Raw genomic sequence first — 142,634 nt, 5'->3', positions numbered from 1 at the left:
CAGAATATCTGTTTTTTTATAAAGTTGATTTATTCCTTCTGCAGGGTTACTCGACAATTACCAAACCAATTTGCACGAAATCTTGTGGAGAGGTGAGGCATGTTCCAAGAAAGATTCAACTTTGGTGCAGCTGCAGATAAAAAACAAACATATCCAAGAATTTTATACCCACATTTCTTTCACATTGGTGAGTTAGGGCGTTAGCCTTGGTGGAAGAAGGGGATCTACGTGCGCCTTCTTGGTTTTGTAAGCAGAAAAAGATCAGTCACTGTAGCAAGGGCATTTCGACAACAGAAATCAATATGTGGCCTTAAATTCAAAAACAGGAGTTTCTTTCTTGTGAATCAGTAAGAAATGAGGCAGGTCAAGGTTATGTTTCATTTTTATATGTTAGCAGCATGGAAACATTTCTATATAGTATAAATAAACTGACTGTAGTAATATTATAACTGGATTATGTTTTTATGAATAAAGGATTGCGTTGTCAGGACGAGGTGTGATTGGCAGGTGTACAGAAATGATTTTCATCTTGCATTCATTTGCATTCAACATGGTAATTTACATCCTATTGTATCCATTACACAGTGGGTTTAAAATCTTATAGAGCTTATGTTTGTGTTATATGTAGATGACTGTATTCTGTGATGACAGAGGATTTCAACACCCCCAAGTGTGAACAGTGTCAACAGAATATTCATGATACAGGAAAACACACTCACAACAACAGTGGTATCAGCTGTTATGACCAGTTCACCGTTATGAAAACCCTCCAGTCTTGTTTAAAACATTAAATAGGAAACAGGTTGAAGTCATCTCCCTGCCAGGTTCTACTGATGTATAACTTGTAAAGTATATTTCATTTTTTGATGCCTCCATGATTCATTCATATTTATAATTTAAAAGGTGAAACAAGATATATTGTTTATGACTCAATGAAAAGCATGAGATGAGTGATGCACACATCTCTTATCTTATTGGTTCAAAAGTTAATGAATTGCGATGACATCATTGTTACTATAAAATCATTATTTTTCTGTCTATTTAATCTATCAAAGTCATGTCTTAAGTCCTGTAGATGCGGAGATAGCTGGAAAAAGGTCTTGTTGAACATGAATGACATCATTTTCTGACTTCACCGATCATTCCTTTTGATGGGGAACAATTTTCTGATGAATATGAGCTTTAGATTGTGGATTATTTGTGCAGCTCTCCCGAAGGATATATTTTTGTCAACCTTGACCTTTGACCAATTAAATCACCTGGAGAAACACAAATTTTTGGAAAATCCACTGGTGTATTGCTGAAGTCGACCAAGGTTCTGAACCAGACTCTTGGGGGAGTCGAATCGGGGTTACCCAGTGTAGGGAGGTCGATTTTTCCATTGGATGGTCGCATGATAAAGGCTGAGGTCAGGCTGAGTGACGGTTGTCAAGTTGAACAGAAAGATGACGGTTCCTTCTTGTCTCGAATCATAGCAGGAGTCTGATTATCAGTTCAACATCCCTGTGACCCAACACATCACTCCACATTTGCATCCCGGGTCACACCTCGCCAGAGATGGCCTCACACACAGACACTCTTGTTTACGAGGTGGGAAATTGGAAACTGGAGTGTGACTTGACTTTGGAAAGGACATCCTGTTCGGAAAATGATCAACCTACCGCATCAGCCATCAGTCCGAAAAACGTCCCTCCTCCCTAACCAGGCCCAGGGCATGGCAGATGTCGCAGCTCACAGAGGGAGAGAAAGAGAGAGAGATCACTCCAGGGTTAAGATTATTATAAGGACTCAGAGCGGGGGGACAGTTATGTTAACTGAAGAAAACACTGATACAATGTTAGTTTGAGTTTTTCTGTCGGATCATGTGAAAATGAAGGAAATTGGTCAAATATCAACCCTTTGCTTATTTGACTTATATCAATCATCTGAAACCTGACAGGGCACATGTCCCATCTTGGTGATGGTTTTGACAGACCACAAACAAAATCCAAGTTATCCAGTGGGCAATCACTTTATATAAAAAATGTGAAGATCCTCACTTGTGAGGTTAAAAATTAAACTTGGTAATGGTGTAAGTAATAAAAAAACAATCATGAAACTTCACCAAACACAAATAAAATAATTATACAAGATTTTGTATAAATTTTAAATGTGATGAAAGGGTTAATCATATAGAAATAACTAATTTTTTCGATTGTAGTTTAGGTGGCTGGCTGCAGCTCATGTCATATCCTTCTTGTATGTTTGTGGATGGGACATGGACCAAAATATATGTTCAAGTTTTCATGTTTCTGATAAGTTTTGTTTTAATTAATTAATTGATGATAAACAAGGCGAAACATCATGATTGATAGCTGACTACCTTTATGCGCTTTTTCTGACACGTGTTTTCTTCATCTGAAGTTAGCATGCTAACCAGCTATCCCCATCTGTCTAACTGTAGCGCTTCTTTGTCTCAAATCCAGCCTTGGATGAAGCTCTTGGCAAGCAACCATAGCCAGCGGAACCAAACCACCTTCGCTGAGGGAAAACCCGTACGAATAGGACCTTTCAGGTGTCAGCAACCCTGATTAAAAGTTATCCACCAAAGAGATAAGGGGGATGGGGGGGGGGGGGGGGTTCGTGTCAGATCTCAGTTAGAAATTGAAAGAAACGTCCTTGTCGATGCAAAGTTAAAGAAAAAAATTGTCTCTGTGTTTCATTTGGTGTCTGCAGAGATGCAGATAATTCCCAAAAGCCATTGTCTGAGCCCTGCAAGGCATTAAAGGCAGTAATTACCAAACTGAGCGAAAACAACTGGATAACCTGATTGTCTATTGATTCTCTTTATGTTCTGCCGTGAAAAGATTCAGCATGGCCCGGGGCAAAATGTGGAGAAGGACCAGCAACCAGTGTGTGGTAACGTTCAGTAAACAACTGCTAGATATTTTTGGGTGGTGTCTCAGTTTCCATTAAGCCCATAAATCCCATTTATTAAACAAAAAAACATGCATCGCCAACAAAATGGTCTTGCCGGCCCTCGCTCTCACATAATGAGCTGTGTTCCTTCTCCAAAAGCACAGGCAACCTACTCCAGTATAAGCAGGACTTTGATGTTATGGCTGGGTCCTAATTTCAAAAGAATATTCTCCTTTTTTGTTTGTTTTCACGAGATGAAACATAAGCCCCGCTATTTAGGCTCCATTATTCATCGGTGCATGAGACGAGTCAAGAAGAAACAACATTGGTCTTGGCTGCAGCCGTCTCTTGGTATCTGCTACTGATCTAAATCCTCACCCCAGCCTTTGGAGAAAATCAGTGTACTTACCAAACAACAAGCTGGCTTTGTTTAAAAATCAGATTGATCACTTGGATCATATCCCCTCATTAAGTGAGCATGAATATGAATGGATGCATAGATAAATAAAACATATTGCCACATGATAAATAAAAATAATAATACAGTAATTAAAGGGATTACCTTTGGGTTGCCAGTGTTCTCAGTAGAATTTAAGGATAAGATTTGCATTTATTTATTTTTTCCCATGGGACATTTTGGCCAGATGTAACTAGAGGACAGCTCAACAGACTTATCGATATAAGGATGTCATTCTCAGCAGTTCAGGCAGCGTTGAGACTTTTGAGCAAGAATCAGAGTCAAGGAGAAGCTATGGCCATAAGGCTGCAGGATAAAATATCAGCATATTAATAAAGTTCTAGAAATCCTCCTCTGCCGACAATTAAGATGCATACCTTTCATAACAGCCTGACCTGTTGTTGGAATATTTATCTTTGGATCTGAAGCCTGAAGTGTGAGGAAACAGGAGGACCATCACATGTTGAATGAATGGGGATGTTCTACACCATACCAATTGTTTCTTTCTCATAACAACAAAATTAGGTTTCTTCAATAATGATGATGTCCTAAATTTGACAACGTTATGTCTACATTGATGAACCATGACAATGAAATGTTTAGGTATTCAATCCCAAGAGTATTGATGTCATCATTTTTAAGATATCCGCGTTCTATTCCTCGTCTCACCATGGTCTCACTGTTTCTGTGTAGAACTAAAAGCAAAAGTACTAGGTTCCTGTTAAATTTGATAAGATCGTGATCCTCAGACGATGGACCCAAATAGTTTTCCATTCCCTCCAGTTTCATGTCGTATTGTTACGTCTGTATGTTTATGACATGTGCTGATCGTAAAACCATGTTCCCCAGGATGAACCTCCCGACAAGTTGGACTCCAAATGTTCTGTTCTCTCAAACCTTTTAGTTTAAATTTTGTTGAGTTAAAAACTTTTAAACGGATTTCTTGATAAAAGCTTTGTTCCTGGGAGACCATGAAAACAACAGTGTTACCTTCACCACCGTCTGTACATATTTGTTGTTTTAGTATCAGTTGCCTATAAAAACCAAAAGCTGCAGCATTTATCTGGTGTATTAAAATGGTGACAGCGCTGAGGTGATAAATTATATTCAGTTTATCTAAAACCACATTACAATAAAGACCATTAAAAAAGGATAAGAGTGAAAATATGAGGAAACTTGATTCAATTGCTATTCAGCAGGATGAATAAAAAGCAGTTACAATTAAGACTTAAAAAATCGTCTTTGAACATGTTTTGAATGGGATACATGCAAAAGCAATGTGTTACATCCTATACATCATATATTCTCATTACTGTACTGTAGAAAGCCGTAGTAGAGAATATAAACTTTGATGACTTGTACAAATAACCAAATGCAGTATTCACAGCAGCTATAATTTAGATCATGAGGCCTAATCTCATCATCCCTGTCAAATTATAAAACTGTCATCCTTGGATAGTTTGCAGACAAACAGTAGCTGAGTGTGGTACTGTGCAGAGGATGAACGATGCTCAGCGGTGCTCACACACACAGACACTTCTGCTTTCTGGACCGTGGAGCTTCGGTCCATCAAAACCTGTATACGGGACAACAGATAAGGGATTTACGCTTTCTTGCCAAAAACAGAAAACAGTGTGCTGAAAGTGCAAGAAGATTATACGTACAGGTTTGAATAAGGATGGAGAATTCACTGGAGTTTCACATGTGTACAATATTTGTGGTGTATCAGTGGATACCCGTGAGGAAACTACAGTATCATCCAAGATGTTCCGCAGCTGTATATTATGCATATGCACAGATACATACATATATATATATCCTCTCCTGTCTCCCACTGCCTGCACTGACCACTTTTTGGATTTTTTTCCTCTTCTCCCCCATGTCCCGAGATTGAGCTCTGATTGCCTGTCCCCTGCCCTCCTGCAGCTTGGGAGTGATCTGCAGGCATAAGGACAGAAGGCCATTATTCAGTCTTTAGATTTGCTGCTTCTTATCAGCGTGCGGGGTTGACTGAGGCAGCTGCTCTTGTCAACATGCCAGCACCTTAACGTTCTCTGTGGGGAGGAGTGGAGGGGGCAGGTTTTGTCAAGGTAGCGCAACAAAATCCACCAATAATATAAAAATGAGGAATTATACTCAAACACAATATCTCAGAGACAGCAAGTGTCCTGCTCTTGAGAGTGCACACGTGTTGCTCGTCTCTCTCCACACATCATCGCCCATATCTTGCTCCCAGTGGGAGCTGCGACTGGGAAGGGGTTTGACGGACGACAGCTGCAGAATGAGGGTGACAATCTTCGGTTCCATTAAATAGACAGAAGATGACTATCTAAAATGAAAACTCTTCTTCCCGTGTTTCCCTTTTGGATGATGGATTTAAAGATAACAGGTGAGGTCTCAGGACATCATGTTTACCCTCTGATTAAATCATTGTGTCGTAATGTCCTTACTTCGCTGAAGAGTTTAAAAACAAGTGCAATCAAATAAGCTCTTATCAACCATACCAATACTGAATATACCAGTGCTGGGAATATGCCACCTCAACAAGGGCAGGGTATAGAAGCCCACTGACTCAGGGAAGTCCCTTTAAGGTTAGACACTATGGAAACAAGAAAAGTAGAATGTTTTTTTAATGTCTTCAATAAACTTTAATCTAAAGATGGACAACGCATCACCACTTCTTCCCATTGTTCAAAAATAAAGCCTAAGTGACAGATACGGATTCCTCCATTATCCGACGTTATTTGAGCCAGAGTCTGAGAAGTTGGGATTGTGATGAGTAGCTGAGATCCAAGATCCTGCCGATACACTTTTTATGAGTCAGTCTCAACTCTCTATCATGACCCCATATTCCATAAGTGAAGACAGTCCATAGTTCTTAAACACTGGTTGCACCTTACCATCTTCTAATGTTACACCTGTTTATGACCTATACTGCAGCTGACCTTGAGAGGGCGATCAAGATGTTTTGGGTTCACTTTTCTCATCTCATTCACAACCTTTGCAAATTCGAATGGACAACCCCAGAGGTTATCGTACTACAACTTATTACGACCCGTAGTTGCATTTTAGGAGGAAGTCGTATAAAGAGCAACAAAGTCTGTATTAGGTGTTAGTTGATGGATCTTTATCACAGTGGACTGCTTCTCGTTTCCCGTGTGAAACCAACACTCTGCTTGTTTCTTTATCCATGACCATTCCACAACTTAATTACATTTACAAATGTGACATCCTCTTACCTTAAGGAAGTACTTATTCAAACCCAAACTAAATTTTACCTAAACCTTAACAAGCAGTTTTGTGCCTAAACTTAACTGATCTAGTTGGATATTAAATATTTTCACATTTCTAAGTTGTTCAGAGCTGTATGCAGATATCCCGTTCCGTTATCTAAAAACAAACTTCCAGCCTGTGGCCTGCAATGAAGACATTAAATCAACTTCTTTTACCCTAAGATTGCAAATTATCCAACAAAAAGGAATCCTTCCAGCAGGAGTTATGTGCTTGATAGGACGATGATATGAGATTACAGTGGAATTAACTTCTTGCTGGTTTCCTATTTTAATGCTTCAGTTTGTATTTGTTTGCCAGCAGTTAAAATTGCCAACGGTTGATTCTAACAGAAATTTGTGGTATTTTTTGTTTTAATCAGCCACTGGAATCTCTGCTCCAGAGAGGGATGGTAGCTACTGGAGCTACATGGGAACATCTAACTAAATTTAGCAGATATATTTTCAATCAAATGTACTGTTTATAAAATCCTGGGGGTGAATTAAAACAGGTTATTGCAAGGGGCAAATCTCACATCTAAGACCAAATTACACATTTGGGATATTTTACAGCTTTATTAACTTGCATTTCCGAACAAAAGCAGTATTTTGTTTGCTCACTGTCAAACATGAACTGTCCTGGGAGTATTTTCTAGAGCTCTGGCATTACCTAATATTCTGTATTAGTTAGAAAAGTATTTGAAGAGTAGGAAATGTAGGAAAATAATATCAATCATATCTATGACTTCTATCTACTTTCATATTATATTAAAATAATGAACCAATAGACTAAAAAAAGATGGATGTTGCATCTCCGATTACTTTGACTATACCAGGTTTTGCAGGTGCAATCAGGGGAAGGAGCCGTGATATCGACATTGTATCTTTCAATGATGATGCTTCACCTCCTTTTTATTTCATCATATAACTAATTGTAAAGAAACAGAGCCATGAACACTTTGAGCAGTGTGATACGAACTTCCTAAAATTACAAACCATCAAGCTTTTTGGTTTGGTCCATCTCCAATCGGTTAACACGGAGGAGAGACTGTTTAAACCATTCTGAAACCAGCCATCGGGGGGGCGACACTTTGGCTACCCTTTCGAGGTGCTGTTTATACTCTGGGTGAATCAAAGATATTACAAACTTTAACCATGATGTTTGCACATTGTAGCACATGGATAACACAGGACATAGAACGGTTATCATGCAACATTAAGTAAAGACCTCTGCAGTGGATACAGATGTGTTGGACTCGGTTTTATCTGAGGGCTAAATAAATGCAGAGTGTTTCTCTGAACTGCTCCGTCAATAGAGGCATTCAGGCTGTTTAGTGGTTTGAGCACATTTGAGGCACCAGGAAGTCGACGTGGGTTATTTTCTTAGCCAGGAAATTATCCACAAATCAACTCTCTGACATGCAGAGATATGCAAACAATTGAGAGGTATGCAGCAAAGATTGGAGTTATTTTCCGCTCAGCATGATGCAGGGGAACAACGGAGAGCATCGTGGTGACGTCTCTCAGACATTATTAAGCAAGAGGTCCACTTGTCTCTTGATGCTGGTCACCACGAGAGGGTATTTTACACAAATGGACTGCAGTAGGGCCACTCAATATCTACTTATTCAATGGTATGCTGTGAATAGAAGGCACTATTAGAGGCGTTTTGGAATCAAGAATCACAGTGATAGAAGAAGGTTTGGGAAACGCACATCTGAAGCCGAATCAGTTATTTACAGCGAACAGAAAAGACGGGCAATTCAAGTAAAGAATGTGATATGTAAATGCTCTTCAGTGTTTTCTCTACAGTTTTAAGAGGGTAACATGACATCCTTGTATTAGATATAAGCTGTGTCCTTATTCGGGGGCCTCCACCTTCAGGGGTTGCATTTGAAGCGGATTGACTAGACTTTTGCAAAGGCTCCAGGAAGTGAAAAGTCAGGAAATGTAAGAAATGACAAAATAAAACAGGAATTGGAACATGATGCAGAAAACTAACGGGATTTTGAAGCACAAACTGCCCACTAACAATATTAGACTGTCATTGGACTATTATTCAAAGTAAAATACATTTGAATGCAACCTGTCCACAGAAACATTGACTATAGATGTTCGGATACCGATACCAGCTTTTGAAATGCCTCCAAACTGCCAAATTGCTTAGTCAAGCATCGGTGAGTACGCAAATCTTCAGGTAAGACTGAAATGATATTTTCCCTGAAATAATTTATTTAACGCTGCTCCAAAACAGCACTTAAACCTTATACCGCCACTTCCAGATCCTATTTTTAGAAAAATAAGTCATTTCCAATGCTAGTTAAATGGCAGTTGGGTAATATTTCATGAAAAGAAACTGACAGGTACTGTGTGCAAGACCTTAGTTTCTAGGTCTGGCATTAGTGATGCCAACACTAGTATTAGACCATACATGACTGTAATCATCACTTCCTTATTGGGTTAGAAGCACACAGCTGTTAAAATACTTTATAAATTATTATTTTTTAAAGCTTGTATCAGATAGGTAAATTGTTCGATGTGCACAGTCCAGGTATTGGAATCAGAATCTGGAAAGGGGAACATGTTATCTATTTCTGAGAGGAAGATGCCCGGCAGTTTATTTCAAACTGTTCCTGAAAGAAAAGTGATGCAGCCTGATTCGTTTGAAATGTACAACTTCCTCGAGGATGAACCTTGACTCAGAGCCCCTCACCACCCAGCATCGTATCTACAGTGGAGGCTCGCTGTGCACGACCTAAAGGCAAAACAAGATCGAAGGAAGGGAAATCTATGAATTGCGTCAATTTAAAAAGGTCATCATTTTGCCGATGCAATATAAGACTGGAAGAAGAAGAGATTTGTTTTCACTACACCTTTTAGCTGTCCCCAGTCCCCATGTGGCGTTGAGACATTTTAATTTCCCTGCATGCTACAGCACGTATTACAGCCTCTGTGTTTCACTGTATTGACATGAATATTTACACATGCTGAGGGACGGATTGATCTTTTCTCCTGGAGCTTTGTTCCGTGTTGCTCCAGCATTAGTCACTGCCCGCTCCTCCTCCTCCTCGCACAGTACATATTAACCACGTCATTCACCAGCCACAGCCATATCGTGCAGTCCCTCAGTGTGACTGAGGTTTGGCCTTTATTGAGCAAAAACACAAATAAACCAAAATATGGGAATTGAATAATGCGGCCTCATGTTTTACATGTTCTGAGTTTACCCAGAAGCCGTGATTCTGTCGCCATGTTGTACAGATTAGCTCACAGCATGCTCAAACATGCAAGTCTGTCTCTCTTTCATCCAAACAAGTGTTTCTCAAATCAAAAGGAACATGTTGCATCTCAGCAGCTTTTCCAAAAACTATTAACACCACAATAGAGGACGCTGAGGGCTGTGATTGTTCTTCTGCTCCTTTTTGAATGTGCTGGATTTTGACTTGTCTCTTTGCATTTTCACTTTTTTTCCGGAAGGGAGCAAATCCAACACCCAGGATGTCTGAAATTCTTTACAGAATATTTCACAGGGCATGTGTCCTTTGAAAATCTAGTTCTCTCCGAGGCAATTACATTTCTCAGACCAAAGACAAGGCGGTATGGCAAATGAAAATATGCTATTATTCTCTGGAAAATCTCCCCTTCATGTCAGTCTGCATAATGAGCTGACAAGCTGGAGACTGTAGCTCCAGTCAAATTAAATAAACATCAAGTGCCCAGTGTAGAGAAAGCTGACAACCTTGATTAAACCTTTAATTGGTTTAAAAGAGATTTTTTTTTAATACTAAAAACAAAGTTTGAATTTGTTTTACTCATGGCAAAGAATGAACTCTTTAATATGTATTTAAGTATTATATGCCTTGCTACATAGGCCTTTTCCATAGCAGACACTCTAATTAATAATGAAATTCATCACTGGGACAAACTTTCTCCATATGAAACTCAACAAGAGGAACATGGTAAATTGGTGTTCAAGCAGTTAAGTTGTGAGACCTCTGCAACATGGATACTAAATTTCGTACCTTTTTCTCAATTCAGTAGCTGCTTTCGGAGGACGTGAACTACCCAGCCCACGGGGACTGTTTCTTTCATGGGCTGCGATGGCCGAAACAGTCCGTTCTACAGCCTGTCCCACCTTTATTGATGTGGGCGGAAGGTGAATACAAAGAGAAAGTATCAATGCCCCTTGGGTTTTCGTATGTGTACCATTTGACAGCTGAGACTAACTTGCAATTGTTCACGAACTATCCCTAGATTACCAGTGCAGTGACCAGGGCAATTACAAAATTGCGTCATTAGCCCATCATGGCTGCTCATTTCTAGATTGTGTGAGTTGAGGGCCTAAACTGGTGTTCATTGTTTTAATATGAAGAAATGAAGTATAAGCCAGCTAAAAAGGTACAAATGACTGACATGATTTTCCCAGTCTACTTTGATCAGGATTCAAGTCGTTTTCCAAATATGTTTTTAAGTATCCAGTCTGTAGAAAATACCCTCAGGACACTTCTTATTTGATAGTGAGCCAACACAATTCAGCTTTTGGCCAGAGAAAAAGACTCAACTTCAAATTAATAAAAACAGAGATATCCCAAAAGATGTGAGTTTGCTCCTCAATATCAGTAGTTAATTCACAAAATGTTCCCATGAAAAGCTTATAATAGAAAAATTGGGTGAACACTCTTGACTGACAGTTCAGAATGACTTGCGATTGGTCAAGTGTATATGTTTCGACGGGACCTTGATTCCACTGCTCGGGGCTGAGCTCGACTGGCCATCTGGCATGCAGACAATTTCCCGTTGGGCTGACATGCCTGTCGCCTCCGCGCAGCTGTCTTTTTTGTCTGTGTCGCATGATGAACACCACCCCCTGTGCCGGCGTCATTAAAATTGGGAAAGATTTTAAATGGATGTGGTCAGTCTGGTCCAAAATCCTGATTTGTTGTCCCAGTCCAGCCCTGCTGTTGCGCCAGTGCAGAGAGATGGCAGCTTCCGTGTGCCCAATATTTTTAGCTTAATTTTCTTGATAGTTGGAGGAGGTGGAGATTCCACCTTTGGGAAGGTGCAGTAGGTACACGGTATCACAACCACATTTGAGGCTGGACAACAAAGTAGATAATACTGGGCTGTTACGTAAAGAAACGAAAGAAAAGACATCACAACAGTGCAAAACCAAATGCTTATGTGGCCAGACCAGGGTCAACCAAACTCCTCCCCATCAGGCTCCAGCAGGAAGAGGTCCGGAGAAGGTTGTCGCAACGGAGACACACACACACACACACACCATTTCGAGCAGTTCATGTCTCCGGCCCTGCGGCTGGCAGTCTGACAGCAGCATCTGCGAGAATCCGACCGCTGCACTAGACGACACTCTGCACTGAGCTCTCACGGGAGCAGATGGTTTATCAATTCGAAGTGAAAGAGGGAAAGAAATACATGATTTTTTTTTCTTTTTTACTGAAGGCTGATTCTCTAACAAACAAACTAGTGAGGGATCAAAGCATCAACGGCCTTTGGATCCTTTTCTTCTAAAAAATGCATGAATGGAAAGTATGGTGATGTGAATTTTATACATACAGCAATCTGGGAATTATACTTGAAAAGAAAACGATGATTAGTGGGGAAATGTTTTATTCTCTTTCAGATTGATGGCGGGAATATTGCAATCCAAGCCATCTAGAGATACATACTTCAGCTTCTTGTTTTTCTTCTGGATGCTATAAGAGGAGTGATGGAAGAGCTATGAAACAGTCCATATAGACATTTCTAGGGATTTCAATGGATGAAAAAAACATGTCTGTTCGATGTAAAACTCACGAATGAGTCAAAATCAAGTGCCAAGTTTGTTTTCATGGCCCCAGTTTGAAAGTGAATGTAATTTATAGGAACATTCACCTGAGCTTCTCCGACAGGATCAGTGCTCAAAGGCCTAAATACTACGTGACGGCAGCACTTCATGTGTGCACAGACTCTGCCATTCGGAACCTCGAGGCGGAACGGCGATGATGAGGTAGTTTCATTTGCCTCAATTTACAGCCAATTAATGAGTTTACAATCGCTCGGATCAAATGTGAGGCATCTGGAAGTTTTCCGTGGCAGTCTGAGGCATCCGCAAGTCAAAAACAGACGATATCGCCTCAGAAAATAACCCCATCGCACTTGACATTTCAACCCCACGATCTTCAGAACGCAGCTAGACCTCTGGGTTTATCAGTCAGATGCTAACAAGTGAGAATAATATCCCTCTTAAAAGGTCAACCTTCCATTGAGAGATGTGAACTTTCTGAATAATTCATCTTCTCGGTTATCCTTTGGAAACGGAGAGTAAGGAAATCAATTCACCATGCATGGCACCACTGTCCATATGCACCTTCTGTGTCTAATGCAACATTTACTCAGTAATTAATAGATAATCAAAGAGCACAATGGATTTTATAAGGGTGTAGGAGCGGATTGCAGTGAGAGCTGGAATTTAGTTTCTTTACACAATTTGTTTGGATCATTATCAGGTATATTAATGTATTTTGTTGTAGTTTCGGGAAACGAGGTGAAGGTCAGTGTTGACATGCCTGAACACCTGTTTCTATAGTTTCCAGTACAATGGGACAAGATGGAGCTGTGTTTCATTCTGGTGTCTCTCAGTTCTCCAAACGCTGACGGCAACAATGGCTCCCCAGCCGAAGCCGGACTGACCCACTTTCCTCACAGCGATCATTAGAATTCATTAAACATTAATCTGATCTGCCCCTGATTTAAGAGACATATGACAAATCACCTACCGGCCAGGCCATAAAGGCGTCACTACATCCTCTCGAGACGTATGAAGATCTCCTTTTCAAAACCCAGCCTCGCCATAGCAACCAGACAGCACCGCAGCAGGGCCAATCACATCGCGGCAATCGTCTTTTGGCCCTTGTGGGTGGCATCTTAAAGAGCGTGTCGTCACAGTGGAAAGGAGAAGGATAGTGATGAGAGAGCACTCCATTGTGCCCTGTGGCAAACGGAGGAGTGAGGTACAGGAGTGTGATCTCCCTGGTTACCCTGGGAGATCCTTGAAGAGACCATTGATGTAATTTTTCTCCCACACAATCGGTTGCATTAGTTCCCACTACTACTTTGGGTGTGTTCAGTTTAGTGTAGCTTGATTGAATACATGGAAATGCATTTATAGAAGAGAACATTTACAAAAATAGCATTTGTTATATAATATTCATTAAAACTATCACTATGATCTGACAGAAGTAATGAAAATAGAAAACCTTGTAAAAACAAACAAATCTGGCTCTTCTGCTCCAAAATCCAATGTAGCCCATGCTGACGATAGCTAGTTTTCGATTATAGCGTTGTGTTATTGCTTCTGGAAATTCTCAATGTTGTTTTTTCTGGCCTCTTCGGTCACTGTGGTAAATATCATTTACGAGGGAGGGGCTTTGAAGACTTGGCAGAAAGGCAGAGAGCGGCCTGGAAATAGTACTCATTCAAATTCTCTCTCCTTCTCTCTTCTATGTACGACAGCCGACCTTGGCTCATTCATGCTCAGCATTAGATACAGAACTGAACAAAGCCTTTTGTCCATACTAGCATTCATGTTCTTATTTGTGCCTGTCCTCTGAGAGCTCACGGATACAGAAGAAACAGCTGAGGGGAGCAGTTGCTCAATTGGATGAATTGTTAAACACACATGCCAACGTAAATGATGCATGGATGTACAGTACGAGGGCAGTAATGGTTACATTGTATGAAATGGATTTCTTTCTATACAAAAAGGCTTCCTAAATGAGCCATTGTATGGTTTCCCTCCCCTACTGCTGACTGTGCAGTTTATTTCTAAAGCCATCAGCCAATCAGACAGCTGCATCTCTTGAGCACTTTAGGTTAATTTACATATTTGTTTAGACTCAAGAACAGATTCTTTGTTGCCAATATGCTGTCACACCGAATTCACAATGTGTACATTTTATCTGGCACATGTTCATATAATCAATAGCTCTGCAGCCACTGAGAGCTGAGCAACCTGCTGCCAGCGGTTTTACTTTTACATTCAGTCAGCTCCACCTGCTCCGGACTTAACTCCCTTGTTCTCCTCCTCTTGTCCCCGGCTGCTCCGACAGCTCGCCTGATGAAGTTAACATCAGAATCTGGGTAATAAATCAAGGTACCTGTGTTGTCCAGTTGATAACGGCTCATACCCAGCAATTATCTGCTGAATCAGATTGGTCACCGCAAGTCTAGGGAGCCATAAATCTGCGGCACCTTGTGATCCCTCAGATATATCCGGGGGAAATGAGAGCGGCCAGCAAGCTGCTGACTTGTCACTGTGGTTTCCTACAGGAGAGAGCGAAGCGATGTTAGAGGGACCAGGAAATTTATGCTGAATAAAATCCATGAGAAATTCTGTCGGCACAATGTTCCCTTGCTTCTCCAAAATGAACAGAGCCTCAGCGGGAATTAGTTTTCATACTTATGAGTTCCAAACACCTTCAGCCGCTTTAATTGAATCCAATTCCAGCGTGTTGCCGCTCACGACTGCAAATTGGTCTCATTTAGAAGCCTTAATAGTGCCACTAAAGATGTTAACTCTCACTAATGATCATATTCCTCCATAAGACAAGTGGTCGGAGTAACAACAACAGACCCCAGCACAAAGAACCACTGTCCTCTTTTCAGAAGACGATTAACCAACAATCAGAGGTTTGGCTCGGTCTCATACCTCAGCTCCTCCAGCGCTCGCTTCACACCCACGCCTGACTCATCACCTTCATTCCACTTGCAACTCACGCTTTGTAAGTTTCAGTCCAGCGCCGACAGACTGGGGTTGTTTTTGTGACTCTGTGACAAAGCGCTCAGGGGCCCACCTCCTCTATTTCACCACTGCGAGGTTCAACGGTGCAGTTAGGTGATAAATGATTTATTTTCCTCGGTGTTCACCACAGTTGCTCGAGCCGTTTCCACTCATAACACTGTATGATTTATGTGGGAACGTTCAATTCTTTGAACTTCTGTGCGGATGATACAAAATACTGTAAATCCACGTGTTCAGCAGCAGAAATACAAGGTGAGCGTGAACACGTAGTGGTTCATGAATTATGCAGCATGTTCTCAGGGTCAATCCAACAAGAGCTGCACCTTGATTTCAGATGAACTGAATCGCCTCCCTTTGGACAATCATTGTGATTGTTAAAGTATTACGTTTTCATGGAGAGATAAATCATTTCACCAAGTTTTACCGAAATGGGATCCGGGTGTGGGCAACGTCATTATGACAAATCGATGAATTAACAAGCAAAAAGTGTGGTGCCTCATTTGGGTTGATTAGAGTCATTAAGACAATGGCAGAACAGCAGGAACAGGATTAGTTCATCCAAGGATCCGAGAGACTGGAAGAAAAAGTTTGTGAAGCAAGGTGCACTTGAATGTGATTGGAAGTTAGTGGTGAGCTGGTAGCAAAACAGATGTGTGCATCAATAAGCCTCCAACACTAAGCATGAATGAAATGGCTTATTGCACATCGATCAACATGGTGTCCGAGGCACCGCCTGCTGTACCGAGTGTAACTGACGAGAAGCAGCTGCCAGAGAATAATTTATTGAGGTTGTTGGGAATTTGATTCAAGAAAATAAAATCTTGGAAAATAGAAACTGGGGCTTACAGTAACTAGTGTTGTGTACCATTTGCTGATATCAGAGAGTACATACAGACTGAGTATGTAAAGACAGACAACATGACAGCTCCCTACAGTGAAGCTACACCATCTGGATTGTCCCCTGGTGGCTGGCTGCAGTATAGGTCATTAGGCCCACCTACTCCAAGTTAGCAGATGGGACATGGGCCAAACAGACTGGACATTAAAATGGATGTTGAAGAGTCTTGAAAGTGAAGCCAATGCATGCTTTTGAACTGCAGCTCACAAACCAGTGGGTGACGTCACAGTGAGTAAACACTTTAGGCCAAACTTTTCATTTGGTTTTAATCAGTAATTTGAAAAAAGTATAAAAATGGGGTGAGAGGGGGTGGACTAGTGGCAGAAACTTGGACTATGGGCAGAAAAGGTCTCTGATTCGTCTCTGGTTCGACTCCACAGAGAACCAACAAAAAGACTACCTGGATTGATCTGTCAAAAATTCCAAGAGAATTGTCCCTACCCTGTCTAGTGCCCCTGAGCAAGGCTCCTTACTCCCCCAACATCTGCTCCCCGGGCGCCGTACATGGCTGCTCACTGCTCTGTGTGTCCTGCACCAGATGGGTCAAAAGCAGAGGTAACATTTCCCTTCCTGCATGAGTGTGCCTCAGCATGTCTGTGCATGTGTTTGGGACTAATACCTGTATCTTAATCTTAATCTGAAACATCATGGTTCAGAGACTAGCCATTGGTCAAGTACATGTATCAGACAGGACCTCGGTACTGTGGCTCCACACTACAATCACAATTTGACAGACTCCACGTGACTTACTGCAAGATGGCGGTCACTGACATGTTAGCCCCCATTTGTACGGGAAGAAGAGGTGAAAATGAGCCGTCCATCTTTAGTCTGGAGCTGAAATACTCATTGCGAAGCATGTTAATATCTCACCTCTATATATTGCTATCATGTTGTCTAAATACATGGTTCATGCAGTCCGACCCCAGTGTAACCCTGTTTTTCATACAATGAATGAATATTCTAATATGTTGTTTCCGCACAGTTTGCACTAATGTGTAAGTTGCACTGGAGAAAGATTTTCCTGCAGTGTTTTCTCCAGGTTCTCTGAAAACCTCAGACAGGTGCTGTCTGTGCAGTGGTCCAGTCTGGAGTGTGTTACTGTGTTTCAGCTGAGACACAGCAGTTACCTCAGAGTGTTTTTTCTACATGTCAGCCACAAAGAGGACATCCCGCTGCGAGTTTCATTTCCCCCGGGGAAACAGTTGCACAGCTCCTTTGTGTCATTTTGTTTTCGTGTGTTTTGTCTGAACTGCTCAAATCTTGCTCCTGTCAGCTTCAATGTTTTCTCTGGCGGGACGAGGAGGCACTCCTCATTATGCACAACCTCCTTCCCTGTTTGTCTGCATCTGCCCTTGCATCCTGCCCTCCACTGTCTGTCACAGTATAATCACATTCACACAGTGGAAATCACATTACATTAACTGCCACTGTGGAAGGGTTCAGGGCAGCGCCTGGACAAGCCTAATGAATGCCTAACCATCAGAATGACAGAAATAATGGCATGAAAAGGAGCGTCCCAAAATATCCTCCACCTGTCCTCCTTCTCCGCCTCTTCCGGGCCATAGATAACACCCACACCCACACTTTAACCTCAGTCTCACATCTACATGGAAAATCTGTCGCGTAACAGAGCTGTTGCAAAGCACAAGCAGACAGTCAGTGTTTTCCATCTCTGATAGTTTTAAAGATTTACCATGATAAGCATTTCATCTGCATGTACTGAGTGCATCAATGCAACAATATGCAACTTCTGCTTTAAAACAACAGTTTGATGAAATGACTTTGATGGGTCACTGACTTGGAATAGTGAGAATGTTTTCTTCTTTCATTCACTCAACCTGAAATCTGTCTCTATGTAACGTTAGAGAGTGGGCGTGATCTTGTGTGAGAAGTGTGAAACTGAATGTCACAGTTTCAGTTGTTTTCTCTGCAGGAAGCAGTTTTCCCTTCCTACCTGAAAAATCTGCAATTACAACCCAGGGTGTGTTTTAATTTTCTGGCTTCACTTAGCCATTGCAATTTCATATATCTGTTGATTTTTTCAAAGCAACTCCCAGCATAATTTCTTTAATTTTTCAAGAAGCGTCTTGATTAAAGTTAGTTTGGTTCACTGACTTGGAACACGGATAAAGTTTCCTCTTTCATTCCCGACCCTCAACCTGAACTTTGGCTTTTGCTCTATGTAACTTTGGTGAGCAGGTACGATCACCTGTGAGAAGCATGGAGCTGACAGTCACAGCTTCAATTGTCAAAATCCGGTCCAGCAAGTTCAAGAGCAATGCTGAATCGTAAATCAGTGATTAATAACAAGCATTTATCTCCAATAATCAGTGAGGAAACATTTAAAATAGAAATTATCCTGAACAGAGTTTGCTACAGCGGCAACTCTTCTGGTACAGGAAGCCGGGGATTATGGGTAATATCAACAGCATAGTTGTCAGTTTGTGTGACTGTGCAATCAGAACTCGGCTCAATACATTGATAGACATCGTTTTTTTCTCGACATGAAAACCACTTCCTCGCTCGGTCACAGGGTTCCAACAGAATGAATCACCACATTGCTGCAGAGGGCACTGTTGCTCGAAGGAAGTTTGGTGTTGCTGCGACACCTGGGCCACACTGTGCAAGATGTGCTGCTCTTTTGGAGACTCATGGTTTTGTCTGTTTCACCGCATACAGCGCACAATTAAATAGACAGTGATAATGATTATTTCAATGTCTGAAACAGCTACAGAAAGTCCTGGCATTAGTCGAATGCATAGCCCTTCTACTATTTGATGAAATACAGTTGTACCAGAAACTCCCATGGCAACTCTGCAGCAGACATGTTCCCTGTGTGAACAACTGAAGTGCGCAAGATGCAGCAGATCTGTTACATGCGACACAAGCAGCCTGTGCAACAGTGAGTCAGACTGTCCCATTTTCACCTCCGCTAAGGAGGTTATCTTTTAGCTCCTTTCATCAGCTGGATAATGAAAAAAACTACTGAATGCATTTCAATGAAACTTTAGCATTGCAAGTTGTGTAATAAAAACAGGCCTTTACCAATTTTCGAGAATTTAATCCATGCATTGGTATAGTTCCAAGTAAAAATCTGGATCTAGTAAATTGTCATGTCATTTCACAAGATGTATGCACTCGGTTTATTCACATGGATACGTATTACTTTTAACGTATCCATTGAACAGACAGAGACGAAAATTCGACAGACAGAAATAAAGACTTTTGAAAATTATGTCTTAGACATCCACACATTTGTGAATCTCCTAATAATGAATATTACATACAAGTATTCAGTATCCATAGAGTGCAGATCTGTTAAGTCAAAAGGTGTTCAGTGTGTGCCGAGCCGATGAGCAGAGGGAAGGCTGAAGTCTGATGGGGTCAGTGTGATAACTAAAGCAAAGCTCACATCACCCAGACGATCCGAAGCCTGGTGAATATTCATTAAATCCTCCACAATAAGAGAGAATTTAATCTGCCAATTTAATTAAGAGGTCAGCACACAGGAAGGCTTTGGTCTAGATTCTGTTTCCCCGCGAGATTCGCCCTCTATCCTCGACTCCCATGATGAGAGCGCAGCCATTTGACCTGCAGTGAAGGGAGACCTGGCCTCGCTGCTGCCACACATACCCGAGCAGGAGTAATGAGTGGAGGGACGAGAGGAGGAGGAAGAAGAATGCAACCATACAGCATCGTAGCCATCGCTCCTCTGCTCGGCCCATTATACAAGAAAATTGCAATAAACCCACACCACAAATTAGGACACCAGAGGAAAGTGGAGTAACTGGGGATGGGAAATGATGTTCCTGAGTGGGATTCAGTTTCAGGAATAGCTTTCATATAGACTTTACAACAGTGTGTCCCAGCTGTTTTTGACTCTGCACTCTGTAATGTGGAGTTAGTCATTCTACAACAAGAGGTTTGGTTGGCTCGGAGGCCGGCCAGGAGGGAGACGCCACAGCGGTCTGTCTGCTGCAAACGAAGGAAACAGTAGCCACTTCCCAGCACTGTAAATTGTATAACTTGTCGTTGTTTTGAGAGTTAGAAAGAGAAAACAGATACCATTCACACGCCAGAACAGTAAATAAGATGATACAACCAGAAGCTGGATATCTAAACCGAGGACTAAAAACAGAGGCTCTGTCTTTTGGAAACATCGTATTTGAAGCTAAAAGGGATTCATTGGAGATATAGGGTTAGAACTTGGGAGGATCTAGTTTGGGCCCCCCCTAGTTGCAGAGGACTGTCTGTACCATAGACTGTAAGATGGATGATGACTCTCCGTTTCATCCTGTGTACAAAAATGAAACAAAAATATTCTCAGATAGGAATTCCGCCATCATACACTTACAATCTAGATCCTGCATGAATGTGCTTGACCGACCATAAGTCAGTCTTAGCTGTCAATCATGATGTTTTAGCAATTTAAATACTAAATGATTAAAAGCAAACTTGTCAGACACATGTATGCTTGAACACACATCGGTGCATGCAACACATAAAAATCACTAAAACCAACGTTGACAAAAATGTATATAACTTCCCTGTTTTGATGTCCCATCTGCTAACATGGAGGAAGTGCATTTTTTTACTTATAACCTTCGTCCATTTATAGGAGATTATTTGGCTGTGTATATTGACCCCCTGGCCCACTCTGCAGTGATTGGTGCTTGTAGGAAATATCGGCCAACACTGTTGTTACTTTGTTTTGTTAGTGGGTGTGTCAGACTTCATTCGAATGTGGGGATCACGACTCCCTGGCAGTATGATCCGGACTCCTGACGAGTGTTCTCTGTGCGCAGGAGGAGGAGGAGGAGCTCCATATACCACAGACTTTGGGCTTTTCAACTTTGCAGGACCTACATTCATAAAAAAACCTACACATCAAGAAACACTGAAAAAGTAAGGTCTCCTTTAACTTTGTCAAGCTGTGAAGGCCTTGGTGAAGGAAAGCTGCTAAACAGCTGTCAGCCCCGCATCAGATATGTACCATGAATACGAATGCGTAGCTCAGTCAATGGCGCCCTCTCACATTCATTGTCAATTTGTACCGTTATTCCCCAAGTCATATACGCTGCAGATCACCTTGGTCTCTCATTGAGCGATGTGGAATTTCAAACAAGGTTAACCTTCCTTGTAACAGATGGTGCAGCTAATACGATCGCCTGTTCCAAAGTCCCGAGGTTGTGACACACCGTTTATGATGCTCGTACCCCTCAACCTGATTTGGTGCTTTCTAATATATGAGCCAAAGTCAGGGAGATATTTTACGAAGCAGTACTACTGCAAAAGTACATCATGTTCTGTATTGATAGCGTAGCCGTTTGTGTCACTGCAACAGTTTTTGTTTAAAGGGTCTTCGGAGGGCTTACATTGACCCAAACTGAAATCCCACCACATTGATATTCAAGTCTACAACCAACCTCTACATTTAAAAAGCTGTTGGCAGAAAGTTAGTAGCATGGGACCTCAGGGAGTTTCTGACTGTGGTGTTGAAGTCTCCTGTGCATAGTGCATCATAGAATTTAAGAGGGTTTTCAAGATCGATGTTAATGTGGATCAGCCGTTCTCTGGGGTCCAAGGCGATTGCCTGCTTTGACTACTCTGTTGCAACATCGCTGCAAATGCAGGCTGGCACAAGTTGAGAGGCAAATGAGGAAGCCCACCATGATTTAAGTGGTGGAAACTCGGCTGACTTATTGTTTCAGCTCAGGGAACCAGTGGGATCAGCATTGGCAAGTCTGAGCTCAGACATCCCACCACTGATGTCACTTATTTCAGTTTGCCTGCATCTTTTAGCTCCATTTAATGAAGCCACTGCGGAGCTTTTAGAAGAAAATACAGTCTCTGGATCAAGAGCGTTATAGAACATAATTTGCAGGAAGTACGGTCCAGTCCAAAGCGGGGGAACACTTCTTGAAGGCAGCTGAAAAAGAAGCATCACAAACACACAAAAATCCATGAGCATTTCTTGCCAACATCTTGGAACAAAAGAAATTAAACTGTAAGAAGGCAAACATCCACTGCCATGAAGATGATCATGTGCTCTTTAACCTTTGTGTCGTGTTCGGGTCAAATCTGACCGATTTCCATTTCGATCAATCATAAATATTGTGTTTTACATTTTATTGTCTCAAGGGCTTATGATATCCTCCACACTAGGCATTTGAACATTTACAATTGCTGATCACTACTTTCATTGAATTTTGAGTTGTTTAGTCAACTTTGTAACACCTGTGGTGTTCCCGGTCAAAAATGACCGCCAAAGGAAATGAATGGGTGACCCTAGATTGTGTTCATTCATCAGATAGTACACAACCACAAATCCACAAATCCACCACCACCACCACACGCACACACAAACACACCTACACGCACACACACACACACACACACACAAACACACCTACACGCACACACACACACACGCACGCACGCACGCACACACGCACGCACGCACATACACGCACGCACACACACACACACTCCACCCCACGTGAACCCCTTTCAGACTGACCATGTATCCTCTCTTTCCCGTGCTTATGTGCCTGTCCCCCTACGTGAACCACACCTTCCAGACTAAACGTGTAACACTTCAAAGTTACCAATTAGGTGTTTGTTATGGGAACCTGGCTCTTTCCCGGGCTAATGTGTCCATCCCCCCACGTGAACCACACTTTCGATACAAAACGTATGATATCTTCTCACAGATCCCCTATATATAGCTTGCTTGTGCATTGCTCTTATTTTACTCTGAACACAATGAGTCGGCGCCCGATCAGACGTTTTTCTGTCAGAGAGGCTCTTGACCTTTTTTTTCAAACTGATGAAGACGGGATTGGAGTTGAACCAGAAATAGAGGAGGATGTTTCGGAAATAGAAGACAACGATCCTGATTTTGATCCAGACCATCATGAGACCGAACAGTCAACATATGGCGAGGAAGAGGCCCCTGAGGAAGAGGCACCTGGGGAAGAGGCCCCTGTGGAAGACACACCTGAGGTGACATTCCAGTCCAAGGATGGCAACTTGCTCTGGTATTCATCCCCCCAGGACAGAGGAGGCAGAACAAGAGGGGAAAATATCATTAGGATGTCTTACATGTTTCAAATGTGATGCCTACGTTTGCAAGACACACTGTGACCTGATTGCAAAATGCCACTCCTGTGTCTGAACACACACACACACACACACACAGACACACACACACACATACACACACACACACACACACACACACACACACACACACACACACACAATGTGTTCATGTTGATGTTCTGATGTTCTGTGAATTTGGTCTCTGTTCTGATTTTTCTACAATAAATGTTAATTTTGGAATACAACTTTCAATTTCTGTGATTATTCACTGCAGTTATTCATGTAACCAGTAGTCTGAGACTTTGTTTACAGGTTAAAAGGGAGTTAAATACAATTTGGTGACGATCAATGGTTTTTGTGTTAATGTAAGGGCAGTTAAAACAGGCCGGTCAAATTTGACCGGGAGCACCAAAGTAAGGGGGGAGAAACGAACACGACACAAAGGTTAATTACAGCTTACAACAACTTGTCATTTAATTACCAAGTTTGGTAATGAATTTTCAAAAGGAAACGTAGTAGTGTGGTTGTAACCAGAAGAGAAAGACATGAGTGTGTGTTGCTTCCACTGACAGGGAAAAGAAATGCACAATGTAAAACCCTTTTCACTACTGATATCCAAGATGACATGTGCAGAGGAGAAATCATGAGCTACAGTTTCTTCCACAAAACATTCATGAAATAAATATTAAGATATTATATAAATATCAGATTTTTTTCACTTTCACATCACTTAACTGCATGGAGGAAGATCGACGCATGAAAATGATTCAGTTTGAGAGTAGCTGAAATGTATCTGCAATGTGGCCGTCGTATTCAGCCTCCAGTGCACATCCAGGCTGTGAGACGGTTCTGATTACAGAGTACAGGCAATACTCAGTGTGTGGAGCTGTTGATTGTGAGAGGGGAGGAGAAGGAGAGAACTGTAGGGGAGGTGTTGTTCACCTTTGTGGAACTTGTTCTATCGCTCACTTCGATCCATGTGCTCTGCAGGAGCCAAATCAGTGACTTTAATCAAGGGTCTGTTACAGCAAAAAACACATGGTTGTTATACTGCATACATACAGTTTCATTGCAGCAAGAGCATCACCATTGGGAGTCCAAGAGGACTGGTTTGGTTTACCCGCAGTATTACTGCTAATTGTGCAAGAAAGTGTCAAACTAAAAAAGACTCAACCAAAGTGATGTTATTCAACGATCTGAAGTCAAGTCTCGAGTCTGAATCCACTTTTGACTGTTTAAACTGCAGAACAATTTAAATGGTAGATGTTAGCAAGGGTTGTAAATCGTCTCTACATTAATCACAAGTGTGTTCAAACCGGTGAGTGTGATCCCTCATTCCATTTAAAGCAACACAATGCATATTGTCCCTCTGCAGTCGCACGTGGTGATTCATTCTGTTTGGCTCGGTGTCTGAGAGATGAAGTGGTTTTCATGTGGAGAGAAAAAAAACAAAGTATATCAATGTGTTGAGCCGAGCGCTGACTGCTCAGTCCCACTCACTGAACTGAACAGTGGATATTACCCAGGATCTCTGGCTTCCTGAACCAGAGGAGCTGCTGCTGTAACAAATACAGCAAACTGTTTAGAATTCTCATATTTCAAGAGTCTCACGAAATGTTGGCGATAAACTGAGGTTTTTAATGACTTCTAAGTACAGTTCAGCATGACTCTTGAACTTGCTGGACCTAATTCTGATAATCAAAGCTGTAACTATCAGTGAGTTCCATACTTCTCATGGGAGATCGTACCTGCTCACCTAAGTTACATCGAACAAAAGCTCTAGGAAATATTCAAAGTGAACCAACTAACTTTGAATCAAGCGGCAGTTGTTTCAAAATAAGGAAAAAAAGATTCATAGAGTTGCTTTAAAAAAAGCAAAAAAGTTGACGGATCAATGAGATCCCAGTTGTCAGGCTCAGTGAAGCCACATAATAAGGATATTTAATAGCGGATTTTCCAGGTAGTAAGGGGAAAACAGCTCCCTGCATGGTTTCATTTCCTGCACAAGCAGCTGTGTGTGTAGCAGCGTGTCCACCCGCCTTAGTAGGTGCATATTACCATCCTCATAATGCACCTTAAACAGTGAAATACAGAGATGCTGACGTCAGACAAGGTTTGTTGGTCATTTGTTTTCCACCTCCTCAAGCTCCATCCCATTCAAAAAGTGAGACCCGTCAAAATGACTCATCCCGTCCATCTTCTGTCTTTGTGAAAGGCTCTATTGAGACGTGCAGAATGAGTCTTTTCAACAAACCAACCAAAGCGATACAGAAGCTTTCATATTCTGAAATCTGAATCACGGACAAGTTGTCGTCGTGTGACGTCTTTGGTGGAAGATTTAAAAACATTGGTCCAGTTTCCTGCTGTGATATCGAATTTTGCAAGATCTTTATCCAGGATTTGTCACACGGAAGCCTAAAATCTTTGTAGGCCTACTGGAGGGAAACGAATGGCTCCGCTCGGGCAAGCTGAGGTCCCTGTAGTCTCTTGCCACAGTGGAAGAGACAGGAAATAGTTTGTGATAAAGAGAAGCTGTATCAGATTTAACAGTTGTAAGGATTAGAGTTCAGATTAGAGAAGGCCACATGATGACCTACTGTGTCTTTGGGGATTACACAGGTCCTTTCTCCCTGATGGTATTATTGCCTGAATATGAAACGGCGAGATTCGGATTCGGTTGCAAGAAGGAAACATGTTGCTTTAAGAAGATCACCGTTATTATATATATATATATGATTTGATAAGGATTGTAAGGCAGACTGATCATATCTACTCTGGGAGAGAGGAAAGGAAACTGAATCTGTGTCTCTTGTCACTGCTGATCAATACTCGTCAGTCTGCCCCCCCACAGAGTGTTGCTTGCTTTGCCTCCATCTAAAGAGTCCACTAGTTTGTTCCAGTATTGGTGAGGTGACAGATTGCTGCTAAATGAGGAAATTAGACTCAGGAGACCTTCAGGTAAAATTGGATCTGTGCATTGTGAGCCACTGTAGAAACGTTGAGGTGCAACAACAAGGTGCTCCCAATGTAGATATAAATTATCATTTGCAGGTGATGAAGCCTGACTTGGAATTGTACTTAATTTTTACCGAGACATTCCTCAAACCCTGAACACAATAGAACTTGTACAAATCCTTTAAAAAGTTAGACATTTGAATTGTTTGAGTTTTTGCAAGCTTTAACCACTTCGTAACACCAGAGGTTAGTGCAGTGGGTTAACTTGGCACCACAAGCACATCAAACTTGAGCTGCACACCGAGCACAAACAAACAGTCTCCGCCTACCCGGCGTGTAAGCAGGGTAGTTATTAGCTAACTGGAGTCCATAGGGCCAATCACCCCCCCCCCCCCGCAGCAGCTGGGGGTGCTCACCTGAACCTGCACCTCAACCACCCTTACCCACACACGGCTGGGTGCACTTTGGTCCAAATATCAAACCTGCCATTTCATTGCTTGTCCAGGATACAGGAGTTAATTATCCAGTGCAAGAAATGCAAACAACCATTTCTCTGTTTTAGCCAGAGTCTGTATAGTATTGATCGTTTATATCAGGGGTGTCCAAACTACGGCCCGCGGGCCAACTGCAGTCTGCTATCCATTTTTAATTAGCCCGTATCAAAGTCTTAAAATATAATTGAATATGGCCCACTGTATTGCACTTCTTAATCTTACACCGAACCTGCCAGCGGTCCCCCAGACCTTCCTAAAATGACAGGAACCCTCTTGGAGAAAAACAAATTTGTACTCTTAAGGCTCTCGTCCCATCTGCTAACATCGACGAGGCAGAGGTTATGGCTGATACTGGAGCCAGCCACCGGGTGGCGATCAAAATATAACATTTATGTAGAAGTTACAAAGTGCTTCACTATTAGCAAGACATTTATAGACAGTAAAAAATAAACGGCTCAGATCAGATATAAGAAAAGGCTCCAGTGGGCAGAGGGGAGTAGAGAAGTGTGGTTCACTAATCAGTTAGAGCGGTTTGATACCACTCTCCACCATTCTACGTGCGGTAGTGTCCCTAGAAAAGATAGTTAACCCTTAAATGTCCCTGACAACTGTGCCGACAGCGTTTGAGTGCATAATAGAGCAAGCGCTTCACCTTGACGCACTATATGAATAGATGAATGGCAAAACTATACTGTACAGAGCTTTGAAAAGCTCTATATAAATATAGACTATTTAGAAGTACATCAAGTGATAATTACCAACTCAAATGCAATCTGGACAGACTTTTCAAAGAGTGCATTTTCAGAAATGAATTCTACGAAGGGATTTAAACAGATGATTGACAGCCTCATTTCGCAACCTGACTGCAAAGGCTCTTTAGAGTTTAGTCTGGTGTCTGCAACAGTCAGGAGACCTAAGCCACAGGATCTCCAGGTAACCAGTGGTTCAAATGGGATAAGAGGGTCGAGCTATCATGTCGTCCAGCGTCATATACAGTCCTGCACAAGGCAATACAAACCGGTTTTCCCCTTCAAATTCGTCTTGTTATATGTATAAAATTCTTCAAAAGTCACAGAATCTAGAGAGAAAAGTTTTTTCCTTGAAGATCACTGTACTCCAGGGCGCCTTGAGAGATACTGCAGGCAGGTCTAATACTCCACTCACCTCCAGCAATGTGCCCACAGCTGAAAGACACCCGAGGACCAGATTTTGACTGGAGCTTGAGGCAGCAAGTGAAGGTAAATGGACAAAATCATATAAATTCAAAAAGGTTGTATAAATATGTATACCTGGTGGAAAGTCTGGTGCAAATGGGTGGGGAACCTCCACCACAAACTTTACATCTGTGTCACCCCCTAAAGGTCTATAACGCAAACTGGTTCTAAAAAAATTACAAACAGACAAAATAGTTTTGCAGTGTGTCGTCAATTTAAACCAAGGACACAGGCAGGGATTTATGGAAAAGCTGAGATTATATCACCACCCTGTATGGTGATAATAAGCCTCCACCAATTCATCACCTCAGCCAGGAGCCCTTACCTCAGCTAAAGTCTTCATTCATTTCTCCTTAATAGAAACGGTCTCACATCCCACCCCCCCCCCCCCCCCCCCCGTGCTGATTCCTTCTCGTGATAAATGAAGACTTTCCCAGCTCAGAAACAATCACTTTCTTCTGTGTCTTTTCAGAAACATTTGAGCGCTCTCATTCATTTGCACTGCGAGCTGCCGTTTCCCCATTCAGCAGACACCAACAGCACAAAAAAAAGGAATTGTTGCCGTCAGTGGTGATTTTGTCCTCAACGTGTGTCTCTGTTTATATTGAGCACAGTTCAGCTCGCTCGCCTTCACAAGATGGACTTTTAGAGATCAACCAGCTTGCAATAATTTCTCAGTGCCTGAGCATTTGGGCAGACAATACAAGACATTGTGTTGTCGTATCGCAGCCGAGGGAGAGGAGTATGAGTCAGTTGTTTGCTGTGGATGGATCTGTGGGAAATGTGTAAAGAAAGGAAAGAAATTGAATTCTGTAAAACACGACCAGAAGACAAAGAATACACACACACACACCATTTCTTCACTGTTATCTTGACTTGCAGATCATTGAGATTTCAAACGGTTTACACTTCCCTCCTCTCGCAGATTGTTGTGAATACTTTAGTTTTAATCTTAAATGAATCAATGTATTGATTTTTAGTGATGTCAATGTGACGTTCTCTGAATGTTTAAGTTGTGAGGAAGTCAGATCAATCATGATTAACACGTCAACGTTATTGTTGCACCTTTGAAGAGACAGGACTCAGTTTCTGTTAGAGTAAAAACAAAAAAAGCAGAAAAGCAAACTGATGTCCTACTTGCTCAAAACATTAACATTTTCTCTGTATAACCAAGAGTAAAAATAATATGAGAGTCAGCCAAATAAATAATTAAATAATGAACTAAATGAACAAAATAAATACAACGGAATCTTCTGTTTTGCAGCCTAAGTTATTATTTTCTTAGCATTAGTTGAATTTGAAATAGTCCTGGACTGCAACATGACTGATTGGATCATGAGGTCAGAAACTGTTTGAGTTTATTATAGTAGAAACTCCAAGACCATGTGAGCAGCTTCTCCTCATGCAGCATGAAGTAAAAACACTTGATTCATCAACAACATGTCTGTAATTCATCAGAGAATCAGCAACTCAAACATTCAAGGAGATTTCCAACAACAAAACAGGCAGGATTCAAACAGAGCAGCTCTACACGTTTACATAAATCCACAAAATTAAAAAATGCAGTTCAGGGTGAAAACAAGTGCAGCAGGTTCAGCATGACAGACATTCTGTCAGACATTGTGTAGGAAGGTTGCTAACTGAGTGAAATGACCCAAAAGAATTGGACAATCCCGATAAGGGCTTTTTAAAGTAAAATATCACTCAGTAAAAATACCACCAACAATCAAACTCATTTAAATCAAGCTGCACAAATTCTCACACATACACACATAGATATTGGTTCCCTAAATATGTCTGATGTTTTCATCAAGATCCAGGAATTATTCTCTGGTAAATGAGGAAAATGTCAACAACAAGAAAACATTGCAAAATTGAAGACAGTGGGGAGAGAACACTCTGAATCTACTCCATCAAAAAGACTTGTGGAAAAAACATTTCAGTAGTTTTTGCATAATCCATCCGTGCTTGGATTTTGACGGTCACTCGTCTCGACATCACGTCTCATCTCAGAGTTAACGATGTCGGACTCGTCAAACATTCTGAATCAGCTGACTCATCTTCTGCATCTGGTCCGATAATGATCTGTCAATAAGTAATGCTGTCTCACGATCAACGTTTAATGGCCCAGCATTGTGGTTTCACGTAAATGTGGAAACAACAGAGCAGCAGTTCTATGTACACCTTCACGATTGTCTGAGCCCCAAAAACATAAATACTGATTCCATGTCACGTTGAAGAGCATCGTTAATCTAGTTTACAATCATCATTACAAAATACTCATCTTAATGAATTTTTTCTACTTAACAAATGCAGTAAACTGTCCGTGAAGGTCCCTAAACTCTGTTCATACTTAAATTTTTGCTGCTACCTGCTTGTCGTGAATTCACAGGAGCATCTGATGGTGGAATTTATAGAAGGTGAATTCTGCTCACCTGCCTTGTAGACTTACAGCTCTGACTACGATCCTCTTGTGAAATCTCATCCACCTCTTACCTTCACCTTTTGACATTTTCCATCGCGGTGGAGGAAACTTATTTGATGAATTTTGTCTTTCCTTGTCGACCGCACCCTGAGTGACAGAAGAAAAATGGAAAGTTTTAACGCCTCATAGCCGGCACATTGAAGATGAATGTGGTTCTGCTTGCAGTGCTCACAGCTCTGAAAGGAGGACAGGGATGTGTTCTACAATAGAAAATACCCTAATCCTAACCATAACCCTTGTAAAGGAAGGTTTTGACCATCCTCACACATTACATCAGTACAGAGCCGGCCTCATTCCACATATACTCCTTTCTATCCAAGCAATACCCAACATCAGGTTATAGATAAAGGGACAAATAGCAGTTTATTGTAGTGTCTATGCTCGTGAACTTTCATGGTTAAGTCAGATGCCCCCGACAGAGAGGCACCATTTTCAACTCTTTTGCTCATTTCATCAATACCAAGACGTAAGGACACAATGTTTGGTTGTGCATGCTTTAGGCTCAACTGTTCAATAGGATGCGAAAACCAACATGTCACATTGAGAGTGACAGCAGTGCTAGCAGTTCGTGGATGTGCTGTTGGAATGGGTGACACAAGGTGAAGGAGATGAATTGGGAAGCTGAGACATGACAGTTGCTCACGTTACTCTGTAGGCGTTGTTATATTGTTCCACCTTCTGGTCTCCTTGAAGTTTTGAATGTGTCCCGTGTTCCTACTGGAAACACCAGTATGCAGACCATAACATTTAAAGTTGAGTAAGTTATAAAAAGCAAAAGAACATACTAGTCAAAACGAAAGGCAAATATATAAATTTGTTGTGCTTTGTGACGAAAGCTCAGCAAACTGTCTCTAATCTGCAAAACAACATTTGTTTGTGTCACAGTTTGACGTCTCAGGGTTCTGCATGATCTTCTTCTAAAAAGTATTTAAAACTTTTTTCTACTTTGACCTTGATGACAAGAATGGCATGTGCATGTCCAGAAATGCAGCCTCTCAATCCGCATGTGCCGTCTTACATTTACTTCTGTGGCAACTTGATGCAAAGAAAATATATAAGTGAATTCAAGTAGGTGAATCTTGGGACTATTTAGATCTGACTTCTAATATAACAATATATAAACAAATGCACTACACTTAGCTCCGCTGTGAAATATTGTCATCACGCTCTTTGGCTGTCTGTACATCCCTGAAGCAAATCTCTTTTTGCCGAAATCAGCAGCAAATCACAGTCTTTGAAACAGTGTGTCGACAGTGTGTCGGATCCACACTCCGACACACAGCTCCTTGGTGAACAGAATGAATTCCTTACAGTGTGGATAGTCAGGATTTTATGTATCTGTTCTTTAATGTCGTGTCAGTGGAAAAAGGGTTTGACATCAGGCTGAGGTCCCAATTATCTCTGGGCGTTTTAAATCAGCCTTCTCACGCATGTCGCTGTTTAAGAAGATAAAGCAAATCTGTCTTTGTCTGCCTGACTTCCCTGAGGGGGCCATGTTTATCTCCTCACAGCCATCTCCACTGCAGAGTGTGATTATCCTTTTCTTCTCCGCTCAGCAGTAAAGCAATGTTGTGACTTACTCAATTCCCGGAATTACGGGCTGCTCACTTCAGCGTTGACTAGCGTTTGTGAAAAGAGAAATGGAAGTTTTCACGTTTCTCATTCCGGAGGGCTTATTATCACTGAAGGACAGTAGCGCTGCATTGTGATCCATCAAGAACAAGAGAAGTCAAGATCACAGCCCGCCTCTTTCAGAAAGGTGGGAATGTTCCAACTTAGGGCAGCGAGGACACAGTGTGACGGAGCGTGGGTTTTCCCTCTCCCTATTAAAGGTGTGAGGAGACATCAAGAGGGAGGTAGGCCTGTGTCTGATGCCTGAATGCAGCAGGGCCGTTTATTCTCTGGTCCACAGGGAGATCAGAGCTGCGGAGGTGGACGTGGAGGCTTGAGGCTGCTGAGCTACAAAATGCTGGAAGGAAAGATGGTTTAAGTACATCAGCCTGACACAAGGTTTCCCATTCACAAGGAGCGAGTATCTCTAATACTGCTTTTGCTACTTTAAAAGCAGAACATAGCCCATTGGTGAGCCACTATTACAATGGTGGATTTTGCTGATAATAAGAGAAAAAACAGAGGAAAATTTGCAGAGGAAAATTTATTCACTTTGCACACGAGCAGATCATCTGTGAATTTAAGCAGAGTATTCATGTGTTGCACACCCACCTGTGCAACCTCCTTACATTCTCCAGAGGGGCTGTGTATGTCCGAGCGAGAGCCTCTGGAGTATCCGCTGACTATCTCCACCGAGTAAAAATACATCAGAAAGTATAGAGGAGCCTGTGTGAGAACACAACAGGAGATTGGCTGCAGGATCCACATCAAGCAAAGGGTGTGATGACATTTCTAACCCGAGAAAAACTCAAATGAAAAAAAAAGCTATGGCAAGCTCAATACAATAAGCTAACAACAATACATCAAGGAGTGAAGAAGTGCTTGATCGAAAGAGAGCAAGGATCTCGCATTGATCAGTACTTTCAAAAAGTCAATCCAGTCAGTCGAGTGAAGTCCAGCGACCGGACTCAACCCAAAGTTCGGGGCGACATCAGTTCAAAAACAACCTGTCATCTGAAACCTCAAAAACATCCTGAAAACTTTTTTCCTTTGTTCTCACGTAACAGTGTGAGAATGTTTAATAAAAGTTCATTGTATAATCTGTTATTTCCATAGCGTTGGTGAAACTATCTATCACATTGTGGGAACATTTTATTAAAAACCTCAATCACCTCCTGAAAACCTTTTAGGAACGTTGCATTGAGAATTGTTGTCAATGTTCTCATGTTACATTGCGAGAGCGTTTTATAAAAGAACATTATTTAATCTGTTACCTCAACGTTCCCTGAACAGTTTCAGGATGTTGGAAGCAAAAGGTTCTGTGTTTGTTAAAATAACTAATTTTGGGAGCATTTTATAAAAAACGTTCTTCCCTGAGACCTCAAGAACATTTTAGTAATGTTGAATTGAGAATGTTTTTTATTTTTTCTCTTATAAGATCGTTCTGTGAAATTCTAAACATTGAACCGGTTTCTTGATTGTTACATTCAAACGTTTTGATGAAAACCTGAATGGGATCTGGGAAATAGATTAGGTGTTCCAAGGCACCTTTCAAACATTATTATTATTATGATATTTGTATTCTCACTAGACTGAAAAGTCTGAAGTTCTAGACCAAACAATGTAGGTGTGAAAAAGCGTCCTTCCATTTCTAATGTAGGCTGCTGTCGTTTCTTTACATGCTCCATCACTGTTCAGCATCACGGTTGTTAACTGTTGTTAAATCGCTTTTTCAACAACTTTCTTTTTTGCAGACACTTCCTGCTGCTGAGCCTTGTCTCTCTGCTTTACTGCTGATCTCTTCACCAGTTTGACTTCAACGACACAATACGGGATTTTACGCGTTTCATTTATTCACAGTGCAGGAACACAGAAACAGAAAAGTCCTCCCATATGGCTCATTGTTGCCTGAGACGGCACAGAAACACTGTTTCCTAATGAGAACCACAGAAAAGCAGTGCAGCTATTTGTCAGGCTAATAATGCACAGTGCAAGAGGCTATTAAGAACACATTGACGAATCTGTCACAAACATGCAGTTTCTTTAACATTCACGTTAATACAAACAAACGTTCAGAGAAGTGTTTCATGATAATTTACTTTTCAAAAATGTGATGCAGATAGTTTGTGAAACATCCTTAACAAGATTCACCTCTACCGCCAGTGTTAGTTGATGTTATTTGGAGCAACTCATTCATCTTTTAACTTATAACTTATTTTTAAAGACGCAGGAGCCCACATACATAACATCAGATTTGACCGAAGTCTCATGTTGTGTCCGAGAAGGTGTTGTGTTTTTTTTTTGCAGATGAACTCAGTATAATGCCCTACATAGAAGTCACTATATAGGGAAGTCTGGGTTAGTGAGTGAGTGGTTGATTTTGGACCCAGCTACTGTTACCACAATTCCTCTGGAGACCAAAGTCTTATTAACACTGCAGGCAGTTTAATGGCTGTTGCTGGCGTCTGCTCACTCACCCAATCGCTGTTTCTATCATCCAATGCGAGTCAAGTTGTAAATGCCATGTTTAATTATTACAATAAAACCGGACAATACAAACAAATTCTTATTTATGTGCGAAATATTCCAGAAAGTGAGTTCATTGATATTGTTATGTTGACTTTTCTCTTTTTCTCTGGCTGTTTGCTTTCATTGAAACAATCTAGATAAACCGGAGTCTCCCATTGAGCTGATGCATTAATCTGAATCTAAATTTAATTTCAGGCTTCACTTTAGCTCTAATATGTGAGTTCCGTTAACTTTTTCTAAACCCTCTTATATAATAATGCTTATAAATAATATGGCCTCTAATTTTCCATGCACAGACCCTGAAAATACTCAGGGTCTTTGAAATAGGTTTCAAACTGAGGTGTCACAAGCTCATGGACAAAGGTATTTCTTTGTTGTGATGTTCAGCAGAACAGTTGAAAACATGAATGAGAGCAGCACATGCTGGTGTGTCCACAATGAGGAGGAGGAGGGGAGGAGGAGCAGCAGAAGCTGGATGTGTAGAAGCTGGATCAACTGCACTCAACAGAGCACACACCTCCTCCCCTTAATTAAAACAAGCCGTTTAGTTAAAGCCACGTTACGTTTCTCAGCTAAACAGTCTCTGAGAAATCAATATGAAATATTGGAAAACAAGACAAGATTAGATAAACTTTAATGATCTCATTCCGGGCAAATCCCAAGGAGCAGATAGCCAGAATGAGGTGAACAAGAAAATAAAGAATAGGCAATAATTAAAATGAAGATGATGTCCTTATTATATAGCTTTTAAAACAGACAAAAGCATTATATATACATATATAATGCTATATATTATTTTTTTTTGAGAAATGGACTTGAGTAAAGTCCATTTCTCACAAAATGACTGCACAAGGATTTATATTGTATTTGTGCATTAGTAAAAGAAGATATTGAAATAGACATACACATACAGTAAATATGTTTATATAGACTGTTATAAGTATATAGGAAGGTAATGCATTCAACATTATGAACAATAAATATATAAGTGTGTGTGTGTGTTCACAATGAGTTATACATGTCAAATAAAACTAACCCTAATCCCGTCTTTGTGGGAGAACCTGGACTAAACCCACACAGGGAGAACATCGAAACGCCCCGACACAGACACACTCGCACAGACACACTCATGCAGGTAGGGAAATGTAATCTCTGCTTTTGACCCATCTGGTGCAGGATACACAGAGCAGTGAGCGACCATGTACGGCGCTCGGGGAGCAGAAGTTGGGGGAGTAAGGTGCCTTGCTCAGGGGCACTAGACAGGGTAGGGAGACTCTTGGACAGATCAATCCAGGTTCGTCTTTTGTTGTCTCTCCGTGGAGTTGAACCAGAGACGAACCAGAGACCCTCTCTGTCCATAGTCCAAGTTTCTGCCACTAGACCACGGCCTCTCCTAGGCTGAACCAGGATTCAAACCAGTAATCGTACTGCAGTGAAGCAACTGTGCTAAACACTGTGCAGAGGATTGAGATATAGCATACAGCTAATCCTGCAGAAATGCTGTGTCATCTTTTTACCCTTTTCTAGGCTCAAATGAAAGCACATAGAAACATTGTTGGTCTCATTCATCCCGTGTATGTTTTCATAGAGAACAAGGTTTTAAAAATGAATGACTGTCCATGTTGTGTTTGTGGTCAGCAGCTCTGACAGATTTAGGACTGGGTCACACAAACAAAAATGTTTCAGTGGCGAGTCTTCTCCTCCCATTCACTTTCAATCAGCGCAAGCTCGGGGGCGAATAAAACATTTGCTTCCGGTGCTGAGGCAAACCGCAGCTCTGGTGAACTCCGACCCACGATATTCCCTCACTGATGACATGTGAAGAGAACTATCACGTGTCAGACGGTCCAGTGGGCTGTAGCCGACATATTGCCTTCCTGAAATGGAAGTCGGGCCTCGAGGTTCTTCCCCCCCCCCCCCCCCCGCATGCTGCCTCCTTCACGTCACTGGTGGTTTGTCCATCGTCAAGCAAGCAGAGAGAGGGTGATGGTTTGTTTTACAATTGCACAGTGAAGGCAGCAGAAAAGAATAGATGCTGTTTGGCTGTGGTGAGTTCAGGGACTGAGACAAAGGTTTAGACTGTATGGCTTTCATGATACACACGAAAGTACCTCGGGGCTGTTGTTGTTTTTCTCTTGGCTCACAGTTTATAGACAACACCTTTACCCACACTATTTCCTGCCACCCTCTTGCACACACACACAGGCACACACACACACATTTTCTCAGACACATTATGCTCTGACTGCAGCTCCAGTCATTCCAGGAAGACAACAGGCACAATAGCACCTCAGAGATGGGAAACGGGAAACCCCACGTGATTCGCTCTCTCCTCTGCCCAGTGCACCTGCACCCAGCGCAGACTGACTCCAATGTCCTGATGAGCAATTTGCCATTATTCTCCTCCTGTCTGATTTCACTTCACACACTTGCTCCGGTTAATTGCTACAAGCCAGTGGGTGAGTCAGAAGCTGGCAGGCGTGTGCGGCAGCGTCTTCATCTCGCCTGTCAGAGCCCACTCTCCTGCAGTCCTGAAGATTTGCAACTAAATTAGCAACTGTAAAAAAAAAAATTAAATTTTTTTTTTACAGTTCTGTGCGAATCTTTTCCTTCAGAAAGTGGAATTTCTATAGAGTTCAACTCAAAAGCAACGGGGTGTGAAGAAGCTGTCACACATGATGCTACGACCTTCACACATTTAAGCGCTCCGATCCCCTGATTCCTCACTGATGCTCCTGCAGAGTTTCTCTCTTCTCATCTTCCCAGGACAGATCACTTTGCCAAATTTCTCGACTGCTGTCATGACTGTTATCTCTGTGTCATCTTGCCTGCAGGGATGAAAAAGAGGTTTCAGATAAACATTTAAGACACTGTGGAGTAGTGATGTGAGACTCACTGCTGCAGACCAAAGTCTATAATGATGACACTGACCACAATTCTGAGGCACTACTTTTACTCCACTACAGCAATTTGATCACTTGAGTTACTCTGCATGTCCTAAATTGTCCTATTTATGTTAACATTGAATTGCTCTCTGTGTTTACAAGGGACTATGTATAAAGATGGACACCATGTTTCCCACCATGAAGCTAGAAGCTGCAGTCTTCACGACAGGTGGATGGTGCTGCACTGTCCAGACTCCACCCATTCATGTGCTCAACCAATCGCGAGTCATTCTCAGCAGTCAATCATGAATCTTCCATCCTGTTTTTATATCATTGAAAAAAACATCTAATCTAAATTTATCAGAAACATAAAAAAATTAAACATACATCAGTGTGTTGAAGAACTGGCTCAGAAGACAGAAACCAACTTTGAGACATTCTATTTAACACGTTCTCTGATCTGTTAATTAGAGCCATGTCCCATCTACTAATATGGAAGAGACTGTGTTTATTACTATATATATTGCAGCCAGCCACCAGGGGCGATCAATATGATGATGTGGCTTCATTTCTGGGAGCTGTCACGTCGTCCATCTTTATTCACAGTGTATGATTCGTAGTGTGACGTTTCTCGTCTTATTTATTTGTATCTTTGTTTTTATTCTTATCTAATTTTGCTTATTCATGTTCACTAATATATGTATTATATGTTTTGTGTAATATGTGCTATCCCTATACCCTTAGAAGTAGAAATTTGTCCTTTTGATAAAGCGTTCTTTAAATGTTGGTATTCTTTGTTTGTTTTATTATAATAAATTGTATTGTAGGCTAATTAATACATTTGTTGAAAGCATGTCTTTGATTTGCAACAAAAAATAAAGTTCTGAGCATTTCTTCCACCAAGAAATCCAACATAACACGATTTGTTTGGATAAAAAAAATGCACTCGAGAAAAAGCTGGAATTAGGTTCAGTCAGTGGGATTAAAAAATACATATGTGCAATGCTCATTATTGTGTTATTGGTTGAATAAATACACTAAATAGATCAGCAAAAACACTATGTCCTGTATGTGCTTCTGTTGTGACACATGTTCAGTTTATATTAAATGATGTATGGATCTGCAGGAGGGCCGTGCAGCATGCAGAAGATAATACGCCGCTGAAATAAAGTCCTGAGTTAATGAGGGGTGTAAAAATCAGTGCCAATGATATAATGATCACTTATATCCTGCTAAACGATTCCTGTCCCGACAGGAGTGTCTTCTTCCTCCTCCATCCGCGGGGCACGAGTGGTCTTTGACGCGTCCATTACTGAGTCAAAGAGCTTAAAAGTACAACATTCAAATTCACAAGTTCACACGTCGTGTTTTGTGTCTGGTACATTCCAAAATCAGCGTTTATCCCCGCACACTTGAATCAGAGAGCGGCGCTTCACCTTCATGTCACCTCGGTGGAGATGGAGAGTGTTAGGCTGTTACATCTTGTTCTTTGTCGTTTTCTCCAGTAATACATGGTGCCCTGAAATTCATCAGTACTCCCAACAGCATAAGAACACAAACCACATCTGTGTCAGTCAGCGGCTCTCAAACACCGAACTGAGTGAATGTGGAGCAGCAGCCACGTTTCTAATTCCCTTCATGAGCGAAGAATCAAAAAAGAAAAATGGAAGCTTGACCCACAAAAAAAGGCGTACATTACACACAAATTCTCATGGGAAGTGGATTTGACAAAGTTAAATTTATGCACGTGAAGCTGTTTCACTACGAGCTCCTTAATCCTCAGTGAGTCTTTATCTGAATGTCAAAATAACAAACACACAAGAAAAATCAATGTTAGTTTATCGAGCTCAGCGTGGAAGACAAAGATTTTCAATGCCTCCTCTTTCTCCCTCTAGCCTTCTTTTTCTTTTTTTGAATGAAGGAATGAGCGGGGGTAATGTTTGCGGCGACCAGTTTGTGAACATCGGACCAGCTGATTGTTTTCTCGGCTGAGGGAGGATCTTCACTTTATTCACATGCGGGGCCAGGTGAGCGCCAGTCTTCACAGAGCATCCTGAGGCTTGTTTCTGTCAGTCTTTTAGTGCAGAGCGGCCATGATGCTCCTGCTCCTGCTGATCCTGGTGGTGGTGGGGGGGGGGCAAAGCTCCATGGAATATTAATGCTCTGTGTCACACCACCTCTCCGCTCCTTGCACAAAAGCTGCTTCAGAAACGTGCAGAAAAAGGCAATTTTCCAGGAATTCTAGAAGTTATCAAAGGCTTGGCTCGGATCTTTTGATGTCAGTCTAGTCATCTTGTCCACGCCGCTGTGCATTGTGGGACAGCTGAGGGGAGGCTTTGGATTGAGTGCTTTTACAGCCGATGGATAAAGGTGGTCGAGCGGCCTGGATGAATATCTCAGCCTGAGGTGACAGTTGACGGACAGTAATGCAGGGATGGCCGGTCGGCTCTGTGGGGATGAGTCGTCTGCCCACAATTACCGACCTGTCTGTGTGACAGTCCCCCGTTGGCCTGGACCAAGACCTCCAATCTGAGAGGCTACGGGGCCCCGGCTCCTCCATTTTGTGTTTTTTTCCACCAAGTCCCCTCAGATTACCTAACTCTTTGATTCCTGCCAGGGCAGAGCGGGGCTGCTCTCTGAATCAGCAGCCAGGCAGAAAATGTGAGGAGAGGCGAACAGGCTACATAATTGACTTTGGACAGAAGCGGAGGATTTAGGTGGAGGAGCTGAATCTGATTAGTGGCTTCCCTCTTTTGTTCAGATCTGTCTCCTTTCAATCCCCAAATAAACACTGACAAACATGAGTAATGCCGCTGCCTGCTACTTTCACCGTTTGACATTTTCATGACGTCTTCTATTTCTGGTCTCCAGTCTGGCACTAGCAGAAATACTGTTTAAAAACACTTCTGTGACGTTGTACCTTCTGCCAGGAAAGATGAAGTCAGGCACAAATGTAAACTTGGAAAGCCAAAGGGGAATGACGTAATCAGAGTGGTTCTTAAGGTTTTAGGTTTTTCATTCAGGCTTTTCCTTGAACACCATGTTTGAGCTAAATGTAGTCTGTTACATGAATGTAAAAGTTACAACATGTGAAAGAGCAAAAGAGCATAAGAGTGATCATATATGGTGCATATATGGAACAAAAGTCATATACATATATATATATATAATACACATCCTTCTGATTCGGCGGTCTATTCCAAAAGCAAAGATTTCCCATCACCCCCTTTGCTTGCTCCCTGCTGCTCGATTCAGCCCCTCCACCACACCAGCTTCCACCTTTAGGGTCCGACAGGGAGGTTTCAATATTTTAAATATCACATAATCATAACTGGGAGGTGTGACTGAGACGCCGAACACTAACATGTCCGACAAAAGTGATATTCCCAAAGCCTGTAAAGAGCCAACTTCTCACAGCTCATCAAATAGAAACACTTATTGTTACGATTTGGAGTGAACTAAGCGGGCTGGTAATCCATCCTGAGCTCCACATTCACTGAGACGTCTGCGGATTGGCTCCTGATACACGAGACGAGCAAAGCCTACGTCTGAGCAACATTGCGAAGCGTCGATTGACGGAGGAGCAACTAATGAGCCAGAAAAGCAAGAACCGCTGCCACTTTGTCACATTCTATGAGTTCTGCTTCAGTCACCGCTGCAGAGAAACCAACAGTCTCATTGCTAACGAGAGGGAAATGCCTCAATGAACCCGATCAGTAAAGTTTGCTGATTTCCTACCAGCTCTGTGTCATTACAGCGTTGGGTGGAACAGTGTTTGCTTTCGCTCCTTGTTGCCTGCACCCAGAGTTCGCTGATCAGCTGCCAGCAGAACGTGTCGCCTGGCTCCAGAGCTGTTAGTACAACTACAAATTGTACTTTTTAGCATTTTCTTTGGTACGCCTGCCAGAGAGGATCTGCTTAATGACTCCACTGCTGCTGGCAGCTGAGCAGGGAACGTAAACATTTACCTGTACTGCAGAAAAAGTGAAACCAGCTTTAAAAGTCACCCTGTAAATTCCTTTTTCAGCTGATTTAAAAACCACTAACGTCTGAATTTTGTCTGTAATGAGAATGAAAATAATAAACATTCACTCTCGGTAAAATGGACTCTGCAGCAGAGGCGTTACTTTCTTCTTCTTCTTCTTCTTCTTCTTTATTTTGGCAGTCTAGACACTGATGCTGCACTTTTTTCTGCATATGATGTGCATTGAAGAGATTTTATTATCTTCCTCATTCAAGATGCAACACGGGCAAGACAGCAAGGCGAGAGAGCTTCTAACTGGCACGTCCGTGATGTGGAACAGGAGGCAAACTTTTTAACGACTTTGATTATATTTAAAGAAAGTGTGTATACTAATTTTTGTGATAAACAGAGATTGATTGTAAATCCGGATAAGGGTTGAATACAAAGTTGGACGGTTAATTAACGACAGTCCACTGTTAATTGCCGGAGCTGCTGACCAAGGTTTTGGTTCCAGCATTTTCTCTCAGGAGGAGAAAGAAGGTTTAAGACAACATAGATTACAGCACATCATTTCCGTTTGACCTTTAAATGATGCCTCCAGCTCTCCCTATGACCACGGAGGGCGCTGCTGCACTGATGCTGATCTGAGCTCATAATCTGGCCCAATGATCCTGTAGTCTGAGGGGTTTACAGACATAATCTAAATGTCATCGACTGAATCCGGGCCTCCGCGGTTTGGTAAAAATAAAACAGGGTTGTTTTATTGTCTTCTATTGAAAAGGAGTAGGGATTGGGAGAATGAGCAAAAACCACATTAGCCAATAAGAGCGAGCTGCTCAGGAAGTGTCTCCAATCAGATGTTGTGTACTCATGTTAAGAACTTAAACAAAGCAGTGTGCAGCATAAATAATGATGCATTCACATGCTCCTCAGAGGTTCCTGTCTCCTGAGTGGTGAAGGTGTTGACCCGACTTACAAAGACGCTGTAAACGTGTTGTATTTGTGTTGTATTTGTGTTTAGAGCATCAGAACAACACTCAGGCTCCTCTTCTGAACATTTGCATGATAACAAAGAACGAGGACCAGGTGTGACAGGCCTATAAATGTTCATCTTGAAAATGTAAGATGCCTGTAAAAGAGATGACGTGCAGCTCACAAGTGACACAAGAGAAACATTTGAAAAGTTCACATTTAAAGCTACTGTTTAATGTTGAGAATAAATAATGTTCATCTGTTTATAAGCGATGACTTCAGCATGTTGGCAACTTGCATCAACTTTCTGAATTGTTAATCCAACTTGATATGGATCTGAAATGTTTTGATTTTGACACCAGATGAACACACAAGACTTGTTTCCTGTACCATGGGGGGAAGAAGAAAAAGTCAATAGACAATTGTGGAACTATAGCATTAGTGCTTGTTTAATAAGTTATTTGTGTAAAACATGATACACACAAGCATGTTCCTTTTCATTCTGAAGTTGTGTTTGATCCCGTGAGTTTCTGTGAGTTCCCAAGTATCTGGACTCACCACTCGAATCATTTAGTGATCCTGTGTACAGTATTAACATATGAAATCTTCAAATTTAAACAGATAATTGTACATCATATGTGACTGAGGAAAGATAAGGTTGGACACCGCCACCTGGTGGTAAGGATCCAGAAGATTTATTTAAACAAATTAATTGAATACCCTTAAATACTGCTAATGAATTATTACACAGACGTAGATTGTAACTTTAAATGGGTACTTTGTTTAAAAATATAGATACAATACATATAAAGTGGATTAGGACCATAAAAACAACAGGCCAAAGAGAGAAAAAGATGCTAATGCCAACTTATTGGGGCCAGAAACAAAAGTAAAACATTTGGTAATGTACTTTAGATTTAAACCAGACAGGCAGGGGGTTTACCGGATTGCTAATGGGCCACTTGGTACCACAGCACACACACACACAGGGTTAAACGTGCACACATTAACACATATGACAGCAGCCTATTAGTCTAGGATAAACTTCAGGATAAATTCAGGGCTAAATTTGCTTTGTGGAATGTAAAAAAAGGTAAATCTTCGCTGTGGTGTGGGTAAAGTCTTTAAATAGTTAACTAAGGTTAGAACAGAGACAACTTAAAAGGAGACTAACCTGCCCCTGCCATGCACTTCTGAATGCCACCTGCTTTTATCAGGTTCAACAGAAACAATGGTCTCCAGGTATATGTGCCTGCAGTGAACAAAGCTTCAATGGAGCAAGATCATTGGAAGGGTGGAGCTATAGGCCCAAAGCCAACCATATCTTCTACGCGATACTTGACCCGGAAAATATACTTTGAAAAAAGCCAGGCCGGTGAATCCTCAGGTTGTTTTCTTAAATTGCAGCATGATAAATTCATTTGAACTGAGCCTTCAATATTCATTTGCTGTGGTCCGCTGCTGGCCGAGTGATGATTAGGTCTATCGGTCCGACCTCCTGACTCCGTGATGCTCGTGTCAAAACCCATTCCTGCTCCCTTCACTGCTTATAAGCCCATGCCTCCTGTGATCGAGGCGACCCTGGCGGCAGCAGAGGAACCCTAACTGGACGCCCGGCTCAAGAGCAATGCATGTTCATCTTGCCTCTTCACACTCCGCTCAACACGCTAATCTCTGGAAGCTCACATTTACCTCAGAGTTCTGGCACCTGTCTTATCTAAAGGGGATAGAGAGCAGGGGAGGTGTGTGTGTCGGGGGGGAGGGGTGTGTGTGGGGGGGGTCCTCTTAGTGCAGTTTTACCTTTTGGCCTTGAATTTAGAGTAGAACCTTAAATTCCACCTTTCTAACCCAAACAGGAGGCTAAAAATCCAAATACAAGTGAAGTGCTGGAGAACCGGGTGGTGGAAAAATGTTTTCTCAGAGGGTCTGCGTCTTCTCCATAATTGAAAGGTCGAGCCTCTGAAGTCAAAGTGCACTCATGCCTGAGGAATGTATGTGGATGGTTTGAGTTATGTGTCAAACCAAAAGGCTACGAAAACAAACCAAACCACTTTTAAGATGCAAAGGAACAATCTCCCTGTGGTTTGGACAGAACACCCGATCCCTCTATCAGCTGGAGGCCTCTGTGTTTTCATCACTGCTGCTGTGAGCCGAGGATTTTCCTGCAGCCACTGCTCCCTCCAGTGGCAATATTTATTACAGTCACTCTTCACAAGTTTATTTCCATATAAACTGATGTGGAGTTTTTTTCCTTTAAGCCTCAGTGACTGTTTGATACAAGAGGATGTTGCTCACTGAAGCCCCCATGTGGACTGAGTTGTTATTATCAGTGCTGGTCTGAGCCTCTGCTGCAGTTTTCAGATTAAACGTCCCATTAAATCGAACCTTTGAAGAGAATCTCATGCTGGACAGCTCAGAGAAAGTCTCACTGCTAACATCCACGAAAAGTTTGAAACTCAAGAAATCCTTGCAATACAGGCACATTAAATTTAAGGGGGTTTTGGTCAATAATAAACCGATTTCCTTCAAATATGAGTGTTACCATTAGAGCTGCCAGGGGACTGTGTGGAAATAATGTGAAGTAGTTCAGCTATTCCTGCTGTGATACCATTATGGTTTCACTACCGACAAAATGTATGTCGTTCAAACTTTATATCGACAAGGGTGAAGAAGCCGCCTGCGGTTCTTTTTCTTCTTCCACTGTTTAATGACGTCAACTTTTTGCAATTGACCCCAAACGTCTGAATCTACCAAAGAATCCCTTTCAAACTGCAAATAAACCAAAACCATAGTTCAGTTTGATCTGAACAAAGAAATCCTGTCTTGGTTGGAATAGGTTTTGGTCCACTGGTCCCAGGCCCTTTTCACAACGGATGGTTTTGGGTCTGTCCCTCTGGATAACAACTTGAAAATTACCTGAACACCTGCAATTATCCAATCAGCCAATCACGTGGCAGCAGGGCAAAGCTTAACGTCATCCTGACATTTACAACCTCAACATAAACATTTCAAATTTAGTTTCAACATGGCACAGATGTGTTACAATTTTAGTTTTCGTTAACTTCTCAAATGATTTCATGTTTTATTAATACAAGTATGTTTTACTATTATCATCATCTATTATCTATTCATGAGCAGTGGTTGCCAGATTCATCAATAAGCTGTTACATCTTCTTCCAGATACATTGGAGTGCATATGAAACCTTTATATGCTGCTTATAAATTATGTATAAGGAGACTTTCAGTACTCTAACATGATTACACATTGACTTGAGGCCAATCCTTAATGTATTTATTGTCACAATCTGCAATAAAGTACCAGGAACGATGCACAGGACACACCTGCCATCAGCCTGTATAGTTAGCAAGTTAGCAGAGAGGCTAAAGTAGTCAAAAGCTATGGATCAATCAGAAACTTTCACCTAAAAGTGGACTAATGTAAACAATAAGTCCTCGGTTTTGTTTTCAGTTGTGTTAACTTTATGCCTCTATATTGTTAAAATGAAGATCAAATGTCCAACTATTCATGTGGTGTCCTAATTCTTCAAAACTGTGTCCAACTGTTCATGTTCCTGATAAGTTACCTGATGATGTAAAAACGCGGTGAAACATGATGATAGACAGCTGAGAATGGCTCACGTTTGGTCGAGCACATATTTTGGTCTACAAGTGCTCGATACTGTTGATGCATTTTTGACCATCCTCACACATAACCGTATATGCAGCCATATATTATGTATATTGTATATTACACATTATATCTGCACAGCAGAATAGTGCCCATCTAATTCCACAGATCCTCTGTTCTCTCTCTAAGCAGTAACCAAGTTCAGGTTATAGGTAAAGGACCGAACAACAGTTCATTGTAGCGTCTACACTTAACGACTTTCATAATTAACTCAGATGAGCAGACAGGGAGGCACCAACTTCAACTCTAACCAAAATTAACTCTTTTGCATATTACACCAGTGGCATGACATAAGGACACAATGTGATTTAGGAATGCATGCTTTAGGCTCAACTTTCCAATAGGATGCGAACAGCTACATGTAACATGGAGAGTGACAGCAATTCTAGCCTTTTGTGGATGTGCTATTGGAATGGGTGACACCAGTAGAGGAAGATATATGGAGAGGCTGTGGGAGGCATCTTCAGACTTGAGGGTGACAGTTGTTCATGTTACTCTGTTAGTGTATACATATTGTTTAACCGTCTGGTTTCTTTGATGCATCAAGTCTACGTTAAAATCTTCTTCATAAAACAAGTGCTGCCCGAGTTCTCCTTCCACCAGCTCCACAAAACTTCCACAACATATTACATCATTAGTGAAAGACGGCTGAGTTGATTTCCAGAATTTTTAATCTTCTTTTTGGATGATGTGGAGAAACTGTCCATCTTTATTTATAATCTGTGGTCTGAACTAACCACGACCCTTCAGTCGAAGGGTCTATTATCAAATAAGTGCATTCAAGGGTACAAACCCAGAACAAGAAGCAAGAAAGTACAAGTTCTTCAAAGCTAGAGCAAAACTACAAAGTGCTATAATTAAGTTCCATTTAAGTGCTACTAAATTGTTTTTTTTTTTTTTTTTTTTATCAATACATTTTTTTTAGAGGCGGGCCAATTTAAAATCGATGGCGGGCCGCAGATGGCCCGCGGGCCGTAGTTTGGACACCCCTGGACAAACCTCTATGGGATATTATGTTGCTTACCACTAAAGACATCCAAATTTAATAAACTACACACTCTGTGGTTTATTTTTTATTCAGTCTCATGATAAACAAAAACACCATATTCATAGCTTAGCATTGTACAATGCCACAAATGTAAATTATTCTTCAATAAAACCACAAAAAGCAAATAAAAGTCAGCAATCATAAAGTTCATTTAAATAAAATAACTCAGGATTCTCTCGGCGTCAGTCTTTTTATCGGAGCTCATGTTTTCTGTCTCTTTGCTTCTACATCATGTGTTGCTGACGCCTCCTGATCTCGTTTGGCACCTCGGCCGGCCTCGGCCACCGCTCCACTCAACTTCTGCTCGTTCGCGTCAGAGCTGCTTCCTCTCGGCTGTCTCAGCTCCCTCAGCTCCCTCTTCCCTCTTCTCTCCTCCATCTCTTCAATTTCCTCCGCAAACAGGGTCTTAAGTGCAGGAATGAGTCTGGGGATGATTTCAAAGTCTCCAAAGTGAATCTGAGAAAAGGATATGATGAGAAAGAAAATGGTCAATGTACCAACTCTGGTTTTTACATTCAGTACGGAGGCAGAGGACAATATACCTGATTTCAGCCTTGACACAGAAAGGAAAGATTCTCTAAACTAAAACAATAGAAACTCAAGAATGCAGCTGCTCAGGCAATAGTACTCTTTTCAGAATGAGGTGTATTTTTTTATGCGTGACCGTTGACATGTTTTTGGCATAGTGATGATGGATTTGTTGAGATTTACATCGTCTTTATCAGCAGATCTACTTAAGTTAACAAGGACGAGAACTTCCCCCGTTCTAATGATGAAGGTCATGTGTGTTGACCTTACATTGTTCTCTCAAATTATTATTTTGATGACAAAGAACAATCTTCATAACTGTAGTTGTATCATTTTTTGGACCAATCTCTACTGTATGTCAATTTTTATTCTATATTCTTGAAGCTATTCTAACTATTGGAATTATTTGTCTGCTCTCACCTGTATATATTTTATTAAGTGATTCTTCCTTTTATATACTGACTTACAGTTGAGAGCAGCAGGTAGATCACAAACAATTAAAATACCATTAAAAATTACAGCTTTACTAAAACTTAAAACATATATACTTTTTACAAAACCCAGGACCTTAAGTAATTTTACATTGGATTCTATCAATAACAGAAAATCTCAGTTCAAACAATAATTAAAACAAAGCCAATAATCTGACCAAATATATGAAGAATTAAATCATTGTTTGAAGGCCACAGCCTCTCTGACCATGATGTTCATCCCTTAATGGCCAGAGCATATGGATGGATTCGTCCTCCATGATACTGCACCATCTCAAACTGGCTTCATGTGGATGATGGGTAACATCAGTGGCCTGCCCCACTCACCAGATATACAGTAAATAAAACCCTCTGAGAAGGGGTAGATTGGCAGCATGAAGGTGCAGCTGACAATTCTCCAGAGATTATGTGACATAATCAAACAAAGTGAGAACTACCCAGGTTTAGTGTAGTTTCCCTAATAAAGTGCTCAGTGACAAGTCTTTTACACCAAAATTAGCAGGTACACGTTTGTTTGTTTATAAATTCAAATAAACTTTCTGAAAAAAGCTGGTGGCAGTCGAAGAGTTTCTTAGAATGATGATTGTATCTATTGCCATTGCAGACAAAAGCCAGATGAGAGTGGGTGTTAGACCAGTGGAAAAGGGGCTTTAGTGTGTCTGATTGCTGCATCCATGAGCCCATGTGCGGGTTAGAAGCAATTTCCCAAAACACAATGCGTGTGACCTGCACGTCTACATTGCAACTTACTTTCATGTGGTCGAAGGATATTCCAACTCTGTCGTTGAAGTCCTCGCTGAAGAGAGGGATCTTAGCATAACGCTGGCTGAAGTGGTTCAGCATTATGAACTTGGCGTTCATTTTCATGCCGATACCGATGGCCTGAGAGGTCGTACTGTCGGCAAAAACAAGAATCCATTAAGTCACAGATTGGCATTACGCAGCTTTCTCACTCAACTTGTATTTTTGTTATTTTCTCAAAAGGGACTGTTTCCATGTTTATATTGTTTTCCAAAGACATAAAATGATGCTTTTGTGAAGACAGACGCTCACTCTGCAACTATAAAATGTGTAGAAGAAAAAAATCAATGGCAATTGTCTGAGGAGAGTAAAGAAATTTAATAAGCCACTAAAAAAATAAGTGCAACCTCCAAGAGCCAATAAAGAACATTTCTTTAGCTGGCTGACAGCTTTAACTTCTCCAATTTCCCTTTTTCAATGGTTTTAAACACTTGCATAAATTACATTAACTGAGCCGCGTGGTGAAAATTTTTGTTTTACTCACCTGTGCCTCTTCTCCACAGCCTCCTCTTCCATCCCGTCCTCCAGCGTGGCCTCGTGTATGAGCAGGGTTGCATTCCTTCCTGCGATGGAAAGCAACGCATCACAGAGAAGCACTTACAGTCTCTTCCTGTCCCACAGGAAATCAATCAGGTAGTCGGCGTGATCAAGAACTGGCACGCCCTGTTTGTCTGGTGAGCTGAGCCATTTATAATGAACAGGCATGGGATACGCTCGCTGTCTCTGGGAGGCTTTTCTTGGACTGAATCCAGCCAAGCAATTTAAAGGGAGTCAATGAAGTGGTATCCCTCAGGAACCATTAGAAGAGCCTGCCAGCGATGAGAGTGATCCGAAGCACTGAGAAATATTGGATAAATTATTCAGAACATTCTGTGTAGTCAGGCTAAGGTTAAGATGGCCTTATATGAATCTTTGAAATATTGAGAGCGTACACTCAATTTGCTATTACCAACAGATTGTCTGTCTAGACACACTTGATTGAAATATGGGCTCTAATCACTCCGAGTGCTACTAACCGATTTGAACCAATCCATCGCAGGGCATGGTGTCGCCAGAGAAGGCCAATTTCCAGCCGGAGTTGTGCGTGAAGCTGCAGGCGAAGGCGTTCTTACAGTGACGCACTATGCACGTCTGGAACTGAGGCACACAGCAACACACAGAATTAGAAGAACACCTAGAAACCTTTTTTCTTTTAAAATATTGAAGGAGGCCATGTTCAAACAGACCTTCTGCAGATCGTTCTTCTTCAGGCATGCTTTGATGAGTGAACTTGTCCGCTGTGTGGGAGAATCAGCACGATCACATAGAAACTTGTTTGAGACGAAACTGAAAACAAGATAAGAACATTTTAAGACGGTCAAGATTTCAACATCGAATCAACCAGAACGAAAAAGTCTATGGTACACATAAAAAACTTAAGCGGAGGAAAGAGAAGCAGAGAAGAGATCTTGTTGAACTATGTCTCTGTTCAGTGGCCACTTAGGACATTTACATTGTAAGTATCACTAGAGCCCGCCTACAGCATGTCTAAAACGCCATGGACCGAAGTATCCACAGATTTTCTCGTACAGGCTTCAGATTAACAAGGATTTAAGTGATAAATCTGCTGTTTTTCTGGATTTTCTCTCACGAGAAAATAATCAACTCATATTTGACTCAAAATGGCACCATTTACACAGTCAGCTACAGGAAGTGGCGATGCTAATGATTCAAAAACTTCACCCACCCCTCCATTGGAGCAATGGAGAGTAGATCATAATTTTTCTGTGAACTATCCCTTTAATAGCTTGAAGCCCAACAGAATGCATCACCACGTATGGCTGCAGAAGGCGCTGTTGTTCAGTAGAAGTTAATATCTCTCTTTAATGTTTGGTTTTGGTCTTTTCCCAAGATTTCTTGATGATGAAGAAAAAAAACTGTACATCGGACCCATCCTAAACAAAAACTATTTTACATTCTGAAAGTGTGAAGCTCAAGTTTGAAATATGATGCTACGAGGTCTTTCGTGTCCACCTACTTAACATGGCTGAGGATTTCCTCGCAGTAGTCATGATACTGGTTGAGCCAGGTCATGATCTGGGACGGCGCAATCAGGTAAATGGGGCTTAACTCTTTTCCTAGCGTCATCTAGAGACATAAATATGAAAAAGTTAGTCAAAGGCATTATGTCAAATTCTTACACACAAAAACATGATCATAGAGTAATATCAGCGATGACCTTGTATAAATAGCAAAGACAATTGAGAAAACTTAACGACACATAATTGCAAAAACAAACCAGACAACATCAGCCGAATTGAATTCAAGCAACTTTAACATATTAAATGAGCGAAGGAAATAGTGTAATTGTATTAAAAATTAGATTTTATTCTTTACCATTGCTCTTTCCTTCTGGTACAACAGATTCAGCAGCCCCTGAGACAGAAGGGTTGGACATTAGGATCAGTATTTACCAGTGTTGTGTTCAGTTCTCAATTCACCATGATGCAGGGCTGCTTACTGTGTGGTGGTCAGCATGCATGTGTGAGATAAAGACAGTTGAAATCTTGGAGAGCGCTTTGTTCACGTCCTCCCCGTAGTGTCTGCAGAGCTGACCGAAGGTTCCCTCTCCACAGTCCAACAGGATCGACTGACTCGGGCTACAAACAGGAGTAAACACATGCATGAAGGAAAGGTTAGAAAAGAGAAAATCTACACTGGACAGAGGAAAATCCAAATAATGGTTTGTCTTTATTCTTGTGTTTCCAGGTCAGTTTTTCTGCAGGTTTTAACAAGTTAAACCAAAGACTTTTAAGACCATTATGAAAAAAAATGTAAGAGTACAACAGATATGAAGGAAAATCAGTATCCAAGAATTACGAACACTTTCCCATAATTAAAGATGAGGTGAGGTAGACGAGTAGAAAATAGCCCTGGGAACACCATGTTATTGCTCAAAACACTGACAGAGACAGTAGATGTCTAATGTCTATAACTCAGACAAGCTAAGTGAACCAAGACCCATTCTGATCAGGATGTTTGTAGACCATCAGTTATCTGTTCCAGGTTGGTCTTGTTTATAGTTTTATTAAAGCGTGCTAATATCTGCATATTACGTCTTACATTAAGCATTCCGCAAAAACATTTAAACAATTTTGAAGTGTATCAAAAATATAGTTAAAACCAACAATTAAATTTATCTTAATATTTACATCTAAGGCCTTAAATTCAGATGATTAGCCACTGGTATTGGAGTAGTAGTCACTGTAAACTGCTCACATAATATATATCTGGTTTTTCAAGATGAAGAAAAAACAAAGGTGCAAACATGCGAATACAGATTAGTCGTAAAAGGTGTCCTCTCCCTGCTCCTCTTTAATTTGTGTTTTGCAGTTTAAAATGTTGTACCTGAGGTCTGACTGAAGTAATAATAACAACAACAAAAACAATAAAGCAATTATGATGATAGTTTTGAAATCAGTCCATAATTTCCCCTTTTGAATTGAGTTTTAAAAAACAAAATTATAAGTCTCTAGAATGTCACTCTGTACAGGGTTTTTTGTACTTCCCTGACCTATACCACATCCTTCCTTACGTTTCATGGTTATCCGTCCAGTAGTTTTTGTGTAGTCTTGCTAACAAACTAACAGAGGTGAAAACGCAACCTACTGTGGCGGAGGTAGCTAAATAGGTTTATAATCCATGTCTTGGTTTGTGAATTAAATAAATAAGATCCAAACCTGATATTTACTAAGGTGCCACTGACGTTTCTGATCTTCATTGGAAGAGCAGATCCTGTTCCCAAGAAAACCACCTCTGGGTATTTTTCTCCTCGTCCTGCAGTAGAAAACATTTTAACACATAAATGTACAATGTCAGGAGTAGGCAAACATAAACAGGAAGTGTTATTAAAAATGTAGGAGAGATGTATTATTTTCTTGAACATCGCTTCTCTTCAATCTAAGACGTTTTGTGTAAAAGCTCAAATATGCCTCTGTATTTCCAGAGAACTGACCAGAAGGCTCTGCAGCATCAATGGAGCATATCTTCCTGCACTTTTCCACCTCTTCCAGAAAGTTTGGAACCTCGGAGGCCTCTTGCACAAACTCCTCAGCGTTGCAGGAGGGGATAGCATCTCTAACGAATGAGATACAGAGTCAAGAAGACACACACCACTGCCCACAAAAGCACCGGCAAGGGAAAACAGGGATTCTTTTCACAGCGCCTCCAAAGTGCTTGACAGAAACAGCACAGAAAAAAAAAGAACACACTGACACTAGTAAGACGAGTTTACAGAAGAAGAGGAAGAAAGAAAGAGGTTGAGGGCAATGGTCCATTCAAGATTGTTTTCTGTGACAAGGCGGCACTCAGAGCTGCAGAGTAACACAGGCTAAATTGGGGGAACTGAAGGACAAACTAACCTTTGCCACTCCATTACAGGTCTGAGCTGGAACTTGAGCAGGCACTCGGCTCTGACGTTAGGGACATGCAGGGCGGCCTGAGGCTCCTGAGGGAAAAAAAATACGGTTTAATGAGGTTTTCTTTTTGTACCAAATCTGATTCATTACTTTGAGAACTCTTGTTTTGAAAGCACTAACACCAGACCTATTTTGCTCTCTGGGAAAAAAAGTGTTTGGTTATAGACTTTATAGAAAGATGACAGGATGGCTCATAAAGGTGAAGCCAAAGTGCCTGATTGCCCCCTGGTGGCTGACGGCAGTATAAGTCAAAAACCCTGCCTCCTCTATGTTTACGGATGGGACATTAACCAAACTAAAAATTATAAAATGTTAAAGAAAATTCTAAAAATAAAAGCATTGTAGCACAGGTTTCATCCTAATCTGTAAAACTGATTTTCTAAACTCTCCTTGATTCAAAAAAACTCCCTGACTTCATCAGGGAGTTTTGCATGTGCAGCAGAAAAAATAAAGTAGATCCTAGCCAACGTGTCTGAGCCCGAACCCAAATAATCATTTAAAAAATCCAAAACTTTTACAGGCTAAGGTCAGGTATGAACACTGTAACCTCAACCATTGAATAATAATAAAGATGGACATCATGACAGATCCCAAAAGTGGAGCGTTTGGTGGCTGACTATTATTTGATGACATAAAAACTGGTTACAACATAATGATTGACAGCTGACACTGACCCACACCTGGTAGAGAGCATACACCAGTGGGACCTTGATACCTTGGCTTCAGCCCTTGACCACTACTGCAGACTCTGGCACCAAATGGTGTGTGCAAGATTGCAGTGACAGTATCCACAATATTTTTGTTTATTTTAGTAAAATGGAAGGAAGGGGAGCCGTCGTCCATCTTTATTAAAACTCCACAGTCTGAATTCTGAACTAACCACAACCCTTTGACTTGCTATGGGAAATTATGATGATGAATAATACTGAATCGGTGCAAGATGGCAGGGTTTGGTTTCTTGATAGTGGGAAAAGTGAAGAAGTGACATCCTTCTTTATTTACAGCCTCTGGTTAAGAATGAATAGACGTTGACCCAGTGCCTTGTTAAAGTTAATCATTGTCTGTCATGTGTGGATTCAACGTTCCTCTAGAAGAAAAACCTTCTCCATCATCAAAGTAAAGAAGTCTGACCATCTCGGTGGAATCAAAATGTCCAATTTGCACTAAATAAGACACTGTACTTCCTTGCAACAGGGCATGAAGGTGAACTGTTCTCCAGATATATGAGCCACATTAAGACAGACTAAAATTTCTGGAATTATTGTTAGATGTATAATTCAAGAAGTGACAGCATGTTTTACCTTTGTTTGTGAAGAGCTGAGTTGTGGAAAGATCTCGGGGTGAATCATGTTCAGCTGAGCTTGAATCTTGTGACTTCTGATGTTGTGGTCAGTAGAAACCTGCTCATTCAGGATCAGGTGTTCTGTGGAGGATGGAAACCTGCAAATACAGAGAAAACCTTAAGCCTCTGAACATCAAATGGTAATAATTTCAATGGAGTGTGGCTTTACAGCGTCAGATGTCACACCTTTCCATCCACTCTTTGTATTCATCGGTTTTCAAAACAGACTCTGGGGTCATGTGAACCACCAGCACAGCAGAGTCCTCCGTCCCTCCTGTCTGGTGTCTAGACGGGATGAGAGACTGAACTCAGTTTCCTTCAGCAAAAGACACAGTAAGTGTTTCAAATCTAGGTCTAAGATAATCAACGTCACCTCCTCAGTTGTTGGTTGGTGCAAACACCTTTGATGAACTCGTCAGACGGACACTCAACAACGATAAAGATTGGTCCGGGGTCAGTGGGAGTGCAAACCTGCTCAGGTCGGATCTATAAGGAAAAAACAACAACAACAACACTGTCAGCAGACACAACCAGGAGCTGCCATGTGAAATCTGAGAGGCTCAATTGTCATACAGAACCTCTTTGCCTTCGTATGTGATACTTTGGCCACACTTCAGAGCGGTGATGAGCGGACCGATGGCTGCTGTGCCTCTGTCAGGAAAAAGATTTCATATGAGTCAGGATATAGGGGACAAAGACATCAATATATTATTTAATCTAAAAATATTTAACCTTTTTGATCAATAAGTCTCAATTATGAGTTTTATAAATCTATTTGGGGTTTTGGATACATTTAAATAATAATTTTACATATGTTTTGTGGGTTCTTGGCAAAAGTTATTGATTCAATAATTTGTCAAAATGTTCTGACATTTTATGAGTAAAAAAATAATGAACAGATAATGAAGTTACAATGAGATTTTATATAAAAATTAGGATATGATTTATAGTATGAAACATACAGAGCTAGAATATACACGTAAGCAGGTCATGAAAATCCAATGCAGCATTGTATTTATTATCTTAAAAAAATATATTATTTCAATCCCATAAAATAAATAAATAATTATGATAATAGTAAGTCTATTCCCACAGAAACAAGGTAAATCCACTCACACTGGCAGTCCCAGCTCCCGGGCCTGAGGGACCAAGAAGCTTCCTCTCTTTGGGTGAAGCTGTAAAATGAGAAGAATGTTGTGACACAAAGTTCCTCGATCCGTACATCGCACTCACAATGAGATTAATAATTATAGTTTCCCACCTTACATATAAAGGCAACCACCAAAGACGTATCTCTATTCGTTGTACGTCTTTCACCTACAAGATATTAGAAACAAATAATGTTATCACTGCATTTTGAATTAAACATCAGTTTGACGTTTTCTCTCAAGTAGCAATACCTTCAACACATGAGGTCAGTACGAGGGATGGCTCATTTATTTTTAGGAACTGTACATGTATATTTATCAGGAACAATCCACATGAATAAATGTAATGCACCAGAGTTCCCACAGTTTATGGTCTTTGTAGAATTAATGAAGTTAGATATCACATTGTATCTTTGCTTGAAATGTCCGTCCCTGTTCAGTACAAGGTTTCAACACTGGGACCAAGAATCATATTCCTTCCAAGAAAAAGAAACACAAACTACATCACACCTGTCTCTGACCGATGGACCACACAAATGATCTCAGCAGAAGTTGATACATTGGCACCGTAAAGCTGACCTATTGGTTATTAACCTGTCATCAAGTAACAAGTTTTTCTTTTTTGGCATTTTTGTAAAATTAGGTCAAATGAAAGGTGAAATGGGAACACACCTGATAGTCAGAAATGTGATGTGTGCAGTCAGAGAGACATTGACCTTTGCCGTTCTTGAGATATCATGTTGATAAGAATGGGACGGACAACCTGAAAACATAATGCCTCCAGCCCCTGGCTTGTTACTGGCGTGGAGATATAAAAACATGTATTGTGAGAACACAGCGATCTTTGACCATAAAAACATAATCCAATCATCTTTGAGACCATGACAATGTCTCTATTAAAGTTGAAGAGATTCCCTCAAGGTGTTCCTGAAATATTGCTTCCAGGGCACACGGACTGAAAATGTATTCTGCGCAGGAGTAAAAACACAGTTCAAAACGTTTTAAATTTCCGTGGAACATTCCTATAGTGGAAACACACCACAGGATTACAACCTTCAGTTTTTCAAATGTCCAGCTTCCCAGGGACCCTCAGGAGGCCTCCAGGTTTAACAGACAGCTGACTCACCTGGACTGCGTGGACCACCGCCACGGCTGTTAGAGTCCATGTCGTCTTTCTTTGGAGAGACAGGACTCCGAGGGGGGCTGCTCGACCTGGGGGACAGCCTTCTGCTAGGCCCCCCTGACTGAGCTACACAGTGAAGATCGAAAAAGAGTCAGGAAAGATTTCTGAAGTCGAGGTTGATAATCGAAAAAGCAGAAAAGATTCTCAAGTACAAGGAGAACATGTGAACTCACCAAACACTGGCACTTGATAAACGGTCATTGTATCGTCTGAGTGCGCCTCATCAGTGTACGGTCGAACGGCTGCAAGAACCCGACACAGTCAATAATCAAAGTGATATCAACATTTTTATATTAATCTCATTCAGTTCAGCAAAGTCAACGTACACAGCTTGATGTCCTCCAGTGGTCCTGAGAACGACTTGATGGCATTCACATAGTTCTCCTGTGATTAAAAACAAAAGGAGAGATGGCAGATGTGTTACATTCAAACTCCTGCAGGTTTTGTTCATAAAGTACAATTCAGTTTCTCACCAGCTGTGGAGGTCCAGAGAGGACACACTCAGGGACACCGGTGTCCTTCAGAGTCAAGATCATCCCTGCAGAAAAGACAGCCGACACGGAAGAGTGTTCAGTGAAAGAAATACCTAGTACTTAAATCTCGAGCTTCAGTCCTACTAGCTAAGTAACTCATCCATTTTTTTTTAATAACTGGTTAAACATTCTTTGTTAGACTTTTTGTTTGCTATATAATGCAAATCTGCTCTTGTATGCGATAAATTCTCAATTTTAATTTAAGTAATTTTCATTGGTTTGGAGGATTTGCTCTACATCTAAACTGATGCTTTTCTTTAATTTATGAAATATCTTCTAAGGGTGGACTTTTCATTTGTAGTAACTGTTTTTTTTAGCCACTTGGGGGCAGCAGAAACAAGCTGTGAACACAATCCCCACATCAGTTGATGAATCTCCAGTGTTTACAAGTCACATGAGTCATGGTTATGTCCAACATTTGACTTCTTTCAGCATTTTGGGGGGAATATCAGACTATTTAGTTGCTAAATGTTCCCCAGCTGCTCTGCACCTGTGTCTGTCTCATGTTTGCCTAAATCTGTGAGAGCAGTTGTGGTGAACCCGACTGCGGCACCTCTCCTGTGTGGGGATTTTTGCTACAGGCTAATTTAAATCGTAAACAAATGATGGTACAAATTGTGAGAAGACTTACGCTGGATATTAACTGAACCCCCAAAAACCTGTTATATATATATATTTGATATAAAATCGTTTTTGTCCCATAATTATTGCAATGCAATATATAGCTTTATCCAGCCATAGTTTTCATAAACATTGGGCTCCTGAACATGCGTGTCTATATTCTTTGTATTGCCATAATATCGTCTTGTTATAATTCAATGTGTGGACTCGATCACTAGCTCAATCTGGTGCTACACTGCTTTGACATGCAACAGCTTGTGTTCAGGTTTTGTTTTAGTATAAAATGTTCTAAACCTTTTGTCTAAATGCTACTCATGACAGAGTGTGTAAAAACACCATCATTGTCAATAATATGGATTATTTTGTCATTTTAACTGCATTACTATCAGAAGACAGATGTTACTGACCTGATAAACCTCCCACGTTCTTCCAGCTCAGTTTGGTCAGGAAGATGTTGTCGAGACGAGCAGCTCTCAGTCTGTCAGATGAAAACACATCCATATTCAGCTTCAGTGTCTTTGTCCATATAAACCTTTAACATGTGTTTACACTGTGACAGAAAAAGTGACTTACTTGTGTTCTTGCATGAGTCTCTGTGTTCCTTCCCCACAGTTGAACAGGTACCTGCAGCAGAGAAGGGGGGTGAAGAGGAAAAGTGTTAAACTGTTAATATCTTTGTTTTGTCAGGGATTCAGAGGCTGCAGGACCTTTTCAGATTTAGTAATATCATAATGTCCTTAATGTTATTTCTTATCAAATATGACATCCAGGTGAGAACCATCTACTTCACATTTGGATATCATCAGCAGATATATTTAAGTAACAGTTTTTTTTACAGGCTAGTTTTTGAAACACATTGGGGTCAATTTGATGTTCATTTAAGACCAGTTGTGTTTTTATCAGATTCAAAAACAATAAAACTAAATTTTTAAGGTCTCTTCCAACTCAACAATTATCAGTGAGTTATCCTTAAGTAACAGCATTATGAATGATTATAACAGTTAACATTGCATTGCATCATAAGTTGGATTCTAATGTCATCAAGACCTTCAGAAAGTTTGGTCTTTGAGACTTTGAGATTTCATTACTTATATATGTCTTTTTGTACAGTAATTGTCTGGGATTTTTGAATTAGATTATTTGTGACATAATTAATTGAACTATTTTAGTTGGTTGAGGTGAAGCTAGTTTATCAATAATTAATATATACAACTGGAGCTTATTAATTTTTTCCATGTGGATTAAAATGCCGTTTATGTTCTTGAACAATACATTATGATTTTCTTGTAAGGAAAAATAGTAAAAGAAAAAGTTATGACAAGACTTTTCTGGTAGTTTCTTTTCTCTGTTTAAGTGTAGAATGTGTGTATGTTTTGAGAATTTGACTTTTAAAATGAACTGAAGGAGCCAGAGAGGGGTAGTTGAGGGAAAAACACAACTTTCTCCTGGAGCAATTAAGTACAGGGAAAATATGAAGTGTCCTGAAATGCAAAAACACATGTGGGTGGAGGTGATACTAATCTGGATTGTTATTGACATGCATCTGAAACCAGTACCTGTTGTACTCGGAGAAGACATAAACGGACGCAGGGGTGTCTCTGCTCCCTGCACCGACCACCTGCACGTAGACGGTGGACGGTCCGTGAACGTCCCCTCGCTTGCTCCTGTTCTCCCGGGTTTTCAGTCTCCTCAGCGGCTCCTTCTGCTTCCCTTTCTTCGGACCCAACTGCTGCCTCGTGTCCAGGTTATTACTGTCCCCATAACTGCTGCCGCTGTTAGTCGCCATTGTTCGGAGAAACTGTGAAAGAGTTGGAGAATAACGACGAGTAGCAGGGAGAACTCTGCCTTTCACAAACTCAACCGTCAAACACCTCAGGCTCAAACGAACCGTATTCATAATAACAACCAACCTCGGTATTTTAAATAACCTTCAGCGCCGACACGTTAAAGCCTCAGTTAAAGTCTGGAAACGCATCTCTACGCGCTGCTTTAGGTGTTAGTGACATAAGAGACGTTCAATGGACCTTTCCTCGTTCACTGACACATGTGAGTCCATTTCCGGCATCTAAAGATGACGTCAAACGCGTCTTATCGCTGATTGGTGTAGGGGATTGTTTAGCAAAATGTACAGACCAATCATAAAGGCTGTTGGGGGGAGGACTATGAAGGACAAAAAAATGACACAAGAATAAATAAATAATACAGTTTGTGATGAAAGGGGCTATTTTTGTATGTCCACATTTATGTATTTATTCATTTATGTATGTATTCACCTATTTCTGTATAAATAGTTAAATGTAAATAAAGAAATACACTTAGAAACCATTTCATTACATTCTGAATTATTTCTGCATTTTATTATTAATGTATAAGATTATTTATTCATTATTTATTTGTTGTCCTTCATAGGACAGAACCCCTCAATATAAACAAACAACTACAAAATAAAACACCTAAAGAGATAATTAGACAATTTGTGAAGCAGTTTTAAAATATTGAGTATTGATGAAACTAAATTATGCATATGACTATGATTATGAGTATGATTGTGTCATAGCCTGAAAATCAAAGTTTAATGCTATTTCTTGCCATTAAAATAACCATATTATAATAGGTAATGGATATTTTTTTATTTTAAATAAATCATTTTATTATCATAATTATTCTTTAAACACACAATGTAACATAAGATGAATTTCGGGTCATCATTGGCCCTCATCTACACAATTAAAGCACTTATCTGAAGACAAAAAATGACCGAAGGTAAATCAAGTAAATTATATTTAATATCATAAATGATCATAGATGTTCGCATTGGAAACATTAAAGCCTTGGTAGATCAGCTACAATAAATCATTGTACATAGTCAAAAGCACACCACAACCACAAGAACAATTTGACTTGCATATAGGTAATTTACTGTTGGTTGTATATGGATTATAGTAGAGCTGCAACGATTAATCGATTCGATTGCATGGTGTTGATGATATGTTTGGCTAAAGTTGTTTGCTTCTTGTCATATAGGATATTTAGGGGAATCACTTTGGATCTTGGGGAATTTATATAGCCATTTTTCACAGTATGTTTGCACATTTTATAGACTAAGAGATAGGTTAATCAAGACAATAATCAACAGATTATTAATTAAGAGTAGATATATTCGATAGCAGAAATGTTTTTGTTGCAGCCGTATTTAACATGTTTATGACTATATTATACATAAAGGTAGTTTTTGTTAAATATTTTTTAAACAAGGCCCAGTTTGCAAGTTTTGTGCTTAATGTGTTCAATTGTTCACTTATGAATGTGCATATGATAAAAATGTTTAAGAAGCCATGTATATGTAAGTATACTTATATTTCTTTTGTTTACTGTATTTTGTGTTAAATTTAACTGATTGAGAACTATTCATGAAATTCTAAAGTAAATCATTTGAAACCAGGAGAGTGGAGGATGTGGCCAAAGCTTTGTCAAAGATTATAGATGTTAGCAAACTGGAGACACACAAACATCTGGTTCCAGGTGTTCAAAACTTGCACCTCGACTTAAGTCAGGTTCACAATACAAAACACATTTTTGTGAACCTTATTTGGAGAAAAAGAAGAAGACTCAAACACACCTTTCACTTCCCCTCTCTTTATTCCTATATCAGCATATCGTTCGTTGCACAGTGAGCACTGACTGTTATACAGGTCTAACAGGATTCTGACGACCGACACGTTCACCTTTTTAAACTGCTTTACACCCAGAGAAGCAAAGTTCCATTAAGATACCAAACACGATGCTTTCATTCACGTACATGGAAGAAGTGGGACAATTCACAAAGAGCATGATTCCAGTATGTTGAAGAATCTCCACATCAGAAACTCCACATGATTTTGGTTTCCATAAATACAAGTTCCAGGCAGTTTTTTTTGTTAGTTACTACTAATCACCAAGATGCATCCATGATTGACTGATTGATTCAGCTGCTATTATACTTACACTGTGCATCAGTGCTTGTGAACAAGAGAGAAACAGAGGTGTGTTAACGTTTATATATTACACAGACATGACTGAAATTTCCACCACTTTTGCTGCAAGTGGTTTTTATTTATCTTTTAGGCTTTACAATTCTCTTAACACTGCAATAAGGGACCAAGCAAATTTACATGAGGAATTGTTCTGTCTACTTTGTTATCTTTTCTTTTTTTCAATGTCTTTATTGTTGCAGACTGGTGCATGTTTATTCATATATTTGTGTGTTTTTAGTCCATATACATGGGGGAGCTGGGAGATGTTGGCATCTGATCCATGAGCCTGCAGACGTAACTGGCAACATCGACCGAGCGCTCCTCGTACATCTGAATGAACGGGTCTCTCTGGAAAGCAAAAATGTTGATTAATTTATTATATTAAAACAAGAGCTAGCACAATAACTTCTTTGGGGATTCTTAATAGGTTGAACCATTCATTTGGTATTTTCTAAGGGAGAGGGTTGTAGACGTCATGATGACTCGACATGAACTCACCAGTAGCTCTTTGTACTTTGGCCTTTTCGACTCATCCTTCGTAAGGCTTGAGAAAAAAGATAAACAATAAGAACGGTTTAAAAACATTGGAGAATGCAGTTGACTCATGTGTCGACCAGGCAAGGAATTTGTACAGAACAAAACATTTCAAGCAGAATCAATTTCCTGATACAGTATCAGAACATCACAGAAAATCTCAAATGGTGCATTTCCATTGGTACTATGGCAGAATGCAGCAGGATAAATTCCAGTCTTTGCTCACCACAAGTTGACAAAGGCGATGAATGTGGGCGAGAAGCGCCTTTCCTCCGAGTTGCTGAGCTGTGGAGGGTCTCCTCTCACCACCTGGGTCAACTGGTCAAACACACTGTTCCACTTTGGGTAAGGAAACCGTCCTGTGGCCAGCTCGTACTGAAAAACATTTTATACAAAGAATATCAGTTCTGTTTACTTCTAAATCATCCAAAACCCTTGATATTGTTAAATATTCAATATTTTCACATATAGTAACAAATCGTGCAGTGTGAAATTTAGTTAAGGATTAATAAATTTCAGATTATTAAAAGTTTTTTTAATCTATGCATTCAAATAATTTTTCAACACTTTTTTAAAGATCTATGGACATCAGAGCAATTGACTCACCAGTGTGATTCCCAAGCTCCAAACATCTGAGCGCACGTCGTATCCTTGCCTGGAAGCGCTCGGGTCTATTCTCTCTGGCTGAAAAGGAAAATCAGGTTCAAAATGTGGGTCCAGAAACAGGAGTGAACAGCCTAACCTGATTTGAAACAGAGGCACAATGAAAGCTGTTGTGCATCCTGACAACTTTGTGCTTTGTGGTGACTGGGATACAGTTTGTGATGGAGGAAATACGAAGTAATAGGAACACAGGTAAGTGATACCCGAATGTATGTAAGGGTCCTTTATAAATAAAATTGCATTGCATTATGAATCCACATTTAAATTAAATAGATCCAGATTTTGCACCCAACTGCACACACTTATAAATATCAGCCCCTTAAACATGCCATCATTCTTCATCAAGATCCAAATAAATGAAAATGTTCAATCTCATGCTTTTAAAGAAAGCCACAAAAGCATCTTTAAGCCGGCCCCTGATCCAGATCTGCAACGAAATGAGTTCCTCCTGACTCATATCACATTCTTCCACCACGTTTTGTTGTACTCGGGCCAACAATTTTTGCATAATTCTGTTAACTAACAAATTAACGAACATGGTGGAAAACCTAACTGCAGAGGCAACTATTAGACCATTTCGATCGTTTGGGTGGATTGCTGTACGTTTTGCAAACCACCAGATGTCACTGTGTCTGTTCAGTCTAACGCCACTGAGCTTCAAATCTTGTTCAGGACACCTATCACAAAGGAACTCAGACATATGAGCAGGGAACGTAACTGAAACAAAAAAACAAAAAACAAAAAAAGGTGTTGTTTGTGTTAACCTGCTTTATTACACTCTGAGATCATCGGAGGAAAACAGGTGTTCATGAATGCGACAAACTCTCCCACCCCTCCGGAGAATACCGAGGTAGCTCATCACCTCTGGGCATGTTTACACCTGCACGACGAGATGCAATCAGCTCCGGAGCTCGCACATTGCTCTGCACACCTCCTTATTCCTGCCTCTCAGGGCTCCAAACGCTTTACCCGTCTGCCAATTCTGTTCATGTTTAACCTCCTTAACAGTCGGTCTGAATTCACAAAGCGGATTTGGTAATGAAGTGTCTACAGGAGGCTGCAGAAATCTGCTGCCTCTCCGGCTGCTGCTCTCTGCAGAGGAGCGAGCACCTCTCTGGCCCATTCACAGGCCTGAAGTAGATGCTGACGTCACTTAGCAGCACAATGGGACAGTCTGTGCTGCAGCAACGATGAGATGTTTTTGGACGAGCAGAGGACGAGACTGCAGAGGGTCCGATCGCATCTGCCAAGACTGGAAGTGTTGGAATACACTCAGCTTATAAACTGTCTCCAATGTAAACAGCATTAGTAGGGAAGTGATCAGACAACAATGTTAACGTTTGTAGCTTCCACCTTTGGATCTGTTTAACCACTTTACAAAATATGTAACTAGAAAATCATCTCTGAGCTCTGGAAACTGTATATCAGTGTCTAACCTCATTTTTTCAGTTTTCATAGAGAAAATAATGAAAAAAAGAAAAGAGACCTATTTCCACCGAACTTGGTGGAGGGATGGGGCAAGAGCTAGAGTAGTATGCATTAAATATTTGTGAGGATCCAGTTAAAAGGGGCCGATTCAAAGGGCTGACACACTTTACTGTGTGTTGCAAGATTTCCATCTGGAAATACAGTTTGGATATTGATGTAAATTCGGACGTATTTATGTTGTTGCGATCTATGAGATTAGTGCAGTATTCCATACTGATCCCGATCCGGTGGAAGAAAATATTGAATCCACGACTGGTTGAACTTGGTGGAGGTAAGAGCTCCCCTAAGTGTCATCACAGTTTAAGTGGCAGCATGACAGAGGTATGAGTCTATAACCAAATCTGTCAAATCTAATTAATAGTTTTGTTTATTCAAACCACAAAATTCTGTATTTGCAGGTTTACATGGGTTACATTTGCATAAAAAAAATGTAAGTTAAACCACAATCTACTACATTATGTTTTATATATCCTATATAAAACTGTTGTTTATCTATATCTGTAGTTTTCGTGTAGAAGGGTATTGCCTTCACTTGAGGAAAAAATAATCTGCTTGGTTTTAGGGAATTAATGAGATTCATATTCCAAAATAAGGTCATAATTAGCATAGTTGAAGCAAACATATCCCATCTGTGTAGTTTGAGGTTGAGACACTGGGAGATACTTGATTCTTTAAGTAAAATTTAACTTGTAATTTAACGAAGCTCTGAATTACAGCAGCAACCGTATACTGTGGATGAGAACAACAAGGACTATATACTACAGTATCAAATTCTATAAAGTTTCACAACCTAACAATATTTTCGTTGTAATGTTAGAATCATGGTTTATGTATATATAAATAAAAATAATTGCAATAACATTGTCAGCGTTACTGCACAGTGCTTTGGAAATTAAACTTAGTGCAACTACATGTAAAAAAACAACTGTAAATACTCGACAAACAAGCCACAGACATGCAAGACTATCATTATCTAGAAAGTAACTAGAATGGCACTCAGTAGATAGTAGACCTTCACCAACTGTCTCCATGAACGCAATCAAGGTGCAACAAATTTCACACACTCATAAAAATCTGTCCGATATCAAAATATGTCCCCTCTCACAATGTTAAAGAAATAGATCAAAAAGTCCTGGATCTGCCTCTTTGTCTGCACCTTTAATGGGTTCTCTCTTGGCCCATGGAAATAAGTTTCCAGCGGCGTGGTGATCAAACACCTGGTGAGTGTGCCGGCTGGAAACAAGAAACTGGAGCTGAGATTCCTGCAGCCTGAGTTCACGGCCACAGGAAGCTGCCGGGGGACTTCTTTTAAATGAGAGTCATGAATGAAGTGCCCTGCCTCGGCCTTTCAGACAGCGGGAGCATGCATGGTGGTGGTGGTGGTGGTGTGCTGCCGGGTCCTGATAATGACAGTCTAACCAAATTTAGCATGGAAACTGCTGTGGAGTCACTGGGGGAGGCAGTGAGGGAGGGAGGGAGGGGGTACCCCAACAGCTGATGTAACCCAGAGGCAGAAAATATCCTCAAGTAATGTCGTCACAATGAGATCATCTCTGTGCTTTGCCAAAGATCTGGAGCTCTTCAGTTATTTTGCTGTGTGTGTGTGCGCGTGTGTACACGCGCACACACACACACATAGTGGCTGTTCACTTAAAACGTGGGTGTGGTCTAATCTATCGGATTGGTAACTGGTCAATTTTAATAAGCTTCTAGAGTGTCACTCAATAGAGCTCATACCTCCGCCAAGACCCAGTGGTCCCCTCATGAAACCACATTTAAATCCATTGGATCGGTATCTTCATTTGGATCTGCACCAAACTGCACACACTCATCAATATTGTTTTTTATTAGGGTCCATCAATTAGTCACTTGGAACTGTGTGGAAAACATGGAGGTACAACTGCTTCACATGCAACTTCTGAAATGTGAGTTTGCTGCTTTTCACTATTCAGTATATCACTAGTAGAATGTCTGTTTTAAACCTGCCTGTTTAGAATGAGACGTTTTTCCTGGCTTGTGGTAATGCTGGTTGCAGCTTTCTTTATGGAAGGCATTTTTTTCAGTTGTTAGTTTTGAGTTCGGTGAAGCTCGACTCGGTACACAGAACCACGAGATGGAGACTCACTTTGTTGTACTAACATCCCAGTGTCACTGCTACAAAGCACCGGTCACCTTTTTTTATTAAAAGTGTATCAATTTTGAACATATCCCGTGTCCAAATCGCATTAAATCGACTTCAATACTTAGTAAGTCTGAAGCAGACATACATCAAGAGTTGTCACCATCAGGTTCACATGTCCTAGGGAGCATGACTCAGCCTGTGGTGTGACTGGCGCAGGATTTTCTTGCTTGGGGCTTGGACATGAAAAGTCGGTGTTGTATTCCGGGGCCCTTGAGAAAGAAACTGTGATTCATTAAGTACAAATGAAATGACTTGTTGACTCAGTTATCGTGGTTTTGGAGCTTGACACACTTCAGGGACTAACACTCAGCTCATCTTTAGCTGCTTTCTGAACTTAAGTCTGACCACTTTCTTGAAATTTTACAGAGGGCCGTTTGTGAGAACACAAATGTCAGTGTCATTTATCCGGAATGCGATCCACCTAGTAAAATGTCTGAGGGAGTCCATGTGAGAATACAGCAGGAAAATGTCACAGCAGGCTAGTGGGCGTATTGATGACTATTGAAACACGCGACAGACAGGAAATTGGAAGAATACAAATAGCTCAGGGTGAAAAAGAGGAGCCATACAGATAAAGACGTCAATTTCTGAATGTTCTTTAGTTATAATGAACACATCTGACCCGCACACATCTCCTACTTGGTTCTTCATATGAATTCACGTCTTAATAACCAACAGCTTTGGTCTGTACTGCTCTTGATTCTTTAAATCTGTCTCTGTCAATGCCACAACAAAGAAGTAGAAAATTCCCCCTTTAATCAATAGTGAAAATAACTTTTCACCTCTGCTTGGGGACATATTCATAATTTCCCTGTTGTAAGTATTGTTTTTTTTTGTTCCTACACAACTCATGGCAGTCGATGTGAAATAGAGTTTAATGTGGAATAAGGGTATTGCTGCTCCAAAGCACTAACAGCCCAAGTACATACAAACCACCATCTGCAACCTGATGAAGATGCGTCCAATCAAGTGCTGTGATTTCTGGCTCTGAGATTTCAAGACCTCTGCGCTCTAATCACAAAAAAGAAGCACTTCCTGTTGTACATTAGGACTTTCTGCTGAACCTTTTGAGGTCCTACATGACTCGATACCAGGTCTTAGTCACAACCAGGCCATTCAGTTTTGTTTCAATATACTCAGCAACACCCACTGCAGCTGTCCTGATTCATCATGAATCATTTCTTCAGCACAGCACAAAGATTTTACTGATTTCTTGTGTCAGCAGACGTGTCAGAAACCTGCACTGAATAACAAGAAACAAAAGGTAGAGATGTAATCTAAGACTCTGTGAAGCGCAATGGGGGCATTTACAGTCTTCTATTTTGATACCGTGCAGGTTTGTGCTTGGTTGATGAAACCAAACAAAAAACAGAATTACCGCCCTGTGGTTGTCTGCCACCACGAACAAGTGCAGCTTTAGTGTATATCATTTTTTTAAGACTCATATGATATCATTGTGACTTTTGACACTGATATCTACTTAGTTCATCTTTGAGTCCAAGTGACAACTGGTCAAACTTTGAAGAAATTAAAGGTGGCCTTGAGATGTCATGTTCAAGAGGGCAAAAACAAGTTTAATGAGGCCTTTGTGTTTTTTGCCTTTGACCACCAAAATCGAATCAGCTCATCCGTGAGTCCAACTGAGCGTTTATACCTTATTTTTAGAAAATTGAATGAGCACAAAAAAAAAAAATCATCGGGATACGACTGAGCTCCACCACTAAGTTTGAAAACAGCGCAAACCAATCGCACCACACTCAGTGCTACTTACTGCCATGTATGGTCTGCACCCCGCGTCTCTGGTTTTGGCGATGGAGTCCACCAGCTGACCACTGATGCCGAAGTCACACAGCTTTATGTTGCCGTTCCTGTCCAGGAGGATGTTTGACGGCTTAATGTCTGGAGGAGAAGAAGAAATGCTTGGTTAACGGAAAAAAAAGAAGCCATCAGTTAAAAATATTCAAGATTGGAAAAGTCCCTGGTGTTATCTTACCTCTGTGTATTATTTTCAAGTTTTCTTTTAAGTGGTTAAGCGCTTTCACAGTCTGCAAAAATACCAGAACATCTCTTTAGTATGGGCAGCAGATAATCAGGCTTCTTCATGTATAATAAGACATGTGTTCTATGAGGATTAACTTACAGCTAATGTTATTTTTCCTAATATTTCTTCCGGAATCACGTCGTCTAATGAGCAATATACAAACTTGTAAAATTTGTCTAACGAGGTAGCCATAAGTTCCATACAAATCCAACAGTCACCCTGAAACAGAAGAAATGCATTCATCAGGTTTATGAACCCGTGAAATAGTAAAACACTTTGAATATAGCAACCCAATGTTGAATTGTGCTTTGACCTCACCTCTCTGAACAGAGCACCGTAAAACTGCACGATGTAAGGACAATCACTACTTCTCATGACCACGTCCAAGTCCATCAGCAGCTGCTTCTGCTCCTTCTCATCAACCGTTGAACGAATTCGCTGTGATTGAACAAACAACACAAAGTTATCATTGCACTGTCAAACGGTCAAAAGGTGCAGGTACTGGAGCCCGACAGATTTACAGAAAATATCGCCTGCCATGACTCTTTTCTCACACACGTCAGTGTCTGTGTTTATGTTTGTTGATATGAAAACTTTAAGTCTTGAGAATATACAGCGCAGAAAAGGTTCAATTTCTGTATTTTACGATGTAATTTTAGGGCCATCTTGAAGGAAAACTATTCTGAGATTCTCAGACTAAAGTCTTGATGTCTTGCTTGAACAGCAAGGAAAACCTCCATATCTGGGTCTCTGTTGCCATGTCTTGCCCTCGTCTGAACAATCAGAGGTAAATGATCACCTTGACGGCCATAATCTGGTTACTCGGCTTGTGCACCATCTTGTTGACAGAGCCGTAAGCCCCTCGGCCAATCTCGCCCAAATCTTTCAGGTCCTCGGCAGTGAAGTCCCAGTGCTGCTCCGGCGAAATCTTCAATTTTCCTGATGACTCGATGCTGTGTGTTCTCAGCCTTTCTCTAAGAATACCATGGTAGATAATAGAAAAAAAGAGAAAAATGTACGTTATAGAGATGGATGTCTTCTTTGGGGAAATGCACATAAGCTTTGAGGTTCACTCACATGTGCGGGTTTTGGAAAGGCGGCCCCGCTGTGTTCAGTGTGAACCTGGTCGTGGGTTTGATCGGCGGGTTGGCAAAGTTCAACTTCAGGGCTTTGCGTTTACCTGACCAGTCGAATGAAACAGTCACAGGGTCAGATTTTAAACCCAAGCAACAAAATGCTGAGAATTGAATAAAGATCACAAGCAAACTCATCCCACATAAAAGGTCTGAGCGAACGGTGAGTGAGTACAACACAAACCATAAAATGAGGTAAAAGGAGGAACTAGGAGATGAGTACATTTATACACATGTCCCCAAATCCGTGGACATCATGCTCTTCATAGAACAATGGGAGAGGAACTGACAACTTCTGCATCCTTTTACAGAATGTAGTAAAACTCTCGTATCCTCACAAGAGTCCTGAATACATACAACCAATGAGAAGACCCTAACCAATACTCAGTATATGCCAATAAATACTGTCTTTGTATCCTAATATATGTAACTGCTCTGGGCCCTAAAGCTTTGTTATGGTGGTGATGTCCCATCATCACCATTAACATTCACTGTTCTGCTTATCCAAATACTCAAGAGCACCATATGTGGATTAATCCATAAATAGTCCCTAGCAAATGCACTATTTCTCTCAGTTTGAGGAATGCTAGGAAAAAACTACAGTGCCCAGCTTTAAAAAAAACCCACCAAACCTTTATTTAATGAAACTACATGTTTGTGAGCTGTTATGAAAGATTTGCACCTCTAATGACAAATAATAGGTTTTCATCTGAAAACTGGCCTTTTTTGATAGAATTGATGTTCCTGTCTCTGTAGGGCCACCCTCCTGATAAAGACCAGTCTGCTCTGACTGGCCAGCTGGTCTACTCTGTCGTGATTGGTCAACTGCTTCCATCAAATGGACAAAACGTTGACCCCTGCGATCGCTTTACCTGGCTTTGTAAGGGGGGGCCAAACTAGCCACTTGGAATGCATTATGCATGCGTCATGTTACAGATGATGCAGAAGTATGGTTAGGACTACTAACAAGGTCTTAATGCAGGGCCTAACACTCCAGACGGAACAGAGTGTAAATTGTGTGGTAAAATCTCTGAGAAACTTATCTCACTGCACACATCGCCCAGCACTAACCTGCACTGGTGTTGACTGTTCAGCTGCAGACAAATACATTCAACTCCAAAGCGCTGACTGCATAAACACCAACAACATTTTCTTAACACTTCCTTGCAGTACTACCTACATGTGAATCCTTCAATTGATGCAGAAACAGAAATGCAGCATGCTGCTAAAATCCCAGACACCTACATTCACAAACACAAACCACCACAGGTCAACAGAAAACAGGGGGGGGTTAATACACTGATATGGATTATGCATACATATATAACTCAGTGAAGACATGCTTCTCAAGGCCAACTGCTTTGATTTCACCTTGAATTGTAGGAGAGCGTTTTCCCCGCTCGCTCCACCCAAAATACCACAAGAATGCATGTTTGAATTCCAGTCGGCTTCAGTGGAAAACATCAGTTGAAATGACAACTTTTGAGCGTGTGTACCTTGTCTCGACAAGCAAGTGCTATGCTCAAAGTGCACCCATGCCAAAAAGAAAAAAACACACCAGTTGAAAAAATGTATAAAACTGTTATGTGACCACACTACAGGCACTACTTCTGCTTGTTAGTGACACACTGGAAACCAGTGAGGTAGAGCTTCCATTTCAGTCTCTTCTTGTCTTTAGCAAAGAGAGATTTTTGATCACACCGATGAGTTAACATCAGTTGGGAGGATATTGAGCCAAAGTATCAATGGAAGCTCTGATTTTAGGCTTGTGCCGATGAGAACAAATACTCCTTACCTCAAGTTGCTAGAAAGTCAAACAATTGGCTTTTATGAAGTTTCTTAAGTGTGTATTTAAGTCAAACTTATATATACATATATATATAAATAAAATATATTAAACTGAGAGATAAGCTGCTGCTTTATTAGTCTTCATTACTTGGCAAGTATATTAAATATTGACTAATTAGCAACCGGCACAAGCCTTCTTGAACCAATGGTAAGTCTTGACGTGGGCCCTGTTCAAGCCTGGTGGTAACATCCGTCCTGAGAGATTCAATCACCAGCGGTCAGCTCTAAGCTTGTCTGTTCACAACTGACATTAAAATGTGTCCTGAATGAATGCCGTCCATCCTTATTTACAGTTTGTAGTATTTTCCCAGTCTGAGTATACAGATACGTCTGTTTACAACGTGATGGTGTGTGTGCCGGTGCTAGAGAAACAGCTCTTCTATGATAGCGTGTGAATGGTATGTGATAGCATATAACAGCACTGTATGAATGGCTGATTGTGGCTTGTAATGTAAGACATTTTGAGTGGTTGATAAGACTGGAAAAGCGCTATATGAAGACCATTTACTGTCTGACTGATCAGATCTCAAGGTGCATCGAGGACGCATTCAGGTGCATTTACACCTGAACTTGTGAACGGAACCCTCAGGACGGATGTTAATTCCGGGTCAGAGCGGGGTCTTGGATTAGTTGAGAACAGCAGGACAGACTCCCCCATACCAGACTGTCAGTCGGAAACAAAGGGATGAGAACTGTTGTTGCTGAAGCAAAAGAGGTTTGGCTTACTTGGGGGAGCTCCAGACAGGTTTATCTGAAAGCCTAGAGGTGAGAAGACAGCTTTTATTTTCTCACATTTCACCTTCAGCTTGTCTCCTCTTCCTCAAAAAACTGCTTTATTAGTAGATTTCCAAGATTCAATGTGGTGTCCCTTGTGTAAAAAAAATAAAAGATTCAAAAAAGAAACTTCCTGGAATAAAAAAAAGTCCATTGGTAAGACAGGAATCCTGCAGCATCAGGTACGTGGGATAATCGCAGAAATTGGCCTTGCTTTGCTTAGTTGTGAAACATACTGGAGCATCATGTTGCAGGTTTAATGCATCATCTGGAGGGTAATGCATTAGCATGCAATGAAACAGCTATAAGCACTTCAGGATGGGGAATTATGTCATGTGCCAGTCAGTGTGACGGCAAACGAGATACAATGACCTGTTATAAATTCAAATTATCATCGTGAAACGGTTTTGAAATGGAAGCAAATAACAGTTTAATTAACAGTTGAGTTTTTGAAATCATGGGACAGCTCACCGTTATTCAGCACCATGTCAGCAGTAAGGAATCATGAGTTAGCAGCATTAAGGTAAAAGATTACATATGATCAGGAGAAGATGAATGAAAACAGGATTATAGAACAGGGATAAATGACAGAAGCCTGGTAAGTTACGCTAAAATAAATCACTTAAATAGTATTTAAGAGTCACTTTTTAATTACGGTCTATGGTGTCAATGAAAAATCAAGAAAATTGTACAATCTGATAAGAGAAATTTTAGTTGGTCAAGTATTAGATTCACTGACCGTCAAAATATGATGATTGCTTCATTCGTCACCTTATAAATAAGCTTTAATTGGACTTCAAATGAAAGTGCTACTGCTACTCTACCAAGTCAAATGAAGTGTGTAGCTACCTGTTTCACTCTGACATCTCCAGCAGGTGTTGGACTCTGAAAGGTAAAATGAGACAGTGTTTGTACCAAAATATCATCATCGCAATGAGCATTTGGTTTAGTAGCAATGTGAATGAAGGTTCCTGTCGACAAGGGGCTCGGCCTCAGGTTTCACTCCATACACGTCATGCTGCAACATTACATACACACACTACTTTAAAATAAGGGTTCAAGAATGTCTGGAGACCCACTAATCTTAAAAATAAAAAAAACAATTCAATGTAGTTGAACACATTACCTTTGGTTTTGTGATTTGCTGTTATGTTTTGTATTTATTAGTTTTCTGTGAATTGTTGTTGATTTTTCCCATTTTCCTTATTAATTTGCACCTCAGGTCCACCGTGTATAATGTGTCATGAGCTCTAATGACTTTTCAATTGTGAATGTGTTTTGATGACTTACAAATTCTAACCTGAACATCGTTCTCGATCACATGAAATTCGCTGATTGAGGACGAAAAGATGCAGAAGGCTAATTGAGCTCAAATTTGGGAATAAGAGACGCCATCAATGTCAAGGTAGCTGCAGCTCAAATTAATTCTGACACACTGATTCAATTTGGGCCGAATATAGTGTAATTGATCATATTTAGGATTTAAAAAATATATTTATACAAATGACATGATACATTTTTAACTGAAGATGAGACTTAAAATGAATTTTTAGAGCAAAGTTTGGTGAGATTATCTCACAGACACGACAGAACAGAATGTAAACGGGCTACAAATATCAAAATGGCAACGAGGACATTGGATTATTTGACAGATTAATTTGTAGAGGGAAAATAATTATTTTACATTTGGAAATTAACAGTCAGTATTTTGCCATTAGGGGAGAGACACTGGTCTGTTCCCCGGGGAGTGTTTCCAGGTCTGGGAGTAGCCTGAGCCTCCCTCGGCTAAACGTGCTAACGGTAACCTTCACTGCAGCGGAGCGTGAGCTCCCTCCCTCCCGGCTCCAGGCTCCGGCTTCCCGCAGCGTCCCCTCCACTCACCCTGCATGCTGCTCATAGTGGTGATGTGCTGGGTCTGCTGGTGCTGGTGCTGGGCCCCGGATCCTCCGTTGTTGCTGCCGTTGTGGCCGCTCGGTGTCGTTGAGTTGTTGGGACCGGGAGTCGCCATTGTTGTGTGTTTGAATTCCATCAGCAGCGCCGGAGCTGCAATGCAGAGAGACGGAGAGCAAGTTCACCCTCCCAGCCACAGCACGTACGGCCCCGCTCACGAACTGTTCACACCGCTGGACGAGCGGCCAGCGACCGTACGATGTTTCACACCGCGTTCACTTGCGGAGGGATTTATAAAAGCTAAGCTAACAGCTACCTGCCTGGTAACGTCAACAAAACAAACATACAGATAGGCTAAGCTAACTAGAGGCTAGTCAAGAGGCTTCAAGAGCCGCAATCAGCTGACCCACTGACATGTCAACACCCACAGCTGCACGAAGCACACCAGATACTGTCAGAGTAAAACCGGAACATGCTCAATTTTATTAATTACTAAATCAATTAAACTCAACAAAAATAAATTTATCAAACTGAAAAATAAATATAAAACGACATGATAAAATCGCATGATATCAAACACCAGATTCAATTGATTAAGTAATTTTAAGCACAAATGTGAAGAAAAGAAGCTAGCAAATTCAACATCTTTGTCATTTTGACAGCTACTGAGAAAACAAAAGTAGTGTGAATATTTAACTTGAGCTTCAGGGAAAAAATGCCCTCACGGTTTTACATATTGTCAGAACAAACCATCAAAGAAAACAGCTGTCAGACCAACTGAACAAACCATCAAAGAACAAACCATCAAAGAAAACAGCTGTCAGACCAACTGACCATTAAGATAATTGTTGGCTGCAGCCTGAGTGTAGTTGTGTGATGGAGTAAGACTAATGCTCAATAAGCAGACAATAAGACATTTGATAAAACACAACTTTATAAATCAAACAATCTCATAAACCTAAACAACAAATGTCTTACAACTGTATGATATAATGTCTCTCTCTTAGACATGGTCCCAACATGAATGGCGCAACAGTTAGCATGTCTGATCTCTATTGAATTTGCTTAATATCCAATCACACATTTAACCCACAGTTTTTTTGTGATGCCTTGTGATGGGCCATTCTTTTTTACTTTATGCCTTTGTTTAGCGGCTTAGTAACAAGACAATAATCTCACCAGCAGGCAACTTGGATCCTTAAGGCGTGTTAACCCAGATCAAGACTTTCAGACAAACTTGTGTTGAGGGACTCTATAAACCCTGTGACTAACCCAAAATAAAATCAATATAATAATTTGTCCTTAGCTCCAGAAAGCTTTGCTGTTTCTCAGTATTTCTTATAGTATTTTGAATTAAAGGTTTCTGAATATGTGTACCGTTAATAAACAGTAACAAAAAAAGCACCAATCTACAGCAGGGTCCTCCAGAAAACATTTAATGTTTGCACACAATATTTGCCATGCTCATTAATATATTTTAATTTTGATGATGATCACATTCCATAACAAATGTGGAATTAATCAAATCAATGCAAACTACTTCCACCACTTCCACCAGTGGTCCAAAGGCTCAGGAAGTGTGTAGGTTTTGTCTTTCACATCCTGCTCATCTTATTGAAAATCAAATAAAATCAAAGATACATTAGAGAGGCATTATACCAAGTATGATTAACAAAGCAAACAAACACATCCAGTGGGGGTTTTGTTTTGTAAAGTGGAGTCGGAAGTAGTATTTTGTCATCATCGTTGGACTGACGGCATCGCAGTTTCCGGGAATGTGTGCTCGTTTTGTTGTACGGGGTAGCTAGGAGGTAAACAGCCAATCTTTCAGTGTATTAAATTAAATCACCTGTATTTCGTATTATAAACACATTACAGATATTAAGGTCGAAGAATGCCTTTATTTTAAAAAGCGTTATAACCAAATAACTGTATTGTGGAGTGCAGTTATGCAACACAAATTTAATATATCAAAATAAAAAAGAATCCACCACAGTGTGTGGGATTGAATCATATGCCGTGGCGTGTGTATTTGTGTATGTGTTTGTGTGCACCCTGGCTTTAGTGTACTTCATATCAAACACAGTCTCTCTCGCTTTCTGCAGACTGTACAGTCTGCAGTGCGTCTGCTTTGCCACATCTGTATGTCCCGCATGCCCGGGCGGGGACATGCAACCTCGGAGGAAACCATGGGAGAAGTTTGTAAGGCTGAGTACACGGGGACATGCCGTTTTCTGATTTGGAAAATTTGCAATGTCTCCATGTCTGTATTCTTCGCTCTTGCCACATATGTTCAGGTGAGGGTGTTTATTTATTTCCCAGCGCCTGTCCCCTCTTCACTCACCACGCGTCTTTATAACTCGTGATCGATAACCAAACATTGACCCGTGTTGTCCTCAGATCAATGATCCGGACGCTGGTTTGTGGATGGTAAGATCACACCCACCCCTCATGTTGTGATCTGTTCCATGTGAGGGGTCATTGACAGAGTTTGTGTTGCAGGTTGGGTATGGAGTTCCTGCAGCTCTCTGTGCATTGATTGGCTTCAAACCCCATTTGACAGGTACAGAGACAAGTTCACACCTGACCTGTACTAGTTTCTTTACTGCCCTTAAAAAGATGGATCATCTGCTGAGAAGGAAAATGAAACGCTACTTTACTGATCCACTCGCACTCTGTTTTCCACGTTTCACAAACAGTTGAACTCTGATTGGGTGCAGATTTCCAGTACTTAAAGCGCCATCTAGTGGCCTTGAAATGTCTGTACAAACTTGCAGAGACAAATCCATTGCACGTGTGTTTTTAAATGTTTGGTTTCTTCGCAGAGACTTTGCCCTGGAGGCGTGTTGCAGATCTCCACGTGATGATATCTAGTGCTGTGATTGCCACGTTAGGATGGAATCTTTATAAAGGGAGGATCACACACATCTTCCATCAGGAAGAGGGCAGGTATGACTTTGATCCACTGATGCTCAGATAATATACACACATATAAGATTAGATTAGATTAGATTCAACTTTATTGTCATTGCACAGTACAAGTACATTTACAACGAAATGCGGTTTAGCATCTAACCAGAAGTGCAAGCAAATAGCAGTTAAAGTGCAGAGATGGAATATGTAAATAAATATGAAGTACAGTTAGAAATATGCAGGGAATATAAATGGATATATAAATGGAATGTGAACCGTATTAAGAGGTAAGGTATGATATAAGAATGATGAATACACTAAGAGCAAGATAAATATATAAAAATATGAATACACTTTAGGTGGGACAATACAGTAGGAATAAGTTAAGTGCAAATGTGCTAATGTACAAATGTTCAAATGTGCAAATGTTCAGTGGATGTGCAAATGTTCAGTGGATGTGCAAATGTTCAGTGACTGGAGGAGGTTGTGTGGCAGTCCAAGCCAGGGTGGAGAGGGAAAAGGCAGTAGAGTCATTGGAGAAGATGTGTTTGCACACCAATGCAAACGTCTTGTACAGGATAAAAATGTACTCTCATCATATAGTTCATACTGTTTTCTTAATGCACTGTTCATACGTAGGGATAATTTATATTATAATACAAATCATTTGCTCATACTTAATTTTGGCGTAATGGCTTAATTTCTACTTTTCTGTCATTATTTAGTTTTTATGTGGAGTCTTCTCAGTGTAACATTTTATGAATTAAATGTTGCAAACCCGGCGCAGTCACTATTAATGAATTATATGAATGGCAGTGAAGATATCAGTTTGATAGCAGAACTGATAAAAGTTGCATGTTATATAATTCTTTTTTAAATCTCCTTTTAGAGAAATTTCTGGTCTGTCATTGACGGTTGTTTGGCTTCTCCTGTGCCGCCACTCTGGAAGGTAACGTTATTGGAACAGAGGATTTATTTCAAATCTTTCGATGAATTCTATTGTGTCCGAGAGATTGATGCCTTTTCAATGTTCTCTGTCAGGGCTCCGGTCGGGATCCTCCGAGTCTCCACTGCCGTTGCCATCACAGTCTTCCCCTTCGTGGCATGGACTTACTACTACGTCAATAAAGAGCTGAGATCCAACTGGCCGTCACATTGTAAAACTGCTATTTAAACATCAACTTCCTGCCAATGTCTTCGTTTATTAAGGTTAATTTCCTGATGTTGTTTTGACTGAAAATGTACAATCATGCTGCCAACAAAGTAAAGTAAAAGTTCTTCTAGTTTCATTACCACAAACAAATTTATTTTTTCATCTAATGTTTATCTTCTAGCTGTATTGCATCAATATTACAAACTCTGTGTTATAGATCAAGTTAATGTTTAATTTTGGTCTAAGACTAAATGGATGTGATTGATTTTCACATTTACTCCGATATGTCCCTTTCAAATGAAGTGCACTGTGTAAATAATGGACAATGAAATAATAAAAAGTTAATCAAGTTGACATAAATATTTGGAAGATATTTTTCTTTTTTTCTTTCTATCTTTTATGAGTTTACATTCCAGTCTTAAGGGGGCAGCAGAGCACAGACCGGCTGACAGGATCATAGAAGAAGACTTGTTATTACACACTGGTCTGAGATCAGCCCCCTGAGTTTTTCATTGATCATATTCATCCATCAGGAGTGTGGATAACTGACCTGAGAACAGCGGTTGAATGGACCGTGTTGCCCCTCACTCATCACGTTGTGTAAACCAGTAGCCGCTTCCTTGTGTCACTGAAGGTTCAAACATGGCGCAGTGTGTGTTATACCACAGGTTGTTTCACAGTAACGCCAAAGTCCTGCAGACATGTTCCTTCAGACTCACCCACAGCGTTTCACGGAGAGAGAGCGGACTCGAACACTCGCTGTCACCGCGGAGAGAGCAGCGCTGCCCGGTAGGTCACAGCTAGCTCCCTCTACCACCTGCTACACCAAACTCCATTCACAAATCTGCTCATTTAAGGTACAAGTGAGGCTGCAGCTACGCTTCTGGGCTCACGCGACACTTTAACCTTTCATAATAGAAGATTAGTTTCATTGTTTTAAGCAAACTGAATGATGAAATGTTAGGAAATATGACAAAACAGTTGTCATCGTAGCACAGCCAATTACCCTCTGAGAGTAATATGGATATAACAACACACCAAACTCCATATTGAAAATGGTCAATTTATCATGTCAGTGAATGTCGACGAGTATCTCGATAAATGTCACATTGTTAATTATTTGAAGTTCAAAGCTCCAAAGTGAACGTTTGTTTTTAAACTGTTCTTCATGAGCAAAGAAAAACAAACGCCAAAAACTCATTTTATACATCTCAGGTAGATCCATATAGTTTTATACCTCCACACTGTGCTCGCACAATGCAACAGTATTGAACCTGTTATATTGCTTTTGCTGATCATTATATTGTTATAATCATTGATATAGTTTTAGAGTACCTTTTACAAGTACGAGCAGCCATTAGTTTAAATTCTAAATAATTCAGTGGATGTCTCTAATTACCCATCAGTCTTTCCATGAAACGACACAACCTTAAATTGGTGAATGTTTGGCCTGATGTCGAGCACTTGTGGAGATATACAAGCTGTGATATTGTGATTCATGGCCTGACCTCTAACCACAGCTCTTTATTTTCTTGTATTTCCTCATCAGCAGGTGAACGTGAGTCACTGGCTCTCCTGCAGAACGACACAGTGGCTGAATGCACACTGCACAAGAGCATTTTCCTCTCTGCCTCCTCCACCCCCAGGAGCGGCTAAGCCAAAGTCGTCTGGAGTAAGTGACTCAAGTTTAATTAAAGCTTATAAATTCATACAGATTTGACAGCTCTTTATTTATTCTAGTGTAATTAACTATCAAGTAATGAGTTTATTTAGAAGGGTCAGATTTTGAATTAGTTTGGAAATGTCGTTCTAAAATGTAAACGCTGCAATTATACAGGGCGTTGGTGTCTTTGTGTGTTAGTGTTTGAATCATTAATCATCAGAACATAGTCATAGTTGAGTACTTTGATATATAGCAGTTATACAGTTGCTCAAGCTTTCTGTCTGACCACAGTCATAATATTTATACTTAAGTCCCTCATGTTAAATAAACCGATCATGATTCGAATACAACTGGCATCAAAGTTTGTTTAGATGATTGAATCTGCGAGCTCATTATTTAAACATTTCAGGCTGTCTGGGAGAAAAATACGATTTTAATTTAAAACATGGAATTAAGTACAAATAGACTCAAGTGGTGTGTTTTTTCTCTTTGTCTCGTCTTCGTAAAGCCTGTGACATGGAAATCTTTAGCAATAACATTTGCTATCGGCGGCGCCCTGCTGGGAGGGATGAAATATTTCAAAAAGGAGAAGGAAGAATGTGAGTATCTTAAACTACCTTTAGACATGCACTGAAGTTTTCCTGAAATTTTCCGGACCAGTTGTAAATAAGAACACAAACGTCCAGGTCAGTTATGCCGGCGGTTTTCTGAAACTTTTCCTGCCAGCCTCCCGGTAATTTGTCTTGTTATTGTCAGAGTGAGCCAATGTGAGAACACCGCAGGAAAATGCCCAGAAGATTCACGGTGAGCGGATGACTGAGTTGATGAAGTTTTTAACTTTTTTATTTAATTCTGTAACTCTGCAGTGATTGAAAAAGAGAGGCACAGGTCGATAGGAAAAGCGGCACTGGGTGGTCCCTTCTCGCTCACTGACCACAACAATAAGCCTGCCAAGAGTGAGGACTTCCTGGGCCAGTGGGTCCTCCTCTACTTTGGGTTTACTCACTGCCCAGACATCTGCCCGGATGAAATTGAGAAAATGATCGAAGTTGTGGATGAAATAGGTAATAGAAGCAGATTTCATCACGGACTGTTTAGACACAGCAGGAAGTTAATTTACCAAACATCCTGTTTGTGCTTGGCTTCCCACAGATAACATAAAGTCTCTTCCAAACCTTACACCTATCCTCATCACCATTGATCCCGAGAGAGACACAGTAGAGGCCATGGCTACGTATGTGAAAGGTAAAAAAACAAGAAAAGCATGAAACCCTGCACCTTATTGATATAAACAGTGTTTCCTTTCTGGTTTAATATTAGCACTGGGAGCAGGCAGACCTTTTCTGATCACTCATGCATTGATTTGATCTCTATAATAGTCTATTCTTAGTTATACTAATTTTGACCAGTGGTTCTTGAAGTTAAAAACGAACTGATTCAATTTCAGTGGTCAAAGGTTAAAGTCACTGTGATGTCATATGAAAAATAAAGCTTGATAAGGATGGTTGCACTTTAGGAAGATATCAGTTGCAAAAACAGCAACTGCATTAAACATTTTAGGTCTGTAAACACCACTATTCAGTTATTTAGGAGTTTTCTGGATATCAAAATAAAATTTGTCCTCAATGATAAATAACCATTGATAAAATGTGTAATCGTACGTTTCAGAGTTTTCTCCAAAGCTGATTGGCCTGACGGGGACAACAGATGAAGTTGAGCAGGTTTCTAGAGCTTACAGAGTGTATTACAGTCAAGGACCAAAGGACGAGGACAACGACTACATAGTGAGTTCAAAACGGTCTCTGTTGTGACTCTCACGACATGTCTTAATAATGGAAGGATAATGTAGGACAATACATTCAGGATTTTGTCCATTAAGATAAGTATCTGTCTAACATCCACCTCTTGTTGTCCTTAGGTTGATCACACAATCATCATGTACCTCGTGGGGCCAGACGGAGAGTTTGCAGAGTATTTTGGACAAAACAAGAGAAGCGTGGAGATCTCCAGCTCGATAGCGGCGTACATGAGAAAGTACAAGAAGGAGAAGTGACCTGCAGCCTTTTAAAGCCAATCACAGACTGACAATACTGTCTTCAGGTGGTTCTGCGTAATCTGGTCAACCTAATTCGTCATTATTTATTTTGGATACGCTATTATATTAAGTTAATGTGTCAGCAGAAACATTCCTTGCAATGGATGAAGACAGACCTGAGGCCTGCTGTTGTCCTTATCTTCTACATTATTGTCAATAATCGCTTCACACTCCGGCTAATTCAAAAGACTGCACTTCCTGGTTGAAAAAAATTATATATGAACGCTTGAGCTCCAGCTTCTCAATATCTCTGATTTCTGATGCCAACAAGAAGGAAATATCTGGAGACAGATGTAAGAAATGAAACAGTTGTTTTTGTGAAAAGTCAAAATATAACAAATTTTTTGGGGATTTTTTTTATTTGTTCTTTACAGAAATTAAGTGTTTGAATGTGAACTAAATACAAACATTTGTTCTCCCTAGGCCCAGATGATCAAGAGTAAATTAAATCCTGCATCAGTTTTTAGACCCTGTTCATTACTGGCATCAACATGTGGATCAGCTGAGCCGATCATAAGTGGACAGTTCAAAGAACAGGCTTTTCTAGTTTATTGTTGATATATTGATCTGTGTATGTGTTGAACCGGAAAGGACAAGAATAAGGACAGAAATACATAACTAGACTGAGGATAATTAGCAATATTGTTCAGCTGAGAGCACTGCTAAGTTTATTTTTACATTTCTTACAGGGCACTTCATACCCACCTTGTTTGGTGTTAGTCCAAACTTTTCAGTTTAGTCCAAACCAGAATGATAGGTGTGAAATGTGCCTCAGAACATGGTCCAGACCAACGGACCAGAATTGACTCTGACCCGAAGAGGTGGTCTGGTTCCAGTTCCAACTGGACTGGGGTTTGGTTCCTTTGCAGTGTGAAAACATTTTCTGGGGATGGTTATGATAGTTGGGACGGCATTACACCCTGGAAGAAGAATAAGAAGTAGAAGTGTGGAGCACTGAACCTGAAGTTGGTGATGCCGGTGGTAAAACCATAATTGCAGTGGCAACAAAATGAACCGGTTCATTCATTTTATCCACTCAAATTGAAAGACTACTACCTGCTAAGCTAACACACTGACATCAAATGCCCCCCCCCCCCCCCAACTTCTACAAACCAATCAATGTCATGTATAAGTAGACGCTGCCCACATATGTGATAAGGACATAACGTACATATGTCATACTCAATTCTTTAGTGCAATGGGAAACCAAAAGTAATTAGAACGAAGTTAAACAATGTCACAAAGACGTGAAGCTTGGTTTAGATTTTCAATTAGGAAATGTCACAATTGTGACAAAATATTATTTAAGGAATTCATAGGAATCCAATAATTATGTCACAAATTACTATATTTGCTATTATCTTGTCATTCATATTCTTTTTAATGTATAGCATTGTTCTCAAACACTATCGGTCTTCACATAGTTTTTTTTTTTCTCCATTTTAACAGTTGCTACATTCTTATCCCATAAATATGACTCCATCAAGTTTGTATAGACTGAGGTCACCATGATGAAGAATTTCTTTAAGATAGAATTTCACTGCAGATTGATTATGTCATTAAAAGCCTCACGTTTGCTGAAAGATCCTAATGATTTCCAGTAGTCTCATTTGACAGCCCTCCCTTTGCTCATATATTTCCATAAATTTCACAGACAGGGAGGAGGTACGAAGTTCACATTCAGAATAAGAACATTCATTCAGACCTGAACTCAACCACCAGCCAGTGCTGCTTTATTAATATCGTCTGTGGTCCCACACCTGTCGTGTTCCTCCTTTAGAAATGGGATTAGAAAAGCAAACACAGCAGTTGTTTGGCTCTCTGCAGCCAGACACCACACTCATTCCTGGAGGAGACAGGCCTTCCACTTCACATGCAGTGCTCAGAATGGAACAAATTGATTTCTGGATTGATAAGTTATTTAAAATCCTCTTCAGTGCCACCCCCGAGCCTTAATTTCCCAGAATATCACTAAAACCGACTGAAAGGATTTTTGAATTCCTGGCTTTTATTAGTGATTGTTTCTATGGTGGAAAAAAAAAAACTCAACTAATATATTTTAAACATAGAAAAGCTTCCAAATTCAATAACTTCTTGACTTAGTTATCATATAAAGGTCAAATAACATCCATTTCACCACCTACATAGTTCCCAAATTAAATGCCATTTGATTTGATCGGGCATTAATAATGATAATGCATTTTATTTATATTGCACCTTTCAAAACAGTTACAAGGTGCTTTACGAGTAAATTAGAAATTGAAGGAAAACAATAGGAAATAGTTAACAGTTATATTGAAAGCAATTTAGCGAGTGTCAGATAGCCGATTTAATTTTGAATAGATAAAGTAGCTTTTTTAAGCACATCAATCTACCCTCAATATCTCCTAATGACATTGAATTTACAAAAGTATTCACACTCGTAATGCAGCAACACAAGTCAAACTGCTTGGCACACCTTCAGAGTTTCCACAGAGTCTTGAATAGTTCAAATTCTAATCTTCTGAATTTCAGGCCTTAAAGTCTTAAATATGTTAAAATATCCCAATCTAGGACTTAAAGATGTTTAGTTAGGAATTAATTGTATTAATGTTCATTAACCACTACTTTTGAAATATTTTGGCGGCATTAATAGCTTTTAATGACAGATATTAAATCCCTTTTATTAAACTACAAACAAAACCCTCATGGGAACTGATAACTGATCATTTTAAAATGCTCAGAATTGATCTCCATACACTCATCTGTGGGAAAGACTATACCTACTGTCTCTGTCTATAGAGAGAGATAACATTGTGTTTTCAGGGTTATTCTCTACTTCACCTTACCTTCAATTATGAGGAAGTGTAAGACATTCTGATTATCTGATATTCCTTCATATCTGCTGTTCTTGAAATAGGTTTAAAATTTCATTCATTATGGTCTTGATAAGTATAATCCTTCAGAAATCTTGACCTGGATTAGGGCAGTTTGTCTGCTTCCTCCCCTTAACCTCTGTTGAACTAGATGGGAAGCAATTCAGCTGCCATCATCATCTCTCTCCACAAATGTATTACTTATATTAACTTGTATACTTTTGCTCACACTTGTGCTGAAAGATAAACTGTCGCTCCAGTCTCGGGTCGGTGCATTTGTATTTCGCAGCATTCATCCATCCCTGGGTTCTGACCACTGTTAGAATGGTATCAGCCCGGTGAAGAGCAGAACCTGGTGTTGACCCGACAGTGTTTAGATTTCTGCCCTAAAGGTTTTTCCTTTGCTCTCTTGTCAGATCAGAGTATATGTTTCTTTGTCCTTTCTGAGTCCTTCAAGTCAGTTTGGGAGCCTCCGAGCGAGACGCCATGTGTCTTATCACTCGAAGCAGCCTCCATCTTCCATCACTCTACCACCTGATTGATGGAGAGCTGCTGAGATGGTGTCCCCAAGTTTCTCCTGAAGAACTTTGATGTTTACTTGTCAACCTAAACTGCAACAACAAAGACAGCAAAGAACCAAACTGCATTTGAATTGACAGTGATTGATGTGTTGAGGCCTCTTGACTCTTTGGAGACCTCCTGCAAGCGGCTCACTCCTGCTCAGATCAGATCGATATAAATGCTGTTTGCTTTCTTAGCTGCGGAGTCGTTTGGTCGTAGAAACGACAGATCAGTGAGGGATTCTTGTCTAGGTGCTGAGTCTCCAGAAAAGCTGCCGATAGGAAAAAACTGACTCAAGTGTGGCATATAATTCTTTTTTTTTAGATTAATCATCTTGTGAGTCGAAGAAAACACATCACCAGTTGTTCTCTGACTTTTTGTAAAATTTTCCCTTGTGTGATTTGCAGTAGCGTTGCTGTGAACCAGGTCCTTGTCTCTCCCGTTGACCCTCTAATCCTATACAGGTGCACCCGTCGTCAGATCTATTTTCCACCCGGGTGATGTGGTGGTCTCTCCCCGGCACACCCAGCTGATGGGGATTTTCTCCCTGCCTTTTCTCTTTCTTGTCCTGTGACCTCCTCCGTTCACATCCTCTGGCCTCCACATGCACATTTGCTGCTGTGTCGCGACGTGACAGAGGGGTCGGCGAACTTTTAGTCCCCCGCGCTGGTCAGCCTGCCCGAACCGTGCTTGTCTACCCAGAGCCAATTATAATCGCAGCTGTTGCCAGACCTTCAAGTGACTTTAAGAGGCTATTTAATCAGCAATTAGTCTGTCTGTGATACACTGCCAGACGGAACGCTCATTTCATACAGCGCTGTTTGCCCGTAGAACAACATATTGTTTCCTCTGAGGGGAATGAATGGCAGAAGGGAAGATCCGAGCTTCATCTAGAAATGTGTGTGTTGAAAATAAGGTAATCTAAAATAAATGATGCTTACATTCGTTCAGTTGGTTGAGGCTTCTTTCAAAAGCGCAACAACAAACCCTGAGGCTGTGCAACAAGCCAGTGTAACAATCTAAATCTAAAATATTTATTCTGAGATTTGAGTCTGAGTTTTATTTTAATACCCTATTGCACCAGAGTAATCTGAATTTAATTAATGTCGTTATGCACAGTATGTTGGGATGTTTAGGGGGCTGAGATTCATGAGTGTGTGCAATTGGTAAAACAAAAACAACAAAAAGGGATCTAGTGAATTTAAATGTGGTTTCATAAGGGGATTGTTGGGCCTTAGTGGAGACATGGGTATTGTATTACCTCATTGGACAATTGGCATTTATTTTGTTCTATTTTATTGTTTCGGCAAGTGTCAAAATCAGTTTACATGTTTTGACTTTTTCTTGATGGGATTCTGTGATGTTATGTCTTTATCTAACTGGGACAACTGTTATTTACACAATTATTGTGTCACATCTAATCAAAACATCTAAAATCAAAATGATCAAAAGATCAAATGAAAGAAAAAAAGGTCAAACAAAATGCAGATAAGCCCAAAGAGCCAGGAACATTCAAATGCATGTCCCATTTGAAAAACAAACAGTAAACATCACATAGAAAGATTTCCGAGCAAATACAAAAGGCATCAAACAGATAAAGCTGCAACGAAGGCGCCATATGAAAGATATGTTAAAATCAAACGTCTGCTTCGTGGACACTAACAATGATGTAGAATATAAATCAAAAACATAACATGTGTTGGATGATGAATGCCACATGAAACCTCTTGAATAAAAGTGGGCTAACAAAGGCCGGCCACCATCTGGAATGTGCTAAATGTTGCCCGTCACCCTCCGGCTGCTCCCAACACAAACCCAAACAGTCGTGTGTGCGATCAGCTCGGCTCTCCAGACAGCCAATGCCAGAATTTCAACGATGGCCTAACAGTCGTAATCTTCCCTGATCCCAGAAAATGAGGCCCGCCGTGTCGGGACCGTAAGCCCCCTAAGCTGCCGTCCTTAGCATTCATTGCTTTTTAATGGACAGTCTGAAGGATCACAATTGAAACCGTTTAAAAGTGACACAATACATCTATACATAGAAGGTTTGAAATACAAAATGGACATACTGGACTTTTCCAAGGTGGCGTGGAAGCCATCTCCAAATATAGGAGGAGAAGCAGCGACGGGAAAGGGCCGACCAGCGCTTATAAAAAGCTGTCAACGTCTGGTAAGGGTGAGGGATGTCTGTGGTCTACTGTCAGAACAATTAGAGAGGGTAGAGTGGGGAGGCTAATTCAAAGGCTCTGAAACACTCGTTGAACCTTTATGATACAAGCATCGAAAGGTTTCTTCTTTGGTCTGCAGAACTCAGGTAAGTTTAGTGCGACCAATTCTTTGGGATCTTGAGCAATTATCTGTTTATTAAGTTTTCACTACATTCCTTCGCTGCAGCCGGACAGAATGAGTGATGCTGAGATGCAAATATTTGGGGTGGCGGCACCATACCTCCGAAAACCAGAACGGGAGAGGATCGCAGCTCAAAACATGCCGTTTGATGCCAAGACAGCCGTCTTTGTGCCTGACCCGAAAAAGGAGTACGTGAAGGGAAAGATCAGAAGTCAAGACGGTTCTGACGTCACAGTGGAGACTCAAGATGGAAAGGTGAGTGATTTTAGAAGAATTACAACATGTTATCGTGTATTTCTGCTCATCACTGCACCTTGGAATCCATAATGCAGATGGTCAAAGTGCACCTGGACGACATTCGACCCATGAACCCTCCGAAATTTGACAAGATCGAGGACTTGGCCCTGTTGACTCATCTCCACGAACCGGCCGTGCTGTTTAACCTCAAGGAGCGCTACGCTGCCTGGATGATCTATGTAAGAACAAACAATCAACGTGACTTCTTTTTCTAAAACAAAAAACAAAACAAACCAATGCGTCTTTCATCTTGACATCTTATAATTTTAAAGCAAATTTTTCAGTGTTTTTTCCTTGTCCTGTTTCTTCACAGACTTATTCTGGACTCTTCTGTGTGACGGTGAACCCCTACAAGTGGCTTCCAGTCTACAACCCCGAGGTGGTGGCCGGCTACCGTGGGAAGAAACGCCAGGAGGCCCCGCCACACATTTTCTCCATCTCTGACAACGCTTACCAGTACATGCTCACAGGTCAGTCTCATCATTATAAGACATAATGTATCTGACTGACTTCAGCCGGGTCTGTTTGCTGAACAAATTTGAATTATTTCAAGGTTTATTGATATATTGTTATAAAGGAGTCATTTTGTACTATTGATGAACATTATTTGAATCCAACCTAAAAGGCTCTGAAATCATCACAGTTCTCAGTTACCTTCTTAGAATCTGTAAATCTGTTTTAAATGAACACACTATATCATGCTAGCTTTGTTATGTCTGTTTCTGAGCTTGAGCATGTGTGTATTTATTCTTTGTAACTAAACTTAGACTAAAATGGTTGAATAATGAAAAATGACTTAGACTAATTTCATCAGAGTATCATCAGAAGGAAACTGGAGGCCCAATTATGAAAGACTGCTAGAAATGTTTATATTAATATATATATATATATACACAATATTTATACAAATATAATACATTATATCATCTATATGTTCTATTACATATTTGTATATTTTATATTTTGTTATATATTTTAGTTTCTATTTGGATTTTTTTATAGAGTAAAATAAATGAAGAACGTAACGTCTTTATCAGCCTAAAACATTAAAATAATTAAAGGTTTAATTGAAATGTTACATCCTTAAATACGGTTGAATCAATGTAAAAAAGAAATCTTTCCTTTCCTCAGATCGAGACAACCAGTCCATCCTGATCACGTGAGCTCGACTTGATGTGACTTCTCACGTGTATATTTCATGACTTGGATTTCCATCGTTCATTTTGAGTCCTGTTCTTTGTTCAGTGGAGAATCTGGTGCCGGGAAGACGGTCAATACAAAACGCGTCATCCAGTATTTTGCAACAATTGCATCATATGGAGAATCAAGCAAGAAAGAGCAAGTTGCTGGCAAAATGAAGGTTCTGTATTTTTTATCTTATTATTTAATAACAGACAATCAGAAACAAAGGGAAGTAGTGTATATTCTGCAAATTAACTTTTTTAAGTTATTCTTGAATTTCTTTCTCAGGGGAATCTGGAGGATCAAATCATCCAGGCGAACCCTCTTCTAGAAGCTTTCGGGAATGCCAAGACTGTGAGAAATGACAACTCCTCACGATTTGTGAGTTTAAATTGGTTCCGTACGGAAGCACAAAGTGGCCATTTTCGCTCATTATCATTCTTACTGTTCATTTTTTAATCCTGTTTTCATTTGTCATCAGGAAAAAACAAGCTTTCTATACAGATTTTTGACTTTGAGATAACCATGTTCATTGCTGTTAAGCCATAAGCCATACCATAATACGTGTGTCAGAATTTAATAATTATTATATTTTTCCAGGGAAAATTCATTCGCATCCACTTTGGAACAAAGGGGAAACTGGCATCAGCCGACATTGAAACTTGTAAGTTTTCAAACATATTCCACACACTGTACACAGCAGTTCTGCTATACTACATTATGCAATATATTTTATCATTTGATGTTTGTATTTATCTTTAGACCTTTTGGAAAAATCCAGGGTGACGTTTCAGCTACTGGCAGAGAGAAGTTATCACATCTTCTATCAGATCATGTCAAACAAGAAGCCTGAATTAATTGGTGAATGTACTCAGAACTTGTTGATAAATTGTTGATAAATTATTAGAATAATACTGTTCAAACTGCTGACTTCGAACAGAAATATCGATGATGTCTGTGTGTGATTTCAGACATGCTACTGATAACCACCGATCCATACGACTTTCCATTCATCAGCCAGGGTGAAATCACTGTGCCAAGCATTAATGATCCTGAGGAGCTGATGGCCACAGATGTGAGTCAATATGAATCACACTGTGGATAAAAATACTTAATCAGGACTGGGAATTAAGTATTATATATTACGTTGAAAGCAGGAAATGATTATTATTCTGGTGTGATTTATATCATCTAATGAAAATGTATGTAGAATCATATAGAACAAAAAGGTGATGCAGCACAAAGAAATATTTTATTTCATGATTTGTTTGGAATCATTTGACATATTGAATTTTTCAAACTGAAATTCTTCTCAGTCTTCAAAAAATCACAAAAAAACAACAATCTGCGGGAAAAAAATTGAATGACCAAAATTTATTTAAATGTTAGGTTATTACATAAGAAAGTACGAAATGGTTTAAGATGCAAGACACTTGCAATCCTACCTTGTTTGCTTTAGACCCTCACACTTTTTCGGTTTTTACTTATCTAGAAAGGTTCCACAAACCCTCAGACCAAAACTTTGTCCGATCAAAAGAGGTGGTCTAAGCCCAGATTATACTGGTTGGGTTTGTTTACTGTGTAAAAACACCTTCTTTTTTTGAGATAATTCAGACTTTCGGACCAATTTCAGTAAATTGAGACATCATTAAACAATAGAAGAAAAAGAAGAAGATGTGGAAGCAGCGTGCAGGATTGCTTTCAGTCTTCACCTCCGATGATTTCATTTTTAAAACACTAGGGTTTTCATTTTGATGGTAACATCATCACAATGATATTACAGTGGCGCAACATAGGTGATGACAACAGGATGTATGTATGTCAAACATGTAACTTTAGTTTGCTCCCTAGATTATAATGTAAAACTAACCAGATCAAATATAAAACAATGTAACAAAGACATGAAGCGTTGGTTCAGACTTTCAGCTGTGAAAAACAATAACTTGCATTGAGAGCACTAACCTCCAGACTCACCGTACTCATGATAACATCTGCGTCTGTTCCACAGAGAGCCATTGACATCTTGGGCTTTAACATGGAGGAAAAATTAGGAATCTATAAACTGACCGGTGCCGTGATGCACAACGGGAACATGAAGTTCAAGCAGAAGCAGCGAGAGGAGCAGGCTGAGCCCGATGGCACTGAGGGTGACCACACTGAGCTCTTACAGCAACCTGACCTTTAACATAGCTGCATTTTCTATATCATTGTTTTTATTCTAAAGCCCTGTAGTGACCTCTCCCTGTATGATATATGTCCCATAGTGGCAGATAAGGTGGCCTACCTCATGGGTCTGAACTCTGCTGATTTGCTGAAAGCGCTGTGTTACCCTCGAGTCAAGGTCGGGAATGAGTATGTGACCAAGGGGCAGACTCCGCAGCAGGTATTTTGTTTTATTTGTTTGGTTCTACATCTGAAAACGTGTTCAAACTGGGTCTCATTGTCTCATATCTGATTTAAAAAAAAGTAAATTCAGAGATTATCATAGAGGATATTTTGGATTACAGGTGAACAATGCCATGGGAGCTCTGTCTAAGGCCGTGTATGAGAAACTCTTTCTGTGGATGGTCACAAGGATCAACCAGCAGCTGGACACCAAACTACCAAGACAGCATTTCATCGGCGTCCTGGACATCGCAGGGTTCGAGATATTCGAGGTACACTGGACTCACACCTCCATTGATCTTTCTGAAATCACCTGTTCATTTATTCAGTGATGTCCTGTTGTTTAATTCAGATGAACAGTCTGGAGCAGCTGTGCATCAACTTCACCAACGAGAAGCTGCAACAGTTTTTCAACCACCACATGTTTGTGCTGGAACAAGAGGAATACAAAAAGGAAGGGATCGCGTGGGAGTTCATCGACTTTGGAATGGACCTGGCAGCCTGTATTGAGCTCATTGAGAAGGTGCATCCCCCTAAATATGAATACAACCAGACTGGGACTCAGTGGAGGGTCCGGCAAGGTCCAAAAGGTCCCTGATATTCAGTCAAGCTGCACAGAATGTCACATACTTAAAAGATATCAGATATAAGATGTCAGATTTGTTTATCATCCATGAATTATTCTCTGAGAAATTAAGGAAAATGTTGAAAAACAACCTGTCTTTCAATGTTTAAGCAAAAAATCAGCTTCATGATTCTGACCCAGACCCCGTTCTTCCACCAAGTTTTTGGGTAATTAGTACAGCAATTATTGTGGATTCTTTCTTACTATCAAACCAACCAACAAACGCCTTCTTGCGGAGGTACATTTATATTAAAGGTCCAGTGTGTAAGAATACATCACAATATAAAATAATCCTAGTGATGTTTACACTAGGGTGTTTCATCTAAATAGTACTAATTGTCGTTTTATTTATCCCAGAATGGGCCCTTTATATATATATATATTTATATATATATATTCTGTATATTAACATCTGGAGCGGGTCTTCTCTACGGAGGCCGCCATGTTTTTGACAGTCAACAAACTAGACAAACTAAACAGCTTTTAATTTTTTATGACAACTGAAGGCTCCCACAGGTTCTCTTTCAAGTTTGGCAGGGGAGGGGGAGGTAAGATTAAGATTAAGATACATTTATTAGTCCCAAACACATGCACAGACATGCAAAGGCACACTCATGCAGGTAGGGAAATTTAACCTCTGCTTTTGACCCATCTGGTGCAGGACACACAGAGCAGTGAGCGACCATGTATGGCGCTCGGGGAGCAGATGTTGGGTGGAGTTAGGTGCCTTGCTCAGGGGCACTAGACAGGGTAGGGAGACTCTTGGATTTTTGAGACAGATCAATTCCGGTTCGTCTTTTTGTTGTCTCTCCATGGAGTCGAACCAGAGACGAACCAGAGACCTTCTATGCCCATAGTCCAAGTTTCTGCCACTAGACCACTGTATTCAGTTGCAACATGCAACTTCACCACTAGACGTCACTAAATTCTACACACTGAACCTTTAAGTAGGTGCATTTGCACCAATACTAAACAGCTCTCTGTTCTGCAGCCGATGGGGATTTTCTCTATTCTTGAAGAGGAGTGCATGTTTCCAAAGGCGACAGACAGCTCCTTCCAGAACAAGCTGTACGATCAACACCTGGGGAAGAACAGCATCCTTCAGAAGCCCAGGCCCTGCAAAGGAAAGGCAGAGGCACATTTCTCACTGATGCACTACGCCGGCACTGTAGACTACAACATCAGCGGCTGGCTGGAGAAAAACAAAGACCCACTCAATGACACAGTGGTGCAGCTTTACCAAAAGGCTTCCCTCAAACTGCTCTCACAGCTTTTTGCCACATATTCTTCTGCTGATGGTCAGTTCACATTTAATGACAAACATCAAGTTTAACATTGATATTTGAACTTTATGATATAGGTTAAAGTCTTTCTGTTATGTCTCTGTAGGTGCTGCGGATGGAACTAAGAAAAGTTTCAAGAGAAAGGGCTCTTCTTTCCAGACAGTGTCTGCTGTGTTCAGGGTAATACTCACTAATCACTATAGAAGGAGTTACACTGTTAAGCATGTTTGGTGGGGATGGTTCTAATGTATCGAAGACAATGACTTAGCCAAAGATTTTGTAAAGTTAGAAATCCCCCAAAATTGAATCTTTCATTTATGTCAAATGTGTAATTTATTTTTGTTAATGTTTTATTTTTTTACAAACAGTCAATCGTAAGTTTTTTTCCTACTTTTCCAGAAAGAATTATAATCACATAAGAAAATTGTAATGTATATATTTTTCTGGAATAGATCTTTTCCAATTTATCCAAATCATGACAAAGATATGTTTGTATTCACCATGTGCAACTTTAAACTATTAAACGTAAACTACAGACAAGAGATTAGATCAATCTTTAGCAAAAAGTTTGTCAAGAAAGTGACTAAGCATGCTCCCCGAAAGTGTCCTGTGATGATAACATGACCTGTCAATCTCCTGCAGGAAAATCTGAACAAACTGATGGCCAACCTCAGGTCGACTCATCCACACTTTGTAAGATGCATCATCCCAAATGAGACCAAGATACCAGGTAAAAGAGAAAAATTGAAAAAGAGAAAGAAAATCTTCATCAAACCTCTCAGTGTGAAGTTACCGTGAGAGGAAATGCTTTCTTCATACAGGCTCGATGGATCACCACTTGGTCCTGCACCAGCTGCGGTGTAACGGCGTGCTGGAAGGTATCCGCATCTGCAGGAAGGGATTCCCCAGCAGGATCCTCTATGGAGATTTCAGGCAGAGGTAACACAGCTCAACGTGTGTCTGCAGAGAACAAACGGCAAACCGCTCTTAGGTGTGGAGCTGAACTTCTCGATCTGACTGTGTGACAGATACAGGATCCTGAACGCCAGCGCCATCCCTGAGGGTCAGTTCATGGACAGCAAGAAGGCGTCAGAGAAACTGCTCTCTTCCATTGACGTGGACAACGCCCAGTACAGATTTGGATACACAAAGGTTTTTTTATAATTTTATCTTTGGCAATGCTTTATTCTACAGTTTCCCAGAAAGACTAACAAATGTTTTTATTATGCCTCTTTCGTGACTTTGAGCTGCCATTCGTTATAGATTCGCTCAGTAATCTGTAAATATTCATCCAATTCATGTTTATTCTGCAAGATGGATCCAATGTTTTCAACTGCAAGGGGAAATACTTAGTGTTTATGTATTAACCTGAAGAATATACATGTATAAAACACCCTCACTCTATAAAACTTCAACAGCTTATAAGTTACACTTGCAAACATATTTCTCCTTAATCTTCACACACTTGTTTGTCTTTTGAGATAGTTTTGTGAACAATTTTCTTCTACCTTCTCCAACAATTTTTTCTATAGATTTGAAATAAAAAATGGATGACCTGTCAGCAACTCAAAAGTGAAGCCAAAGCACCCCTGGTGGCTGGTTACGATATTTAAACTGCACCTCCTCGATGTTAGCAGATGGGACGTGGCCCAAACTAAAAAAATATGATTCTGTTATTTCATTATAAAATCAGACTTAAATGTCATGATTGACAGCTGAGGCTGAGCCTGGATTGACTGCTCAATCTGCTATGATGTCATCAGAGCAAGATAGCAGCATTCGTGTCCAGGGTATTTTGGCTTCATTTCTGTACAGTAGGAGTAAGTGGAGTTGTGTATTACATCCTTATTTACAGTCTATAGTTTTTTTTCTAAGAATTCTTATATAAGTACAATGGGCATTAAATCTCTCCAACAGCTGATAAACTGAATTGTATCAGTTTGACCTTTAGTGAAGCCTTTTTGTTTTCCCTAAAGTACTTTCAACCCCCAAGGTTAGTTCAGATGCACTGAGATTTAATCTATCTTCACAGGTGTTTTTCAAAGCCGGCCTTCTCGGTCTTTTGGAGGAGATGAGGGACGAACGCCTGGCCGTTCTGATGACTCGGATCCAGGCTGTGTCCAGAGGTTACGTCACCAGGCTGCGGCTCAAAGAGATGATGAAGAAAAGGTCTTCGACAATGTTTTTTCTTTTTAACTATAAAGAAATAAACTGGGTTATAAGGAAAATTGTACGCAAATAAATTTAGGGAGGTTACAGGAGATGTGTCGGAGGATTTGAGTTGTGTAAAATGTATACTTGATTGATGGTAGAAGAAAATATGCTTCTTTTTTTATGCACCCGTCACATTATATTTTAAAATGTGGCCAAAATGTTCTTTTCCTGATCTTACCTCTCTGAATGTAAGAAATTATATGGTGACATTTTCTGCAGTGAAAATATCCCGCCAAGGCTGAAATCAACCTCAGAAAGGTCATAAAGTTATTCTCCTTTTTTATCTCTTCAGAGAGTCCATTTTCATCATCCAGTACAACATCCGCTCATTCATGAATGTGAAGAACTGGCCTTGGATGAGACTCTTCTTCAAGATAAAGCCGCTGCTTCGATGTGCAGAGGCGGAGAAGGAGATGCAGATCATGAAAGAGGAATTTGCACGACTCAAAGAGGAGCTCGTAAAGTCCGAGGCCAGGAGGAAGGAGCTGGAGGAGAAGATGGTCATGCTCGTCCAGGAGAAAAATGACCTTTACTTTCAAATCCAGGCCGTATGTAAACTACTGAGGAGAACATAACGTCCTTTTTGTGTCGATTTATTACTCTCAGATTAAGAGATCAGCAGGAAAAAAACTCCTTTTAAGAATTCAGAAGCTTTAACATCATTGAGAAGGTTAGAGATTAACAGATTCAACCAAAATATAAATTATGATTTTAATAGTAAAACATATTAGGAAACTGATTTATGAATTAACTTATTTGTATAATAATTTGTGTTTGTGTATTACTGTATCAAATACATTATTTAAATATTGAAGACATGACTCCTCTCTAAAAGTGAAGCTAAAGCAACTCCATCGCCCCCTGGTGGCTCAATGCAGTAAATTTCAATTGATGAGTTAAAATAAGTCGATATTCGATGATATAAAACAAGGCTGAAATGTCATGATGACAGTAGAGACTGCCTCATGATTGGTAAAGGGCATGTATCAGTGGGACGTTCAAGCCCTGGCTCTATGTATTTGACAATATATATTGAGATTGAAATGAAATCATCCAAAAAAAAGAATAAATATAAAATGAACAAGGAAATCCCAGATTTATACAATATATACAAAATAATAGAAAATCTGAAGAAAAGAATGTAGTGACAGCAAATCGAGTAAACAAACAATTTCTCTTTTACATGTCAGGTATAAAAATACATAACAATGGATCTAATAAAATGAAAAATTAATCAAATGACAAGATGAGAAGGCTTGAATAAAGCCAAAGATGACAACAATAGTTCAACACTAGTTGAAGAATTGACACTGTACTGCACTGTAATGATGAGCCATTGTGTCCCTGCACTTCAGGAGAGGGACAACCTGTGTGATGCTGAGGAGCGGTGTGAAGGCTTGATAAAGAGCAAGATCCACCTGGAGGCCAAAGCGAAGGAGTTCTCAGAGAGGATGGAGGAGGAGGAGGAGATCAACGCCGAAATCACTTCAAAGAAGAGGAAGCTGGAGGACGAGTGCTTGGAGCTCAAAAGAGACATAGACGACCTGGAACTCACCATCGCCAAAGTGGAGAAGGAGAAGTACGCCACCGAAAACAAGGTGCGCAGTGTCATGTCTATTTAATTTGTATATGTCGAGTGAGTTAACACGCTAACGCAAATAAAACAATTCTCTCTGCAGGTGAAGAATTTGGTGGAGGAGTTGATCACGCTGGAGGAAAATCTCTTGAAATCATCAAAAGAGATGAAAGCTCTGCAGGAGGTGCATCAGCAGACGCTGGACGACCTCCAGGCTGAGGAGGACAAAGCAAACACTCTGGTGAAGACAAAGATCAAGCTGGAGCAGCAGGTCGATGATGTGAGTGTTGAATGGACAAAGTGATCCTTCAGTGACTGACCCTCAGTTTGCACCATGTACCTGGTTTGATTTCCTGGTTGATGTGAGCATCTCTTGCAGCTGGAGGGCTCTCTGGAGCAGGAGAAGAAGTTCCGTGCAGACTTGGAGAGATGCCGAAGAAAACTGGAGGGAGATCTGAAGCTGTCCCAGGAAACCATCATGGACCTGGAGAACGACCGGCAGGAGATGGAAGAGAGGCTGAAAAAGTATTTTTGATTTTGTGAATTCAGGGCCATGAAACACAAAGTGGATACGCTTAAAAATTTTAATCAATAAGACTCAATGCACAGGGAAGAAAGTTTGACTTTTTAATAATGATAATGAAGGAGGTTGTTTTTTTTCACTGTGCTTATTTATCTGACTTCTATGTGAAAAAGCTTTTTGACTAAATCCCTCAATTGCCCAATCAGAGCTTCGCAATCTTTACTATGTTTAAACAGTGTGCATGTGGATCTATTCCCTACACATCAGTATTTAGCGTTTTTAAGAGTTTCAAGGACTGTGCTCTTTTCCATTAAATTTAAGAATGTAACATGTAGGATGAAGTCATTCTTTCTTAACAAAGTTACAGTTTCAAGGATGAAAACAACAATAAATTAAGTGTTGAACGTTTTAAGAAGGAACTGAACAGCAGTGACAGATGTAATAAATCTTGTGTCAGCAGGTTAAGTTATAGTCAGAATTCAAGAGCTTGGACTGCGAGAGCACGATAGCCTTGACCACCAATCACCAGAAAGGTTCAAAGATTGGGGCCTTTAAGTTCACTGAAGTTGCCCTGATGTGCAAAAAACAACAGCTAAAACACAATGGCTGTAACTTTTCATGGTAAACCTACTATCGACAAGAATGCTGCTGATATTTTTAATAATGATAGGGAAAAAAATCGAAATGCTGACAAAAGGTTGTTTATGATTTGCTCTTGTGATTTGCACTTTATGGCCACTGCAGTAAAAGCTTTAAAAGTCAACAATAACATTTTCAAATGAGCAGGAGAACAATACAGGCTAGAAATATGTGTTTTATGATATCATATAGAAAAAAAAAATGTAATTTCAAGGCTGAGCACCTTGTTGTTGTCCGACCATTTTAGCTGGAGGCGTAACAGGTTAGCTAAAAAAAACACACTGATCACATCCACTGTGTGAACTGGTCAGTTATCAAACTCATAATAATTCAAACATTTCAAGATCAAACTTCTTTTCAGGTAAAATAAATAAATCTGCTGTTGTCTCCTGCTGCTGAAAACCCTATGCTACTGTGAATTTAATGATAAATCTGCCTCCATTATCACTGTTGACAGCATATGTGTGAAAACAAAGCCTGACAAGCGGAACTAACAGGGGCTGAGGAGTATTATCTGTAATGATACAGGAAATTAAACTCTTTTCAGAAAAGACTTTGAAAACTGCAGCCTGCAGTGCAAAATTGAAGATGAGCAAGCCCTCAGCACTCAGCTACATAAGAAGATCAAAGAGCTTCAGGTATGATTTATAACAGGGCCGCCATATTTTAACACAGTTTCTGTAACATCTGAAATATAAAATCCCTCCTCTTTTGATCATGACATAATTTCCCTGCAGGCTCAAACTGAGGAACTGGAAGAGGGAATTGAGGCCGAGCGCTCAACTCGTGCCAAAGTGGAGAAGCAGAGTTCGGAACTGTCCCGAGAGCTGGAGGAGATCATAGAGCGGCTGGAGGAGGCCGGAGGAGCCACCGCCAGCCAGGCCGAGCTGAACAAGAAGCGCGACGCCGAGTTTCACAGACTGCGTCGTGACCTGGAAGAGGCCACCCTGCAGCACGAGTCCATCGCTGCAGCTTTGCGCAAGAAACAGGCGGACAGTGGGGCCGAGCTCAGCGACCAGATAGACAACCTGCAGAGAGTCAAGCAGAAGCTGGAGAAGGAGAAAAGTGAGCTGAAGATGGAGATCGATGACATGGCGAGCAACGTGGAGACTGTTCTGAAAAACAAGGTAAAGACTTCCTGCAGGGAGGCACTGTGCACATGTGTCTATGCTTTCATTGAGCTTCCGGAAACCTGTGCTCCATATTTCAGGCAAACCTGGAGAAACTGTGCAGGAGCTTTGAAGACCAAATGAACGAACACAAGACCAGAGCAGATGAAGCCCAGAGATCTCTGAGTGACTTCACCACGCTCAGTGCTCGTCTAAAAACTGAAAACGGTAGAAATCTGATCATAGAAACACAAGGAAAAGATACGGAAGAAGATTGAAGATCAAAAACTGTTTATTTTCTTGATTCTTGATCAGGTGATCTCGCACGTCTGCTGGAAGAGAAAGAGATGACTCTGACGCAGCTGAGCAGAGTGAAAACTGTGGGGGGTCAACAAATCGAAGAGTTAAAGAGACTCTTGGACGAAGAAATTAAGGTGTGAAACAAACAGTAAAGCAGGTTATTTCAGTCATAACAATAATTTCAATTCTAAATGTTACTTAATTAGTTTGTTGAACTTATGTCGAACTTATAGTTTGGTCTATATCAGTATATCTATATAAGTAGTGACAAATGTCCACCAGGAGGCCAAGGTGACATCTAGAAAAATTGGATTTCTTTGAATATTTTAAATTGAGCAGTTGTTTCATCCGTGTTTTTCACGAACAAACAGTTGTATCATCCTTGTCTGGCTCAATCCAACACTTCTTCGAACAAATTTATAGGGAAAACAACATAATCTATTGCATAGTTGTGCAGCTTTTCAACAGTAAACAAATCCCACCTTTTTAACATCATAACTAAGGCTGTTAACACTATGTATATTTAATTTGTTTTGCTTTCATCAGGCAAAAAATGCCTACGCTCACAGCTTGCATTCCTCCCGTCACGACTGCGAGCTGCTGAGAGAGCAGTACGAGGAAGAACAGGAGGCGAAAGCTGAGCTGCAGCGCTACCTGTCCAAGGCCAACAGCGACGTGGCCCTGTGGAGAACCAAATACGAGACAGACGCAATCCAACGCACGGAGGAGCTGGAGGAGGCAAAGTAGGAGCTGTGTGACATATCTTAAACTCTGTGCGAACTGGTTTCTTGTGCTTCAACGTAATTTGTGTTTGGTTGAAAGGAAGAAGTTGGCCCAGCGGCTGCAGGAGTCTGAGGAGATGACAGAGGTTGCAAATGTCAAATGCACATCACTGGACAAAACCAAGCAGCGCCTCCAGGCCGAGGTGGAGGATCTCATGGTCGAGCTTGAAAGGTCAAACGCAGCCAACATCGCTTTGGATAAGAAACAGAGGAGCTTTGACAAGGTGTGTCTTGGTTTTACCATTTCCCCCAGAAATATGTCCTAATTTGCATTATGTTTGCATTGATATTTTTTGCCCCTCTTTCATCAGGTTCTGGCTGAATGGAAACAGAAATACGAGGAGAATCAGTCAGATCTAGAAGTTTCCCAGAGAGAATCAAGAGTTCTGAGCACAGAACTCTTCAAGCTGAAGAACTCATATGACGAAGCTCTGGATCACCTCGAAGCCATTAAAAGAGAGAATAAAAACCTTCAACGTAGGAAACTAATCATTTGTTTGGTTTTTGAGAAGCTGGTGACTTTTCGTTTCACAGCTAATATGTTGTTCTTTCCATTTTTAGAGGCGATAACAGATATCACAGAGCAAGTTGGACAATCTGCGAAAACTATCCATGAGCTGGAGAAAGTTGCAAAACAAGCTGAACAGGAGAAGAGAGACACCCAGGCAGCTCTGGAGGAAGTTGAGGTTTGTACAATGTCCACATGGTAAATGGTAAATGGATTTGTATTTATATAGCGCTTTTCTAGTCTTGATGACCACTCAAAGCGCTTTACACTACAGTTTCACATTCACCCAATCACACACACATTCATACAGTGCATCTATCCCAGCACTTTGTTATTCTATGGGGGCCATTCAGGGTTCAGCATCTTGCCCAAGGACACTTCGGCATGCAGATTGTTCAGACTGGGGATCGAACCACCGACCTTCAGGTTGGAGGACGACCACTCTACCCCTCAGCCACAGCCGCCCCACATATGAGACAATACACCTGCAATATCAAACAATAACCACAGAATAAAGTGTTTATGTCTCTCCATGTAGTCTTCCCTGGAGCACGAAGAGGCAAAAATCCTTCATCTTCAACTGGAGCTGAACCAGATGAAGTTAGAAGTGGCCAGAAAGGTGGCGGAGAAGGACGAAGAAATGGACCAGCTCAAGAGGAATCACCAGAGGACCGTGGACACTCTACAGAGCACGCTGGATGCCGAGACGCGCGGCAGGAACGATGCCATCCGCGTGAAGAAGAAGATAGAGGCCGATCTGAATGACATGGAGATCCAACTGGGTCACGCCAACCGACAGGCGGCAGAGGCCACCAAACAACTGAGGAACCTTCAGACTCAGATGAAGGTGTGTGTATGTGCTTGGGGGGGGAGGGAACTATATACTATGCCGATGTTGGACTTTTGAATCCTCACACCCTCCGGTCTTTCATTTCAGGACACCCAGGTCCACCTGGACGAAGCCCTCCACTGTCAGGAGGACCTCAAGGAGCAACTTGCGATTGTAGAGCGACGCAACAATCTGGTGATGGCAGAGAACGAGGAGATCCGGGCGGCGCTGGAGCAATCTGAGAGATGTCGCAAGCTGGCGGAGCAGGAACTGATCGACAGCAGTGAGAGGATTCAGCTGCTGAACTCACAGGTTAGGAGACATATATTGTATATATATATACCATTGTTATTCAAGACAGGACAGCAGACAACAGGGCCCTTCCCGACTTGAGAATCAATCACAGACTGTTAAAAAGTGTCAAAAATAAGTCAGAAAGTACAAGTTCAACCTCCACTCTCAAATCTTCTTTCTCTTTTTTTTTAATTTAATTACATACATATCTGTGTCTGTCACTTTTTATGTGAAAAACACCACGAATGTCTTCTGACTGAAAATATTCCCATATTTAAATATCTTCCCCCCTCTCTATATGACCTGAGCAACCTGTGTGAAGGTTGGGTGAAAACCAGCTTTTTTCACTTTTCTCTTCAGACATGGTCACTAATTTATTCTGATTGAGCAATCCTCAGCCCCAGAATAAGACACGTTCATGCAACCTGTCTTTTTGGAAGGTTGGTATCTGATATATACAAAGAAAATTCTTAGAATGTACTTTTACACCTACATTTTATGGTCCCATCTTCAGCCTTTGTCCACATGAATTTTGTTTTGGGACCCTCTCGAAAACATGATGATAAATCGCCAAAGGTTTATGCCATGACAATACATTTCTAACAAAATAATAGCAAAAAAATTGAATATTAGGATATACTACACTATAGTGATATTACCATAGCAACAAAATGGACCAATTTAATTGGTTCTATTATTTTCAATAAACAGATAGAAAACATTTTATTGCTACTTTGTTAATTAGAAAAGGCAGTATTTGAATTAACAACACAGCGATACGAGACACACATCCAACTACAAACCAATGAATTTTAGTTGAAGGCGCTGCAGGTAATGACAACAGGATGTTTGTCATACACAATTCTTTAGCCTGCTCCATAAATTGCAATGTGAAACCAAAACTAACCAGATCAAATATAAATCATGAAGCAAACTCAATTTTTAGCTTGGTTCAGACTTTCTGGTGTGAAAAGGCCTCTTAGTTTCGGGAGAAAGTTTCTAAGATACACTGCAGAATACACACTGTTGTTTGTATTATTGACATAGATGATCTGCAGGATGTAATTTAAAAGACATATCTCATACACCTCATGGATCAGACAGTGGCTGTTTTGGGTTGTTTTTGAACATGTAAATAGTTTGTTTTCGTTTATTTTTTTCTGCAGCTGTTGTTTAGTGTCATCAAGTCAACACCTATCCATCAAAACAATAGACATGATCTCATCCTGTCATCAGGACTTTCTCTAACAATCCTGGGTGCAGATTATTTTAAAAAATTGCAGTTGAGAATGCACTTGTGAATTTGACTCGTAGAAAATCATGATTCATTAACACTAGACGATTCAAGTTGTAATGTAATAGTATTTTACATTATTAGTGGGAGACTAATATGCATGTACATTTAATTATGATCTTTCAGTATAATGAAACATTGATTATCAAATTTGTACTTTACATAAATAGTTGACTTTTTGTACTTATCTACTTCAAATTTAAATGAACATGTCATATATTGAATTAATCAGAACACCAGCCTCCTAAATGCTAAAAAGAAGATGGAGTCTGATTTAGCTCAGCTGCAGTCGGAGATGGAGGACACTGTCCAGGAGGCGAGGAATGCAGACGAGAAGGCCAACAAAGCCATCACGGACGTGAGTCTCCCACACGATCGTGTTTATCGCCATTTAAATGAGTATCCACTGGACCTTGAGTTTGTGTAGATTAAATTTCACACTGAGTTCCCGTTTTGCACACAGGCTGCTATGATGGTGGAGGAGCTGAAGAAAGAGCAGGACACCGGCGCTCATCTGGAGAGGATGAAGAGGAACCTGGAGGTGACAGTGAAAGACCTGCAGCAGCGGCTGGATGAAGCCGAGCAGCTGGCTCTGAAGGGAGGGAAGAAGGAGCTCCAGAAACTTGAAAACAGGGTAGGTATGAATCCATGAGGACAACAATTTTTTAATAGAAAAAATGAACACAAAATGATTCATTCTAACTGTATTTTTTTAAGCTCCGTGAGCTGGAAAATGAGCTGGAGGCCGAACAGAAACGCAGCAGCGAGGCCACGAAAGGTTTGCGAAAATACGAGAGAAAAATCAAAGAGCTCACTTATCAGGTAAGCTTTTTATCCCATTGTGAAACTGAGTGAGTCATAAGTTCTGATTTGACCGTTTGAAGGTGAAAACTAATAATGCAAAATGTGATGGGACTTAAACTGTTTACCAAGGGTGAAGAGGAAAAGAAAAACGTGACAAGACTCCAGGATTTGGTCAACAATCTGCAGCTGAAAGTGAAAGTTTATAAGAGGCAATGTGAGGAGGGGGTGAGTAAACACACATGGATAGTGTGTGAAGTGTTGGCATGACGTGACCTTCAAACACAATTTCTGTTTTCTGTTACACAGGAGGAACAAACAAGCGTCCACTTGGCCAAATTTCGGAAGGTGCAACACGACCTGGAGGAGGCCGAGGAGCGAGCTGACACTGCCGAATCTCAGCTGAACAAGCTGCGTGTCAAGAGCCGTGACTTGGCTGCTAAAGGGGAGAAGAAATTGTTTTAGACTTCTTTTCTAGAAATGTTTTGGTTTTTCTTAACTTCTATTAGATCTCAACTTTTACAGTAACATTTAACTGAAATCTGAATTTATGAGAGAGCGTGGCCTAGGGGATAGAGCGGGTGCTATGCAACAAGAAGGTTGCCGGTTCGAATCCCACTCTGTCCCATCTGCATGCCTAAGTGTCCTTGGCAAGATACTGAACCCCTAGATGGCCCCTCAAAAATGTTGAGTGTTCTAAAAATGTAAGTCGCTTTGGATAAAAGCGTCAGCTAAATGATATGTAATGTAATGTAATGAGAGAACAGACAAGAACAATCAACACTAAAACCAAAACACCAAAATCACACTAAACTATGTATGTATATATTTATATAAATATATATTTATATAAATATATATATATATATACAAATATATAAGGTTTCACAGAACATAAAATGAAGATGAATGCATTAAGCCATTAAGTGTCTAACACACTCAACTTTAGATGAGAATCTTCTCATTAACACTGCAGCCACTCACCAATTATTAGCATCAGTTCTCATCTGCAGCTGAAAACCAAGGCATTAGATAAAATCCTTAAAACACAGCAGGACTATAACAGTAAAAGAGCCGCCTGCAGGTTTAAATGGACATTGTGAAAATCCGCCTTTAACCTCCTGTCAGCGGGGCAGTTATCAGCAGCAGCTGGTATGTTGATGACATTTGTAGAAATCCCTGTGAAGAAGGGTTTGAGTTACCGCTGTGAACATGTGACTTTCAGCGGGAGAGGATTACGTATGAGTGCTGAAGGTAACCCCCGAGAAAGGAGGTCAGAACAAAGAGGAGGGAGGAGAGAACTCAAGGAGCTGACAAGTTGTTGTCTAACACGCTGGGACAACAACATTCACTCATTCATTTGTTCACAATAATAACAATAACTTTATTTATATAGCAGCTTTCATAACAGCCACTATAAAGGGCTTCACAGAAAGGACAAATAAATATAATGGATGTCCACAAATAAAGCTTTACGTCACTTAAACGGAAATTTCTATAGATGCCTTCCAAAGTGCAGATTTTCCAGTGTATCCACGAGTACATGTAAAGCGGAGCCAAAATGTAATCCTGGAAAACAGCATATCTATTTCTTTAAATATAATACAAAAAGAACATTTGATTTGCACCGATTGGTAAAAAGAATATGCCTCACTGCTGGAAATGAGAAGATGCTGTGATGAATTTTCAAGATGACAAGCTGCTGTTCACACTTGCTTCAGCCCATTGCTCCGGCTAATATGATGAGAGCTCAAGTTACAGGCGCTCTCTCTCTTATTCTAAAAGTGGTTATGTGTTTCCTATGGCTTTGATGTTTGACACTGCCTTAAGCATAAAGCAGACAGGACACTGTTATGTGTCCTGTCTGCTTATGATATGTTTTCACTTGTAAAAAATCCAAAAGAATCATTGTTTGAATAACACCATTTATGTTCAAAACCAGCAGAGATAAAGTAAATCAACACAAAATCTTTATTTATTCAATTTGTTCTATAAAATCTACTCTCCAATGTCAACGTTAGTGTTTCTCTTCATTATTATTTCTTCACCTGCCTGTTTAATTGTTGGTGTGCCAGAGGGCTTGATTCTCAGTCCAGTTCAGCACTGTTACATTACTAGTCTCTTTGATGTGTCTTGTTATGCTGACAATACACCAACATATCTCTGAGCAGTCTCCATGAGTATAGCTTTTAAAATACATTTCGCTTTGAACCTAAGCCAATGTGCTTCAACCATCACGTCTCTTTCTGGACAAAAATGGTGATTAGTGGATGTGAAGAATGGAATAAATGGTCAATTGAAATTAATTGTGGGATAATTCTGAGTATATTTTTGTTTTCTGTATTATGTATTTCAGTTTTTCTGTTAAAAAAATATATTCTGTTTTGTGTTATTTATAACATGTATGTTTCAGCACGCTGTATAAAGATTAAATTATAGCAGAGATTGTGATGGTTTGGTTTAAACCACATGACAACAACTCATTGTAAGTCTGACTGAACATGATTTGGTTTGTTCCTCCTGTGAGTGTCATAGAGCCTGGGTAGTAATGTGTGTGTCTTTACAATAATGTCATCCCTGTAAGCATACATTGATTGTTAGGATTTGAGATTTAAATTGTTAATTGTAATTTTACCGACTGGATGGTTCTTTGTGTGTTCCAAAAATAAAAACTTAAATACCATTTCCTGTAAGAAGTGATCTGGTTTGAGAATTTGCAGAAGCAGACATTTTTTCATTTTCTCATAGCACTTTCCAAACCTCACTTTGACATTGTGCCAACATTTGTCCTGGGTTTAAACCAGTTAATCCAAGCAAAGGAGCCTTGGAGGTGAACAGGCAGGTGGTGTTCAAGTCCAGGATAAACATGAAGGTCATGATACATTATGAAAACACTGACTTACATATGGTCTATACCCATAAATACACTTAACCACACTCTCTGTTGCTAAATCAACATTCACTTAATATGTTGACTAGACAATTCATCATACATTAAACATGAAGTGTCGTCTTGCTGAACAGCAGCACACACAACATTAACACAAGTAACTAATGACAGTTATTGACAGCTCAGAAGGTATATGTAAAAATAGTGCAGGAGGATCATCACCTGTCACTGTTGACACGTTCTTATTACCACTAAAGGATCTGTGGTCTTTTTCAGTGTTGAGCGGAGATTGATAATGCGACTTGATTGACATTTAAATAGCTTGACATTGCCAAGTTTGGAATGTCCGGTTTTCTCTAGCAGCTCGTTCGTCTTGATAAAAGGAGCCCCAGCCTCCTGCTGGCCTTCACTTAGTCTCCCTGTCGCTGGCCACTGGTGAGATCCATCATCCGCACTCCTGACACAGACATCCATTATTGGAGGAGGCCGCGAACGGTTCATCATTTTTGTGTGTGTGTGTGCCTTTTGATTCAATCCATCTGGGTTGTGCAGACCTGGTAAGTTAAACCCAAAACAGAATCAATTTCAATTTGAATTGATAGGACTATAGTGGGTCTCAGTTTCCTTGCTTTTTTTGTCTTCAGGTACCAACATGAGCAGTGATGCCGAGATGGCCCAGTACGGGCCGGCGTCCATCTTTCTTCGTAAGCCGGAGAAGGAGAGAGTGGAGGCTCAGAACCGTCCGTTCGATGCCAGAACAGCCTGCTTTGTGCCCGATGCCAAGGAGCTGTATATCAAAGGTGTCATACAGAACAAAGAAGGGGGCAATGTCACCGTGATGACTGAGGCTGGGGAGGTAAATATATTTATATTTTTACAATTCCTGATAATGCGGTGTAAACTTTTCAAATATATTTACACTCGAAACAGCGAAAATAATAAATCCATCAAAGCTGTCATACATTTTCATTTTCATTCATTTGGTCCACATTCGATCTCTCAAGAAATCTGGTACATAACAATGAAGTAACATAAAATAACAAATATATAAAAATAATTGTAATAATACAAATAGTAAGTACATAATAAATTAATAGAGCAAATCAAATCTGTCTCTGCCTAAATACATAGGTGTTGAAGGAATATTTTATTATGCCATATTACAACACAGTATTAGGGCTATACTGAAGAAGATAACAATAACTTTCAAGAATAATAGGATAACCTGTGCTCAGTGGAGCTCCAATTCCTGATCCAAAATCTTGAACCACACCCATTGTTTCTTGAGAAACTACAAATCCACTTACACAGTAACCTTCACAGTCGAGCAATATCAAACATTTCCACCTCCACTTAAGAGACTATTTCCTAAAATCTGTAAATTAATTTCTCTAGAGTAGATTCACTACTCACATACTTATGATAATGTGACAAAAGAGGAAGTATTTTGTTAGTTGTTAAACTTATACCAAAGTATAACTTAACAGGATGCTCTATATTCCTCATTTAAACGCAGGTGACAGGCTGATTTTCTGATATTCCCCCTCTAAAATGACAGGTGGCCTAGAATTAGGTGACAACTTTTGACATCTCATATTTTTTTCCTTCAAGTGACTCTACTACTCAGTCCATCCCTTTCATGCACTGAAAAAACGTAATTGGTAACCAAATAAGGTCTGAAGCCTTGGTTAGTCAGTTTAAAATCCGGAACAAAACAAATGCTTATAAAATACAATATTTTCAATTTTTTAAAGCATAATATGAATGAAAATAATTATATCTCAGTTTTGTATTTATCAACTTTTCTCTAGGCACTTTTTAAACTTGCACATCATATGATTGAATTGAATATTACATTCACATCTTACATTTAATCCTTTTAAATGTCCCTTTTTAAAAATATTACACTCTGTTTGTTGATATTCTGCTTAAATTTCCATGTTGCTGTTCTCATTTTATTTCTTAGACTGTAACAGTCAAGGAGGAAGAATGTTATCCCATGAATCCCCCAAAGTATGACAAGATCGAGGACATGGTCATGATGACCCACCTCAACGAGGCCTCAGTGCTGTTCAACCTCAAAGAACGTTACGCAGCATGGATGATTTATGTGAGTAATGACAGGGATGTCTCGATGTGTATAAGTGATCCTCTCTCCCTCACATCATCACATACTCTCTATCATCCTCTGCAGACCTACTCCGGGCTCTTCTGTGTCACCGTGAACCCGTACAAGGGGCTTCCTGTGTACGAACCCAGGGTCGTGGCGGCCTACAGAGGCAAAAAGCGCATGGAGGCCCCACCCCATATTTTCTCTGTCTCTGATAATGCATATCAAAATATGCTAACAGGTAATGCATAATAATGCCATCACTGAGCATTTAACAAAATTACAAAGCATTAAAATCCTCTGATTGTTGTTAAAACAGGACAAATGTTGATTTTCAATTACACTTTGATCAGGTTTGTCAGATCTATAGATAAAGTTTCTGACCTCCAAAGACACACAAGTAGAAGACAAACAAACAATTAGAAATGTTACAGAAATACCGCTGACATTTTAAACATACAATTAAAATGAAAAGTCATTTTTCAAAGTACAATAAATACAAGCCAGCAAAATTGGATTGACAAATTATTGTAATTTCCACTTTAAACCACAGTGGGTGCTTTTTTACAAAAGTTACAAAATCCAAAGCACCTAAAAACATAGATTTACCTTTAAAAGATTTCAATAAAATTACAATTTCATGAATACAAAAGGAAGGTGGAGTTTTGTAAAGTCCTATAAAAATACATATTATTAAAATAAGTACATATTTCTTCATCACTGACAGATCGTGAGAACCAGTCTGTCCTGATTACGTGAGTCTGCTACAATTACGTTAAAGATATCCCTAAAATGTAACCATTTAAACGAGTAAGTAAGTTTTTGAAAATAACCTCACAGTACGTTTACTATTTGTTCACAGTGGAGAATCTGGTGCAGGGAAGACTGTCAACACCAAACGTGTCATCCAGTACTTTGCGACAATCGCAGTGGCTGGAGGTGGTGACAAGAAAGAGCAGTCATCTGGAAAAATTCAGGTGGAGCAAACAACATAAATCCAACTCATAACAACATTAATTATAAGAAAAACATGTTACTCTGATTAATCTGTCTGTTGTGTTTTCCAGGGGACACTGGAAGATCAAATAATTTCGGCGAACCCTTTGCTGGAGGCTTTCGGGAATGCCAAGACTGTGAGGAACGACAATTCCTCAAGATTTGTATGTATGATCTCGAATAAAAGTAGAAGATATTATATTACATACTGATTGTTTTAATGTGTAATTTTCATGATTTTTATATTTCATAGGGTAAATTCATTAGAATTCACTTTGGAACAACAGGGAAACTGGCTTCCGCTGATATTGAAACCTGTAAGTTTGTCTTTCCAGATGAATAATTCTCATTGTATGTAAACTTACAATTGTTAATTTATTGTTATTTGATTTGGAATTTCATTTAGACCTATTGGAGAAGTCAAGAGTGTCGTTCCAGTTGTCTGAGGAGAGGAGCTACCACATTTTCTATCAGATAATGACTGGACACAAACCAGAGCTCATAGGTACAGTGAATCCATTATATCTTGTATTATAAGTTTGTATTTTTTACTGTTTGCATGTCATTATATCTGTTTGTCTCTCACAGAAATGCTTCTCATAACAACAAACCCATACGACTTCCCCATGATAAGTCAGGGGCAGATCACCGTGGCCAGCATTGACGACAAAGAGGAGCTTTTGGCCACAGACGTGAGCGTTCTTCTGTCATTTGATTTGACTTAAAGGGATTTAGATGCATTTTATTCGCTTAAATCAATGCTTTTATTTTGATTGAGCAGACCGCCACAGATATATTGGGCTTCACCACTGAGGAGAAACTCTCCATCTACAAACTCACCGGCTCTGTGATACATTTTGGGAACATGAAGTTCAAGCAGAAGCAGAGGGAGGAGCAGGCGGAGCCCGATGGCACCGATGGTGAGACTTTATCCTTGTGTCGTTTTGAGATGCAGACCTAATAAATAAAATTGTCCGTTGTTGTCTCTCAGTTGCAGACAAAGTCGCTTTCCTCATGGGCCTGAACTCTGCTGACTTACTGAAAGGTCTCTGCTACCCGAGAGTGAAAGTGGGAAATGAATATGTCACCAAAGGCCAGACAGTACCCCAGGTACACAAAGAGTTATTATGAATTATCCCTACATAGGAAATAACAGAAACATTGAAAACAGATATCAATGTGAAGCTAAGTGGCAAGTTATCCCCCCCCGCACCAACTTGTTGTTTTTGTTTTGTTTGTTCTTGTATGTGATGAGGCTGTTCTAATCGACTTAGAGTTTAAAACTCATGGACGCTCAAATATCTTTACAACAACTTAAAAATACCAATTTTGGGTATTGGGTTGTTGGATGGATTGGTTCTATAGACTGTAAAAAAAAATGACGACATGACAGTTCCCAAAAAGTGAAATCAAAACATCTGGATCAGCCCCCGGTTGCTCGCTGCAGTAAATGTGAAAAACCCTCCATCCTCCATGTTAGAAGATGGCACATGGACCAAAGTAAAAAGTCAAAATACACATCAAATACATTTTTCCCGAAGATGGTTTCTGTCAGTTTTGGCAGTTCTTCTAACACATATGTTCATGATTCCAAGTGTTCATGTTTCTGAAAGGTTTGGTTGTAATTATTGATATAAGTTGATACAAAGACAGACTGACTCTCGATTGTTTGATTGCATGTTTCGGCAGGACCTTGTTACTGCGGCTGCCTCCCTCAAAGGCTACTGCTTAGACTTTTTAGGGCAAGATGGCAAAATTTGTATCCAGGATATTTGGGCTTCATTCGTGGTCAGTGGGAGGAAGTGGAGACGTGTCGTCCATCTTTAGATACTGCCAACGATTGGTTGGGGCAAAACAAATTAGCCTTGGTTGACAGTTTGGACAAATATCAGACGTGGAGATCGTTTTTCTCTGTAGGCGTATTATATGTTTTATTAAGCCTGTTTGCATATCGATCAATGTTTGTGTATCTTGTTTGTGTAACACCTCCGGATCAGGTCACCAATGCAGTTGGTGCTCTGGCAAAGTCTGTGTATGAGAAGATGTTCTTATGGATGGTCATACGAATCAATGAGATGCTGGACACAAAGCAGCCCAGACAGTTCTACATTGGAGTGTTGGACATCGCTGGATTTGAGATATTTGATGTGAGTTTGCAATGTTAAGTTCAGTAGAGTCAGTTGACGTTGATGGTTATCAAGTTTTTGTGGATGTGTCACAAGTTAATAGTAATTGTTGTCTCAGTACAACAGCATGGAGCAACTCTGCATTAATTTCACCAACGAGAAGCTGCAACAGTTTTTCAACCACCACATGTTTGTACTTGAGCAAGAAGAATACAAAAAGGAAGGGATTGATTGGGTGTTCATTGACTTCGGTATGGACCTGGCAGCCTGCATCGAGCTCATTGAAAAGGTAGAATTAATCTCACGCCTTATTTAATATTGGACGTAATTTCAAAATCAACATCTCACATGTACATGTAATATATTCAACAGCCGATGGGCATCTTTTCCATCCTTGAAGAGGAGTGTATGTTCCCCAAGGCCTCAGACATGTCCTTTAAGAATAAACTCTATGACCAGCATCTTGGAAAGACGAATGCCTTCCAAAAGCCAAAGGTTGTCAAAGGCAAGCCCGAGGCTCACTTCTCTTTGTTGCACTACGCCGGCACCGTGGACTACAACATCACCGGGTGGCTGGAGAAGAACAAAGACCCGCTGAACGAGTCTGTGGTGCAGCTTTACCAGAAGTCGCCAATGAAGCTTCTGGCCTTCTTGTATGCCTCCTTTTCTGGTGCTGAAGGTTAATGCTTTAATTATTAATATCAGTGACAAAAACTAAAAACCTTGAGATAGTCGAAGGATAGCTGTGAATTTTGTCAAGCCAGAACCACAATGTGCCAGACTTCATTTGTAAAGGACGACTCATTTTTCTGTTTACTTTGTAGAATCAGGTGGTGATGCTGGAGGTGGAAAAGGAAAGAAAGCTGGAAAGAAGAAGGGTGGCTCTTTTCAAACAGTGTCTGCTGTTTTCAGGGTACAAATTGCAATAAATATATGTATTTCAGATTTTTTGGCTCAAAATTATCATCCAAGGTGGTGCCGTCATGTAGTTTTCATCTACAGTAAATTACATTTGTATAATATTAATGGTTTGTTAGATTGTTGAATATATGGGGCAACTCAGTAAGGAGAAAAAAAAGAATAAAGAAACTTTTTAATAAGAAAAATCACTGATCATTCTAAATGTCTGATATCCTCAAATTAAGGTGCAATGGTACTTATGCATTTGCAGGAAAATCTGGGAAAACTCATGACAAACTTGAGAAGCACTCACCCTCACTTTGTGCGCTGCCTGATTCCAAATGAGGTGAAAACACCAGGTACAGGATTATGAACAACTACTTTATGTCCCCAAATTCAAGTGTGATATTCACTTATGCTTCTGGAGTTAATTTCCAGTCAATTCATGTTGATATGTATTCAGGTATCATGGAGAATCACTTGGTCATCCACCAACTACGCTGCAACGGTGTTTTGGAGGGTATCAGGATTTGCAGAAAGGGATTTCCCAGCAGGATCCTTTATGCAGACTTCAAGCAGAGGTAAAGAAAGATAAAATAAATATATATTTATAACTAATACTCGCACTTTCCTCTACACCATTCCAGATTGTGATGATGTATCTGAACAGGTATAGAATCCTCAATGCGAGTGCCATCCCAGACGGACAATTCATAGATGGAAAGAAAGCCTCTGAGAAGCTTCTTGGTTCAATTGACCTTGACCGCACGGAGTACCGATTTGGTTCTACAAAGGTATGTGTTCATTACCCTCATTTGGGGGAAGTTATAAAAGCCTTTGAACCACTGAGAATACTCTTAACGAGAAGCAAAATTATTATTTTTAATGAACTGAATGCAGCATTACAGAACCATGTTGTTGTAGGTCTTCTTCAAAGCTGGTTTACTTGGCACTCTGGAGGAGCTGCGAGATGAGAAACTAGTTTCTCTGGTGACACAGACTCAAGCACTGTGTCGTGGTGGTCTAATGAGAAAAGAATACAACAATCTGGTTGTAAAAAGGTAATATTATCACCAAAAATACTCTGTATTTGTCAAGGACATTAACACAACACTAATACCATTGTTGCTGTATATTTGACAGAGATTGCGTCTGGATTCTGCAATACAATTTGCGCTCATTCATGAACGTGAAACACTGGCCATGGATGAAGCTCTTTTTTAAAATAAAGCCACTTCTAAAGAGTGCAGAGTCCGAAAAGGAGATGGCGACCATGAAAGAAGACTTCATCAAGTGCAAGGAGGATCTGTCAAAGTCAGAGACCAAAAGAAAGGAGATTGAAGAGAAAATGGTTTCTCTGCTACAGGAGAAAAATAACTTCCTCCTTCAAGTACAGGCTGTGAGTATGCCAGCAAATTAAATGAACTGATCTCATGCAAATCAGTCTCTGAAGGACAGTAAATTAGTGGTGTTGTGTTTTTCTTAGGACTCAGAAAATCTCTGCGATGCAGAGGAGAGATGTGAAGGCTTGATCAAAAGCAAATTCCAACTTGAGTCCAAACTCAAAGAGGTGACCGAGAGACTGGATGATGAGGAGGAAATAAATGCTGAGTTGACCGCTAAGAAGCGGAAGCTGGAGGACGAATGCTCTGAGCTTAAAAAAGATATTGATGACCTAGAAATGACCCTGGCTAAAGTAGAGAAGGAGAAACATGCCACAGAAAACAAGGTTTGTTATGTCACTTGGATGACTGGTTCTGTTAACCTCCTACTTAATGCTTTATTATAATGGTGGTGGATTTTTGATATATGGATAATTTAATATAAATTGATGGAGGTAAGTGCTCGACTCCATCCCAGTCTTGTTTGTTGACTCTTGCAAAAACTTCCAAACTGATTTCTATGAAGCTTGTGGAAAAAGCAGCTGTACAGGTCAGAGAGAAAAACAGTTACATGTGTGATCCAGCTCAAGGGTTGGATTTTTTTCACTTTCATTAAGTTTGTGAGATAGGACATTTTCATTGATTACTCAGGAAATGATTTATGGAACTTGATGAAGAAATCAAGCATGTTTAGGTGACTAAGCAATGTGTGCAATTTGGTGCAAATCCAAATTTGGATCTAGTGAATGTTAATAAAGGGACTGCTGGGCTTTGGCATGAGATATGCACTCTTCTGAATGCCATCTAAGTGCCATTCTAGTTAAAATAATAAGTGGATAACTGTGTAGCCATAAAACATATAACTTTTTCTGAATTCCTGATAGGTTTTGTTTAATTTAAGGCTTATGATTGTATTGCATGGCTATTACCTGTTGCAGGTCAAAAATATAATGGAAGAGCTGGCAGGTCAGGATGAAAACATTGGCAAACTGACCAAGGAGAAGAAAGCTCTTCAAGAAGCTCACCAACAGGCTCTAGATGATCTTCAAGTAGAGGAAGACAAAGTCAACTCTCTGACCAAAGCCAAGTCTAAGCTTGAACAACAAGTGGATGATGTGAGTTGCTCACACAGACATGTACCGACACTGACACTATACTTAACATTTGACGTAACCTTGTACCACTTTCTCTCCAGCTTGAGGGGTCACTGGAGCAAGAAAAGAAGATCTGCATGGACCTGGAAAGAGCCAAGAGAAAGCTCGAGGGAGATCTGAAGCTCGCACAGGAATCTCTGATGGATCTGGAAAATGACAAGCAACAATCTGAGGAGAAAATTAAAAAGTAAAATATGATCATTGGCAACGTTTGTGAGGGAAATATGTTTGCTTTGAAACAACTTTTTTTATGGTTTTCTTACCCACAGAAAAGAATTTGAGAACGACAAGCTGCTCAGCACCATTGCAGACGAGCAAACAAATAATAACCAGCTTCAAAAGAAGATGAAGGAACTCAATGTAATAAAGCTCTAATTCAATACATTGATCAGATTCATTATTAACAACTCACCCCTCATCATTGAATATTGCATTTTCTGTTTTAAGGCCCGTATTGAAGAGCTTGAGGAAGAAGTGGAGGCTGAGCGAGCGGTTCGCGCCAAGATCGAGAAACAGAGGTCTGACCTCACCAGGGAGATCGAGGAGATCAGCGAGAGGCTGGAGGAGGCAGGAGGATCCACAGCCGCACAGATCGAAATGAACAAGAAGCGTGAAGCCGAGTTCCTCAAGGTACGTCGTGACCTGGAGGAGTCGACGCTCCACCACGAGGCCACGACCGTTGCACTGCGCAAGAAGCAGGCAGACAGCATGGCCGAGCTCGGGGAGCAGAACGACAACCTCCAGAGAATCAAACAGAAACTGGAGAAGGAAAAGAGCGAATTAAAGATGGAGATTGATGATTTAGCCAGCAATATGGAAACAGTTGCAAAAGCAAAGGTGGGATATATAAATGTGAAATATTGTTTTTGACCACGAGGGGTCACCTAGGTCAATTGATTAAATTGCTTCAATGTCTAATTTGTGATGGTTGGATATTTTCACAGATCAACCTGGAGAAGATGTGTCGCTCACTTGAGGATCAGCTAATGGAGCTAAAGACCAAGAGTGATGAAAACATGAGACAAATTTCTGATCTCACCAATCAGAGGGCCCGTTTACAAACTGAGAATGGTAGTTCTGTCCTTCCCTTTAGTTTAATACATTCAAATCAAGACTTCTAATTAAGACGTGATTTCTTGTTTGTTGTCATAGGTGAATTTTCTCGACAAATGGAAGAGAGAGAGAGTCTCATTTCCCAACTGACGAGAGGAAAACAGGGATTCCAGACACAGATTGATGAACTGAAACGCCGGATTGAGGAAGAAACAAAGGTAATTAAAGCTCACACTTAAAACACAATCGCATCTTTGGTTTCCTTGATCTTTCTTTCTCATGAGCTTCAGCGTTTATGACCTCCTCCCAGGCTAAGAATGCCCTGGCTCACAGTCTGCAGTCTGCTCGTCATGACTGTGATCTGCTTCGGGAGCAGTATGAGGAGGAGCAGGAGGCCAAAGCTGAGCTGCAGCGCAGTTTGTCAAAGGCGAACACCGAGGTGGCTCTGTGGAGGAACAAGTATGAGACTGACGCCATCCAACGCACCGAGGAGCTCGAGGAGGCAAAGTAATTCAATATTTAGATTGAGATATTTGGCAGATATTTGCTTTAAAGCTTCATTTAGCAGATTGTTATCAAGGTCGCATCTTGTTTTATTCTTCTCTCTTACCACTATCATTTGTAATGAAAAAGTCCTAATCCTACCTTCCCAGTACCAAACACCAAACAGACAGTGTAAGGCCAGTTGGCATGTGGACATTAGTTAACTCTTGTTGTTCCTTGTTTCCTGTTATCACTAATGTGTGGTAACTACATAAAATGAAAAATATAAAGAACTAGGTCAGCTTAGGTGATGCATTAACTGCTTGCTCTACTGCCACAATGTCGTCATAAGACAAGTAATAAAACCAAAATATTCTGCTGTCAAAGGGATAGTTCACTGAAAAATGAAAATGCAGTCATTATCTACTCAGTGAAGAGTCCACAAAACACTTCTGGAGTTTAAGGGGCAAAATTGTTGTTGCTGCAGAATTAAAACGACAGAAAAATATAATAGATAATAATTGTAACCGCAGTGAGAGAAACCATCTTTGAGAACAGTTTATATGACTGCTAAAATGGAGGAGTCGAGGTTTATGACTTATACTGCAGCTGGCCACCAGGAGGTGATCAAAGTTTTGGCTTCACTTGTGGGCAGGTGTCATGTAGTCCAATTTCATGTCGTCAATGGTTAATTCAGACAACCACCTCTTACGAATTATCTTTATTTGAGCTGTAATGCAGATCATTTATATTTACTCGTAATTCTATTGCGTGATGTTAGTTTTTTAAAAGCACCATTTTGAAGAGGGGTGTATCCAAAGCTTTAATAGCTGTTTTTTTCTCGCCTTTCTATTAAATTCTCGTTTGTTGTACTCTCACCGACCGTATTTCTTTTAAGGAAAAGGCTTGCCCAGCGTCTCCAAGAGGCAGAAGAGCAAATCGAAGCAGTGAATTCTAAGTGTGCCTCACTGGAGAAAACCAAACAGAGACTTCAGAGTGAAATGGAGGATATCATGGTGGATGTGCAAAAGTCCAACAGCTTAGCTGCTACCCTTGACAAGAAGCAGAGAAACTTTGACAAGGTATTTTCTTTGACAATTAAATTCAATACCAAAACGTTTGTTTTTGTTACATAATTAATGATAAAAAATGTTATTAATTAAGATTCTAGCTGAGTGGAAGCAGAAATTTGAGGAGACTCAGGCTGAGCTTGAAGGTGCTCAGAAAGAATCTCGATCTCTGAGCACCGAGCTTTTCAAACTTAAGAACTCATATGAAGAAGCTCTAGATCATCTGGAGACAATGAAGAGGGAGAATAAAAACCTACAACGTGAGTGAAATCTTACTCTGAGGTAAAAAGGTGTTATGTATATTTCAAAACCTCTCTAATGTGCCATCTTTGGAAATGCAGAGGAGATCTCGGATCTGACAGAACAACTTGGAGAGAGTGGGAAGATGGTTCATGAGCTGGAGAAATTCAAGAAGCAAGTGGAAACGGAGAAATATGACATGCACACTGCCCTGGAGGAAGCTGAGGTATCCAATACTGAAAACATAGGCACCCAGTCATATTCAACACCAGTGCTGGCAGATTTGTTGTCAATTAATAGTAATACAGTTGCATGGTACAAATGCGGCAAACAGCCTTACCTTTTTTCTTACTTCTCCGTTAAGAACTCAAAACACATCTTAACAACTCTTTACTTGCGAGCATCATCCATTAACACAGCAAAACAATGTTATTGCTTTACTCAACTGGTCATGAGAACAAGTACATGTGCAAACTCATCTGTTTTTAAGGCCTCACTGGAACAGGAAGAGTCAAAGATCCTGCGTGTACAAATGGATCTAAACCAGGTGAAGGCTGAAGTGGACAGAAAAGTGGCGGAGAAAGACGAGGAGATTGACCAGATGAAGAGGAATTACCAGAGAGTGATGGAGTCCATGACGGCCACTCTGGACGCTGAGGTGCGGAGCAGGAACGACGCCCTGAGAGTGAAGAAGAAGATGGAGGGAGACCTGAACGAGATGGAGATCCAGTTGAGCCATGCTAACAGGCAGGCGTCTGAGGCCCAGAAACAGCTGAGGACCATTCAAGGGCAACTCAAGGTACAACCAAACCATTGTTTCATTCACCGTTGTTCACATCTCTAACCCGTAATATATTCTTGTTAAAGATTTAAAACAAATAATTTGTCAAATGTATTGTTGCTAAACATTTTGCTGTTTCGGGTAAACGTTATTATCAAGAGGTAGTTAATTTTGGTCAATAGAAGCAAAGAGATATTGCAGTGTAATGTAAATCACTCCTCTCATTGCAGCTACATTATCCATGCTCCACTGCATTATCTTTTCATTAGAAATACCAATAACAAATCATTATTAATGCCTTGTTGACATTTTTCTGTTTTATCAAAAAACTTTGATGAAAGAGCAAAGAAACAGGCAGCAATTTTTTCTAGAACAGTAACAGATTTTTCGCTGATTCTTTAACGTCAGTAGAGCTAAGCTAGTAAGGCTACCAAAATCTGTCTTACTGATGCAATCCAATCAGTCTCTTGAGAGTTTCCACACTGAAGCCCCTCAAAGGTTTCATCATCTCACTTTAGAAACAGTGAATGTCTGCAAAATTCTATTGCAATGCATCCTTTACTGAGAAGTTTCAGTCACACAAAAGCAACTTTGGGTTCATTCTCTGGGGACCATGACGTTGCTGTGAAATATCAGTCTGGACCAAACTGGTCAACTGACATATGTTGATGATCACCATCACTTAAGATTCATAAACGTAGCAGCCTGTAGAAGCTACAATGTTAATAGATTGATTAAAACCTAAATTTCTAAAAAGCGTCCCCCAATTACAGCCGGGATTATTGGATACAGTCTCCCTCAACGATAAGCGGTTTATATACTGGAAGTTCAGCGAAAGATTGGTACACTTCCGATTAAGTGGTGATAAAGAAAAGATTGGCTGGTCACCATCAACTTTAGGAACCACCCTCTGGAGATGATTACATTTTTATGTTTTGGTCAAAGTTTGACCTGATGATCATAAAAGACCTGTGATAGCTGTGATATTATGCTCAGGGCTAATGTGGACAAATGAACTTACCAACCATACATCCGGCTTTGATCTCCTTGGTACCCTGCCGCAAGCGAGACAGAAAGCACAGCAAAGCAGTCTCAGCATAACCAAGATGCGATGCATTTTCAGGATGCCCAAATCCACTTGAATGACTCCGTCAGAGGGGAGGAGGATATGAAGGAGCAGGTGGCCATGATGGAGCGCAGAACGACCTTGATGCAGGCGGAGATCGAAGAGCTTCGGGTGGTCATGGAACAGACGGAGAGGAGCCGCAAAATAGTTGAACAGGAACTGGTTGATGCCAGCGAGAGAGCAGGACTTCTTCACTCTCAGGTAGGTTTCCCTACAAGCATTGACACACTGAACAAATCCCTCTGATTTGCAGTACCTCTACAACATTTGCTTCATCTTTTGCAGAATATCAGTCTTCTGAACACCAAAAAGAAAATTGAAACGGATGTAACTCGTCTGCACGGTGAGATAGAGGAAGTCATTCAAGAGGCCAGGAATGCAGAGGAGAAGGCCAAGAAGGCCATTACTGATGTAAGGGGATTTTACGGGCTTTTTCATTTATTCCTTTTTATGAGATTCAAAAATAAATCAGTACTACGGGTGTGGCGCCTTTAGGCTGCCATGATGGCTGAGGAGCTGAGGAAGGAGCAGGACACCAGTGCTCACCTGGAGAGGATGAAGAAGAACGTGGAGGTCACAGTGAAAGACCTGCAGCATCGGTTAGATGAGGCTGAGAACTTGGCCCTGAAGGGAGGGAAGAAACAGCTTCAGAAGTTGGAGGCAAGAGTATGTATGCTGCCTATGTCTACTTGCAACTCACAATTATAAACCATGACATAACCCTTCACCCATTGAGAGTTGGATGAAAAGAAAAACGCAACGAATTTAAAATCCCGTGATCATCTCATGAGTTGGTTGGCCATTTATGTATTTATCATGTGTGACGTTCAATCAGCTTCTTTGGGATGATAACAGGACTTCAATTACCTGTGGTCGTCATTGTCAAACGGAATCAGAATCCCATTAACTTAGGTAGGTTGTCCCATTCAAGGAGTTTGCTTTGGTGTTTAAGTGGAAAAATAAGGATAAATGTAAAGCAAATAAATAAAGAGGTGCTGAAAGTACAGAGAGAAAAATTTATATTAGGAACTTAAAGTACAAGAGTAACATCTGACAAACTATACAATCAAAATAAAAAGATAAAAGAAAAATTAAAAATGGCATATGTAAATAATATCCCCATCAATGAAGCTAGCTATTTTCATCATTATTGGATTGTTTTATTTTTTCCATAAAATACCTGTTGGAATTTTAAAGAAGCTGAATGTAACATATTTAATCGTCCTGCTGTTTTAGAGAAAGACCCAGACCCAGACCCTAAATGATTAAAGCAGTTACCTGATCATCAAGACAGTTGCCAGATAGTTAATGAATTGACAAATTTAGTTTTCATCCTCATCGTGTTTCATGTTGCAGACGTAGAATCAGTTATAAGAAGGCTGCAGCAAAAAGTCGTGTTTCAGTCTTTGGGAGTTTGTGACTCTTGTGACTCATAATACAAGTCTCCTATAGAACATAATCTATTCTGCTCTCGTTCTCAGGTCCGTGAGCTGGAAAGTGAGCTTGAAGCCGAGCAAAAGCGTTCCTCTGAGTCCATCAAAGGAGTCCGCAAATATGAGAGGAAGGTCAAAGAGCTGACCTATCAGGTAAATCCAAGTTTCTTTATCTTTGTAATCAATGCAGCCTCCTGCCACATGATTATGTTGCTGTCCAAACAAAAGAGTCCTGAAAACAGAATCCTTGAGTGTCCAGTTGTCTGAGAGAAATGTGTCTTTGCTCCTTTCAGTCTGAGGAGGACAAGAAAAACATCGCTCGACTGCAAGATTTGGTCGACAAGCTCCAGATCAAAATGAAGGCCTACAAACGAATCGCTGAGGAAGCTGTCAGTGAATCTCTACCCTATCAGTTAAAATAGAAAAATGACTTCAGAGATTTGTTGTGCGATCACCAATACATTAAACATGCTTGATTTCCAGGAGGAGCAGGCTAACGTGCACATGGCAAGATTTAGGAAGGCCCAGCATGAGCTGGAGGAGGCAGAGGAGAGAGCTGACTTGGCCGAATCTCTGGCCAACAAGATGCGAGCCAAGAGCCGTGAAATCGGGACAAAGGTACTGAGCTGCTTATATTTCAAATAAACCTTAAGTTAAGTCTATATAGAGCGAAATATTGTTATTGAGACATTTTTTACAGATGGAACTCAGTGACAGTTGAGAAGTTAAGGAGTTTTTATTTTCAGTTTTACTTTCCCCTTTATGCGTTATATATGTTTTTTGTGAATGTAAAAGTTCTGCAAATTTAAAAAGCCCAAAGTCCGCCACAAATATTCTGCATCATCTTGACGTCACATGAACACCCCACATTTGCATAACACATGACCAGCGGCTAGTCTGTCACGCCACCCTAACCAAGCCAGGTAAAGCAATAGTAGAGGCTCATATTTCTTACACATGCTGGAGTTGGTTTACCAATCAGAGCAGACTGTGCTTTATTGGGATAGGGGTCTTAAAGAGACAGGTGCTAAAACCGGATGGGGTGTTTTGGTCAGAGGCTAAAAGGAGGAGCTGCAGCAATGGGCAGTATGATGAACGTGATGTGTTTTCTCAACGTTAGAACATGTAAACCTTTTCAGGTAATAACACAAATTAAAATGATCGACCTGAACATGGGCAGAATATGTGTCCTTTGAACACTGTATACTACATGAAAAACATTCTTTTTCATAAAATAATTTCTATGTGTTTTGATTTTATGATTCACATTGATATCAGTAACATACTGTTATTTTAAGATGATGTATTAATTAACACAGTTTTTATATTCATGTGTTTGCTTCCAGCCTCAAGAGGGACAGGGCGAGTGACGGAATGTGGAACAAGACTTTACCTGCAGCTCCTAACACCATAGATATACGAGTGCATGAAAGTCATGTAAACAAATTATATATAGCGTATGTAGTCATTTACTGTTTACCATATGAATATCACAGCAAGTCAACATATCAGTTCATTTTACCAAAAATGAACTAAAATAATAATCTGTTATATTAGAAAACACTGTCATTCATACAACATCAGAAACTCAGAGACATCGCTCTCCCAGGACACACAGAAGTGCAAACGATGCAATAGATATTTACAACATTGATTCTGTGAAATGGTTTTTAACATAATGGAAAGTGTGTCAAGTGTTTATAAATAAGAAAAGGTCTGATATTGATGAATGGAGCAGCAAATGACACCTGAAGGCATGTTGTATATCAAGCTGTCTTGTTATCATAGTCCATGATCATCGGAAATATGCACAACTGTGCCACACAAGATCAGAAAGGTTAGTCTCTATTGGACAATAATGAAAAAGTAGCCGATGTGGCTAGGTTGTGAAACTCCTCTATTCATTAAAATGATTAATTAACAAATTCAGTGTGTTTATTTATGTTCGGAGTTCCTTTTCCTTGAGCTACATGGGATTCAGCAATGACTTATTTTATTTGTGCCTCATCTCTCTGTTTCTTGGTTGAAGGTTGGTATAATAAGGAATAAGTCATGGATCTTGCTGAAAAAACACCTGACACATTCAGTTTACCTGATATGGTGCAGCTTCTTACAATATAAAGGGACTGTTGAACTTTGGCAGGACATGAGCTCTACTGAGTCCACTCTAGTTTAGACCTGTTCTTTTCCGAGAGTGACATGTCAAAATGTTTGTTTCTGTAAATGTATTTACAGATAGTCGGAATGAACAGGAGGTTAATCGTAAAAATGAACTGCTCATTTGTGATCACTGATTGATCCACCCATTATATATAGCAACTGTATAAGTACAAGACAATTAGATGTTTTTTCCTATTCATCCTTATTTTTAAGAATCTTTCATATTTTCAATGTTATTTACTGTTATTTTCATTTTCTATTTCATCCCAAACCAAGTCACATTTTTCTCTTTTCTGTTGGTGCTTCTTATTTGTAACAGTTTAGCTATTGGCTTTTATGATTTTAGTTGTACAAGTGTAATACATTATACATATTGTAGTTTAGCTGTTATTATTGATAATAATAATACATTCCAAGAATAATGAATGAAACCACACAAAGGGATTTTTCATGCAATATTTTAATGCAATTAAGGCAACATACATCAACTACCACAAAATAATACAATGCAGTCAACTCCAGATGCTAATCATCATTGTACACTACTTCATATTTAATGCCACACTGTGTACAATTTGACAGTTTCCTGCTTTGGTATCCTCTCGGGTTCAAAGCAACACAACAGTGCTAAGTGACAGGTAGGCAGCGGAGACGAATGGAATGGAAACCTTAACAAAACTGTCGGATCACAATAAATTATTCACATTGTGGCTTTAAATACAAAAATGAACACATATTAGGGTTAAGAGTATGTTGCATACTAGCTTCAGAGACACAGCAGACGTTGTCTTCCCTACAACAGCGTATCACGACTACTCTCCGCTGTCTTTTGCCTGATAAAGGAGAAAGTGAGAAAGACAAAAGAGAAGTTAATACGTCTATCAACATTTCGTATTATGTTACTAGAAGCTGACTGACTTACTTTTCCCATTTCCCGATTCTTGACCTTCATTTTATTGATCTGGGACTCTGCGATGTCGGCGCGCTCTTCAGCCTCTTCCAGCTCATGCTGAACCTTCCTCAGCTTAGTCAGGTGAGTGTTGGCCTGCGCCTCCTGTCAGACACCAAACAAGCCACTCATAAACATCTCCACATGTCACAGTAAATGTTTCTTCAGCCGAGGCTTTGACTGAATTCAAAAGACACTCACAGCTTCTTCAGCCTGCCTCTTGTACACTTTGACCTTCAGCTGGAGTTTGTCAACCAGCTCCTGGAGTCTCAGCAGGTTTTTCTTGTCTTCATCAGACTGGTATTTGATGACATAAAATACATACGTTACATCTGATGAACAACTGAAACTTCACACACCTTTTTTCCGAAGAGGAAAAACAGATTTTCAATTAGTTTACCTGATAGGTGACCTCCTTCATCTTACGCTCCAGTTTGCGAACACCCTTCACAGCATCTGATCCGTGTCGTTGCTCTGCTTCAAGCTCGTTCTCGAGTTCTCGAACCTGCAACAGAGTTGACAATATTTCCTTCATGGATTTTATTGATAAAACAAGAGACAGTCATTCTGGGTTAGTTTTTTTGTGATTTGAATCCATTACCCTTGCTTCCAGTTTTTGGAGTTGCTTCTTCCCACCCTTCAGGGCCAGGCTCTCGGCCTCATCAAGTCGCTGCTGCAAGTCTTTCACCGTCGCCTCCATGTTCTTCTTCATCCTCTCTAGATGAGCGCTGGTGTCCTGCTCCTTCTTCAGCTCCTCAGCCATCATGGCGGCCTGGAACATGGACTCCAATGGTGAGCAGATTTCGGCATTTTGACAAGTCGAAATAAACAGAAAACCTACACAGAGCTCTTACGTCAGTGATGGCCTTCTTGGCTTTCTCCTCAGCGTTCCTGGCAGCTTGGACGCTATCATCCATCTCGCCCTGGATCTGAGACAGATCAGACTCCAACTTCTTGCGACTGTTGAGGAGGCTGGTGTTCTGTAAAAGATTCGATTTATTTGACTTTAGAGTACTGAAACATAGAGATTTTAAGGTTTCTTTTTTTCCATGTTTTATATAGCGAAATGAAATATGTACATCTAAGTTAATCTAAGGTCTTGAAACTGTGAGAAAGGCCTTAAAGTGGCTCTGAGAGTTTAAATGCACCACCTGCTGATCTTTGGTGAAGTAGACTTTTAAAACAACAGCAGACATATTGTCACATTAGGTACTTTTTCACCAAACATACCAGAAACTTTAGTTTCCGGAGAATTTATGTGCAGCAACTTTGCCAAAGATAAATGTTCTGGGGTCATAATACCAAAAGATAAAATGTCATCTGACATATTAATACATTATCATTTGAACAAGAAATACAACAAAGCCTGGAATTCGTCGCTGGTTCAGCTGTAAAATATTTTTCTCTTCATGCTGCTCCATCCTTGTTAGTGTCAGCCACAAGCAATGGCTGGCAATTGGTTTTAAAGGTTCATTGTGTAGAATTTAGCGACATCTAGTGGTAACTTTGCATGCTGCAGCTAAATACCCCTCACCTCACCCTCCAGTTCAAATCATGACAGAGAACCTGTGATAGCCTCTCGTTGTCATAAAAAGATGTTTAGTTTGTCCGGTCTGGGCTACTGTAAAAAACATAACCTTCGTAGGGAGGGCTCACTCCCAATGTAATTATAAAGTATTTAGATATGGGCTCATTCTACGATAAAGTCAACAACAATTTAGATCATTAAAACGTGTGGCCATTAAAAAACTATGTATTATAACAAATCCTCACCGTCCAAAAGGCATTAGAAGTGAAAACGAAAGAAAACCTTTTTAAAAGTAAGAGTAGATTTGAACCTGTGAGTGAAGGAGCTGGACTCTCTCACTGGCGTCCAGCAGCTCCTGCTCCGCTAACTTGCGGCTCCTCTCTGTTTGCTCCAGAGCCGCTCGGATTTCCTCCATTTCCGCCTGCATCAGGTTGCTCCTGCGCTCAGACATGGCAACCTGCTCCTTCATGTCATCGTTGTTTCTCTGGACGTCGTCAAGGTGAATCTGAACTTCCTGCACAGTCAAAGTAAAACAGTGTCTTTCTGGTGTATGTGTCAAACATGGAAACATGTTGCTCACTTCGTACAGGTTCTTATGTTCAACTCACTTTGAGCTGAACTTGAATGTTCCTCAGTTGTTTCTGGGCCTCGGCCGCCTGCCTGTTGGCATGGCTCAGCTGGATCTCCATCTCATTCAGGTCTCCCTCCATCTTCTTCTTCACTCTCAGGGCGTCGTTCCTGCTCCGCACCTCAGCATCCAGATTACTTTGCATCGAGTCAATAATTCGTTGGCTGTTTCTCTTCAGCTGATCCATCTCTTCGTCCTTCTCTGCGATCTTCTTGTCCACCTCGGACTTTACCTGGTTCAGCTCAAGTTGGATTCGCAGGATCTTGGATTCCTCGTGCTCCATGGAGGCCTTAGTTTAAAAGGAACATGCAGTTTAAATGTTAAAATATATATGACTTCTGTACTTCTTCTTCTACCTACCTCTGCCTCCTCCAGAGCAGTCTGAGCCTCTGACTTCTCTTGCTCAGCCTGTTTTTTGGATTTCTCCAGCTCATGCACGATTTTCCCTGTTTCTCCCAACTGTTCTGTGAGATCCATGATTTCCTCTGCAACAGAAGGAAAATATGGCGATTCCACAGAAAGACGATTGAAACGGCATTACTGTAGATAAAAAAGAGTGTTTATATATACGTTGCAGGTTTTTATTTTCCCGTTTGAGGGTCTCCAGTTGTTCGATGCACTCTTCAAAGGCATTTTTCATCTTGAAGTTCTCTGTACCCAAAGAACGCAGCTCTTTAAGGGATGACTCTAGCTCAGCTTGACCTTCCTCGTATTTCTGCTTCCACTCAGCCACAACCTATGAGAAGATATTGAACAGTTGAATATTTAAAACTTTTTGTTTTGAATGCTTGACAGCCTGGTCTGGTGTATACTGGTGCAAAAGGAATGACTATCAGTATTATCCAGACCAAAAATATGTCACATTGTCATGAATAGCCTCACTTGATTATTTTAAGTAGGCAATTTCTATTGAAGTTGAAAACATTCTTTCCCAGAGAAATCTGGCCGAGACTCAGCAGGTAGGAGTAACAATATTACACAGATAATTCTGAGTCGCTAGATGCCTGAACATTGATATGCAGGCAAGAAGTGAATGCAGCTTCTGGTCCCTGTTATGATACAGATCATCTAGGGTATGATTTAAAGGGACTGTTGGTTCTTGTCAGAGATATGCGTTCTTATGTTTACTATTCTTGCAAATACACAATGGTATTATATTTTTGAGGACTTAACAATGTACAGGATTTATAGCAATAAATATATCTTGCATGGCTGCTTTAGCCAAACCAATGATTGTGGATCTAATTTTGCACAAATGTAATTTTTGTAGCTTATTCAAATGTGTAAAGCACTAAATGCTGCCTCTAGTGGCCCATGGGAGTAAACACCCTTAACATGGTTCTTCTCGACTGCACTGTGTCATATTGACCTCACAAAGCTTACCTAGCTAAGAATAAGGGAGTTACAATGCCTGACTCAGATGGTTTGTTTAGGTTTTACAAGGACTACAAAAATGAGTGGTTGGTCATTTCAAACCTTGTCAAAATTTCTCTGCCTCTTGTCCAAGGCAGCAGCAGCAGCGTTGGACCTCTCAGCGTCCACCATCAAGTCCTCCACCTCTCCCTGCAGCCGCTGCTTGGTCTTCTCCAGAGAGGAACATTTGGCGTTCACCTCCTCCACAGCTTCCTCCGCATCCTGTAGACGCAGAGCCAGCTTCTTCCTGAGGGAAAAAAAGACATGGTTTATCGCATCATGAGGTCAGATGAGATTATGTCCCTTTTTAGACCAACGTGGTTGAACTTACTTTGCCTCCTCAAGCTCCTCAGTGCGTTGGATGGCGTCGGTCTCGTACTTAACTCTCCACTGAGCCACCTCGGAGTTTGCCTTGGAGAGGCAGCGGTGCAGCTCCGCTTTGGCCTCCTGCTCCTCCTCGTACTGCTCTCTCAGCAGCTCACAGTCGTGTCGAGCTGATTGCAAACTATGAGCCAGTGCGTTTTTAGCCTTAACAGAAATTACAGAACCAAACATTAACTCTGAGCTCCATCTTCAAACGGCAACCAACTTTGACTCTTTTTGCCGAAACATACCTTCACCTCCTCCTCATTAAATCTTTTCAGCTCCTCGATCTGCTGAATGGAAGCTTGCTTTCCTCGAGTTAGCTGCGACATTAAGGAGTCCTTTTCTTCAAGCTGGCGAGACATTTCACCTGGATGATAAGTGTCAGTTAAATTAGAGCCAGTTAATCTATAAATATCTGTGACTACTACTGACTTTATAAATCCGATCAGATCAAATTCAGTACCATTTTCCGTCTGCAGCCGAGCATTTTGACTTGAAAGGTCATTTATGAGTCTCTGACGCTCCTCCTCTTTGGTCTTAACCTCATTCAGATGATCTTCAAGTGAACGGCACATTTTCTCCAAATTTATCTTTGAATTTGAAAAAGAGAATATTAATTTGTTATGTCTCAAATGAAAATAAACATTTAAAAAATGATGAATATAATAACCAACCTTTGCTTTAGCCATGGTTTCCATGTTGCTTGATAGGTCATCAATCTCCAGTCTTAACTCGCTCTTGTCCTTGTCCAGTTTCTGCCTGACCCTCTGGACGTTATCTAGCTGCTCTCCCAGCTCAGCCACGCTGTCTGCATGTTTCTTACGCAGGGCAGCCGAGGTTGCGTCGTGCCGCAGCGAACACTCCTCCAGCTCCCTGCGTAGTTTGAGAAACTCAGCTTCCCGCTTCTTGTTCATCTCGGACTGAGCAGTGGTGGCTCCCCCGGCCTCCTCCAGGCGCTCGGTGATCTCCTCCAGCTCCCTGGACAGATCCGACCTCTGCTTCTCAACTTTGGCTCGAGCTGAACGTTCGGCTTCAATTTCTTCTTCCAGCTCCTCAATCCGGGCCTGAAGACACAATGTTATAACAACGTGTTCATAGAAGTAATTTAGCTTTGTAATATCATTTCAAACCCAAGTCAATAATTGATACTTGACCTGGAGCTCTTTTATTTTCTTCTGCAGCTGTGTGCCGAGAGCTTGTTCATCTTCTATCTTCATCTGTAGCTGTGAAAACTCAAAGTCTTTCCTGTGAAGTGAAGCTCATTGCTCATTTGGGGTACCCCACCCAACTTTTATTATATCTATCAACTAAACCATGGTAACTTACTTTTTTAGCTTCTCATCCAGCTGCTGTTTCTCATTTTCCAAATCCATAATTGACTCCTGGGCAAGTTTCAGATCGCCCTCCATCTTCCTCTTGGCCCTCTCCAGATCCGCTCGGACCTTCTTCTCTTGTTCCAGTGAACCCTCCAGCTAAAAACACAAATCTTCTCAACACATGCATCTTTACTGAAGCAAATACGTTTTACATCTCAGGGCTTTTACCGTGTTACTCACCTCATCTACCTGCTGTTCTAGTTTGGTTTTTGCTTTGGTCAGAGCATTGATTTTCTCCTCCTCTGACTGCAGGTCTTCCAGTGTTTGCTGATGAGCCTCCTGCAGGGCTCGCTTCTCTTTGGACAGTTTGGTGATGTTCTCATCCTGTCTCATGATTTCCTCACAAAGGTTTTTCACCTACAACCATAAATTAAAACCAATGTGACTGTTGTCCTCCAGTATGTTGACATAACAGCATTAACCAACACAACCTGACCTTGTTTTCCACAGCATGTTTCTCCTTCTCCACTTTGGCTAAGGTGAGCTCCAAGTCATCTATGTCTCTCTTCAGCTCTGATGACTCATCCTCCAGTTTTCTCTTCTTTGCCGTCAGCTCAGAGTTTATCTCTTCCTCATCCTCCAATCTCTCTGTCACCTCCTTCAGTTTGGCTTCAAACTGGATCTTGCTTTTGATGAGTCCTTCACATCTCTCCTCTGCATCCTGCAGGTTGTCTGCCTCCTGATGTAAAAATTGGGCGTAAAATCTTACAGCTGAACACAACCCACTCGCCCCCAACAGTGTTAACTATCGCTCTGTGGTATAACTTACTGCTTGGACTTGCAGTAGGAGATCGTTCCTCTCTTGTACAATGGAGACCATTTTCTCTTCAAGCTCCCTCCTCCGGTTATCTGACTTGGCCAGATCCTCCTTGAGTTTTACGAAATCAACCTTCATTTGGGCCATTTCCTTCTCAGCCTCAGCACTCTTCAGAAGAGGTTTGAGTTTAAAATACAGCTTCATCCATGGCCAGTGTTTTACGTTCATGAAGGAACGGAAATTATACTGTATGGTGTAGATCGCCTCCCTGTCAAAATAAGACTTGAATAAGTTTGATCTGCAAGTTGCCGCTCGTATGGTTTCATTGTTGTTATTGCACATTTTGGATGTCGCCTTATTGGAATAATTGACCTCATCTAAAATTAAATCTCGTATTTTGCTTGAACAAGGCATTCTATAGTATTAACATGCTAGCTAGCAGCTTTTTGAGGTATGTTCTTATGGCAGAATGGTGCTTTTAAATGCTGACATTAATATGAGTAGTAGAATTTTCACAAAGACAGTGCGACCTGAAAGATGTTTAGAAAGTTTAGCATGGTCACATCTTGATCTAGCATGTAAACATGCTAATGAGTTCAGCAGGTGTCTTCTAATATCAACGGGAAATTCCATTCAGATTTTGAAGTGGTGATGCTTCAACGTATTGGTGGACATGATAGATATTACAGACTACCTACTAAACTTGAATACATTAACATTGCTGTAATGAGCCTGTAAGTATGATATTATGGCTCAAAGCAGAATCTGGCTGAGGGTATAGACTGTATTTAAACATGAACGACATGGTAGCAACCAAAAGTGAAGCCAAACCTGGCTGATAGTGATGGGCCAGACCTAAAAAACATTTTTTTTCCCCCAAAGATGCTCTATTTGATGTATGATCAAGGGTTCAGTTTTTGGATAAATTTGATTATAATAATAAATAAAGTTATTTGATGCCAAAATAAATAGGCATAAATTATTATGTGAGAGTCAAGCAAGTGTTCATTTGCAGGATGTTGACACCACCTCTTCACTATTACTACTGGATAGATTGACATTAAGAAGTGCAAGATGGTGACTAATTTGGCTTAATTTTTTGGCCTGTTGGATAAAGTGGTGAAATGTCAGCCATCTTTTTCACAGTCTATGAATGGCTGAGGGTTACATAAACATTTCTGGTGGGTGCTGTTCCTCCAGGGAATTTTGCAGATATCCGAGTTTCAGTTTCGGATTTCCTTCAAACAGTAATTACAAAATGTCATCAATGGAGCTAATAAGGAGCTTTAGTTTATCTTATCTATTATTATATTTTGAATAAGCTATTTTACATTATCAACCATTGTAGCAGTTACATTGGACTTTTTATTTCTAAATGTCAACAAGTAAAGTAGCTTTTTAAATCAGTGAGACTTTTTACTTTCTGGCAATCATCTTCTGGTACTCCAGCCTGACCAGGTAACCACGACACAGAGCCTGAGTGGACATCACAACTTGGGCCAAGCGCTCATCTCTCATCTCCTCTAAAGCTCCCAGCAGACCGGCTTTAAAAAACACCTGAAATTACAGGTAATTATTTGTCTGTACAGCTCATTCACTCATGACATTTAACCAGTGTTCTATATCAAGAGAAAACCTTAGTGTGTCCAAACTTGTACTGGGTGTGATCCACATCGATTGAGCCCAACAGTTTCTCTGCAGCTTTTTTGTTATCCATAAACTGTCCCTCAGGAACAGCACTGGCGTTCAGAATCCTGTATCTGTAGGAGGAATAAAAGGCCTGACTGAGCATGAGACCAAACATTGCGAAATATTTCAATATGAATGATTATGATAACATTTACCTCTGCTTGAAGTCACCATAGTGAATCCTGCTTGGAAATCCTTTCCTGCAGATGCGGATGCCCTCCAGCACGCCGTTACAGCGGAGCTGGTGGATAACCAGTTGGTTTTCCATAGAACCTGTGATGATGGTTATTTTGATTTATGCAGTTCTTTTTCGGATGTATATCTAGAAATGAAAAGATGATCAAAACTACCTGGAGTTTTTGTCTCATTTGGGATCAAACATCGCACAAAGTGAGGATGAGTTGTTCTCAGATTGGTCATAAGCTTCCCTAGATTCTCCTGTAAGAATAACAAGACATAAACTGCTGTTTCTCATTTATTGTAAATTTCTACTGTTCAGACATATTTTTGTCTCTTAAGGAATCGTACAACACTTAGGGAAACATGTATTCACTTTGGGATTAAGAGTTAGATGAGAAGATTAATGCCACTTCAGTAATGCAAGAAATCCAATAAACACATTTCCTTATGCTTATACATAATGTGTGGAAAGCAATACAAGTACCACAGACCTTCAAAATGTTTTGTTTAGTTTTAAATTTGTTCAGTTTTCGGTTTCGAAGAATATGTGAGGACATGTTACTGTAGTAATTCTATGTTTGTCTCACCCTGAACAGAGCCGACACAGTTTGGAAAGAGGCTCCCTTCTTCTTGGTTCCTTTCTTGGTTCCTCCTGCAGCTGCATCTACTGAACATTACGATGCGTTTCAAAATAAAACACTCAGCAGTGTTTAGCTTTGATGGATTATTTAGATTTTGTATGTTTCGCTGTATGCATTGATAAGCAGAAATCACCACTTTACTTGCTCTCCTTCTGTAAACTAACTTTGTCCCCTTTTCTACATAAGCATAATAAAGCAGAATTCATAAAAGTTATGAATAAAATCTCACCAGAACAGTTTGAGGGGAGAATCGTACACAGTCAGTAAAACAACAATGTTACCGTCTGATCCGGAGAAGCTTGCGTAGAACAAGACCATTATTTTGACTGATGACTTCTGGTAAAGCTGTACCACGGACTCATTCAGCGGGTCTTTGTTCTTGTCCAGCCACCCGGTGATGTTGTAGTCCACAGTGCCGGCGTAGTGCATCAGGGTGAAGTGGGCCTCCGGCTTCCCTTTCACTGCTTTTGGCTTCAGGAAGCAGCTGTTCTTACCAAGGTGTTGGTCATAGAGTTTGTTCTTGAAGGACATGTCTGAAGATTTTGGGAACATGCACTCCTCCTCGAGAATGGAGAAGATCCCCATCGGCTGAGAAACAAAACCATTTTTATTTCAACAGATGCTGAATTTAATTCCAATATTTTAAGAGTTTAATTATACAATACCTTTTCAATAAGCTCGATGCAGGCTGCCAGGTCCATACCGAAGTCAATGAACTCCCAATCAATCCCTTCCTTTTTGTATTCTTCTTGCTCCAGCACAAACATGTGGTGGTTGAAAAACTGTTGCAGCTTTTCGTTGGTGAAATTAATGCAGAGTTGCTCTAAGCTGTTGTACTAAAGAAAAACCATGAACAGCACATTTACATTCATTATTCAGTGAGAAGAAAAATAAAAACACATTTTAAACACTCACGTCAAAAATCTCGAAGCCGGCGATGTCGAGAACGCCGATGAAATGTTGTCTGGGTTGTTTTGTGTCCAGCTGCTGGTTGATGCGTATCACCATCCACAGAAACATCTTCTCGTACACGGACTTTGCGAGAGCGCCAACGGAGTTGTGCACCTGAAAGGAGGGAAAGTTAAAAAGTACTCGGACAGTTACACATTTGTCTCTGCACATTGGATTTAGAAAGAAATGGTGACCCTTCCATTTGACTCTTGACCCTATGTTCATCTGCATCTACATAAAATGTAGTAATTGTAGTGTCTCTTGTTTTGAATGTTTGAAGAATTGTTCGCCATTTACTTCAATTGTTTTGGATTCGGCTGCTACACTGTTTACCCCTGAAACTCCAAAAGTGTTTTGTGGACTCAAGCATTTCACCCTACCCTCCATCAGCATAGTAGTGAGTATATCATGAAAGAATTTACATTTTTCTGTGAACTATACCCTTAACTATGCTGCTTTTTGATTGGATTTTCACTTAAAATGTTCACATATTTGATATTTTTATCCTTATTATTAGTCCTATTTCTCAAGGTTTAACATTATTAATTTTACTACTAATCTTATCTTTCGTAAAAACTTTGTTAGTGTCACATCTTTTTCTATAACTACCTCCAACAAGGAGGGAATGTATTCATCAAAGCAATATTATTATAAGATATTTAACTGTGAAGGACCTTGTCAGTAAGTGGAAAAATTACCATTAAACTTGAATACAGTGTTTAGATATCTAGAATTAGGGGCGAACTGTTTGCAATCAGTGACTCTGTTGTCTCAGGCCTTGGTAGACATCCTGTTGTACTTTGCCAGGATGGACGGTAGCAATATTTCCATATATCAGTGTGTTCTTTAATATATCAAACACATCATCAGTTGTATTGATTCCTTGGGACTTAACATTGCCATTAAAAAGTCTAAAAATCCACCTAAAGAGTCAAACACTGAAACACTTCACTGTTCTGTCTCAGTGACACTGAACTGCTTATAATCACTACACAACCATGTGGAAAGGTCCAGTTTGTAAAATGTAGGTGAAAGGGATCAATTGGAAAAAAATTTATGTAAAATAATCAATACGAAATTGATCACTGGTGTCTAACCATCTAAATATGACAAATAGTGGTTTTCATTAATCTAGAATGGGCCCTTTATATTTAAATACTATCTATTAACATCAGGAGCGGCTCCTCTGTAAGGAGGCCACCATCTTTTTTTTTAGTAGCCCAGACTAGACAAACTAAAAACCTATGAGTTTTTATGACAACGGAAGGCAACCTCAGGTTTTCTTTCATGTTTGAAAAGGGAGGCAGAGGTGAAGGGTATTCAGCTGCAACATGCAACTTCACCACTAGATCTCACAAAATTCTACACTATGAACCTTTAATATCTTATAAACACGTAAAATAATTTGGATGAAGAACATGGCAGCTTCCCAAAAGTGGAGCCAAAGCATCTTGATGGCCCCCTGGTGGCTGAATGTAGTAAAGGTCAAACACCCTCCCTGTTAGTGGATGGAGTGTGGGCTGAAGGAAAAAGTCCAATAATTGTTGCTTTAATACGGTTTCTGTCATTTTCGGTACAGTTCCTATCACAGCGACGTTTGTTCAAGTGCTCAAGTCTCTGAAAAGTTGGATTTCCATTTGTCATTCAATGCTCTTAAACACAGGGTGAAATCACTATTGATTTGTGATTGGTCAAACAGTTGTATCTGTAGGACCTCAGTACTGTATTTCATTTTGATTATACAATAAAAACCAGAGGCTCTAATGCATCAGATCACAATGGTTGAGTGAGAAACATGAACACGACTTAAAGATTTTCGGTGTCAGTCTCACCTGCTGCACATTTTGACTTTTGGTAACATATTCATTTCCGACCTTAACTCTGGGATAACAGAGGTTTTTGAGCAGATCAGCAGAGTTCAGGCCCATCAGATACGCTGCCTTATCAGCTTCTGCAGTGAAAGAAAAAAAGAAAACGGACAAAAAGCCATAGTTTAGTATTTATCTCTTCATTTGTGCCTTTTTTCCCTGGATTTGCATGACAGTGCTGTAGAAGCTTTGATGGATAATCCTCACCCTCGGTGTCGTCGGGCTCCGCCTGCTCCTCCCGCGGCTTCTGCTTAAACTTCATGTTCCCGTAATGCATCACAGCGCCAGTCAGCTTATAAATGGACATTTTCTCCTCAGCAGTGAAACCCAGAATATCAATGGCTTCCTATGTAAGAAAATGAAAAATCTAATTTCTAAATGAACTGAAAAGGCAGTGGAAGCTCGGTGTGCTTTCACTGAGTCAACTCACGTCTGTAGCTATTAACTCATCTGCGTCGTTGATGCTCTTCACACTGATTTCCCCCTGACTGATGAAGGCAAAGTCGTAGGGGTTGGTGGTGATGAGTAGCAGATCTTCAGTGAAAGAAATGTAATTAAAATCTCTTCGCATCACAACTTCAGATTTAGAGAATTAGGGCCAATTAAAGGAAACACTTTTTTTAGCAATGTCCGATCCTTCCCAATCCGTATTGAAAACCTTTTTGTGCCTTCAAAACTTTTTTATTTCATTCTATTTGACTATTTTACATTTTTAAATCAATCTGACTTATGATTATACTCCTCTATCTTGTTTTTACAAATTGTATGCAGATTTTTCCTTTGTATTTCTTTTACCTTATCAACGCTTCCACCCTTTACTGTTGCTCTTTGCAATCTTATTTTTTTGTTGCTCTTTTTATCTTATTGTGCTTTTTCAGTTCAATTTATAAAGTCTCTATAGAGCACTTTAAATCTACCTCTTGGAATGAAATATGCTAAGAAATACAACTGCCTAGCCTTTATTGTTGTCACATCAGCACATACGTGTAAAATTAGAAAAGAGAGTGCAAGAAACTATGTTTATTGATGGTTATTTACGAATAAATATAAACATATAATTCTTTTTTTAATTATTATTATTAGTATTATTATTATCAATAACATTCTAATCCTTGTAATATTAAGATTGTATTCTCAAACTCAATTTTTCCTCTTCAATATGGCTCTAATACTACATCATAGGAGTATTTATTTCTGCATCTGTCTAAATATAAGAAAAAGAATCTAACAAAGCAAGAAGAATCATCAGAGTACCGATAAGTTCCGGCTTCTTGTTGCAAGTGAGCTGATAGAAGATGTGATAACTCCTCTCGGCCACCAGCTGAAATGTCACTCTCGATTTCTCCAGCAGATCTTTAAGAAAGACACTGAAAAATGTAACTTTATCTTGTCACAGCATTTTCAATGAATTTCAATATATATAAACTTACACGTCTCAATATCTGCAGATGCCAGTTTTCCAGTCGTGCCAAAGTGTATTCGAATGAATTTACCCTATCAAAACAAGTGATGGGTTACTGTCTGTTGTGAATAAACTGCTGGTAAATCAAATCTTAATGAAGTCCTTCAGAGTCACTCACAAAGCGAGAGGAGTTGTCATTCCTCACAGTCTTGGCGTTCCCAAAAGCCTCAAGCAGAGGGTTGGCACTGATGATTTGATCCTCCAGAGTTCCCTGTTGAAGAGGAAACCTTTCAATCTGACGCTTGTGGGCCCTCTGAGAAACCCACAACTGAAAACCCTCCGTGAGCTCACCTTCAGCTTACTGCTCATCTCCTTCTTCTTGTCTGCAGACACTGCGATTGTCGCAAAGTACTGAATGACACGTTTGGTGTTGACCGTCTTGCCTGCACCGGATTCTCCACTGAGCAAAAGCACAGAGAGGTTATGTCTTCACCCCTGTCTATTGGTTGGTTTGTCATAGGATAACTCTTAAACTACTGAACAGATTTTGAAACTTGATGGAAGAATGAGAAAAAAGAAAGACCCTGTTAAATGCTTTCATTGATCCGAACAAAGGGGCGTATCCAGGATTTATTTTACCACTTGCTTTAACATCGCGATTATAAAGTATTAGCCTTGGCGGAGACTCCCATCGCAACGTTCTAGATTGAGCTGTCAATTTTCACAACCTGTGTTCTACTTACGTAATGAGTATAGACTGATTCTCACGATCTGCGGGACACAAAATGAGATACAGTTACCTGCTGATGAAAACTCTCAAGTTCCGTTCTTTGAACTTTTGTGCTGTAATCGTACCGGTCAGCATTGCCTGGTAGGCGTTATCAGACAAGGCGAAGATGTGAGGGGGAACCTCCATCCTCTTCTTCCCTCTGTAGGCCTTCACCACCTCTGGGTTGTAGACCGGCAGCCATTTGTAAGGGTTGACGGTCACACAGAAGAGTCCAGAGTAGGTCTGCATGGAAAACACACGCTGACATTAATGAAATCTCAGAAAAGTCTATGATTTTTCTTTAATGTGACACAATGGGTCCACGATGTGATCATCAAATAATTTTGTTGGACCTTGTTTTTCATGACCAAATTTTGTAATCAATATCGACATCTTGTGTGGGGTTACACAAAGGCACAAACAAAACGATATCTACCAACATCTCTGTCATCACCTTACACCATAGAAACCATCAAAGTTAGTACCCTTCTATGCAAACACAGGATGAAGCATGGAAGGGTTCTAACCGCTCTAGAGCCCCCTCTGTGGCCACTAGAGGGGGCTCAAGAGCACTCAAAATATCCTGCTTTTGTATCCGGCTAGCTAATGTTTACTCCTTCTGCCACTGTCGGAGGAACATAGCTGCACACCTAAGAGTGATACTAGGTGTGCAAATGATTAAGCATTGATAAATATTAATAGTATTTGCTGTACTGAGTCCCCCAAAATAAAATAATTCTCTGGGCTCCATAAAGGCTTCAGGCCAGCCATGCATCTGCTCCTGCCTCCCTACATTAACACCAATACACGATAAATCATCAATTTTTTGTTTTGGTTTGTTGTAGGCCGAGGATTATTGAAAGAAGAGATGTCAGAGTTACCATGGCTGAAAACGGAGATATCGAAAAGTGGAAAATGCAGACACGGATGGGATCAGCCAAGATAGTCACCATTTGATACATTTTTGCATTAAGAAAATGCTACAAGCTTTTAAACCTGTGTCTTAAAAGTACATATATAAAAATCACAACCACTTATTTTTCTCACGTCACTGGATCACCTACTACTATAGTTTGGCAAAGTACAAAACCGTTTTATTATCCTCAACTGATTAATTTTTTTTTCTAAACAGGAGGATTTGGAACGTTTAACTTCCAGATATTGCTGTAACTGAAAACAGCAGTTAAAAATATCCAATCTGAACAGTATATTTATGTATCTTACAATGATTTAAGTTTTCATTAAAAACATTTTTTTTATTCACATTCACATTTCAAAAATACTAAGCAAATCCTTAAAAATATATTATATAATGGACTTCTATGTGTTTTGTGCATTTTTTTCCGACAGATCAGCAGAGTTGAGTAGGTTGTCACTTTTTCCACATGATCTAAACAAAAATTGACAGCTGGCTTTGATTTTTAATTGTTGTTAAACTGTGTCCATCTGACTAGCTTCATCCATGTTCCTTGTGTGACTCACATAGATCATCCAGGCTGCGTAGCGCTCCTTCAGGTTGAACAGCACCGCAGGCTCGTTGAGGTGCGTCATCATCACCATGTCCTCGATCTTATCGAACTTCGGGGGGTTCATTGGAAACACCTGGTCTTCCCTGACCGTTAAAGTCTGGAAAACAGAGAGGGTAAAACAGAGAGTGAAGGTCAGAGCTCCATTAGCCTGCATACAGTGAAAAAAGGTCACACACATTTTTATTTTCACAAACTAATGAATATAAAAGTAAATATTTGAAGAGTAAAGCAGCAGTTCAAGCTTCAAGGAGCCATTTTCAAGTTCAGTGTCTATTAAAAGGTGAATTTTTCATCACTTCAATCCACCCACTCTGTTGTCCTCAGTCTTGACAGTGAATTTGCCGTCCACCCTGTCCTGGATCTTAGCCTTGACGTACAGCTCCTTGTCATCGCTGGCGTAGCACATCGTCTTGCCGTCAAACGGACGATTCTGAACCTCTATCCTCTCCTGCTCAGACTTGCGAAGGAACTGGGCAGCGGGCCCGAAGATTGCCATTTCCCCGTCTGCAATCATGTTGTCCTCCTGAGCCAAAGACAGAAAAACACACCCTCAGCATCACTTTCATGCTTCTGTGTTTAAATAGTGTTTGGTATTTAATCCAGGAGGAAGTGATACTCACCAACAAAGCTCAGGAGTAAAGTTTGAAAGAAGAGTTTTCTTTTTTAGAGTGAATCAGAGAGAATAATCCTGCTCAGTAGCTCAGATGCGCTGAAGGATCGTGCACTAACCGTCGGGGTTATGCAGCAGTAACAATAGCAGTGTCCCTTTTTATTCGTCACCACTGTCCTTGGTGTGAACTCTGCTTCCTTTACATGGGCATGCACCGGTAGAGTTACACAGACCTGCTGCTCCTCACGGGTGAGGATGGAGCCTGGATTAGGCACAAGATGCAACTCAGTTATAAATAGTTCTTTCTTGACACAGCAACATGTCACATGTGAAGAATGCTGAATAACACTTACACATTTTCAATACGTTTGGGAAATTCGTAATCAGGGTAAAACATCGATATTGTCAAACAACAGATGATAATAATAGAAATATAGGCAGTGCTGTAATATCAGGACCAACAATAATATAGCGTTGTACGAGGAGAGAGATGAAGAAAAAATGCAACATGTGTATTTTATATAAACGTCAAACTACCTGTAAACACACATAAACGCACACGTGTAAGTAGGTTTATATATGTGAAACAAGGGAATTCAAAGAGCTGCATATACGAGAAGATATCAAAAAGAAAACAAGAGAATCAAAATAAACATATTTAGGATTAAAAAGGTAAATGAACACAGATAATAACAACAGCCGCCAAACTGCAGTCATAGAATATCTCAAATTTGATGCAAATTATTTAACCTGAATGGGGTTAATCCATAAGATTAAAAACGGTAAATGTATATGTTTGTTGAAGACCAATGAATTTAATTGTCACTTGGACTACCATGGAATACCTGATTAGATATCAGATTCCAAAGTTCAAAGATAGTATGTTGACCTGATGTGGATTGA

The 142,634-nt window shown here is 40.3% G+C and overlaps 7 protein-coding genes across 13 annotated transcripts; 4 read left to right on the top strand and 3 right to left on the bottom strand.

Annotated features, from left to right (window-relative positions):
• Positions 1-47,280: 47,280 nt before the first annotated feature.
• elac2 (elaC ribonuclease Z 2) lies at positions 47,281-60,426 on the bottom strand. Of its 2 annotated transcripts, XM_062408648.1 has the most exons (25): positions 60,286-60,426; positions 59,932-60,173; positions 58,949-58,999; positions 58,783-58,853; positions 57,695-57,759; positions 57,548-57,605; positions 57,395-57,463; positions 57,165-57,287; positions 56,152-56,207; positions 56,007-56,065; positions 55,469-55,541; positions 55,264-55,376; positions 55,077-55,175; positions 54,850-54,988; positions 53,492-53,577; positions 53,086-53,207; positions 52,811-52,907; positions 51,592-51,730; positions 51,468-51,506; positions 51,109-51,218; positions 50,318-50,417; positions 50,108-50,228; positions 49,576-49,654; positions 49,041-49,185; positions 47,281-47,727 (listed from the first exon to the last, which is right to left on the bottom strand). In XM_062408648.1, the coding sequence occupies exons 2-25, from the start codon at positions 60,159-60,161 to the stop codon at positions 47,473-47,475; spliced, it is 2,499 nt and encodes an 832-aa protein (XP_062264632.1). In that variant the 5' UTR covers positions 60,162-60,173; positions 60,286-60,426; the 3' UTR covers positions 47,281-47,472. The 2 variants fall into 2 exon arrangements, with proteins under 2 accessions (XP_062264632.1, XP_062264631.1); XM_062408647.1 differs by having other exon boundaries at positions 59,932-60,426.
• Positions 60,427-61,995: 1,569 nt separating this feature from the next.
• On the bottom strand, positions 61,996-75,360 carry map2k4a (mitogen-activated protein kinase kinase 4a). Of its 5 annotated transcripts, XM_062407990.1 has the most exons (13): positions 74,933-75,360; positions 73,901-73,936; positions 73,004-73,036; positions 70,374-70,476; positions 70,096-70,270; positions 69,615-69,734; positions 69,396-69,515; positions 69,249-69,300; positions 69,027-69,154; positions 63,529-63,606; positions 63,149-63,297; positions 62,887-62,932; positions 61,996-62,736 (listed from the first exon to the last, which is right to left on the bottom strand). In XM_062407990.1, exons 1-13 carry the CDS (start codon positions 75,078-75,080, stop codon positions 62,623-62,625), a joined length of 1,302 nt encoding a protein of 433 aa, XP_062263974.1. In that variant the 5' UTR covers positions 75,081-75,360; the 3' UTR covers positions 61,996-62,622. The 5 variants fall into 5 exon arrangements, with proteins under 5 accessions (XP_062263974.1, XP_062263975.1, XP_062263976.1 ...); XM_062407991.1 differs by lacking the exon at positions 73,004-73,036; XM_062407992.1 differs by lacking the exon at positions 73,004-73,036 and having other exon boundaries at positions 70,374-70,464.
• Positions 75,361-76,698: 1,338 nt separating this feature from the next.
• tmem220 (transmembrane protein 220) lies at positions 76,699-79,367 on the top strand. Its single transcript, XM_062409075.1, has 7 exons — positions 76,699-76,752; positions 77,047-77,238; positions 77,342-77,371; positions 77,444-77,504; positions 77,767-77,890; positions 78,744-78,803; positions 78,896-79,367. Exons 2-7 carry the CDS (start codon positions 77,086-77,088, stop codon positions 79,026-79,028), a joined length of 561 nt encoding a protein of 186 aa, XP_062265059.1. The 5' UTR covers positions 76,699-76,752; positions 77,047-77,085; the 3' UTR covers positions 79,029-79,367.
• Positions 79,368-79,560: 193 nt separating this feature from the next.
• On the top strand, positions 79,561-83,224 carry LOC133971487 (protein SCO1 homolog, mitochondrial). 2 transcript variants are annotated; one of them, XM_062408859.1, is made up of 7 exons: positions 79,561-79,796; positions 80,560-80,679; positions 81,179-81,269; positions 81,537-81,734; positions 81,823-81,915; positions 82,339-82,454; positions 82,589-83,224. In XM_062408859.1, exons 1-7 carry the CDS (start codon positions 79,650-79,652, stop codon positions 82,721-82,723), a joined length of 900 nt encoding a protein of 299 aa, XP_062264843.1. In that variant the 5' UTR covers positions 79,561-79,649; the 3' UTR covers positions 82,724-83,224. The 2 variants fall into 2 exon arrangements, with proteins under 2 accessions (XP_062264843.1, XP_062264842.1); XM_062408858.1 differs by having other exon boundaries at positions 79,564-79,796; positions 80,557-80,679.
• Positions 83,225-88,572: 5,348 nt separating this feature from the next.
• LOC133970985 (myosin-4-like) lies at positions 88,573-105,636 on the top strand. Its single transcript, XM_062408151.1, has 38 exons — positions 88,573-88,785; positions 88,863-89,006; positions 89,141-89,297; positions 89,959-89,986; positions 90,073-90,187; positions 90,298-90,390; positions 90,610-90,673; positions 90,772-90,870; positions 90,981-91,084; positions 92,018-92,156; positions 92,274-92,392; positions 92,517-92,666; positions 92,747-92,917; positions 94,011-94,317; positions 94,409-94,482; positions 94,945-95,032; positions 95,124-95,241; positions 95,331-95,454; positions 96,335-96,471; positions 96,809-97,064; positions 97,872-98,114; positions 98,196-98,372; positions 98,472-98,617; positions 99,802-99,892; positions 99,992-100,381; positions 100,465-100,591; positions 100,679-100,797; positions 101,210-101,406; positions 101,486-101,669; positions 101,757-101,922; positions 102,007-102,131; positions 102,492-102,800; positions 102,891-103,094; positions 104,603-104,728; positions 104,834-105,004; positions 105,088-105,192; positions 105,304-105,399; positions 105,481-105,636. Exons 1-38 carry the CDS (start codon positions 88,585-88,587, stop codon positions 105,634-105,636), a joined length of 5,820 nt encoding a protein of 1,939 aa, XP_062264135.1. The 5' UTR covers positions 88,573-88,584.
• Positions 105,637-108,713: 3,077 nt separating this feature from the next.
• On the top strand, positions 108,714-124,780 carry LOC133971555 (myosin heavy chain, fast skeletal muscle-like). Its single transcript, XM_062408964.1, has 39 exons — positions 108,714-108,917; positions 110,028-110,171; positions 110,256-110,412; positions 110,899-110,926; positions 111,034-111,148; positions 111,239-111,331; positions 111,421-111,484; positions 111,574-111,672; positions 111,756-111,859; positions 111,949-112,087; positions 112,159-112,277; positions 113,165-113,314; positions 113,412-113,582; positions 113,666-113,972; positions 114,118-114,206; positions 114,465-114,552; positions 114,657-114,774; positions 114,864-114,987; positions 115,118-115,254; positions 115,337-115,592; positions 115,680-115,922; positions 116,514-116,690; positions 116,771-116,916; positions 116,999-117,089; positions 117,177-117,566; positions 117,674-117,800; positions 117,882-118,000; positions 118,093-118,289; positions 119,164-119,347; positions 119,430-119,595; positions 119,677-119,801; positions 120,066-120,374; positions 121,480-121,683; positions 121,768-121,893; positions 121,978-122,148; positions 122,964-123,068; positions 123,209-123,304; positions 123,399-123,533; positions 124,262-124,780. The coding sequence occupies exons 1-39, from the start codon at positions 108,714-108,716 to the stop codon at positions 124,283-124,285; spliced, it is 5,841 nt and encodes a 1,946-aa protein (XP_062264948.1). The 3' UTR covers positions 124,286-124,780.
• Positions 124,781-125,611: 831 nt separating this feature from the next.
• Positions 125,612-141,635, bottom strand: LOC133971554 (myosin-4-like). The gene is made up of 39 exons (XM_062408963.1): positions 141,432-141,635; positions 141,075-141,218; positions 139,679-139,835; positions 139,567-139,594; positions 139,175-139,283; positions 139,002-139,094; positions 138,852-138,915; positions 138,676-138,774; positions 137,852-137,955; positions 137,629-137,767; positions 137,386-137,504; positions 135,518-135,667; positions 135,268-135,438; positions 134,884-135,190; positions 134,549-134,625; positions 134,132-134,219; positions 133,937-134,054; positions 133,729-133,852; positions 133,513-133,649; positions 132,105-132,360; positions 131,772-132,014; positions 131,516-131,692; positions 131,286-131,431; positions 131,114-131,204; positions 130,634-131,023; positions 130,423-130,549; positions 130,208-130,326; positions 129,925-130,121; positions 129,657-129,840; positions 128,751-128,916; positions 128,541-128,665; positions 128,161-128,469; positions 127,863-128,066; positions 126,879-127,004; positions 126,626-126,796; positions 126,425-126,529; positions 126,226-126,321; positions 125,998-126,129; positions 125,612-125,908 (listed from the first exon to the last, which is right to left on the bottom strand). The coding sequence occupies exons 1-39, from the start codon at positions 141,633-141,635 to the stop codon at positions 125,888-125,890; spliced, it is 5,817 nt and encodes a 1,938-aa protein (XP_062264947.1). The 3' UTR covers positions 125,612-125,887.
• Positions 141,636-142,634: the final 999 nt, after the last annotated feature.

This window comes from Platichthys flesus, chromosome 16 (genome assembly GCF_949316205.1).
Source record: "Platichthys flesus chromosome 16, fPlaFle2.1, whole genome shotgun sequence".
Taxonomy (NCBI): domain Eukaryota; kingdom Metazoa; phylum Chordata; class Actinopteri; order Pleuronectiformes; family Pleuronectidae; genus Platichthys; species Platichthys flesus.
The sequence above is the reverse complement of the archived record's forward strand: the minus strand, read 5'-3'. Positions and strand labels throughout refer to the sequence as shown.

Excerpts from the sequence above, each read along its gene's own strand:
- elac2 (XM_062408647.1), bottom strand. The coding sequence starts at position 60,272 with ATGAATACGGTTCGTTTGAGCCTGAGGTGTTTGACGGTTGAGTTTGTG. Across the intron at positions 57,606-57,694 it reads TCTCTGGACCTCCACAGCTG|GAGAACTATGTGAATGCCAT; the intron begins GTGAGAAACTGA and ends TTTTAATCACAG. Across the intron at positions 51,731-52,810 it reads GGCACCTTAGTAAATATCAG|CCCGAGTCAGTCGATCCTGT; the intron begins GTTTGGATCTTA and ends TCCTGTTTGTAG.
- map2k4a (XM_062407990.1), bottom strand. The coding sequence starts at position 75,080 with ATGGAATTCAAACACACAACAATGGCGACTCCCGGTCCCAACAACTCA. Across the intron at positions 70,271-70,373 it reads CCTTTCCAAAACCCGCACAT|AGAAAGGCTGAGAACACACA; the intron begins GTGAGTGAACCT and ends TGGTATTCTTAG. Across the intron at positions 69,155-69,248 it reads CTTGAAAATAATACACAGAG|ACATTAAGCCGTCAAACATC; the intron begins GTAAGATAACAC and ends CTTCTCCTCCAG.
- tmem220 (XM_062409075.1), top strand. The coding sequence starts at position 77,086 with ATGTCCCGCATGCCCGGGCGGGGACATGCAACCTCGGAGGAAACCATG. Across the intron at positions 77,505-77,766 it reads CTTCAAACCCCATTTGACAG|AGACTTTGCCCTGGAGGCGT; the intron begins GTACAGAGACAA and ends GTTTCTTCGCAG. Across the intron at positions 77,891-78,743 it reads TTCCATCAGGAAGAGGGCAG|AGAAATTTCTGGTCTGTCAT; the intron begins GTATGACTTTGA and ends ATCTCCTTTTAG.
- LOC133971487 (XM_062408858.1), top strand. The coding sequence starts at position 79,650 with ATGGCGCAGTGTGTGTTATACCACAGGTTGTTTCACAGTAACGCCAAA. Across the intron at positions 79,797-80,556 it reads GGAGAGAGCAGCGCTGCCCG|CAGGTGAACGTGAGTCACTG; the intron begins GTAGGTCACAGC and ends TTTCCTCATCAG. Across the intron at positions 81,735-81,822 it reads CGAAGTTGTGGATGAAATAG|ATAACATAAAGTCTCTTCCA; the intron begins GTAATAGAAGCA and ends GGCTTCCCACAG.
- LOC133970985 (XM_062408151.1), top strand. The coding sequence starts at position 88,585 with ATGAGTGATGCTGAGATGCAAATATTTGGGGTGGCGGCACCATACCTC. Across the intron at positions 95,242-95,330 it reads TATGGAGATTTCAGGCAGAG|ATACAGGATCCTGAACGCCA; the intron begins GTAACACAGCTC and ends ACTGTGTGACAG. Across the intron at positions 98,618-99,801 it reads ATGGAAGAGAGGCTGAAAAA|AAAAGACTTTGAAAACTGCA; the intron begins GTATTTTTGATT and ends AACTCTTTTCAG.
- LOC133971555 (XM_062408964.1), top strand. The coding sequence starts at position 108,714 with ATGAGCAGTGATGCCGAGATGGCCCAGTACGGGCCGGCGTCCATCTTT. Across the intron at positions 113,315-113,411 it reads CTGGATTTGAGATATTTGAT|TACAACAGCATGGAGCAACT; the intron begins GTGAGTTTGCAA and ends TTGTTGTCTCAG. Across the intron at positions 118,290-119,163 it reads GAGGAGCTCGAGGAGGCAAA|GAAAAGGCTTGCCCAGCGTC; the intron begins GTAATTCAATAT and ends ATTTCTTTTAAG.
- LOC133971554 (XM_062408963.1), bottom strand. The coding sequence starts at position 141,635 with ATGATTGCAGACGGGGAAATGGCAATCTTCGGGCCCGCTGCCCAGTTC. Across the intron at positions 132,361-133,512 it reads CAGAAGATGATTGCCAGAAA|GGAGGCGATCTACACCATAC; the intron begins GTAAAAAGTCTC and ends TTATTTTGACAG. Across the intron at positions 130,327-130,422 it reads TCGGCTGCAGACGGAAAATG|GTGAAATGTCTCGCCAGCTT; the intron begins GTACTGAATTTG and ends CTTATCATCCAG.